Below are 133,553 nucleotides of genomic sequence, written 5' to 3'. Positions count from 1 at the left end.
CGTTTGACCGTGTGTGTGTGTACATAAATACATATATCATTTTATTTGTATGCCACCTTTCCGTTAGCTAAAACTATGCTCCAGGCAGCTTACAACATGGGGGGGGGGGGAAATCACATGCAAACATAGCAATAAGCAGTAAGAGATTCCTGCATTGCAGGGGTTTGGACCCTTAAGAGTCCCTTCCAACTGGACAGTTTTGTGATTCTATCAAAACATCAAGAAAGTACTCAAGTAAATTGAAACTATTTCCTAAAAAAAATTATAAAATAAGGGTACAAAAATTAATAGCAGCAGCATCCAACACACACACACACCCCACAAAATACCCCAGCCCAGTAGCCTCAGTTTTTGTAGCTGGAGTCAGGGCCCAGCTCTCCCAGGCCAGTTGGGAAAAGGCCTGCAAGGCAGGAAACAGTTCTTCCAGGACTTACGGCCAAGATTGTTGGTCTCTAAGCACATTGATTATGATACAGCAATGCCTCCACAGTACTCTATTCTCCCACCCACCCAGTTTTCGATAACCCCCCCCCCCCGGCCGCCAAAACATTTCCTTGACACTGAGTGTGCTTGAGATCCCACTTACTTAGGGGTTTTGTTTGTACCTCTGCAAACCTAGGGGGTTTCACCTAATAGGCTGATATCTCTGTCTAGTGTGTGAACTGTGGTGTTAGGTCACATAAGCAACAGCGCTCATCAGAAATAGAGCACTTTACAATCTGTTTAAGTGATCTTGCATATGTGCATTTTGTTTTAGGGAATGCCTCCGATTAGGGTTGCCATATTTTGAAGAGCAAAAAAGACAACGCTATGACGGCAGTTCAAAGCAAATAGATGCAATTTGTCTCAGATTTTACCTCTGAAAAAGAGGACACATGGTAACCCTAAATATTAGATAAGAATTTACATTTCAATTCCATGTAGTCTTGGGAAGAAATGTCGGTTGTCATGCTGCTCTGAGACGTGAGCTCTCCTCTTCAGGCACTGAAATTGGCCAAGAACACTGCTTTGCAGAGCAATTAACATAAAGATCTGGCAGTGGAAATGGTAAGGAAGTGTGTTAAAAATGAAAAGAAAACAAAATGGCTGCCACACTGCAAAAGGCCCAGAATGAAGTCCACAAGCGGGACATGAAGGCAATCACACTCTCCCATTGTCGCTCCCTCAACAATTAATACTCTGATGCAAATTGCATCTGAAACATGAATTTCTTGAGGTTGTCTTCTCATCTTGAACCACTGTAATCTGGGGAAGGGTTACAGCTCATTAGCATAGGGCATGCTTTACATGCAAGAAGCTAAATCCCTGGCACTTCCAGGGGTGGGGAAGACTCCCATTTGATACCTTGGAGAGCCGCTGCCAATATTGAGCTTGAATAATGATAATAATATCCCGCCCATCTGACTGGGTTGCCCCAGCCACTCTGGGTGGCTTCCGACAGATATAAAAGCACAATAAAACATCGATATTAAAAAACTTCTTTATGCAGGGTTGCCTTCCGATGTATTCTAAAAGATAGTGGTTCATTTCCTTAACATCTGCCAGGAGGATGTTCCACTACCAAGAAGTCCCTGTGCCTGACTTGCTGTAATTTCACTACAAGCAGTGAGAGAACCGCCAGAAGGCCCTCAGAGCTGGACCAATGGTCTGCCTCCATATATAGTAACGTCTTCTGTTCCTATTACAGGTAGGTAGCCATGTTGGTCTGCTGTAGTCGAAAAAAAATAAAAAAAATTCCTTCCAGTAGCACCTTAAAGACCAAGTAAGTTTGTCACTGGTATGAGCTTTCGTGTGCATGCACACTTCTTCAGATACCGTCTTCTGTTCCTGTCACAGAAAAAAACAGCAGCATTATGTCTATGAAGCCACAGGCATGGACGGTGTTAATGCACTCCTCAACAATGACACAGCTGAGTGCATACGATTTCCCGCCTACTACCGTAATAGTGCTATTTTGACCCTCCCAAACTCACGGCACTAGCCCATGCATGCCACTTCGCTCAGAAATGATTCCCATTGAATTCAAGGTTAGTGTAATAGAACTGAAGCTTTAGAGCTGTTCTGTATCGGTGTCCCAACTGTGAGTCACTTGACTGCCAGCTGTGAAAAGTAATCCATGTGGCTAGCATTGTGCACAGTGATTCATGAGGTAGGATCTTGGCTGCAGAACTTCATGTTACTGTTCATTTGTTAAAGGTACAACATGAGACTTCCCTGTGAGACACTGCACTGTACATGTCTATTCACTGGCACTTTCTTCCAGGTGTGTGCCTTAGGATGCAATTGCACACAGTTACCTGGCAGGAAGTCTCATTATTAGACAGTGCACTGTAATATGGCTACTTTGGGGAGCTGGCTGGCGGCTGCTGATGCAGGATTACCCAGATACAAACACTTATTTCAGGATCTAGCCAGCTGTAGAAGCAGTGAACTGCTGATTGTCTTTTGCCACGTATTTCCATTGATATACAACTCTTCATACAAAATCAGAGCAGTTCACAGATGCCACTGTAAACTACACAAAGACTTTGATTTGTGAAGTAATGAAGCACCCTTCAAAATGTTCTTCCTCTTCCTGTGTCAGAACAGTCAGAGCAGCTGAAGACACCCATCATTTTCAAAAAGCACCCACTGTATCTCGTGTCACATTTTTCACATACTAGTAGCGGTTGTTGAATTATTTAGGCCTTTGGGGATATTAAATTTATCTATTTTTTTAAACAAAACAAAACATTTTTATTTGCAAATTGACATCTATATTTTTACCTATCATTTATCCAAGAAGTTTCAAAAGGTGATATATATACCAGGAGTTTAAATTGCATAGTGAATAATCTCTCCACAAACATTTAAACACGGAAAAGACATAAATTATTAACAAACATTAAATACGCCCAATTAAATGTCGTCAAAACTTAACAACTGCGCATTTTGTCATGCTCTGTTTGCCACATGCTTACAAAGGCTGCAGCCCTATCCAATCCAGATGGCCACGATACAGATGCATTAAAACAGACATGATATTGAAGTCTGCTCATTAGCACATAGTGCTTGCCAAGACCTTAGGTACCGGTAGAGCACTTGATTATAATAAAAGATCAAGCTGTCACATCACAGCAATACTGAATACCGCTGTGGCAGTGATGGGGAGAGGAAGAAACTTAACTTGCAATACCTAGCTATTTACTGTGGAGTTACAGAATTTTTTAAAAAAGAGAGAGAGAGAGAATGCAACCAAATTTTTTAAGAGATTAGTCTAAAGATCATAGTGTTGGAAGTGGCATGAATGCACCATTTAATAGTACAACTAAGAAGCATCCACAACAAATGCCCAGCTTCTGTTCGGCAAACAGGGTTGGCAAATCTGTGGTCCTTCAGATGTTGTCAGGCTATAACTCTCACCATCCCTGACCGTAGTCCCTGCTGGCTGGGGCAGATGTGAGTTGGAGTCCAACAACCTCTGGAGGGCCAGAGATTAGGCAGCCATAATCTAGGTACTTTTCCTAAAGTTGAACTATGATCTTCCCTTCTGTAATTTAAGCCCATTAAATCAAATCCTGTCCTCTAGGGTAAAAAGGTAAAGGGGCCATCAGGTCCAGTCGTGTCCGACTCTGGAGTTGCGGTGCTCATCTCGCTCTATAGGCCGAGGGAGCCAGCGTTTGTCCGCAGACAGCTTCCGGGTCATGTGGCCAGCATGACAGAGCTGCACATGGAAACGCCGTTTACCTTCCCACCGGAGTGGTCCCTATTTATCTACTTGCACTTTGATGTGCTTTCGAACTGCTACCGTAGGTGGGCAGGAGCTGGGACCGAGCAACGGAAGCTCACCCCATTGCAGGGATTCGAACCGCCGACCTTCTGATCAGCAAGCCCTAAACTCTGTGGTTTAACCCACAGCGCCACCTGTGTCCCGTCCTCTAGGGTAGCAAGAGACAAATCTTTGCCCTATTCTGTGTGACAGCCCATCGTATTAGAAGGATACTATCGCTGCCCCCACCTTCCCAAGTCTTCTCCAGACTAACTAGTTTGATTATAAAATTTCTATGCCACTCAATATATTAAAAGTATCTCTAAGTGGTGAACAAAAAACTGAAGCAACAACAGACAAACCAAATATTACAAAAATACAGTTACATATGTATGGGGTATTAGGGGAGGGGTAGTCCCTATGGTGGGGGGGGGCACGTCATGCTTTCTCTCCCTATCTGCAAATGAGAAGCAAAGGTTACCTGCAACACTTACCAAGTTCCCTTTCCTCTCCCATATAACATGCAGAAATTATTACTGTTTATTTTTAAGTTCCTTTTTTACATGCTCTTCACCATAATATCGCAGGGTAGGTTACAGCAATTTGAAAATAGATGATTAAAATCAGTTAAAATTGCAGTCTAAAGAATAGAGTATTTCCTCCTGTCTGTCTTTCTCTATATATATATCTCCCATGTGTCAAAAGCCAGGGAAAGAGGTGCATCTTCAATAATGAAGGTGCCAGATGTACATCTGTGGGGAGGAAATTCCACAACTTAAGGGCTGCCAGAAAAAAACGCTCTCTCCCGGGCTGCCAGCCCATGAATGCCTGAGGGCCATGAAACTACCAGGAGACCTTGGATTGAACCTAGAACCTTTTGCATGCCAAGCATGTTCTCAGCCACTGAGCTGCAGCCCTTCTCCTAATGCACATTTCTAAGCATACAGCCAAGGTGTTCCAGAGACGCAGCAGTCAACTGCAACATCAACTGCATGGCCATAAGGAGAAGTGCAAAACGGAAGAGCTGGCGAAATTTCCAGGTGCCAGACAGGAAGGGAAACCCTGCTCCCCAACCATTGCCGCAACCCAGTTTCCAGACATTCCCCTTTTTCGAAGTCCAGCTTTCCCAGAGATGCCCCTGGTTCCTGAGCCCTTTTTTGCATCCTGCTCCCAAAGCTGTTCTTGTTCTTATTTATTTAATTTGTTACCTGCCCTTCCCCCATCAGGTGGGCTACAAGAAGTTAAAATTCAGTGTTAAAAACTCTGTAAAACAAATTGCCCTCACAGGAATGGGGGAAGGCCCTGAAAACACATGTCTTGAGTTTCAAAAGCCCAGGATAAAGAGGTGTGTCTTCAGCATATAATGGAAACTATATACAGTACTGAAAATGCCAGGCACACCTGTGAGGAGGGAATTCCACAGCCTAGGAGCTGCCACAGAGGATGCCATCTCCAGCACCCTGAATGTCTCAGGAGAACTACTAAGAGGGCTCCCTCTGCTGATCTTAACACCCAAGAGGGCATGTTGGGATGGATGTGGTATTTCAGTAGTGAATGCACGGCATCCCTTCATCATGGCATCACTTCATGTCATCAACTTGAGTTGGGGAGGCAGGAGAGCACATCATCTGGCAATGGTATGTCTTGAGTTGAATTACAACATCCTGTTGGGCAGAAGAGGGGAACTTGACATGAGGCTGCTGTTTTCATCAGCTGCGCCATGTTTTGGGTAACATAGCTTGTCTCTTGGTGACCTACCTCGCAGGGGTGGTGTGAGAGAAAATATAAAGATGAGAAGATGAGACAAAAAAAAAATCTGTAAGCATATGAGTACATGGATTGATCCACAATTAGGTGGTCATCAATAGACTCATCAGATTGTTGTTTAGTCGTGTCCGAGTCTTTGTGACCCCATGGACCAGAGCATGCCAGGCACTCCTGTCTTCCACTGCCTCCTGCACTTTGGTCAAACTCATGTTAGTGACTCATCAGATATGTGTATTCAAACTCCGCTGATTATGACAGGGAAGTCTCTGGCTGATTATCAATGAGGGGTTTTTTTTTAATCAAAGTTGACACTGAGCATTCAGGACGCAATCAATTGTGTGTAGGTACCAAGATACAAGTACAAAGCAATTATCAGCTGTGTTTACTGCTAGTTAATTGTTCAGCTGCTGAAGGACAAGTTCCAGCTTGCTAATCTATTTTAAAAAGGAGAGAGAAAAGAGCTTGAAGAAAAAGAACTGAAGTAGTTCATCTGCATGCAGATTAGATCTAAAACTCACTCACATGTTGTGGAACTCCCATGGACAAAGTGCTTTATGACTAATCTAGTTTCTACTTATCTGCTGAACGGTAGTGGCCTGTTGAGTTCGGGGCAAAATGGGTCAGCAGGGCTCATCGCAAGTCAGTTAATTATTTGCTGGTGTTATTTTAAGTTATTAAAATATTAACCTTGGCACAATTTTTCAGTTTGTTATTTGTTCACGCACTAGTGAATCTCAGTATTACGGACCAGGCAAGGCTCCCAAAGCAGCTTACAACAAATCAATATGCAACAATAATTAACATTGCTAAAAATGATTTGAAGTTCCAGTGGTAAAAAGATCAAATGCCACAGTATTTAAAAGCCAGCAATTAAAAAACTTAAAAACCCTTACACTGCAATCCTATGCATATCTACTCAGAAGTAGGTCTAAGTCCCTTTGCCTTCAGTGGGACTTTGTTCCAGAGAAGTGTGCATGGGATTGCAGCCTTAATTCATTAAGCTAAACGTACATCCAGATTCATACTTCCAATAATTCCTCTGAACACAATACTGTTCAAGACCAGCTAACACAATATTTTAATTCTTGGGGCATTGGTGTCCCATTCTGGGCATTTATGTGACCATACCACACATTCTTGGGTTCCATGATCACTGCAGATGGTGACAGCAGTCACGAAATTAAAAGACGCCTGCTTCTTGGGAGAAAAGCAATGACAAACCTAGACAGCATCTTAAAAAGCAGAGACATTACCTTGCCGACAAAGGTCCGTATAGTTAAAGCTATGGTTTTCCCAGTAGTGATGTATGGAAGTGAGAGCTGGACCATAAAGAAGGCTGATCGCCGAAGAATTGATGCTTTTGAATTATGGTGCTGGAGGAGACTCTTGAGAGTCCCATGGACTGCAAGAAGATCAAACCTATCCATTCTTAAGGAAATCAGCCCTGAGGGCTCACTGGAAGGACAGATCGTGAAGCTGAGGCTCCAATACTTTGGCCACCTCATGAGAAGAGAAGAATCCTTGGAAAAGACCCTGATGTTGGGAAAGATGGAGGGCACTAGGAGAAGGGGACGACAGAGGACAAGATGGTTGGACAGTGTTCTCGAAGCTACCAACCTGAGTCTGACCAAACTGCAGGAGGCAGTGGAAGACAGGAGTGCCTGGCGTGCTCTGGTCCATGGGGTCACGTAGAGTCAGACACGACTAAACAACCACACATTCTGACTGGCCTGTCAAACTTTCACAACATTTCCTAAGACAGCAATGGGCATCTGTGTCCATACAGATAACATTGGACTACAACTCCCAGTAGCCCCAGGCAGCATGGCCAGCAGTCAGAGGTATTGGGAGCCGTAGTCCAAGGTCATCCAGATGATCAAAGATCCCCCATTCCAGTCTTAGGAGGGCAGGCTTTGAGTTCAGTCTTTGTTCCCTAATAGAAGAATGTCATCATGGCCTCAGGGTCCGCTAAATAATCATTGTCCTGGGAATCTTACAAACATTTGCCTTATTATTGTGTGGCAGCACAAAACTCTGAGGGTTCCTTGTAGTGCTATTTTTTCTAGAAAAAGAGGTGCCAGAACTCACCACGAACACCTCCCTTGTTCACTTATAATGGCAATGGCGCCCACCTGAGAGGTGCTGGAACTGAGTTCCAGCGAGTTCCAACTGGAAAAAAAGCTGGTTCCGTCGCCAGCATGGACAGCTTCATTTCACCACAGAATGCTGACAACCATCTCTTGACATTTTCATGAATGGCTTCTTGCAAATCTTGGCGTTGCCCACACTCCTTCTAGGTCTCTGTAAACAGCCATCGACTTTGCTAATCTCCGGTGTGGGAAGTTGGAATGGCAGCGCTCCAGGTGTTGGGTCTTGGCCCGCATTCAGAACTTTGGAGAAGGTGATCTCATCGGTTGTTCCGCTTGCTGGCACAGAGCCACTGCCCCAAGTGATTCGTTCTCAGCAGCACGGTGACCAAGACAGTCTATGAATGGTCTGATTTAATACCAGACTACATCACAACGTAGTTTGCTGATGAGGACTGGATAGTGCATATCTGATTTCTGAAGAACATTTTGAAAGACATTTGTCATCAGGGCTTCCCTTCAGATTGATAAGGTTTTGCCTGGCTTCTGCTTACTCTGCATCCAGGGTGCTCCCATGGCTAGTTTTTGAAGCTGCGACATTAGCCACAATCTGTATCAGTCCTACACAAATACCAGAGTTTGGTGCATTTTCTGTCCCCCACAAACCTAAGCTGCATTCACTTTGTGCTTAAGCCTGGTGCGTATATTTGAGACAGTCACTGCACATGTGCAAATGAGTGTGCATGCACAGACAAAAGCTTTGTTAATTGGAATTCTAGGGGAGTTGCAGGGGCAGGGAAACAAGAAAGATCATGCACATTGGGGAGTACATCCTTGCTCCCTCATTGATGTGCACAGCACTGGCTTGAAACGCTGCGGTGGAAAACAACCTTGCTGCATTTTAAGCCATTAGTGTCTGCGCACTCAGAGAGCCGAACTACATGTGATGCTAAATGGATCATTAGAAACTAAGTTAGGTTTTTAAAATGTAATAGCAGGCATTGGAGATGGAGGGAGGAGTTTTCATTGAGACCACAAGAGGGGGGAGATTTAACTGTTCCATTCTCTGACTCAATCCTGATTAAAATTTCCCATGCGCTGCTGTCAGCCTTAGGGAGCAAAGCTCCCATGGGCAGTAATGGGATATTTATTGGGCAAATACAATATCAGTGCATGGGGCAATTATTGGTGGGCGCAACTGGGGGAAGCAAGGATCAAATCTTGTATCTGTGCATGCTGCTGTCCTGATTAACCCCACCCCAACTGGCTCTAAAATACCACCACTTAACATGGGACAATTCCAGGCAGTATTTGTTGTGGGATCGATGCTGCTCAGACATGCCAGGTTGGTTTTTTTGCAGCAACCAATGCAAAAGCCAGAGAGAAAAGAAATGATATTGTCGTCAAAATGACAGCCTGTATCTCCACCCCCTTCAGTCCAGATCTACTCTTTTCAGCAGTGGCATAGTGTGGGTTGCCTGTGCCCAGGGCCACACAGAGGGTGGGCAGGGTGGGAGGGATTGAAACGGATGGAGTACACATGCACATTCAATTGCCTAAAGGCGTCTGCATCACCCAGGAGATCGCAGACACAGAGATATGAAAAGAAGAGTTGTCCTGTTGTCTGGAGAGGCCACTTCCTGTTTCACATGGAAAAGCTGTTTTCATTGGAGCTCAGCGACGGAAGCACACAGCTGTACTGAGGCTGTACCAGAGTGCTGAAATTTTGTGCCCCTAACAATGTTGCACCCGGGGCAACCACCCCCGTGTCCCTCATGCTATGCCACTGAAATCCAGAAAGTTTTTTTTAAATTTTTTTTAAAAGCACCAATGACCCACTTGCAATACCTGAATGACCCATTTGTAATAAAAATATTGTAATATTAAGCCTTGTGTCCAGAAGTGCTTGTAGTTTCTAATGACACATTTAGCACCTTGCTTATTATTTATGAGGATTTCTTGACACAAGCATCTCAAGGTGACTTACAAATAATAGTAAAAATACAGTATGCAACCTTTAAAAGCACGGTGATTTTAAATGATGCACAATACAAGGTAACCAAACCATATAAACAGTCCCTACATCCACTAACATAGGTCTAACCATCACAGTCTTTGGGGCACCAGGCATTTCTCTTCTCCCTGGCATTTTTATGTTCATTTTTCTCTTTCTAGCATCTGGTGGTATTCCCCACCCACCTTTAGGGATCCACCACCAGTTGCTGGAAAGGAAAGAAAAGGATAAACAAACATTCAAATGCTTGCCCTGGGAGAAGAGAAATGCCTTTGCCTGGTGCCAAAAATAGATCAGTGCCAGGCAAGCCTCCCTGCAGAGAGCATTCCATAGAAGGGGCCACTCCTGAAAAGACCACCCAACTAGACATGATGTCTTTAGTATCAAATTACCCTTGTGCGTTGTGATTGTAGTGGGGGGAGGTTGTGTGGAGAGTTGGCTCAAGGTCATGGTGTGGGGAGAGGGCACTTTAACACTATGATGTTACTAAGACCCTGATCCACCTGTTGTTGCTTTTTTAAAGTGATCGTACAAGACCCAATAACACCATATCGACTTTCCCACTTTATCAAGGCCTCCAGTGTATCTCTAGATTATAACCTGGCAACTTCCCCCTTGCCATTTCACACTTCGCCGTGGCTCTCCACATGTCAGCATCTACTGCTTGAGGTGGTCACCTCACTGCCGGCTCCGAACTGAACCAAACAAGAGGAAGCAACCTGTTCAAAAGCAACGTGGCTGCTTTCTCCTCTCTAGCAGGATTTCTGGGAGAAGAGTGGTGTCAGCATCTAGGAAATAGCTATGCCACAATGCTACAATTATTTGCAATTATTATAAATCACAAAGGCCTCACCCAGCAACTGGGCTTCTGAAATACAGATTTAGTTTGGCATACTGGGAAGAAATTCTAATCTGTTAATCTGGAAAGCTCAATGAACCACAGCCTTGTTTCCACGCCTCATACATAATATGGGATGCTAGCAAATGGTACACTAGTATTTGTTTGCATCCTGCTTTTCTCCTCCAAAACAGGTTGCTCAGGTGGCTAATGAGGTATAAAACAACAACAAAATTGAAAACAAATAATTAAAACAATGACCAAAGCTGCTTCCAGATCAGAGCTTAATACTGTAAGATAGTCATTGAGATAATCTGGCAACAGGCTTCTAAAAACAAACAAGCAGATTTTAAAGAAAAATCCAGGTTAAAGTTACTTTGACACTTGAGGCAGAAAGTCTCACCAATGTCCCTCACCTTTCCTTGTGCTAAAAATACAATAGCAATGCATTAAATAATAATGCATTAAATAACTAACACTTCCCAGCCTTTCAAGACACCCCAAAATGACCTCTTAGGGCTGCCACTTCACTGCCTAATGGTAGAGCCGGCATTCAGAGTCTAAAGTGTAGAAGATTGAGAAGAGGAAAGAAGGGACCAGGGCAGAAGGGCCTCCACTGGGCCAGTTGAGCTTCCAGTATTGCGGACAGCATATCTCTCTGAATGCCAGGTGCAAGGCTTATCGAAACTTTGGAACGGGCATTGCCTTCATGCCCTGTAGGCTTGTTTCATTTTGTTCAGGCGGCTTCAGACTCAAAGGGTTCAGTTCAACGAAGCACCACGTCGGGGTCCCGTCAGTGCGAGGATTACAGCTAGTGCAATGGGACTCCCCCCTTTATTTCCCCTGCACACCCCTTAAATCTATTCTAGGGGTTCCCCTGAAACCCTTGGAAGGTACAGGGCATGCAGGGATGGAGAAGAAGGGGGAATGTCCCACTGCACTTGCGGTAATCCTTGTGCTTGGAGGAGAAATTAGTAGAATACTGCGCGAAACCTTTTGGCTATGCTCAGACTGAAAATAGTGCAGGGGTGGAGAACCTCAGCCCTGAGGCCTGAATACCATCCTCCGGCCCCCTCTAACCAGTCCTTACTCCTGCTCTCAGAGTTGTTTTTGGCTGGCTGGAGTCCTTGAAGAACAGTGATCACATCTCTTGCTTGCCTGAATGGAGAAGTGTTGTTTGCAAGTGTGTGGGTGTAGAAACATCAAGACTTTTGTGTGGGTGCAGCGGAGATTACTGTACAGCGGAAATCATCGCCCTGGTCTGTTTGCCTTGCCCATCACCGGCATGTGGGCCATAAGAAGGATCTTCCCCACCCCTGTCCTATAGGGTCACGCAGCTTTGAGTCGCTTCCTTTTTGAAACAAATACCAGCGTTGGAAAATGATGGGGGAATGAGTTTTGATGCCTTCAGTTGCGGCACTCGCTGCTGGAGGTTTAAACGATGGAGTGCTCTCTGATCCACAGAGGCTGACTCTATGTCTCAGCCATCCTGCAGGATAGGAAAATAAATGATACAGAACAGCTGGAAAAGAGTGCTTATCAAGATGGGACGTGTCCTTTCCTCACATCCATCCCTTGTCGTCATTGTCATTTCCTTTCCTCCTCCACCCCATGTTGAAATGTGCATTGTAAGCTGTTCGGGGCAAGAATTGTTATTTGGGGGGGGGCGAAATGATAACCGGGGCTCTCACACTGGGAGACACACCTGCCAATTACACTTCATGCGTTTCCGAGAAACCACCAGCGTAACACTGCTGCACCCACAGGAAACACAATTCCTGCCTAAAGACCCAGGTAAGACATGCTGCTGCTGCTGCTCTAATAAAAGGGATGTTTGTTTTGGTAACAGGAATATAGAAATCTGCCTTACACAAGTGATCTAGCTAGCTTAATGTTGTCTACACTATCTGGCAGCTGCTCTCCAGCTTGGACAGGAGTCTTTTTCAGCCCAAAGTGAAGATGACAGGCATTGAACCTGAGACCTTTTGCATGCAGGGCAATGCGTGCAAGGTCACTGACTTGTATCATCTCCCCAAGACAGAGTCCTCTTCCCTGCATTTGCATGGGCAAGTCCAAAATGAAAATAAGCTATTAGCCCAGGGGCCCCAAACTACGGTCCCCGGGCCGGATGCGGCCCAATCGGCCTTCCAATCCGGCCCGCGACAACCCCCGCCGCCCGCTGCCGCCGCCCGCTCTCACGGCGCGCGGCGCAGCGACGATCTAAAAAATCGGCAAAAAAATCACCGAAAATCCTTTGTGCGCATGCGTATGGGCCTCTCCCGACCCGGAAGAGGTCATTTCTGGTGCACTTCCGGGTCGGAGGAAGCCCATACGCATGCGCACAAGCGATTTTCGGCGATTTTTCCCCCGCCCGTGTGCGTGTGCGCATGCGCACGGGCGCGCACTCCCCCGCCCTCCGGCCCGCTGCGCGCGCACTCCCCTGCCCTCCGGCCCGCCGCGCGGTAAGTCTGGGGACCCCTGTATTAGCCCATGCACTCCACTAAGGCTTAAGAAGAATCTGCTGGAGCAACCCAGCATCCTATTCTCACAGTGGCCAACCAGTGACTTAGAGGAAGCCTACAAGCTCCCCCATCACACAGTTTCCAGCAACTACTACCCAGAAGCATTCAGCCACTGACTGTCTAGTCCTCTTTTAAAGTTGGGGACCCTCACATCCTCCTGCAAGAGCAAGTTCCTCAGTTTATGCACTATGTGAAAAAGTATTTTCTATTGTCTGTACTGAACCATCCAACATTTGGCTTCATGAGGTGCCCACGAGTTCTAGCACTATGAGAGAGGGAAGAAAAACCCGTGTCCATTCACTTTTCCCATGTCTTGTAGAGTTTTCCACACTTCTATCATGTGACCTCTGACTCGCCTTTTCTGTAAACCAAAAAGCCCAAATTGTGTACCCTATCCTCTTAGGGAGCTGCTACATCCTCTTGGTCATTTTGGTTGCCTTTTGAGAAACCTTTCCCAGCTCTATCCTTTTTGACGTTTGGTGTCCTGGTCCCCCGGCCTACCTAGCAGCCACTCAAGTGTGCCAAACACAAGTTCAAAAGCCAAGGGTCGATCAGCACCGGCAAAGTCTGAAATCCAAAGGCTGAAGGTCAGGAAACAAGGTTCAGAGCCAACCCAAGTCTGAAGTCAGGATACAGTCCAGCGTCAAGCCCGAAGTACAGTCCCATGGAGGTCCAGTGTCAGGAGTATGGGCAGGAGTCAGGCTCTGGGGCCTGTAGTGCTTTGCAGGACTGGGGCATGCCTCAACTTGTGCTGGAGAAGCAAGGCGTGGCCACACAGGTGAAGTCCTCAGCTTGTGCTGGAGAAGCAAGGAGTAATCACCCAGGTGAGGCCACTTGAGATCTCACTGCACCTGGTGGCAGGAGCTGGGAGGGATAAAAGCCCAGCATTTTCCCTTCAGCTCTTTGCCACAGCAACGCTATCCCTGCTTGGTTGCATCTGGCCTCCTGTTCCTTGGACCCTTGCCTTGTTGCTGCCGTGCTTCTTGGACCCCTGCCTCGCCTTCGCCTTGCTTCTTGTTCCTGGATCCTTCGCCTTGCTCCTTGCTCCTTGGACCTTTGCTTCGCCTTCGCCTTGCTCTTGCCCCGTGGATCTTTGCCTTGCTTCTTGTTCCTGGACCCTCGCTTTGCCTTCGCCTTGCTTCGTGCCCCGTGGACCTTCGCCTCTGCCTTCGACCCTGCTTCTTCACCACCATCTTGCCTCTGGTCCTGACGCCCGCCGACCGGACCGTGACATCCAGGAGCACCCAAGTCAAAGTGCAGTTGAGCAGGCACAGCACCTCGGCTCTGCTGCCCTTTTATACTATGCCTGCTGATTTTAGCATCTGGGCTTGAGGAGGCATGTGACCTTCACCTGCTCCCAGCCTACTCCAGCTGGGGAATCACTTACCTCCTCCCAGAACTAGTGAGCCCAACCTGGCCCACTAGTAAGTTGGGCTGTGGGCCCTTGTCTGCCCCTGCCTCTTGGAGCGCCCCACTCACTATTCCCTGCGCATCAGAGCTTGCACCAGACAGGGGCCCCTCTGGCTTTGGGGAGGGGTCCTGCTGCTCTGGCTCCTGCGCATCAACCCCCATCCCCTCCGTCCCCCTTTAAGTGCTTCCTACGCCAACATCTCCTTCCCCATCCCCTGCTTGCCCTGGTGTGGCCCAGTGCCAGCTACACCCCTCTGGAAGCCTCTTCCTCCTCCCTATAGCTCCTCAATGAGCTAGAGTTTGTTAACAAGCACGGTCATTATAGGGGACTCCATTCTCTACATCCCTCCACTGGGAGCATTGTCCATAAATTCCTACCGTCCACTTCCTGTTACTTAACCAGTTCCTGATCCACAAGTGGGGTGCTAGGGGAGAGGTGTTACCACTGGTGGGGGACACGTCGTGCTCCTTCTGGGGTAGTTTGGTCCCCACCCTGCACTCAGCTCTCGCCCTGTGGCTCCTAGAAGCTGTCAACATAAAACAGAAGCCACACCCTTGGAAACGGCTTTTAGCTGATGTCTCTCAAACTCCTGGTGAGTTATGGATTTCCCCTGTATGTGAAGATAAGACTGTGGCGGATTGAACAGACAAGACCAGTAGTGTTAGATTCAACCCAGGATCATGGTTTGTCTGCTCCCAAACAAATGACATGTGATAAGCCAATAACTAACCTTGATTGCAGCTCATTGTTTGTTCAGAATGAGACAAACCCCAAAAACGAAACCATTGCTTTGTTACTTGTAGCCCAGAAGCAGCGGAATAACAAAGCAGTTCTGCATCAGCACTCTTGCTCGTTCATGCTTAGTCATAGTTTGGCTTACCATGACATGTGAACCAACCCACGGCTCTCAAGTTTTCAGACAGGAGACATGCCCTGTCCGACCAGGAGATGCCAGGATAGTTGGATGTTCAACAGAACGGTTGCCTGCTTGCGCTCAGATTGTGTCGCTGCTATTTGATTGCTGTATACAGTTTCCTATCTGGTTTCCGGAGGCACTGATTCGGTGACCGTATTGCTATTGAGTGTCTCAGGTTCCTGTAACCTGTACACCAGGTTTGTCATTGGTGTCTCTCACAGGCTTTAATATTGCAACGTGGTACAAATGAGTCACGACTCAAAGCCCAGCCTGCTCCTTCCTTGGGGCATAAATTATGTACTTGGTTTTGAGGAATTTTGAAGTGAAACAAAGAAGACCGGTTTCAGAATGCATCGGGCCATTAATGCCACCGTGGCGAAAAACACAGGAACATGACGTATCATTTGTCTATCCAAACACTGCAAAGGGAAATTTATCTCTTATCTGGAAATATGACACCGATCCCATTCCTTTGCATCTGTTCTTGCTGTTGAGTTTGACAGATCATTTGCCAACAAGATTGAACATACCAGCTAACAAGTACACACACGAACCTTTTGCAGAGAAAAGGGCTGGATTTCCTTGCCTAGAGGCTCAAACGTATTCAGTTAGGTCAATTTCCAGGTACAATTATTTATCTGCCCATTGGGGTTTCATCTCGCCCCGAGGTTAGCAATGACTTACTAAAAAATAGACAAAGACTAAAAATGTAGAATGAGCCAGCCACCACAGATTGTAGTCTCTTTTGAACGTTTCTGCTATAGGGCTGTGCTTAGAGCAGGCACCCCCAAACTCTGCCCTCCAGATGTTTGGGGACTACAACTCCCATCATCCCTAGCTAACAGGACCAGTTGTCAGGGATGACGGGAATTGTAGTCCCAAAACATCTGGAGGGGGGCGAGTTTGGGGATGCCTGGCTTAGAGATTGCTTTAGCTCTTTGCTTGAGGAGGTCAATCTTCTCTAGAATCATAGAATTGTAAGGGACCACGAGGATCATCTAGTCCAACCCCCTGCCAGGCAGGAATCTTTTGTCCAATGTGGGGCTCGAACCCACGACCCTGAAATTAAGAGTCCCGTGCTCTACCGACTGAGCTACCCAAGGTCCATCAACATTTCACCTGGGCAGACTATAGCCCTTAACATTTCCGCCCACTATTTCTAGATTTGATATCACTTGATGGGGGAGGGAAGCTAATAAAACCCTAACTATAACAGCTGCTTTGTGCACTAAATGGCACCTTGGTTGGTTGGTATCTCGGGAGACAATGGAGGAGTACGTCTTTGGGGGTGAAGTCAAACCATTGGAGAGTTATAGAGCCTGCTGTGGCTGTAAAGACTGACGGAAGAGACATGTTTTGTGGCATCTGGGGAAGATGAAAGTGACTGGTTGTGCTGCTGCAGATGCATCACGGCGTTTCTTCTCTGTGTGCTTCTCCCAGCACTCATTCCTCCTCTGGTCACTGCTGTGGCTGCACAACCTGATTCACTTTGATTGATTGCTTTGTCAATGCTTGCCATTTGGTAATCCTTATGCAAATCATACCTAATAGCTAATCATTTAATCATTTACCTGATTTCGTATTGATTTTTATATATTCTATTTTCCATTCTCTGTACACATTCTATATCATTCATAACTCTATTTCACATCGGTGTCATTTTCCATTTCTATTAAGCTTTGTATATCCTCTATGCTTTTCTACTGTTGTTGTTCTATGGTTGGGACGTGGGTGGCGCTGTGGTCTAAACCACTGAGCCCCTTGGGCTTGCCGATCGGAAGGTTGGCGGTTCGAATCCACGTGACGGGGTGAGCTCCCGTTGCTCTGTCCCAGCTCCTGCCAACCTAGCAGTTCGAAAGCACACCAGTGCAAGTAGATAAATAGGTACCACTGTGGTGGGAAGGTAAGTGGCATTTTCATAAGCTCTGGCTTCCGTCACGGTGTTCCGTTGCTCCAGAAGCGGTTTAGTCATGCTGGCTGCATGACCTGGAAAAGTTGTCTGTGGACAAACACTGGCTCCCTCGGCCTGAAAAGCAAGATGAGCGCTGCAACTCCATAGTCGCCTTTGAATTGACTTAACCATCCAGGGGCCCTTTACTCTCTTTTTAAACCTAAACCGCTGCAATATAATTTAACTGTATATACCGTAAATATTTTTTTATTAAAAATAAATAAATATTTAATATTATAAATATTAACCGAGTAATTTGTTTCAGTCACACGCAATTGTCTCAGGAACAGACTGGAAAGAGAAGTTGCTGAATTGGAACTCATTACCAAGCTTAAAACCATGGAGCCACCTGGGATGAACAAAGACATAGGATTCTTATCTCATTATGCATGATCAAGCTTTCTTTAGCGCCTCAGCCCTTGCTTTTTCCCCGCAGGACCAATTGCAGTCATCAGCAGTCGTTAACAGCCATCTACAGGTTTACCACTCCCATCATCCATTACCACCACCACCCCACCCTCTGTATATACATAAGGGTCTGACTTCTGTTTCAAGTATATCTGAAGTGTGCATGCACACAAAAGCTCATACCAAAATAAAAACTTAGTTGGTCTTTAAGGTGCTACTGAAGGATTTTTTTTATTTTGCTTCGACTCAGACCAACACGGCTACCTACCTGCAATTGTCTGTGGTTTTTCTTGGACTGTAAGCTTTCCTCCCTGTTTGCCCAGGTTGCTACTGAGCAAAATCTAATCTCGACTGGGATCCAAAGGCTGTGGCATTGGCATGGCCTGTGCTGACCTTGATTGGATCACCAGACTAACAGCACACAAAGAGACCTGTATGTTGCTTATGCTCAGGGCTAAGCTGGTGGTTATTCCCATTGTGTGAATGCAATTAACATTCAGACTGGATGCATGTTAGACTGGAACAATATTAGGGTGCAAACCTATTAAAGTAGCCAGATTCTCTTTGAAGCACTTTTGCATTTATAGATGATGTTGATCAGAAGTACTAAAAGGGAGGGGAAAGGTCACAGAGAGCAGGCTTGCCCGATACGCAATTCTTTTGGCAGGCAAAATGGACAGAGGCAGCTGCACAGGAAGGGTACAAGGGCAGGCCAGCTTCGCCATCACAGGGCAATTACAATGGCCAACCATGGGATTAAGGCGGATGCACGACTCCATAAATTTAATACGGTTAAATTCAGGAGGCAACATTTTCCGTTCTCCAAAAAGCTGCAACTTAAACTGTGCAAACTGAATTTCCAGTGCTCCTGCACCGATAGCCAGCTGCTGTTTAAATCAAGTTCAGCTTGGTAGTGACTGGGATCAAGCTCAGACAAACCCATCCTTCCAAATTAAATCAGTTTTTCGCACAGGAAATTGTTTGCAGCCGTTGACATACGTAGGGACATGTTTTAGGCCTGCATTTGACCTGAGCAGAAGTTGTGGGAAGGGCACTCGGCGGCACTGTGGTAAGGAAATGCATTTCCAAACATGGTTATTCCCTGTACTCTGCAATCGAACTGTGTGCCTGTGTGCTCAGAAAAGTTGAGGATTTAACTGAATCAGCTTGGAGACTTGACTTCTCCTTCCCGCCCCAGAACAGCCTGCCCAAGAAAGAAAATAAACAATATTTGATTTGTTGTTGTTGTTGTTTAGTCATGTCCGACTCTTCGTGACCCCATGGACCATAGCATACCAGGCACTCCTGTCTTCCACTGCCTCCCGCAGTTTGATCAAACTCATGTTCGTAGCTTCGAGAACACTGTCCAACCATCTCATCCTCTGTCGTCCCCTTCTCCTAGTGCCCTCAATCTTTCCCAACATCAGGGTCTTTTCCAAGGAAAAATATTTGATTTTCCTTGGAAAAATATTTTATTAAATACAGTAAAATCAGAAAGTTGAGGTAATTTTAATCTGTTTTAGTATTTTAACTTTTTGTGTTTTAAAGTATAGTTGAGATTTTTTTTTGATTTCACTGTTTTGTCTTTTGTAGCCCGCTTTGAGGGGTTTTGGGGTTTTTTTTACAATCAAGTGGTGGATACATTTTAGGAAATAAACAAATGATTGATATTAATATTTACAAATAAATGTAAATCTATCTAATTTATTGCATTTTTAGTCATCCAATAACCAACCTTCTCTGGGAATTGTACAGTATATGATTTTTAAAAACCAATAAAACTGTATGATCCAAAATATGGTGCTAAAAAGCAGTGTTTTAAAGCAAATATACACCAGAAACCCTATTTGGGCCCTCTGCTTATGTGTTTAACCTACATGTAAGCATGGAGAGTGGAAATGGTCGTGCTAGACTGTGCCTCCATCACCCTCTGAATCATGGAAGGTCTGAAACTTATTAAAAAAAAATTTAAAGGCCTCCCCCCAAAAAACAATCAAAGGAATTTGCTGGTTCCCAAAAAAGGTGCAATTTCAGTGTATCCTCTTGGGAAATGCTGCCAGCAGAATGCATGGGGAAATATGCCAGTGATAACAAGCACTCAAAGTAAAATAAATTTAGAATGACAGTTGGCATCCCTTTTCAGAGGTGGAGACATAATGGCACTAACTAGGATCAAGAAGCCATCGTGACACGCCACAAGGAAGTCACTTGGGACTTGGCAGATGCAGCAACGCCAAAACCACGGCTCTCTCATCCTCCGATGGAATAGGTTTCTGACCTGCAGTGTTGAAAAGCCAACACTCAATTCCAACAGGCTGAGTGGCAAAAGGACTAGAGAGGGGAAGGTGCTTTGGAGGAGCACTGCTACCGCAGATTTAGACCTGCTTTCCGGGGTCTCAGGCAGAGAGGCCTTTCCCATCACCTGATCCTTTCTACAGATACCGGAGATCGAGCCTGGGACTTTCCCCATACAGCCCAAAATGAAGAGTTGGTTCAAGCAATGTAGAAATCTAGCAGGACTGGTCCTAACTATTAGGACATGGCTGACTCAGACAACCGATTTAAGCCTCATGAAAGGGCAGACAATTATGTACGCCTGCTGCCTAGAAGGGGAAAGAACCATTTGTGGGATGTCCTGCCCCAGATGTCAAAATATCTTGATTTGGGTACTATGACTTGAGGGTTGCCATTTGATGCTTTGCCTCAGGCAACAAAATGGCTTCTGCCAGCCCTGACTATTTTGTCTGCCTCATTACCAGCTACGTACATTAAATAGCTCAGGACCGCAACACAAGAACGGGGCTTCTCTGCAGTGGCTCCCTGTCTGTTGAATGCTCTCCCCAGGGAAGTTCGAATGGTGCCTTCATTATAATCCTTTAAGGAACCAGGCCCAAACCTTCCTCATTAACCAGGCCTTTGGTTGATTTGATTCAACATCCTATGCCCTTTTAAAATGTTTCTTCTTTTTTTGAGAGGAGTATTATTGGGCTGTTGTTTTTATTTTGAATATGGATTTTATAGTTTTATATTTTGATTTTATTCTGTAAACCACCTTGAGACCTGCGGGTATAGGGCGGTAAATAAATTTAATAAATAATATTTTTACTACATTGATCTTTTTTTTTTTTTACATTTATTTGATTTTTCGATACCAACATCAACCACAAAACACACATACAACAAAAACCATAGTAACAGTAATAACACAATTTGACAATTCAAATTTGAATACACTGATATACCTATGAATACACCTTTTTTTTTTAGAAAAAACAAGCTTTTCCCACCTCTCTCTACTTCCCACCACATAAGCCTTATCGCTTAAATATTTGTTCCAGATTTCTTCATATGTATCCATTCTTATTTTGCGTTGACATGCAATTCGTTCATATGTAGCTAATTTGTCCATATTATCAATCCATGTGCTCAATGGAATCTTTTTGCGGCTCTTCTAATTCATCAAAACAAGTTGTTTTTTTTACTTCTAATATAGCACAGTACATCCATTTTTTGATCCCTTGAAATCTCCCACGTTTCTGTAATATAATTTAGAATTAAATTCAGTTCCCCTAAATAACAATTTCTTTCAATTGTATCCATACGCGATGTTAAGACTTGTAAATCAATTCTCATTTGTGAAGCATCCTGCTTAATCGCTGAAATTTCTGTCTTAAGCGCTGCCATGTCTTCTTTAAGAGACCTTAATAAATGAATCATCTCCTGTGTCTCCGCCATTTTTATTTGGTTTTCCTGCAATTCCAATGCTCTGTTATCAAAGCTTTTCTTTCTTTCTGTGGCTTTTGGGGGAGTTAGAACTGATGCATCTCGCTTCATTTGTTTTGAGACCGTATTATTATTTGACTTGGTCTTCTGGCCCTCCAGAAGCCCTCAGCATCTTTTGAGATTTGATATTCCCCATCTGGTAAAGTGCCGATAACCTAGGAAATAGTTGTTCTTAAGTTCCCTGCACAGCCTTCCTCCAGTCCATAAATCATTAAATAGGTTTTAATCACCTTTAATTTATGCTTCTCCTTGCATTCTTGCTGCGGAGCTTCTCAGCATGTCTGCTCACGCCTCTATCTCAAAAGCGGAAGTCACTACATTGATCTTTTAACTAGAGATGCCAGGGATGGAAACCATGCATGCAAACCATCTTCTCCACCACTGAACTATGAACTCTCTGTCCAAGGAATGACCCAGCCCCCTCCATGAATGCCTCTCTATTGAGGTTCTCCTCTCCCTCCAATCCAGGGAGGAGGCCTTGCCCTCACCAACAGACAATATTTTAGAAGAGGATCCACCAAGGATTGCGTCCGCCCCGCCTGGTGTAACCGTGGCACCGGTTCCATATCTTGCTTATGTCAGACTGCGTTCATCACCTGAGGCCCTTCTTCTAGTCCCACCTCTGAGAGAGATTTGGAGGGTGGCAACACGAGAATGGGACTTTTCAGTGGTGGCTCCCCAATTGCGGCTTGCTCTCCTCAGATAAAGGTGCCTGGTGCCATCATATGAACAACTTGTCTCGGTCCAGTATACCTGAAGGAGCGTCTCCACTTCCATTGTTCTGCCCGGACACTGAGGTCCAGTACCAAGGGCCTTTTGGCGGTTCCCTCATTGCGAGAAGCCAAGTCGCAGGGAACCAGGCAGAGGGCCTTCTCAGTGGTGGCGCCTGCCCTGTGGAACGCCCTCCCATCAGATGTCAAAGAGAAAAACAGCTACCAGATCTTTAGAAGACATCTGAAGGCAGCCCTGTTTAGGGAGGCTTTTAATGTTTAATAAGATTATTTTATTTCATTTTTCAGTTGGAAGCCGCCCAGAGTGGCTGGGGAAACCCAGCCAGATGGGCGGGATATAAATAATAAATTGTTGTTGTTGTTGTTGTTTAGTCATGTCCGACTCTTCGTGACCCCATGGACCATAGCACGCCAGGCACTCCTGTCTTGCACTGCCTCCTGCAGTTTGGTCAAACTCATCATCATCATCATCATCATTATTGACAACTACTTAGCCAGGAAAAGACGTTTCTGCTCACCCTGGAATTTGGCTTTTAATTGGGGATCAAAAGGTATGATACACCCAAGTCCATAATGGTAGGATGGGGCAAGATATGTTATTTTTATGTTTTTGAAGGGTGGGCACATTTAGGCAATGAATGCTCCTTTTATCTTTGCGATATTTTTTTTCATTTTTGCATCCCGTATGCTATTACAATTGTAAGCTGCTTTGAGATGTTTTTTGTAAGCGACAAATAAATGTCACAAATAATAACAGGCAACACGCTTTGTGCTTTGTGCTGTTCAACTACAACTTCTGTCTGCCCCGACCACAGGCCATTCTGGTTGAGGCTGATGGGAGTTGGCGCCCAACATCAAGAAGACAACCCTTTGGCGATCTCTGCGCTACAGTTGTGACAGAATGTTGGGAAACTGGTTTCATTTGGAAAGAGGCAAGATTGCCATCACAACCGATGGGCTGCCTGCGAGGACCAAAACACATTGCCCAGAATTGAGGGGATTTTCCCTATGAATGTTTCCTCATTTGGGGGTGGGTGGTGGGGGTGGGAATGGCCCTCATAAACACAGGAGAAAGTCAAGGGACACTGAAGGGGGTGGGGTCAACAATCTGCCCCTCACGACCCCCCCCCAGCTATAAAATAACTCACCAAGCATCAAGCCTGCTCCTTCCTGCTGTCAGGCAACAGAGTGAAGTTTGGAAGGTAGCTTTTCCAGACTGAGCGACCTTCTTACCACCTTGAGAACTAGCTTTCCATCTTCCTGGCTCTTGCCTCCTTGCTGGTCTGCGTCATGTAAGAGGATTTCATATTATGCAAACACACAGGTTCTGCTATCAGAAATAAATTAGGAAAATTTAGCAAATGTATGCATGGTTATCCATTGGGGGGCGGGGGCAGAGAGAGAAATTTATTACTGCAGAAATCCAGGCTTTGATGATGTCTCATTAGTAAGTCTTTCCTGTATGGCAGAGGTGCTCAGACTTTCAGTCCCACTTGAGATTATTGCTGAGGCCCACCAGTCACAAAAGGGTGGCAGATGGAGGCAGAATTCGGCAATCAGCTGGTAATTACCAACATAATTTTTTTGCCAATATCTAAACCATCTTTGGAAATTGCTAAATTCTTTGCCACAGCATTTTCCTCGTGCTAAGTAAGGAGTTCCATGGCTCAGCTTTCTTCAAGCGAACAGGCACACTTTGCATAAATGTGAAATCCATGTGTGTGTGTGGGGGGTGTCATTTGCAAACTTTGGGGTGACCTCAAGAACGGCAATACCACCCTATTCTTTTTTCAGTAGGCCTCATTTTTGCAGCATTTTTTTTCAATACTGTAATTTAAGTACATTAGGAAATACAAGGTAAACTTCACTTCCTTTTAGCGCTTACAGTCTCAAATTAAATCCATTCTGGGAGTCCATTTGACTCCTGAAATAGTTTGAAAACCAAGGCGTGGCTTCCGATTGGCTGCAGGAGCTTCCTGCACTCAAGAAGAAGCCATGTTGGATGTTCGGCTTCTGAAAAACGTACGCAAACCGGAACACTCACTTATGGGTTTGCGATGTTCGGGAGCTGATTTGTTCGACAACTTTTATTGGCTCTTATTACAGTGTATAAGAACATATTTCTGGGCAAGATTTTTTGGGGGGGGGAGTGGAGAGTCAAGGGCAGGCATCCCCAAACTTCGGCCCTCCAGATGTTTTGGACTACAATTCCCATCTTCCCCAACCACTGGTCCTGTTAGGTAGGGATCATGGGAGTTGTAGGCCAAAACATCTGGAGGGCTACAGTTTGGGGGTGCCTGGTCAAGGGCTTTCACACCTCCTCCTGCTCCTCTGTATTCCAGGACCAGGAGAGGACTGAAGTGGGAGGAGCAGGAAGTTACATTCAGGCAGTCTTCTCTTGCTTGCACACAGCTCTGGTAGGGGAGATACATAAGCCAAGGTTAGGACCTCTCTCTTGTGGCAACTGCCTCATTGGGTTCACACCTTGTTAGTATTTTCATTCTCCATTGCTGTTAGATCACCTAGGAGTAGCTGAGATGTAGGACTGATGAACATGCCTTCCCCTAACTTGTAAGTGTACTTTTGACAATAAAAAGTTAATTCTTCCCTCTGGACAGATAGCATCAGAATACTGATAGCATCACGATACTGGAGGGGCACTTATTTCCCACCCTTGGTCCACTCCCATCCACGATCTATTGTAAAGCTGTTGTAGCATATGGTGGCTATGGGTATGAGCAGGAAATCTTTCAGAGTCTCTCCTTCGCCACAAACTTGCTAGACAATTACAGGCAATAAATTCTCAGTCTTGCCCCTACCCCACTGGAAAGATGGAGGTAACATCCACCAACATTACAGAGCTATTGTGAAAATTACTGAAATAATATATATTCACATGAGATGTGCTACAGAAGTGGTGGCACTAGTAATCTCAAAGAAGAGAATCTCTAGCACTGATATAAAAAGAGATTCAGAGTAGACTATATATAATTTGCCTTTTTCTCTATGCAAATGGAAAGCAGCTCTATGCTGAATGTTCCCTTTTATGTGTTCGTCTTTTGGACAATCAGCATTTGCATTCTGAATGGCTGCTTACTGGGAAATATTTTTGCAAGCCTCTTTTAATATGCAACCTCGTTTCAGTGTTGCGAAGATAACCTTCAAAATGCATTATATAATAAAATCACAATTCTAAGATTCTGTAAAATTCTGATTTTATGCAGTACAAACAGTTCTTCAAGGAGCTTGAAATATGAAGCAAAGAAACTTTTCCAGTAGGTCTTTAAAATCCAGTATAGCTTATGTGCAATAGCTTCCCCCAGACCTGACAGTTCCTGAGAGAACAAATGAAATAAATATGACAGAATTTGGTCAAGGAAAGTAAGTCCTAACTTGTATAGGTAAAGGTACCCCTGACTGTTAGCTCCAGTCGCAGACGACTCTGGGGTTGCGGTGCTCATCTCGCTTTACTGGCCGAGGGAGCCGGCATACAGCTTCCGGGTAATATGGCCAGCATGACAAAGCCGCTTCTGGCAAACCAGAACAGTGCACAGAAACGCCGTTTACCTTCCCGCCAGAGCAGTACCTATTTATCTACTTGCACTTGGACGTGCTTTCGAACTGCTAGGTGGGCAGGAGCTGGGACTGAGCAACGGGAGCTCACCCCGTCGCGGGGATTCGAACCACCGACCTTCTGATCGGCACCACAGCGCCACCTGCGTCCCTTGCTAACTTGCATACAAAGCTTTAATTCATGATCACTTATGTGCTTACCTAAAGTCTCGTCCCTAGGTTACCCATAAAGGAACACAATTTGTGGGATGAAAGAGATTCCCCATCCCTGAACATAATGTGCCGGTCGTAACTGTAGATAAAACACTCAGGCAAGAATTTTCCTATGACCCAGGTCACTATGCTTTTCAGTGGAGGCAGCTGTATTCAGAAGTATTGCTGCCTCTGACCAGGATATCTGGCTCGAGCTTGAGGCTGGGGCCATGACTCCAAGGACTCCAGATGCTGATGTCGGTCACGGCTCTGTTTTCACAAACCTCAGAAGTTCAGACACGCTGCATAAGGCCCATAATACCCTGAATTTAGTATCTTTTTTTAAAGTGCAGCTACACAAAAATGAGGGGAAAATATTGAATTTCTTCCCCGCTTTGAATTCTATTGACTTTGGGCCAGTCCATTCTGTTTGAAATCCCATCTCCAGCTACGGCTATTTCTGATGCACCGGAAGAAGGAACCAACATGTATTATTCTGTATGTGGGAATTGCCTAATCATAATGGATTACATTTTTTTTAAAAAAAGCTTACCACTCCATACCTTTCTTCCTCCAATGATTCCAACTTGCAGAATTTACCTCCGTGCTGGTATGCAGAAATTCTAGCTTCATCTCTGCTCCCCCTACTTCCCAGGTTTATTTCACCAATGTCCCTAAAGGCCAACCAACATCAGAATATTTTCTAACCATGTTTCAGCTCCTTCTTTTTCCTCCTGGTATCCCACTTTCATCTTCTGCTTTCCATGGTCAAAAATGAGCATTAACTGGATTGTCATATATGGCTAATAACACAACGGACAAGTTTTCTTCTTGAGCAAAGTTAGACATTATGCAAAACCATTCACCTACCATTTCAACTGGGCACCATATACTACACCATGAAGCAGAATTATACCACTTTAAACAGTCATGGATTTCCCCAGAGATTCCTGGGGACTGTAATTTTTTTATGGGTGCTAAGAGTTGTAAGGCAATCCCTATTCCCCTCACAGAGCTATAATTCCCAATTAAAGACTTCCAAGACCTCCTAGAGTCAGGCAGAAAGGAGAGACAGCTAAGTATCATCAGCATGTTGATGATATCCAACTCCAAATCACCCCTAGCGGTCTCATGTAGAAACAAAGGGATGCTTTCAGTATTTCAGCAGTGGGGTAAGTGGCTTCTAAACAAGTCCAGTATTCTTTAGGCACAAAACTTTTTTCAATTACCGTAAGTAAATTTAGGGAAAGAGGAGTGCTGAAGGGAAATAGCTTATTCAATCAGCTTCTAGAAGACAGAAATTGGATTTTTCAGCACAAGGTGGAAATATTCAGGGATTCCCCATGGACAGCTGATGGTATGCACACCTAGCTCTAGGGACCTCTACGTTACTTGGGTGAAAAGCCTTTGGATTGGGTTTACATAGGTTTGACTTCATCGAAGTCAGTGCTAGACTAAGATGGCTTAAAGATAAAAATGGGGAAACAAACTGTGAAGCTAGCCAACTGATCAACACGAAGCTCCATCTACCTACGTATGTCAAGCAGCACATTTCCCACTGCTTGCTGTCAGAGGCAGCATTTGAAATTTGCCAGGCCACTTGTGACCAAGTGAAGATGCCCGGGTGCCAGGATTGGCGCCTGACATCTCCACCATCTAGAGGTGCATGCTGTAGAATTCTATCCATTATCTTTTAGCTGCACATTCAGAATGAATTTCAGGAACCAAAAAAGTCATAGTGAAAAATACGACTTTCAAATCGTCTGGCCCCAAAATGGCAACTAGGCATTCTGTTTCGGAGACTGTAACCCTGGTTTAAGGAGCCACTTGGCACCTAGCTTATATATCTGAGTTTCTAACACTGGAGATTATTCATAATTTGCAAAATAAACATGCTGGGGACAGAAGAGGTGGAATGTTTCTTCGTTAAATTGGAGAGACACTTTGAAACTCAAGGCAGCCAGTGAATCAAGTACTGGCGTTTAATGAATGCCAATGTCTTTTTTTGGGGGGGGGGGTCACAAGAAGTTCTGGTTTTGCTGATCAGATACAAATGGGAAACAAATGGTTTATTAGGATATTCTATACATAATAAGGAGGCATCTGCTTGATGTAAGATGAAGTAATAAACTACATCTGAGTAGTTTCTAAAAAAGGAGCATGTTGCAAGTAACCTCCAAACCCATCTCCCAGTATTTACAATGAAAGAAACTCTCAACCTGCATACCTTTATCATCAAGAGCTGAGTGAACTTCTCACATCTGAAAGCAAGAGGAATTGACACATTGCAAGTTCAGTAAGAGAATACAAAGTCATTTTCTTCCTGGACAGCTATGGCATGCACTCCACCAACCATAGAGTATTTAATGGAAGAAGGTTCTCCATTCACAACTCTGGTACAGAATAAAGCAGGAAATTATTAGTATTAAAATTATTTTTATCCTGCCTTTCAGGATACCAAATGCTTCCAAGCCTTACTGGTAACATTAAAATACTACAACAGTTATAACACAACCCTTTTTGATCTTTCAACTTTCTAACCTTTCGAAGATGAATATATTTCTTTCTGGGGGATTTTGTGTTGGGAGGGGGCCAAGGATCCCAACCAAACTGAAATGCCTTTTCCTATAAAGGAAGACAATCTCCCTTTCCCCACAATGGCATAGCTCAAGCATTATTATATAGAGAAGCAACAAATATGAGCAGCTGCAAGATTCAGAGGCATTAAAGAACACCACTCAGATATTTGGAATGATATCCAAACCTCTTTCTAACTTAGCAGCATTCAAAGTGATTATTTACATATAATCATCCAGAAGGTCTGCACGTTTGTTGAAACTTTTTGCATTTGTAGATGTACTGAATAACACAGAGGAACACAGTTTTGCATACATAAAAACCCAATGTGATTTGAAAGACTAAATGTAGAATCGAAAGTCAGGCTCCTCAGGAAGTGGCAACTGGATTAGTCAAACAGCCAATATGTTGGGATGCAACCCAGGAAACTGTTGCAGACCTTTCACTGCTCATTATCTTCCAATTGGAAGCTGTCAAGAAGGATGCAATGGGAAACCAACTTGGCCCATTCTTATCTGAGGCTGGAAAGTGGCTTTTCTATTGTGTGAGGTGGAATGCAGGTTACAAGGCACGCGGAATGCACAATAAAACAGTGATTGGATGGATCATGTAGTGGGGCCAGATTTCAGTTCATCACACCATCCTAAAATCTGTGCTGAATGATGGCAAGAAGAGCTGGGTATGTGATGAAGCCATACCAACATGGATTCAGCCCCCTCAGGCCCTTAGTGACCCACATCACATGAACAGGGCCATAAGAAGCTGAAAAAAGGCTTTAAAGTACATAACCAAGGCTTTGTTCTGCTTTAGCAAATTTCTGCACTCCACTGCTAGAGCAATTTCAGTGGCATGGTGGAAACAGCTGGACCTATGAGCAGAACCACTTCATTCAACCAGCTTGTTACATGGTGTGCCTGATGAGGGTTGGGTTTCAGTGGCCGAGCAGTTGCCAAGGAAGGAAGGAAGGAAGGAAGGAAGGAAGGAAGGAAGGAAGGAAGGAAGGAAGGAAGGAAGGAAGGAAGGGAGGGAGGGAGGAAGGAAGGAAGGAAGGAAGGCATCATGGGAAACAGATGGGGGGAAATGACAACGTCCAAATAAAATGGAATGCCTTTCACTTGGGCTGATGAATGATAAGAACAGTGCTAAAAACGGGTATAGGCAGTTCGTTGCTGTGGCTGCGGCTGCTGTGGTGGCTGCTGTCCTTGCTGTTGCTGAAGTCGAATTTGCTGGGAGTATGGATCTTCAAGAGACTTAATCAACAGAGTGGTTTTGGGCCCCGTCTTCCATATGATACCATTGAGGTCTCTAACAGAAGACTCCACTGTGATGCTGTGGGTGCCAACAATAATAAAGTTCAAGAGGAACTGTGTGCTGAAGTAATCGTTGTGAGGCTCAACCATCTGCTCCATCTCATTTGTCAGGCTGTCAATGGGCATCTGGGAAAGAAAACAGGAGTAGGAATGGCATTTTCCACAGCTTCTCTAAGGGGTGTCCAAGGTTTCAATTCTGTCATACAAGCAAAGGTTTGGCTCATGGACGTAAGAAGCCATTTAGCGCTCTCTGCTAAAGCTATTGCAAACTGCTCAGCTGTTCATAGCAGGGCTTGGGAACCTCTAAGAGCAGATTTGCTTCCTGCTGCCAGACAGCTGTGTGTTCTTAGTCGATTGTAATGTTAGGACTTTTCAGTGCTACTGCCAAGACAGCAAGTGAGGAAAAGGATTATCTGTTCCACCTTCCCCTTCCCACCAAGATACACAAGGCGCAGGCTTTTTCCCCATGGGGATATGAACACAACACACCCCAAGATCTTACTTACAGGTTTTATCTTCAAAGAACCTGCCAGAAATGCCTGCACACACACACACACACACACACACACACACACACACACCCCGCCGAGATTAAAATCCTTGCCATGCAACAGCAGAAAATGAAATCTCCATCTAAATTCTTCATAGGTTTCAGACACTGTAAAACGTTGACAGTATACAACTCCATACGTTTCCTTACCTTGTACTCTTGCCCAGATTTGGTCTGCAGTGTTGAAGATACATTTAGACAGATTGACTGAATTTTGCGGAAAAGGCCAGGTTTGGAGCCGTGCTGAACCACTCCTTCTACCTTCAATGCCATTTGCTGGTTATTCTGAACGACAATGGGCTCAGCAGGGTTGCGTGGGGATGGTGACAGGGCAAGCTGAAGTACAGATAAAATAAAAAAAGGTTTGTATTTATTAAGGGGAAGACAAACAAAGCAACTGGAACAAGAAGCACATGGAAGATAGCAAGGGATATTACAGTGCTCAAGATATAATCAACACAATTTATGATCAGTGCATTCATTGCATGAGTAGTGCACTGTCAGAAAAGAAAATACATACACGTCTTCAAGCACTCCAAATTTGAAATGCATTTTCTCTAAACTGAATTGCAGCTAACTTTTCTGTTAGAACATTATTTTACACAATCAAGATGCTGTCCTTAATAGCTCCATATTAGGGCAGCTTTAATATGTCAGTACAATCAAGCAGTAAAGCTTTCTGTGCACTTTGGGCAGCAGCCGGAAGGCTGGATGACGGCCTAAAAACTGTGTTTGAAACCAAGCAGGAAATCAGCCTTTGGCTAATTAAACAATCTATGGTCTTTTGAATTGTGAGAAGGGTATTGTTTTTGTTTGTTGCCATGTTATGCATTTTTTGTGTTTTTATATTCTAAAGAGCCCTGTTACCCCAACCAGAGAGTCGACTTATGCTCTGGGGCATGGATTCTGCAACATTTGATAATCTTTTAAGTAAGCTTTTTTGCTTGTTAAGAGCCCTTAGCTTTTGACTCTGACAATCTTAAGTACACACACTCTAAACTACTCCAAATAGACATTAAGTCGACTGCTATTGACACAGGCAACTGATTAGACGAAGGAGTCCTGAAGGAAATTCCATGGGTCTGCTGTAAAGAGACCTGTGCTGCGGAGATCCCTTCTAGAGAGGTACTTCTGGCAGGCCTCTTGGTGAGTTTCAGAATGCTAGCAAAGACCTTCCTTTCTGGCAAAGTATGTGCTCTTTGGAGAGCAATCCTGGATTTCTCTCTCTCTCTCTCTCTCTCTCTCTCTCTCTCTCTCTCTCTCTCTCTCTCTCTGTGTGTGTGTGTGTGTGTGTGTGTGTGTGTGTGTGTGTGTGTATTAAACTCGGTGGCAAATTTGTTTGTTGCTTGATATTGTAATTACAAGCTTTATCTCACTACGGTTTTTACTATTATTTACTTAATTGTAAATCTCAAAAGTTATGATTCCAGATGCCAGGGTACAAGCCTTAGAAAATGAAATTACATGAACCAGTAGTCAGGCATAGCTGCCAACTCCCCCGTTTTTCGCGGGAAACCCCCGGATTTTAATCCGTTTCCCGCTCTTCTCCCGAATGGGAAAAAATCCCGGAAATCCCCCAGATTTCCTACCTGCCAGAGGCTCCATTTCGGGTGCTGCTCTGCCCATGTCTGGGCATTGGAAATCGGGCGGCGCCGGCACCGGAAGTTGCTTCTATGCATGTCCAGACATGCGTAGAAGTGACTTCCGGTGCTGCGCCGCTGCTGATCCCACATTTTTCAGCGGGAGACTTGGCAGCTATGGTAGTCAGGGCATACAAAGCTGCCTTACTCACCTGCAAGGCCATGTCCCCATCTTAAGTCTGTTTTGCCTACTCTGACGGGCAGCAGTTCTTTAGATCTCTGGCAGGGTTATTTTCTGCATGCAAATCATGTGCTTTACCACTGGGCTATGGTCTTTCCTTACTGCAAAAGCCAACACAGTAACTAAGAGTTATTATTACTGTGTGGATTATGTGCTGTCCCTGTGACGAAGGAACCACACAAGTAAAATACCTACGCTACATGTGGTGAGCATGTGTGTGTTGACCTCTCTAAAACATGTACTGTACACCGCTTTGGATAATGAAGAGGCTAATTCTCTTTGAACAGCACTGTGTCTGGGTGATCAATATTGATTAAACATATGCTTCAGCCATACTGAATATTTGTATATTCCTTCAGGAGCTTAATCATTTTATAAACAGCATGTGAACTTAATGTTGTAGCAGCATCAGAAGCCATATTACACCAAATGAATGGTCAATAAAACAAACCATTAAAACGAAGCAGGGAAATAACAGGCCACAAGACTTTGAAAGATATGACAAAGATGTATTTCCTTCAGATACATGAGACGATGGGGATGTAAAATAAAAAGGGGAAGACAAATGCAGATGTTACATGTAGGGGGCTGTGCTCCCTCTGAAAGAACAGGTTCAGAGAATGGGGGCACTGCTGAAGCCATCTTTGTCTTTTACCTTTTACCAGCTGCAGCGGATACATCAACTATAGCATTATTGAACAAGGATAGTCTGACCATGGTGGCCTCAAGGTCTGATGACTGCAACACACTCTATGCCAGACAATATTTGGCCCTTGTCTGGAGACTCCAGCTGGTGCAAAATGCTGCAGCTAGATTGTCGATGGGGACAATCGCTAGCCCGTAACCCTGGTGCTCAAAAGCTTGCACTGGCTGCCCATATACGAACGAGCCAGGTTCTAGAGTATTGTGTTAATTGACAGGGCCCTTAACAACATAGGTCCAGGACAGCTCAAGGGCTGCCTAATCCCTTATATCCCTTGCCCAGTCACTGTTAGTGGCTCTCCATGGTTCTGATGTATGGCTCGAATCACCAGAAACCATGTGTGGGGGATGGTGGGCCCAATTTTGTGGAACTGCCTTCAAGTTGAGGTGACGCAGGCCCCCTTCCTGATGAACTTCTGATGCCTACTGAAGACTTTTTTTTTTATCCCAGCAGGCATTTAAGTCTGACTGTACAATTTTAACCAGTTTTTACCTTTTCTATTTCCATTTTCTATTTACTTTTACCTATTTCTTGTACACTGCTTAGACAAGGTCGTAGTTAAGTGATGCTATACACACACACACCACCCATTTGGTTGGGTTTCCCCAGCCACTCTGGGCAGCTCCCAACAGAATATTAAAAACATGATAAAAGATCAAACATTAACAACAGGGCTGCCTTCAGATGTCTTCTAAAAGTCAGATAGTTGTTTATCTCCTTGACATCTGATGGGAGGGTGTTCCACAGGGCAGGTGTCACTACCGAGAAAGCCCTCTGCAACTCTCCATTTACACAGGGTTATGTTATGGACCTCCGTGAGCTGGACAGGCAGAGGGGCTTTGTTGAGGCTGCTCAGCTGATGCATGGGGAAGCTGTTAGGCGGGAAGCCTCAACAATGCCCCGCTGTGACTCTGTCCTCTTCAGGCTCTGGGGAGGGTCTTCTTGTGAGCCAGAAGGACACTAATGCAAATAGATTGTGTGTAAATGGGGAGTTGCTTGTAGGCATTGTTTAAATAAATAATGCAAATAATAAAAGCTTTGGAAACAATAACTGCTGTATTGGGTGCCCTACAATCACTAACGGCTCCCATTCTCCCATTTATGGAAGAGCCAGGGCTGAACAGAATGCAGTGAGAGATCTGAACAGAATCTCCCACTGAAAAAATAGCAATAATTAAAAAATCAAAGCAGGCGTAGGGATCTGCATGTCCAAATTGAATTACATTTTAACCTACAGTGAGCAATTTGCAAGCTGGACCAGCAGCAATCTTCCTTCCCCTTCCTCTGCCTGACAGCGAAGGGATTGCAGACATTTCTCTGCATTAACTGCAGTTAAAATTCGGTGACACCGTAAGCTTACCTTAATGCTAGTCGACTGCAGCTTCTGGAAAAAATACCTCTGGAATGACAAGGGAACTTTCAGCAAGGCAATGACTGCGTTGCATAGACAAGCCGTGTGCTGGAACAAAACAATGCCAAGCCAGATCAGAACTAATCCTTTTTACAGCAGGGATTGGAAACAGAATGTACTTTGTGCATTAGCGTTGCAGTCACTAGCACTTATTAGGAAGCCAAGACAATGCATCATCAAGAATATGGAGGAGTGCAGCCCTCACCAGCTGGGGGGCTCCAGGTGTTTTAGACTACAACTCTATGACCTGATGAGAGTTGTAGTCCAAAACGTCTGACAGGCACTAGGCTGGAATAGTCTATAGAGATGGTGGAAACAAATACAGTTTCCTTTCTGTATCAGAACAAGAGAGGCATTGAATAGCTCCAAAAAATAGCTCTGTAGCAGCTCTAAAGGAATTTGGGGGAAAGCTGTTGTTTTCCCCAACATCCCCTATTCCTAAATGCATCATTTGATCAAAAATATATGGAAAGAAAAAATGGTGGCCAATGCAGCCTGGTACATTAGATCTCAAGGCAGGGGCTTCCTGGAGACCAGAGGCCACCAGGAGGAAGAATGCAGCCAAACGTGGCAAGACACGGCAAGGCAGTACTGGCTTGAGAGAAACTAGGTAGCATTGGAGAGTCCCTACAAAAAAGGAAAGCCATGAATGGATCTGAAGATTAAATATGGAGAAATTCTGAAGTCTTACGAAGAATGGCTTATTTTCTATTCTGGTCCCACAGTGCTTTCTACAATAAAATGAGAGCAAAAATGTGGCCAGCGAGAAACTAACATATGAAGAGTCCTGCTGGATCAGGCCAAGGCTCTATCTAGTTCAATATCTCGCTTCTCACAGTGGACCAACGAGATGATTCTGGGAAACCCACAAGCAAGAAATTAGGGCAATAGCTGCCCCCTGCTGCTGCTATTTGAATAATTGCTTTAGTTTTCATACGGGACTCTGTGTACATTTTAATTCATATAAAAATGCATGTCCATATATAATATAATGCTCAACATGCATGGAAGGATAGCAGATTGCTTGCTCTCAAAGAGATCAGAGATATCTAAAGTCAGTATCTGAAACCCTGGTTCTACCGGTAGTCGATAGATTAAGTTCATTTAAAACTGTTCTCCGCCTTGTGTTTGGAGTTACATCAGCTAGCGCTTGTGTTCTCGGATGACCTGACCTGATAAGAGAAACTCTGCACCAGGGAAAAGTTGTACTGAAACACAATCAGCTTCAATGAATGACGCCAAGGTGGAGCAATGACAGGTGGCCTCTAGGATGTTCCACACATGAACTTTCTGCATGACAGCCATCACAGCGTCAGAATCAGAAAGGTATTAAATAACACAGCTTCTAGAAAACTGAGTAAAATTATAAGCCGTCCAAAGAACAATGATTTAGCTCCGCATGTCACTACAAGCTTCAAATTACAAATATTTCCGTCTGTTGCTACTGATGTATATCAAAGATTTATATAATGCTTTTCAAGTTGAAGCTTTCCATTCTCAAGTTTAGGAGAGGTGAAAGGGTCAAAATCTAAACAGCTGTGGATAAAGAAACACACTACTCAGTAAAAAGCATGGCAAATTTTGCTATAGCTGCTCAAAATGTATTTTGAGAATGAGTAAAGATTTATTACAAACAAAAAATTTTTTTTTACTCTGCTGCATGTTCTTTAAGCTTTTTGATATGCATGATAATCTCTGGATTATACCTATGTTTGTATTGGTTAATTCATTATACCTAAATATCAATGTTGCTTCCACCATTCCTATAGCTTCCTTTACAGATAGAAGCCCAGTCTTGACTTGTCACTTCCACCTTGACCACTGAACAGTACAATCCTATACAAGACTCCTCAGAAATACAAAACTGGCACTGTGAGTCATTAAAAATTATGCCCTCTAAAACATAAAACGAATCTCCAGTGTTGGTCTATGGTAGAAACCTATTTTATTCCATCTCTCTGGTTATATGCTATTTGTGACCAATACAAAACCTGGGGTCAACTTATCTTTTGACTTCTTGTTTCAAAGGAATGTAAAGAACTATTTTAAAAGTCTCTATGACAAAGTGGCTATTACTTGCCATGTAAGACACGGGTGCATATTTTCTGTTCAGTGATTCCACTTCCTCCAGCACATGACTGAACACAGACATCATTCTCCTTTCATATTCACTTGTGGCATGTGCCACTCCAGCAGAGCCGTATTCCTGTAAGCTAGAAAAGAAATTCATTCCAGTGATGCCCAATGTGTGCCTTTTCCTAACCTTTCCAAAGAGTCTTGGGTATTTTTACACAGTGCTTTGGGACTCTAGGCTGGATAAGAAGGTGGGATAAAGATTCTATAAAATCATTATGTTGTCTATATATACTTAACCATTCATGGGAAAACAAGTAATTTCCTGGAAATAGCACAGCCTCTCTGACAGATTCCTTTGTCCTTGTAAATGCTGTACTCCACGGATACCCTCCCCATCTTTTTATAGCATTTCACACTTAATCTGAACATCTCCAACTCACTTAAACATTTCTTCCTTACTCAATTAAAAAATAAATAAACATTGGCATAAATTTGTGACACATCTGCAAAACAGTTGCTTGTGCATTCAATGCCGAATTGAATACACAGGAAGTGTCCTCTGAACTGAAGAGGCAGATGGCTCGATTTTGCTGAAGCAGCCTGCATTGACACATGGAAGCCATCTCCAAGCACTGCTTGCTCTACGCTGGTTTACCAAAACGATGATGTGGTTGTCTGGCAAACGTGGTTTAGATGTTCTGCCAATCAAGTTATAACCTTCTGCCTCAGGGGCAGGGAACCTTTTCTGGTCAATGGGCTGGATCCTTCTTTCCCTTCTCCTCTGGACCAAATATGACATGTGGGTGAAGGTACTGCCTGCTAATCGTCTGGCGTCACTATTGCCAGGTGATGCTGCGTTCAGAAGCCCCGATCGTCAGGATGACAAAGTGCAGTGCAGGGCTTGAAAACCTTTTTGCTTGGGTAACGTTTCAGGTTTGGATGTAATGATAAACTGCAGCTAATAGAAAGCAGAAGTGACAGCTTCCAATCATTTCTGTTCAGCAGCAGTGAAGAGGAAAGTGAAAAATGCAGGAGCCAAAAGGTGTGCACAACAATTTTAGTGTTACATCGGAATCAGGCCATTGTTTTAAAAAGTGTGTACTGTCTATGTGGATTAAGATCTACTAGGCATCAGTTCAGTCCTATAATTCCCATGTTTAAACGAGCCATTACCACTTCTGAGCAATTCTTTCCGATTTCCAGTCTCACGGGATCTGATCAACTTACGTTCTATCAACAGAAATCAGAGTCAGCCCAAAGGGAGACCTTTTACTAGCACCAAGAAGGCTTACATGACTATCTTTGTCCTTCGAGAGACTTCATCAAAGTCAATGGCATTACACCAGAGATTAATTATCTGGTTAATTTAGGGGACTTCAAAAGCTAAGGAGGAAAACAGGGACTATTCAAGAGAGCCCAGTGGTATTGGGGGGGGGGAAGCCCTGGCTTTTTAAGCACACTTATTTGGAATTTAGTTCCATTGAAATTATTAGTGCTTACATCAAATAAAGTTTATTTAGGACCAGGTATACAAGCAACGCGGGTGGCGCTGTGGGTTAAACCACAGAGCCTAGGGCTTGCCGATCAGAAGGTTGGCAGTTCGAATCCCTGCGACAGGGTGAGCTCCCATTGCTTGGTGCCAGCTCCTGCCAACCTAGCAGTTCGAAAGCATGTCAAAAGTGCAGGTAGATAAATAGGTACCGCTACAGCGGGAAGGTAAACGGCGTTTCCATGTGCTGCTCTGGTTTGCCATGCTGGCCACATGACCTGGAAGCTGTACAGCAGCTCCCTCGGCCAGTAAAGCAAGATGAGCGCCGCAACCCCAGAGTCGGTCACGACTGGACCTAATGGTCAGGGGTCCCTTTACCTTTATACAAGCAATACAAGGAAGAAGTATTTGTCATTTATTTTATTTTTAACTTCAACAAGAGCTTGTGGCATCTCATCATGAACTATTTCAAAGAATGCCAGGATACTCTTAACGGAGGCTTCTCAGTGAGAACAGAAATGACAGAAAAGCTCTCCTAAAATACGTCTCCAAGCAACACAATAATTTCCAATTGTGCAACAGGACGTCCTGCCTCCTTCCCCTGCACACCCCCTAAATATGTTCTGTGGGTTTCTCCATCCATCCAGAGCAGACTGGGAGAGGGTGGAGGGAGAAGAGGAAGTCCCGTTGTGCAAGCTGAAATCTTTACACTGATGGCACATGTTAGTTGGATACAGCCCTGAGAAGTTTAAAGTAAGGGCTGCCTAGCTAAAATATTATAACCATATTACTTGAATCTGTATTTTTTTTCTAAATCTTTTCTGCCACTCCCAGCCAGCTTCATTTAGCTGTTGACTTAAAACTCCTATCAGCCACAGCCAGCATGGCAAATGGTCGGTGTTGATAGGAATTGTAGTCCAATAACAGCTAGAGGGCTACAGGTTCCCCCATCCCTGACTTAGCCCAATCATCAACCCACTTTAAGGAAATCAGGACTCCCTTCAAAAGATTTCTAATTTTTGCTGTCCTGATGCCTATCAGTATAAACAATAATCTGCTGAATTTTACATTACTACTCTTCCACATGACAAGTCCATGTGCTAGTTCATGCACCTCGTTATCAGCATGGAACAGTGCCGACAGTTTATTTTCTTTTAATACTTGTATTAAAATTTTGTTTAAATCAAAAAAATGAACTACGAAGTCACTGTCAAATTTTAAAAAGTAAACAGAATTTTTTAAAAAGCATAAGTTTAGCTTTATTTTTGGAGCCAAGGAAAAAGGCAAAGTTGCTAAAGAACTAATATGGTTTTTAAAAAATACTTTCTGAATGACAATAAGCATGCACTACATTATTTATTTAGTTAATGAATTGCTTCCCATGAAACACTGCATTTCAGTGAAATGCAGCTGAAGTTTCTTTCAGATGAACAAATAAACTAAAGGTAAATTTGAATGGATTCTTCCATATACTCAAAATATTTCACAGGAGCCCTGGCTAAACTACTGCTAGACATTTTCGCCTTGATTAATGGCTACTTAAAATTAGAAAATAATGGAAAGACTGGGTGACAGGAGGCTGAAGAAAGTCAAGTCTGCATCATATTTACCTTGCAGATTCAGGATCTAAAATCAGGGCTTCGATCGCATGCGATACCAATAAGCAACCTTGCTGCTGTCTGACATGATGTTAAAGGTGAACAAATGAAATTGGCAAAAATCAAATCAATATTACATGGTTCATTAAAATAATGGCTGTAAGTTACTAGAATCAGCATGGCCTTCATTTCTGGGGAGATCATAATACAACATGAATTCAAGCAACTTGATTCTACAAATGTGCCTAGGGAGGCATCAGGTTCATGTGCGCACGCACGCACGCACGCACACACACACACACACACACACATTTTGGTCATGAACAGGAGATTTGAAACATTTAGACCCAAGCTATTTCCTGGTTTGCCTGCACCCATACTAATCTGCCAACACCACCCTGTTTCGGAAGCTCACCTTCTGTGTCCAACCCTCAGGTCAGCAAGATGGGTGACCGTGAGGGAGAGATCCTTGCCTATGGTGGCATCATAGCTACAAAGCTCCCTCCCACTGAACCTGTGCCAAATCTCTACATTGCGTTGTTTTCCAGAAGGCCCTGAAGAACAGCCTTCTAGGTATGATGTTTGATAGCTGGATGATGGTCTGACACAATGATATCAAGTGCTAAATTCTGGCTAACAAACTTCAGCGTTGGCTTTAAAAGGAAACTGGCATGCTGAATTTGTAAGAAAGTTATCTTCACCCCGCGTCCTAAACTCCAGTAATAAATTCTTTGGAGTCATATTTACAAGGCATATCCTTACGAGAAAAATAACCAGGCTCTGTGCTTTGAAAAGTAGGATACAGCTCCACATTCCTCAAAGTTGCTGAGTCTGCATCAAAGGATGATTGATAGAGATCTCCGTATCTTGCAGCTAGGTTCCTGAATTCTTCCATGGAGAGTTTCATCTGCAGCAGCAAAAGGGGTGGGGACAAAAGCAAAGCACTACTCATGATTGATTGCACTGAACTGAACTAATATTTTTATTTCTTTGTATATCCTTCTGCTATGCTCACTTTTCTCATTTGTTTCCATTAGGTCATAAATGGAAAAGGTCAAACAAATACACCACAGAACCCCTGCACTGAGCCCTCATATCACTGGCTCAGCTGGCAAGACTGTACCTTCTCTCCATCCTGTCTTGGGACGCAGGCTCGCCTGAAGCCAACTGAGCTTCCCTGCTTTCTTTGGCTCCCATTAGCAGCCCCTAACATATAGAACCAGCAGGTGATTATTGGCAAGCTGCTCAGAATCCAATTACAACTTCCACCTCAAACATATCAGTTCTCTCTTAGCCCTGTTGAAAGTTGCCTTTGCCTCACTTCTTGCACCGTCCAATTCCCTCCTCCCTGCCAATTTGCTCTTCAGATTTCTCCCTGATCCTGCCTCACAATCCAGTTCCTGCCTTTCCCCCACCCTGCCCATCTAAATTAGGTTAGGATCTATTAGGAGCAGGGCCTTTCTATTGCAAGACCTGCCTGGCTATATCAATTCTTGCTTTTAAGACGCAAATGAAAACCATGGCACTCCAACAGACTTTTAGAATCTGAAGGTTGAAATCTCTGATACTAGATTTTATTTTTTAGTATTATTAATTTGCTCTAGTTTGCTTTATGAATTTTCAAAGTATATTTTGTGGCAATTTTGGAGGCTTGTTGTGTGCCAAAATGCAGGGTACTCATTTATGGGACAAAGCAGTTCAGTGGGGTAGGGAGAATCCAAAACCTTTCCAGTCTCATACCAGCCCAAGCAGAAGGTCAAGGGGGCTGATAGAGGGAAAATAAGCTCCACAGTTGGTATATTTTCCCCTCCCTTATGAGGGGTGTGTTTGTATGTTGGGGAACCGGTCAAAGGAGCCCAACATAATGAGTCATTGTGAATACCCCTAACTATGGCTTGATGTGACGACTAAACTGGGTCAATGTATTTCTGATCTTATGCACACTGAAGTTTGTTTTTGGCTTACTTATAATGAATGGTTTGTTGAACTGAAACAAACCACCATCCCCAGTTCTGGCATTCTTCTAAGCCAGAGATTGTGTTTAGTTTCCTCTGTGCACTAGGAGGGAGGAGCAAAGGGGACAAGATTGGAGCATTCACTGTAAGAGATTAACTCTGGTGCAAGCAAGACTAAAGCACGGTAGGAACATCTTAACAAATCAACTGCCATATGAATTCTGTGAAGTGGAAGTGTTAACATGCCCCAGAAGGCAAGCAAGGAGGGGAGACTAAGTACTTCCACTGGGAACACCTTTCACTGGAAAAGCTATGTTTCTGGCCTCCATTTAAGGTGGAACCTTTTGCAGGGCATCATGAAACAGATCTTACTACAGTAGTGCCTCGCTTAACGAATGCCCTGCTTAACGAAATTTCCACTTAACGAAAGGATTTTTCGAGCGGAGGTTGCCTTCGCTAGACGAATTCGTTTTATGAAAAATTCATCTAGCGAATCGCAGTTTCCCATAGGAATGCATTGAAATTCAATTAATGCGTTCCTATGGGCAAAAAAAAAAAATTCAATGCATTCCTATGGGATTCGCTAGACGAATTTTACGTTATAAGAAAAGACCCGTGGAACAAATTAAATTCGTCTAGCGAGGCACCACTGTATGCTAAATCAGAGATGGGGAACATGTAGGCTTCTAAATGTTGTTGGACTCCAGCTCCCATAATTCCCTGCCAGTGTGACCTGTGGTCAGGGATTATGGGAGTTCATAGCTCTTGGGCACAGGAAATAAACAATATTCTTTCTGCAGAAGGTCTGTACGTTTTCAACATGTTTATAGGAGAACACTGTGGCTTCTGCCCATTGCAAAAGGAGTCTCATCCTTTAATGATCAGCTGAATTGCGGCTACTGGTCACTTTTTTGGTCACTGTTCATTGTTTTCATCTCAGCACACCAATAAAAGTAAAAATATAATTGCACGTTCATAACAGGGACAAACTGGAGCACATGCCTGGTTGGAAATGCGTCCACACCGCTGAAGGTCACTGCCTGAGGTCATGACAATTGTTGTGGCAATGGCAGGGGGAGGACTAGTCTTCAGACTATTACAAGTGCAGATGAGCTGAGAGAAAGCCTGAAGGAGGTCAATCCGGAGTTTGACAAACCCACACTGAAAGCTCAAAGGGTTAAGGGGCGTGCTGGCAGCCTGAAAGACAAACAAAACACAGAATCAGAACTTTGAGACTGGTGACCCAAGTCAAAAGCCATTGAAGAATGCCCTTTCAATTTTAGAACTCATTTCCCTAGAAGAACACTTTGTTTAGATAATGTGGGATATTTGTGGGATTATCTATTAGTATTCAGAAGAACATTCCATGGGTGAACTTTATGGATGACAGCTCCCACAGATATTCAGAAGTTGCTACTGCTGCTTGGAGCAGGGGGTTAGACTTTTACAAGATTTAAATTAATAAGCAAATGTAATTTAGAATAGGAGTGGGTAGAGTTCAGGCCTGTGAGATCTATTTTGTTTCCTACAAGTACTGCAGGAATTACCAGGTCCGATGCAAAAAACAGCAGAATCCCCAACCTGTCAGTGTCTCAGGTCTTCTAAGTCAGGCATCCCCAAACTTCGGCCCTCCAGATGTTTTGGACTACAATTCCCATCTTCCCCGACCACTGGTCCTGTTAGCTAGGGATCATGGGAGTTGTAGGCCAAAACATCTGGAGGGCCGCAGTTTGGGGATGCCTGTTCTAAGTCAATCTTCAGATCCACTCCACCCAATTAGCTCACTCAGACCATGGAGATGCATGCCAGTTCAGTTCGCTCATCCACAATTAAATCAGATGGTCTGGCAGATGAGCAGCTTCATATGCAAAAGACCCAGGATTGGGGAGTCCAGAGATGGTCTATCTGTAACCCTGCTAGAACCAATGACCCCATCCCTCCACCCCGCCACATCTCCCTCGAACTCATAATCACCCCAATAGAGGTCTCCACCGAGTAGAGCAAGGTCCTAATTTCCAATACCTCCTTTCTCTCTGCACCAGGCACCTTCAAAAATTTATCATCACGCAAGCATTAGGATAATGTGTGGCCAGAGCTGAAGAAAAGGGAGAAGCAGCCATGTTTTCCAGTGCCAATTTTAAAAATGAGCAGCCAGAATAGCAGCAGATTTCTAAGGAAGGATATAAGGATATGTATTTGTCCAGCCTTTGTGAAGGATGATATTCTGATCCTAGATTCGCTTGAGAACCCAAGTTAAGGGCCAAAGAGGTAAAGGGAGACAGAGGAGAAAGAAAAGGACAGAGCATATGCACAAAGAGGACATTTGTAAATGGCATGTAGATATACAGCTTGTATGCATTCAGCAGCGATACTTTCTGAATTAACATATTTGTCAGAGTTCTGAGGATGTCCAAGCTAATAAACAAAGCTCTGTGATTTCCATATACAAAGGGCACAATAAAAGACACATGAAACAACCAAATCAGTATTTGCCCAGAGAGATGAACAAACTACTTAGCTGCCTTTTTAAAGCTTCATAAGAAACAATTACTAGGTTAATAAAAGGCTCAAACTAGGGCACATACATTGCAAAGGCAACCTAAAACATCAATTTTCTCATACTGTGGTTCTTCTATTGAAATGAGCACTATTTTTGTCACGATAAGCAATTAAATACATTTTCTGCTCCATATAAACCAAGCTCTATCTTATTTCTGCTTGCCTGAGCTGACAAATTGCCTTCTTCTGGAGTCAGAAATGTTCACACGCACGTGGTGCAACACAGGACTGCAGCAATTCAATAGAACTGGCAAGTTAAGTAAGCCTTGTGCCTGTCTTCTTCCTACCACATCAAGGGACTCACTTTGAAGACAATGTATTTATATCCTGTAATTTTTGAGATCAAGTTTGGACAAACTGTGTCTCACCACAACATGTATCCCCCTGCTTTTCTGCAGGTTCTCCCCTTTCCCTGAGGAGAAAACGGCCTTTCTGGCTCTTTGAATAGCCATGGCAATGGAAAATCAGGACAGAGGATATAGGGCCATTCCTATCCTCACTACAAACCTGCGAGGCAGATTAAGGAGAGACCAAGTCAAGTTCACCTAGGGACCTCTGGGGTGAGGCTGGATTTATCTCTGCCTGCCTGAATTCAATCCAATGTTCTAACCACAACACCACACTGAACTGAGCAAAGCTTTGAAAATGAAGAAGCTTAAAAATGCATATTCACTACTTGGCCACATCTCATGCTTCCCACACCCATTTTAAGTGGTAGATCCAGAATTTCTTGGATAAGCTTATGCAACACGTTCCATAATAAGGTCAAGCCAAGCCTCCAACACGTTAATGCAAATAATCCAAAGATGATATTGTTGTTCATGTAACCAAACTACAAATTAGTTGCTGTTTCTCTACTGCATAATATATTTCCAGCGCAGCAGGGCAAGTCCCTCTCCCTGGCTAAGCATTTCAAGAATGCAGAACACAGTTCCATTCCGGCAAATGCAACCGAAGGTAAACAAAAGAGGGAGGAAAGGTCTTCGTTTTACGGAAGAGAACTCTGGTGACTCTTGGCTGATTGCACAAGGAATCCGAAATCGTTCATACTGCAGCCAAGACTGCTATTGTTCAGTCTCTGCCTCCTGTGCACTCATGTGATGATAAATGTTAATGTGAGCATGAAAGCAGTGGGTTCATACCTACTCTGTCAAACAGCAGTAGTTTACTGGTTTAATTATTACAGGAGTAAGCTACCTTACTGATGAAATTATTACTGGAATCTTGCACTGCCAACATGCCAATTCGGTGGCGCCCAATCCACTCAGATGGCCATGTAGACAGAAAGGAGGTGAAGATCTTAAACGCTATAGTTCTTGCTGAAATAAGCTACTGCTGCTTAAGAAAGTAGGTGTAAGCGCAACATTTGTTCTTCCAAGACAGAAACGGTAGTGAAAAAGGACAATTGCTTTAACCTAGAGGTCCACAAAAAGTAAAGGGGGGGGAATTCACACTGACCGTTAAGGATGCTATTCCTTTGTGGTAAGATTTCAGTGACTCAGCAATACAGGAAAGTGCTGAACTATAATCATCCTTTTGCAGCCCTGTCAGGCACTGCTCTGCATGGGAGAACTCCTTTAAGCTGTTTAGCCAGAAGTAGAAGTGTTCTGAAGCCACCTGAGTCAGCAAGCTTTGATACAGCTCTCTGGCCATGCCATGGTTACCCTATGCAGGGCAACAAGAGAGAGATTTACAGAACGAAAACAACAACAACAAAACCTCTGCACTTAAACCAAACGATAAAACAGGATCAGAATAATATGAAATCGTCAAAAACATTTCAAAGTTGTTCTTGCCATTTAAAGCTTGAATATATCCCACAAGTGGTACCTTGCTGAGAATCTTGCTCTCCCCACTGAAAGGCCTTAGTCCAGGCATCCCCAAACTTTGGCCCTCCAGATGTTTTGGACTACAATTCCCATCATCCCTGACCACTGGTCCTGTTAGCTAGGGATCATGGGAGTTGTAGGCCAAAACATCTGGAGGGCCGCAGTTTGGGGGTGCCTGCCTTAGTCTTTCCCAATGAAATCTAAAATAGCACCCCTGCTCAAGATGAGTGCTCCCATTAACAGCTGCCAAAATGGGACTCTATGAAATGGTATCCAGACCCTACCATGTCTCCAATGAAATCAGCTGACTTTTTTGTTGTAAAATTAGCTGAGGGAAACTGGTCCATCAATAGCTGGAACCTGGCAGGTAGAATTGTTTTAATTTAGCATGCTTTCACATATTTTAACCCTACTCCTTATTCTTTGGGGGGGAGCAGCCACTTTATATTACATAGGTGGGGCAATTATCTCCCCAAAAGGTTACAGTCTTCATGGGGAATTTAAGTACAAAGAGTTACTTTCAACTCAGTCAATTAGCCTTACAGTACAGTGGTGCCTCGCTAGACGAATTTAATTCATTCCACGGGTATTTTCTTATAACGAAAAATTTGTCTAGCAAATCCCATAGGAATGCATTGATTTTTTTTTGCCCATAGGAACACATTAATTGAATTTCAATGCATTCCTATGGGAAACCGCGATTCGCTAGACGAATTTTTCATAAAACGAATTTGTCTAGCGAGGCAACCTCCACTAGAAAAAACCTTTCGTTAAGCGGAAATTTCGTTAAGCAGGGCATTCGTTAAGCGAGGCACCACTGTACTTATTGGGAAAACCTGAATTATAAATTATGGATCACACATACCATTCTGGAAGCTTGTCTGGCTATCCTGTAAGCTGTCCATCCACTGGAGACATTTTCAAGCTGTTGTTTGATAACAGTTTTCACTTCAGAGGATAAAGTCTTCTGACTGGCAACAAATATCACAGTAGCGAGAGATACCTAACAAGGAAGGAAGAGTGCAAAGCTGAATGAAAAAATAAATCACACAGACCCTAGCCACAAATAATGTGGAATCATAGTCTGCCATCACCAGCATGAGCTTTGGTCTCATCAGGTCCACTCCCACTTGCACATGAATACAGTCATACCTTGAATCCCAAACGCCTTGCGAGTCAAACGTTTTGGCTCCCAAACGCCGCAAACCCAGAAGTGAGTGTTCCGGTTTGCAAACGAAACGTTCTTTGGAACCCTGCAGCCAATCGGAAGCCTTGGTTTCTGAATGTTTTGGAAGTCGAACAGACTTCTGGAATGGATTCCGTTTGACTTCCGAGGTACGACCGTAGTTATGTTCCTGGTTCACAATTGACTAGTAAAAAACTAGTTAATTTGCCTTCCAATCAGAATCACAATGACAAATTAGGATCAAACTGTAATGCAGTCCTGGTTTGTGGGGAAACTGGGGGTTACACAAACCATAGTTTACTAGGTTTAGACAAAACAGCATTGCTGCTAAACCAGGAGTGGTAAGTACTTTATTCAATCTCTGAAGACTGCAACAGGAGAAATACAGAAGGGGAAGACCTTAAATCATGGTTTAGTGCTACATTTGAATAGTTTTCTGTTACTTTCTTTGAAAGGTTAACCCAGGGGTCAGCAAGGTTTACCAGCCATGGGCCAGATCACTCCCACGGAGATCGTCCATGGGCTAGACCGGTGCAGCATGACGCCGGAAATCACATCTGCAGAAGCGTTTTTCGGCATCTGGACATGGGCAGATGCGATTTCCGGTATCTGTGCATGCACAGACACGATTTCCAGTGCCCAGTCCAACACTCTTGAGCTTGGATACATTTACCTCCAGTAAAGTCTCATGGATTTCAGTGGAAATTGCTTGCAAGTGGGTCTGTCTGAAAAGGATTGCAAGCTCTGGCAAGTAAACATGGGGTTATATACAACTGGATCACTGAAATTAATGCATAGGTCTAGCTTAAGGCCACTGATTTCAACTGGTCTACTCTGAGAACAACTTAGCTGGATCCAACCAATGGTAGTGGAATGGCTTTATGCCCTCGTAAAAGCAAACTACGCATCCAGCACCTGTGATCTGTCAGGTATCACCAGAAGGGCATTAAAACAACAGCTCTGCATTATTGCTTTGCAACTTGCATTCAGCATTGCCTCATGGCTAATGATTGATGTGAGAATTTGCTTAATCCGCCCTTCAAAGCCATCTAAGCTAATGTCACCTTCATATCTTATGAGCATAATTCCATAAATTATGTGCTATCTGAAGTGCTTCTTCTCGTCTGTCCTACATCTACTGCTAATCAATTTCACTGACTGATCCAATTCCTAGTCTTATATGAGAGGGCAAAAAACCTACTTTCTCCACACCATACATAATTTCATGAGCCTCTACCATGTCCAACCTTTAGACATGTTCTTTCCTAAACAAAAAAGCATTTTCTGGTACGGAAGGCGTTCTAACCCCTTGATTTTGGTGGTCCTTTTCTACACTTTCCCATTTGTTACGCTTTTGAGGCTCATACAAGATATTAAAAAGGAGAAATACATTCAACAACACAGTCACAGTAAATAGCTTGAACAAAATTACGTGAAAATATCATATAGCAAACAACAGGCTGTTTCAGCCCTCTGCCCATTATATCTGAAACACCTTTATCAGTTTCACACACAGCAGTGTGTGGGGATCAGGCAGCTCTGCCCAAAGCCTACCACTTCCCTGGGCCTGTTCCCTGAGCATCGGCAAGAGAGCTGAGGGAACTTCCTCTCTGCCTTGGCTAGCATTGGCAAGGCAGTTTGTGCATGTTTGTCCACACACAAGCACTTTCAATTGAACCGTCTCCAGGTTTTCCGCCCACACTAGTGGGTGGTACTTTATGGCGATGTGTTCAAACGCTGAGTTGTTGCCTCAACTGATACCTGCACACCCTCCCTGAGGTCCAGAAACCTGACCTCTGTTGTTGGCAAATATCTGTTCACTTGTGCATGCAATGCCTGCCCCTCCCCCTGTGTTTTCCAATACACAAAGCAGGTTTAATTATATGTTCATTTGTGTTGCCTGAGCCCACCAAAGAGTGCCTTACCAATGGAAGTAGTGGAAGGGGTGATTATGGCACCCAGCAAAACATCACCGCACTTATAAAAAAAAACCGCACCCAAACAATGCACTTCAACACCTCCACAGTTGACTAAAGTCGCTCCCCAACCCTCATTATCCGTGGACTGGGCAAGATTCAAATCATATGGGGTGTGCATAAGGGCTGCCACTTGGATAAGGTGGGCAATACAAAAAGCATGCAGACGTAGGATGCATCAAATCCACTTTGAGCTGTCCTAAGTCTACAGCCATGGTGGAAATGGGTAAGAGGTTTTACAGTGGTGCTGTCATTTCCAGGCCAAGCTGACCACCCATGTAAAACAAGTGCCACCTACTGGACTGACGGAGGATTGAGATTAATAAAACTGCAGGTATACTCCTAAATGGATGTGTTTCAGGTTTGGGATGCAGACTTTTAAGTTTCCTTAAACTTCCTGACTCCTGACTAAATAATACAAACATCTGTTTAATGCTTACTTAATAGAAGTTAATCAATTTAAAATACCACTCCTCTGTTCTCTCAAGTTCATTGGTGTTTTTTTTCATTTACAGTATTAAAAAGGCTCTCATTTTAAACTTGTTCCATCCACATGCTTCTTTCACATCTTCTGTTTTATGTCCCCTTCCTCTTCTAGTACGTCTCCTTCTTCTACTTTTCCTTTCTTGGTTATCTGTCAGAATCTCTGGCATTGCCTTTCTTTTCCGCTGTGCAAAAAACTTCAACAGGAATTTTCTCTCATGCTTTGTATAGTGATCATCCTGTATTTCTAATCTTTTCTTAGACATTTTAACTGCATGCTACACTCCCATTTCTCTTTATGCGGGTTATCTATCATACCTAGGACTATGGATGGATTAAATAAAATACTTCTTCACACAGTGCACAGTTAAACCATGGGGGACTCACTCCTGCAGGAGACAGTGATAACCATCAATTTGGATGGCTTTAAAAGAAGATGATGCAATTTCATGGAGAATAAGCCTATCAAGGGTTACTAGCCATAACTGGAGGCTTTACTCTGCCTCAACAGACAGAGGCAGTGTGCTTCTGAATACCAGTGGCTGGAAACTGCAAGAGGGAACAGGGCTCCTGTGCTCAGGTCTTGCTTGCAGGTTTCCTTCAGACATCTGGTTGGTCACTGTGAGAACAGTGGACTAGATAGGTCACTGGCCTGATCCAGCAGCCTCTTTTTATGTTTCTTATATTGCACACCTTAAGGCAAGGGCTGTCTGTCTGTCTGCTTTCCCTCTATCTAAACACACACACACACACACAGCTCTTTCAGTAATCACACTGACTTCATGCAAATCCAAGGTGTCCAGTGGCATCATTATTTAATTAAAAATGCCAACTGTTTATCTAGCACCTCATCTAGTAGCCAAACAAGCTTCTCTACTGACTGAACATTCAGTTGATATCTAAAACTGTAATATCAGTGCTCTGATGCTAATCCCTCATAATTGTTAGACAGAAGCATGTTGGCTTTGAAAATGAAGGGTGTTTTTTTAAAAAGCATCATGACCAGTGGCAACCACAGGTTAGATGAAGATTAGATATATCTGCCCAGATATATGCTTTCAAACCTGTCGGACACAATGTTTTGTCATAATGTGCTTTCACTCTCTCGCGAGTTCACGGACACATTCCTCCAGTACCACAGGTAGGAAACGAGAAGCAATGAAATCCTTTCATGTAAAATTGTTGTCCAAAACCACTATGCATTTCTCTACAACAGGTTTGATAACCAAAAATGAAAAGACAAGTAAAACGTTTTTTAAATGTGAATGCTAACGCTGTCAAAGAATGGGACAGAAGAAACATGGCAAAGGATACAAGGATACAAAAAAAGAGAAAGAAACCCCACGATGAGAAGAGAAAGCAAAAAAGAAAGAAAGAAAGAAAGAAAGAAAGAAAGAAAGAAAGAAAGAAAGAAAGAAAAGAAAGAAAGAAAGAAAAACACAGCAATGTTGTAACTGCATCATGGTTTCCACTGCAGTGAGGAAAGTTGACTGTTACACAACATATAATACTACATGTTTACAAAATGTTTCTGGCTGTGACCTTTCACCTAGAAGTGTGAGTCAGGAAGTTCAGGTGATTAGCTGTGGGCGGAGCTAGTCAGAGCTTGGAGTGCAGCGACTGAGGAAGGAGCAGAAGGGCTGCTGCCTCTTGGATTTGGGTGACTGTTCAGGCTTGTGTGGGTGTTTGTTTCTGGCTGTGACCTTGTTTGTTTCTGGCTGTGACCTTTCACCTAGAAGTGTGAGTCAGGAAGTTCAGGTGATTAGCTGTGGGCGGAGCTAGTCAGAGCTTGGAGTGCAGCGACTGAGGAAGGAGCAGAAGGGCTGCTGCCTCTTGGATTTGGGTGACTGTTCAGGCTTGTGTGGGTGTTTGTTTCTGGCTGTGACCTTGTTTGTTTCTGGCTGTGACCTTTCACCTAGAAGTGTGAGTCAGGAAGTTCAGGTGATTAGCTGTGGGCGGAGCTAGTCAGAGCTTGGAGTGCAGCGACTGAGGAAGGAGCAGAAGGTGAGCTGAGCTTGGGAGACACTCTGTAGGTTTTGTGGCTTTGTCTTTGGGGCTGTGTGTGAGTAAGTTTGTGTGCTTATCTGTTTTCTTACTTGTTTGTGTGCTTGTGCTGGTTTTCTAGGGCTGCTGCCTCTTGGATTTGGGTGACTGTTCAGGCTTGTGTGGGTGTTTGTTTCTGGCTGTGACCTTGTTTGTTTCTGGCTGTGACCTTTCACCTAGAAGTGTGAGTCAGGAAGTTCAGGTGATTAGCTGTGGGCGGAGCTAGTCAGAGCTTGGAGTGCAGTTTGACCCATCTTTTTGATCTAGGGCAGCAAGTCTGACACGTTTGTTAGGGGGGACCTAGGCCTCTTCCTCTTCCCCCTTGACTTCAAGGTTTTCAAGATGGAGGTGGAGGGAACAACCGTTGTCACCTGCAATTCCTGTGCAATGTTTGTTTTCTTGCCAAAGGATGTGGGTAGCTACACGTGCAACAATTGCAAGTTGGTTGCCCTACTAGAAAACAAGGTTGCCCTTCTGGAAGAGAAGGTGCAGCAGCTTCAGGGGCGTGTATCTACGCTCCAGAGAATTAAGGAGCTGGAGCTTTTCTTGGATGCAGCAGAGCACACTGTCTGCACCAAGGAGGAGACAGGGGATCTCCCTGAGGAGGAGGTCAGTTCCCCAACACAGCAGCCAGATGTATGGAGGAACGTGACTCATAGAAGTAGAAGGCCCAGGGATCGCTCTGAGTGCTTAGAATTACACAACTGTTTTGAAGTGCTCATGGAAGACGAGGAACAGACTCCACCTGAGGATCTCTCCCTCATCACAGTTGATGAGGAATATGAAGACGAGCAGCAAAGTCAGTCCTCCGGGAATATGCAGGTAACCTTGGAAGGGACAGCACATGGAAGAATCCCAACCAAGCCTATGAAGAGGCGTGTAGTGGTGATAGGGGATTCCCTACTGAGGGGTACAGAAGCAGTGATCTGTGGGCCTGACAAGATGTCTCGAGAGGTGTGCTGTCTACCTGGGGCCAAGATCAAAGATGTAACAGAACGGCTGCAAGGAATCATAAAACCCACCGACAAATACCCCTTCCTTTTGGTGCATGTGGGAACCAATGACACTGCAAGCCATAGCTTACAGAAGATCAAAAATGATTATGAGGCTCTGGGCAGGAAGTTGAAGCAATTAGATGCACAAATTGTCATCTCTTCTGTCCTCCCAGTTGAACGACATGGCCCAGGGAGAGAGGGGAAAATAGGGGAAGTGAACAACTGGCTTCGCAAATGGTGCAAACAGGAACGGTTTGGATTCCTAGATCACGGTCTGCAGTTTCTTGAAGATGGACTTCTGGCAAGTGATGGACTGCACCTCACAAAAGTTGGGAGGAATGTTTTTGCCACAAAACTCAAAAACCTCATCAGGAGGGCTTTATGTGGGGGAGGGAGACAGTGGTCCTGAAGGTAGGAGTCTATCAAATGCTGAAGATGATCATCCAAATGTCAAGGACCAAATGGAGCAAGCAGCATGCAGACCTAGTGGTGGGACGAAAATATCCTTAAATAAGAGACATGGGGGAATGATCAACGGTCTTCAATGTCTGTATACTAATGCACAGAGCATGGGAAATAAACAAGATGAACTTGAGCTCTTGGTACAGCAAACTAAATATGACATAATAGGCATCACTGAAACCTGGTGGGATGAGTCTCATGACTGGAATGTAGTAATAGAGGGATACAATCTATTTAAGAGAAATAGACCAAACAGGAAAGGAGGAGGAGTAGCTTTATATGTTAGGGATATGTATACCTGTGAAGAGATCCAGGATTTAAAACTTCAAAGCCAAATTGAGAGTATCTGGGTCAAAATTAAGGGAGAGAAAAACAACAGTGATCTCATTGTGGGAGTTTACTATAGATCCCCAAGCCAAACTGAGGACACAGATGATGCCTCCCTGGAACAGATGGCCAAGCATTCCAAAGGAAGTGAGATAGTAGTAATGGGGGATTTCAACTATCCTGATATTTGTTGGATGTCAAACTCAGCCAAGAGCATAAGGTCGAACAGATTCCTCACTGGCCTTGCAGACAACTTCATTGTCCAGAAAGTGGGAGAAGCAACAAGAGGATCAGCCATTTTAGATCTGGTCCTAACCAATAGTGATGACTTGGTTAGTGGGGTAGAAGTGGCAGGATCATTAGGTGGGAGTGACCATGCTCTTCTGGAGTTTATTATCCAGCGGAAAGGAGCAACCAAGCATACTAAGGTCCAAATTCTAGACTTTAAGAAAGCCAACTTCAGAAAACTTAGGGAAACGCTGGGTGAAATCCCATGGACAGTAATACTAAAAGGGAAGGGAGTTCATGATGGTTGGGAGTTTGTTAAAAGGGAGATATTAAAAGCACAACTTCAGGCAATACCAATGAGACGGAAACATGGAAGGTGCCTAAAGAAGCCAGGCTGGCTATCTAAAGAACTTTTGACTGAGTTAAGATTTAAAAGGGATATGTACAAAAAATGGAAAAGGGGGGAAATCTCCAGAGAGGAATTCAAACATATAGCCAGCACGTGTAGAGACAAAGTCAGAAAAGCTAAAGCACAGAATGAACTCAGGCTCGCTAGAGAGGTTAAAAGCAACAAAAAGGGCTTTTATGGGTATGTCCGTAGCAAAAGGAAAAACAAGGAAACAGTGGGGTCACTCAGAGGAGAAGATGGTGAAATGCAAACAGGGGACAGAGAAAGGGCAGAACTCCTCAATGCCTTCTTTGCCTCAGTCTTCTCCAAGAAAGAAAACAACGCCCAACCTGAAGAATATGGAGCAGATGATTCAGCAGGGGAAACACAGCCCAGAATAAGTAAGGAGGTAGTACAAGAATACTTGGCTAGTTTAGATGTATTCAAGTCTCCAGGGCCAGATGAACTACATCCAAGAGTATTAAAAGAACTGGCAGAGGTGATTTCAGAACCACTGGCAATAATCTTTGAAAATTCCTGGAGAACAGGCGAAGTTCCAGCAGACTGGAGGAGGGCAAATGTTGTCCCTATTTTCAAAAAGGGGAAAACAGAGGACCCAAACAATTACCGCCCAGTCAGCCTGACATCAATACCAGGAAAGATTCTAGAGCAGATCATTAAGCAAACAGTCTGTGAGCACCTAGAAAGAAACTCTGTGATCACTAAAAGTCAGCATGGGTTCCTGAAAAATAAGTCATGTCAGACTAATCTGATCTCATTTTTTGACAGAATTACAAGCCTGGTAGATGAAGGGAACGCTGTGGATGTAGCCTATCTTGATTTCAGCAAGGCCTTTGACAAGGTGCCCCATGATATTCTTGTAAAGAAGCTGGTAAAATGTGGGCTAGACAATGCTACCATTCAGTGGATTTGTAACTGGCTTACTGACCGAACCCAAAGGGTGCTCATCAATGGCTCCTCCTCATCCTGGAGAGTAGTGACTAGTGGGGTGCCACAGGGTTCTGTCTTGGGCCCAGTCTTGTTCAACATCTTTATCAATGACTTGGATGATGGGCTTGAGGGCATCCTGAGCAAGTTTGCAGATGACACCAAATTGGGAGGGGTGGCTAACACCCCAGAGGACAGGATCACACTTCAGAATGACCTTAACAGATTAGACAACTGGGCCAAAGCAAACAAGATGAATTTTAACAAGGAGAAATGTAAAGTACTACACTTGGGCAAAAAAAATGAAAGGCACAAATACAGGATGGGAGACACCTGGCTTGAGAGCAGTACATGTGAAAAGGATCTAGGAGTCTTGGTAGACCACAAACTTGACATGAGTCAGCAGTGTGATGCAGCAGCTAAAAAAGCCAATGCAATTCTGGGCTGCATCAATAGGAGTATAGCATCTAGATCAAGGGAAGTAATAGTACCACTGTATTCTGCTCTGGTCAGACCTCACCTGGAGTACTGTGTCCAGTTCTGGGCACCACAGTTCAAGAAGGATACTGATAAGCTGGAACGTGTCCAGAAGAGGGCAACCAAAATGGTCAAAGGCCTGGAAATGATGCCTTATGAGGAACGGCTTAGGGAGCTGGGTATGTTTAGCCTGGAGAAGAGAAGGTTAAGGGGTGATATGATAACCATGTTCAAATATATAAAAGGATGTCATATAGAGGAGGGAGAAAGGTTGTTTTTCTGCTGCTCCAGAGAAGCGGACACGGAGCAATGGATTCAAACTTCAAGAAAGAAGATTCCACCTAAACATTAGGAAGAACTTCCTGACAGTAAGAGCTGTTCGGCAGTGGAATTTGCTGCCAAGGAGTGTGGTGGAGTCTCCTTCTTTGGAGGTCTTTAAGCAGAGGCTTGACAGCCATCTGTCAGGAATGCTTTGATGGTGTTTCCTGCTTGGCAGGGGGTTGGACTGGATGGCCCTTGTGGTCTCTTCCAACTCTATGATTCTATGATTCTATGAAAATGATTATTCAATCAATAGTACCCAGGTCCAGGTTGCTATATCTGGAATCAATGTTGCTTACCAAAAGCTCTTGCTGTTTATCAGATGCAGACCGTCCAATCACTTTATAGAGATCCATCAGGTCCCCCAGCATTCCATCTCCCAAGACCGGTAACTGCATGGCAATGGCTGCCAAGCAGTGGCACATGAGAATCCTGGCAGCATCTTGAGCGCTGTGCAGCTGTGTCAACAAGGACTCCACAATGGACTGGCTCAGGTGGGGGCGGCACTTGGCCAGCTTCACCATGCAAGTGAGTGCTATCTGTATTGGGGAAAAACAAAAAAGGCTTGTTCAACATTCATCGCAAATCTGTCAAATGCTACTGGTTTTTGGTCACAACATTCATGTAACCGTGAAGGTGCAAAATAAAGGATAAACCAAAAAACACAAAGGCATTCTGCCAAACCAGCAAACCCTCTAAACTAAAGAACATGCAGGGAGGATTCAGATTTAGGAAGAGCACAGAGAGAGGAGAAGGAATGGAAGTTACACTGCAGAGCCAGAAGTCCTTGCACTAATGGAAACGTTTTGTTGGATACTGCCTTATGCTTCTGTACAGCAGACCCTTCCTCCTTTGGGGAATCATCAGCTGCTTCTAAACTTAAAACTAAGCTGGGCTGATTATATCCTGCCTAAAAAGGATAAACTGTGTTTAGCCTAAACTATGATTTATTGGAAGAAGTCAGGATCAAACTGTGGTTTACGTTGTTTAAACATAGGATAGCATTCTAAGTCCCATCTCCGTTCTGTTTTTACAAAGATGAGACTCATGCTATCGGTATATACAGTCAACACATATAATATTACTACTTATTGTATGGAACAACAATGAGTCAAATTACATATTCACCTATCCCAAGTATTTTTCCTGACTACCTGCTCCACAAAGGGCATTAACTCATTTGCATGTCAGTCCTCACTCTATGGGGTGGCAAGTTCACAAGAGCACAGTGAGGCAAATGTTGGGCTACTCTAGACTTGCTAACTTATTCAGTCCTGCCCTTGATCTGTGTGCATTCTGTAGTGCTTGGGCATTTATTTCTACTTTAAGTAGTTAACCAGACCACAAAAAGTGGCCCCACCAAAACTACCTGCATTGCTCTTATACAGATGAATATGGAAGACAACTGGGTTGGTGGGGGTAGATTCATTATTTACCTTTAAGGTTGCTTGAGTACCTGGACTGCTGTCTTGACTACAAAGAACAAGGAGGGATTCAAGGCCAAAGACAGCATCCTGCTCCAACGGCAAAAGATCTAGGACAAATATTTAAACTTTAATTCCTAACTGTTTTAATATTAGCCACTGTCGTCCTCATGGCGATGAAAGAGAACAAACATTTCCCCTTTAATATAATTTGGAAATCTGGGGTCTAGAAATGCCTTGATGCAGTAATACAGCACAGCCAAGTGAGCTTCAAATAAATTCCATCAATTTTAAAACACCAAGAACTGAAATGCTGTCAGTTCTAGCTTGCATGCATTTCTTGTTGTTAGGGAGGAGACAATGGTGAAATGAAAAACAAAACAAACCACATGACCATTAGATTTGGCTATAAACTGGAAGGCAGCAACACCATCTTAAAATTTCTCTTTCATTACATTGGCAGAGAAATGAGCAGGATGTCTGCAGTTCACACCCAGTCAACTTAAAAGCAGTGCACTGATTTACATTAGGATGACCATGCTTAGCTCTCATTCCAACAAAATACTGCATAAGCAATGGAAAAATAGTGAAAGTAAACAGCAATTACTTGAGCTCTCACGTTTAGCATCAAAGGTAAACAACCACATGAATTCAACTTCTTTCCAAAGGAAAACACAGCACATTACATCAAACATGGGGAGATATACTATGACACCCACCCACCCACCCTTTTAGAATTACCTTTTTCCTGGCATGAAGCAGCTATGTTTGTCAGAACTCGGACTCCATGAGCTGCAATCCCCTGGTTATTATGGTAACAGCATTCCTGTGCTAGTTTGACTAGATCAGATGATCTTGTTGCTGTAGGTGTTGCTCCTAAGGGAGAAATAGTGGGACACTTCTAAACAGCAAAGCCTTGTTCATTACATGCAGTATTTTCTTTTCCACAGTTTAAGAGCAAGGGAAAAATAGGAAGATGGTCTGGTTATAAGCATTGCCTAACCTCCAGCTAAGCTATAAAGGGGGTATTGATTGATTGATTGAAATAACAATAATAATATGCCACCCACCAGACTGGGTTACCCCAGCCACTCTGGGCGGCTTCCAACAAATTAAAACACAGTAAGACATCAAACATTAAAAACTCCCTATACAGGCCTGCCTTCAGATGTCTTCTAATAAGAAATAAGACCTCACACAGGGTGAAATATGACCCTGTCCCTCCTACCCAAGTGATTTGTTCATGACAGAGGTCCTGGGGGTTGGGGGCCCAAGAGCCGAGTTTTTGCTTTATCGTGAGCATTTTTTCAGAAACAGCATGCACAGAAGAAGGGAGGGCCCAAAGATGACTACAAATAATGTTGGATCCTAAGCCAACATTGTAGAACCTGTGCAGAACTGTACTGCTCTTCCAAAACACAGAACAGTCAGCTGGCCACTATCCACATCCATCTTATCTCAAATTTATGCAAGTTCGAATCACTACAATATAACCCGAGTTTTCATCAGCCCCTCCATTTATTTATTTTTAAGTGAAATGGTAGCTACTCCACACCCTTGCAGAAAAATAGTCTACAGGGTGGCTTTGGGATCCTCATCATTTCTCGGTCTACCTTGCTTCAGGGGGCTTGTTTCAAGGTTGAAAGGCTGTTCCAAGTTCATTGGAGAAGGAGCGGAATATGAAGACAACAAATCATTCATTCAGATTCAAAGAGCTACCAAAGATAAGTGGGTTTAAACTCCTCCAAAATCAATAGGCCTTCACATAAACCAAATCAGGACTCAAAGCACAGAATGCATCAACAATCTGATTGACTTAAGAGACCATCCTGAGACATAGCTGGAGAGCGGAGGATGGTTTAAATCAGATGTGCCAATCAGTTCATGCAATGCTGTGTGTAGCGAAAGCAGCAAACCAGGCAACTCAAGCAACTTTAAAAGGTAAATTATGTATCCTATCTTATTGTCTAACATACCTGTAACTATATTAATTCATGAGAAGTGCAGGTTTTAAAATGATCATATGCAGAGAAAAAGGGTGCCAGAGAATACTAATGTGGAAGGCAACTGTAGCGCAGGACTAGTTTCTTGGTTTATAATTTCGGTCATTATCATAGTCTTACAATGTGATTAAAATTAGCTCTGCAGTTTTTGAACTGCTTCAGTGCCTTCCAAGGAAACACACTTTTCAACATTATTTACAGTGTTCAAAAGACTGAAAAGCACCACTTATACTAATATCTGCAACAACACTGGGGAAAAATTGAAAGTGTGCCAAAATTCAGCTGATCTAATCTATTCATACCTGGAGCAATGCTGAAGTACTGTTTGATGGCTATTGTCCCCGACAGTGTGGAAAGTACAGATAGCATGCCTAGTTTCATACTGTCATAAGGAGTTTGAAGAGCACATTCACATAGTGCCTAAAAGCCAGGAGATAGGACAATTTTAGTACAAGGAAGGAAAATGAATTAAAAATTATTAACATGTGTTCATCACGGTTGATTCACATGCATACATAACATTAATATAACAGAAATGTAATATACAATAATAGTAAATAAGAATAACTTGATGATTCCTGGTTGAGGATGCAAAGTATCTCCATTGGGGGGGATTATTAGTAACCGTAAATACTTGGCAATTGTATAAGGCCTGGGTATTCAAAATTCTTCACATACATTATCTCAGCAGTCCTAATAATAACCCTATAAAGCTGTTCAATATTATCCACATATTATAGTTTGGGGAGCTGAGAAAGAGAGAAAGCATCTTGCCTAAGGCTGCTCAATGAGGAGAAGGCAGATTTGTTCTCTGTTGCTCCAGTGGGCAGGACCTAAACTAATGGGTTTTGAAATGGCAAGGAACATAATTTCAGCTAAACATCAGAGGAAAAAACACTTCCTAATGCAAAGAGCTGTTTGATAGTGGGAAAGACCACCTCAGGAGGTGGCCAGCTCTCATTTTCTGGAGCAATTTAGGCACAGGAACAATGTCTTCTCTTGTAAGCGATAACCACCAAGGGCCATTTCAGCTCTAAATTCTATGATTCTACACCAGGGGTCCCCAAACTAAGGCCCGGGGGCTGGATGTGGCCTAATTGCCTTCTAAATCCGGCCCGCCAGACGGTCCGGGAATCAGCATGTTTTTACATGAGTAGAATGTGTCCTATTATTTAAAATGCATCTCTGGGTTATTTGTGGGGCCTGCCTGGTGTTTTTACATGAGTAGAATGTGTCCTTTTATTTAAAATGCATCTCTGGGTTATTTGTGGGGCATAGGAATTAGTTCATTTCCCCCCCAAAAATATAGTCTGGCCCACAAGGTCTGAGGGACAGTGAAAAAGTTTGCAGACCCCTGTTCTACACTATGGGATTTGGGGAGGTATCCAATATGCACATTCCATTAGCTCAAGGATTTCTTTTTGCACAACAGAACTGCCTCCCCCTCTTCTCCCTCAATGTGCCTCCACCCTCTCCAAATCCACTCTTGAAGGTTGGGAGGGGGAACCCAGAACAGATTTACAGGGTGCCTGGAGTGAGGTAGTCCCACTGTGCAGCCAAAAGCCCTTGAGCTGATGGAGTGAGTGTGCTGAATAACACCCTTGAATTTCAGGCTTCCAGGCTAGTCACTTCACCATGCCAGGTCCTGCTTGAGGTTATGTGAGGTGAGAGGAAAGCTTTACCTGTAGTCTTTCTCACATGCGATGGCTGCCTTAAACATGCAAGTCAACATTTGTTACTGGAGTCACTCATGGGTGATGAGCATGCCAGTATGAAATCAGTCATAGAAGCTGAGGTTGGTCATGAGAATCAGTGTGCTATGCACTTCACTAACTCAAGGATTTTTGAGCTGAATTGCCAGCTTGATATTTCCCATTCATTCACACCAGGAAAGGAAGTGTCATTCTAAGCAAGCATATGTCTCTCAACTGGGAAAGATCAAATGTCATCATGAAGTACACTGGTAGCTTTCTTTGTGCTGCTGCAGGAGGCAGAATAAAATCCTATGCACAACATTCACTAACAAGCACCATCATTTAAGGTTCAGGTACAAATGAATGCATTTATAGCCCCTGCCCCCTTTTGACAAAACGCTTCTCTCACTTAAGCAACACACCTTCAGTGGTAAAAAAGTGAAAGGAGGGAGAAAGTCTCTGACATGTCTTGGTAACCCACACAACCTAAGGCAAGCATAGGCAACCTTGGCTCTCCAGATGTTTTGGAACTACAACTCCCATGATCCCTGACCACTGGTCCTGTTAGCTAGGGACCATGGGAGTTGTAGTTCCAAAACATCAGGAGAGCCAAGGTTGCCTATGCCTGACCTAAGGAATATAGAAGTCTCAAAAATAAGCACAGGGCACCTCTACCTGTCCTTAACTAGTATCAGCAGCTGCTGCTGCTGATAAACAACAAAAGTTATTTTCCTGATAGCAAACTTTCACAGGCATAGAAAAAATAGTTTCCTTTTAGAGCAACAGTCCTTACTAAATACTGACTTGTTTATTTGTTCTGAAAAATGGTCTTTTTACTAGTGGCCTAATAAAAGGGGATGCAAGACATGGTGGAAGGACCTTCTCTCCTCTGTACAAAAGGGGGGAAATAGCAGCTAGATAAGATAGCATCTGCATGGAATAAAGCATGCAAAGCATCTTTTTCGGCATCAGATTAGAATAATCTATTCTAGCTGTCATTTTTGGATTTTTACAGAATTAATGATGCTTGAGTAGAGATTGGATGTGGAAGAAAGGAAAATAGGGCAGAAGGAGGAAGTGGCAAGATTAATGGAACAGACAGATGTATGGGGAAGGAGAAGAAACTATGCAGGCCAAAAGAAGTCACAGACAAATCTGTTCTAATTTTGGCTTTTCAGCAGATAGCGCCTATGTATTTCAAAGTTTCACCCACCTCCATGAGAAAGGAAAGCTTTAAGAACAAAATAGAATTCTGAAGACAGTCAGATTTTCAATATACCAGAAAACAAAGTGCTGAGTGTTCAGCTAAGGCAAGGGGGAAAGACCAGGTTTGTTTTTATTTTAAATGGAACTGTGCATGTTACACCCATCAATAGAACCCCTCCAATTCATTAATGAATTTCCTTGCCATTGCTACACAATGCTCCAATGCTTAACAGAACTCTCTAAAAAATTACATTTGTTCCTTTCATCACAACAAGCTGGACAGAAAAAACACCCAATATTCTGCTAGCCGTTTGGAACTTCCATACACAAAGAAAAAGAGTTGCATTCATGCACAACCAGAAATTACAGAGAAAACGAAAGTGAAATTTGATTGTGCCCCTACTGTGTTTCTCCGAAAATAGGCCATACACCGAAAATAGGCCATACCCCAAAAATAAGCCATACCCCGAAAATAAGGCATAGTGATAGGCAGTTTAACCTTGTAGGTTAAACTGTACCATACTTAATTAAAAAAATAAGACACCCCCTGAAAATAAGACACCGTGGTTTTTTTGGGAGGAAAAATAAATATAAGACGGTGTCTTATTTTTGGAGAAACACGGTAGTGTTAAAAGTAAATAAATAAATCAGTTTGCCATTGTCTTCTAAAATAGGTAATACCATACTATATTGATCTCAGCAGTCAGAATACACCTTATAAGAAAGTTAAAGCCTTGCAGTCATCTTTCACATTTTTGCAGCATTTTCTCTAGTTTTCTATCAGGAAACCACATTATTGACATTTTGCAAGAGTGATATAAATCTTTAGTAAATCTTCAGAATAGTGACCAAAGGCAGGAATCCCTCTTTCCGTGTCACAGATACAAAATTAAATTGCCCAGGCCCTACCTTCTTCCCAGATCTATGGTAGTTGGTTATATTTGCTCAGCTTTGAACACCAGCTCAAATTCAGCACTCAGAAACACATTCAAATAATAAAGCATGTCATATCCCACATATTCAGCTCGTATGTTTTCATTTTCTCATGATCCTTTCCTTTTTAACTCTTCATATTAACCAAAATAAAATGAAAATCCAGCTTTCCAAGACTTGCATCAGTATTTGTTCCTTTCTTAGAATCATAGAATCATAGAGTTGGAAGAGACCACAAGGGCCATCCAGTCCAACCCCCTGCCAAGCAGGAAACACCATCAAAGCATTCTTGACATATGCCTGTCAAGCCTCTGCTTAAAGACCTCCAAAGAAGGAGATTCCACCACACTCCTTGGCAGCAAATTCCACTGCCGAACAGCTCTTACTGTCAAGAAGTTCTTCCTAATGTTTAGGTGGAATCTTCTTTCTTGAAGTTTGAATCCGTTGCTCCGTGTCCGCTTCTCTGGAGCAGCAGAAAACAATCTTTCTCTCTCCTCCATATGACATCCTTTCATATATTTGAACATGGCTATCATATCACCCCTTAACCTTCTCTTCTCCAGGCTAAACATACCCAGCTCCCTAAGTCGTTCCTCATAAGGCATCATTTCCAGGCCTTTGACTATTTTGGTTGCCCTCTTTTGGACATGTTCAAGCTTGTCAGTATCCTTCTTGAACTGTGGTGCCCTGAAGTGGACACAGTACTCCAGGTGAGGTCTGACCAGAGCAGAATACAGTGGTACTATTACTTCTCTAGATCTAGATGCTATACTCCTATTGACTTCTTAAGCTTATTGTTCCAGTCGAAGGCCGGGACAAACTCATATTAGGCAATAGTATTAATAAAATAATACAGAACATCCATTCATGATATAAGCATCCATAATATAAAAGACTTTGTCATGTTCCGGAGCACTAAAACAGTTTCCCCTGCGCATTGCTGATAGCTCCAATTCTAATATTATTTTGCTTTTTTAAAATCCAATTTGCCAACATCCAAGATGTAAGAGACAGAAGTTACCACAGAGACCAAGGAACAAGATATAAATTTAAACAAACAAATACAGTTCTACAAAGTGCTAAAAGCCCACATGTTTTGACATTGTTCCCCACCTCGTTCTTCTGGACAGATCTTGAGTAGAATTAGTATGGCTTACATGCAAAATAGTATTAGCAGAACACTTCTGATCAACGACAACTGAAACAAGAGCCAAGTCACACTATACTGTGTCCTGATCAGGGGATCAGGAGCCATCAAAATGTTCTGCAGAATAGGGCAGGAGCACCTGACAGAATTCAATACTGTGAGGAGTGAGGGAGAGCAAAACAGGGTTGTCAGCAGAAGGTGCACCACCAATTATTTCTCTCTCCAGCCTTTGACTTTAGACTGAAAATAGCAGAGATTTAAAATACCACCATCTGTCTGTATCACAACACCTCTTGCTAGAACGTTTCAACGCATCACTGAGCATGGCTGAAAGGAAGAAAACCATATTAAAGAACATTGCAGCTGACATGTACCTTTGTTTCACATCATTAGCCATGGAAGAATAGAGCAAAATGAAAACAGTGCTCATCTAAACAGCTAGTCTGTCCCAACAAATGCTCTAATGTTTACAAGATGAGAGGCCTACAGCTAGAGAGACTTGGGCAGTTACTTCAAACGCACAGTCCAGCTCTTGAACTTGCCGTACAGATCCCTGGCCGTGACCCCCTCAGTTTCCAAATTCCTTTCATGCAAACACCACAAAGCTCTCATTGTCCTTGGGTCCTGTGTAAGGTTTGCCTCCAGCTGAAGGAGAAGGGTTGGTAGCTCAGTAGTACAACATCTGCTTGGGTTGCAGAAGGTCCCAAGTTCAATGCCTCGCATTTCCAAGTAGAGCTAAGAGAGACCCCTGCCTTGAAATCCTGGAGTGTTGCTGTAAGTCAGTGTGGACAATACTGAGCTAGATGGACCAATGGCCTGACTCAGCATAAGGCAGCTTTCTAGGTTAAGCTTCCCCTTTCTTCATTTCCCTCTTAATTTAACTTCAGACTTGGCCTCCTTCATCTGTAGGCCCCACGCTACTTGTCAGCTCACTTCTTATTCTGCCCTTGCTTCAGCTACTCTCCCTCTGAACTCTCTGCTCTGCAGGTCCTTGGCCTTTTTCAGACAATTTCCAAGCCCTCATGCTTGCCAGCACCCATGTCTCAGTCTCTCCCTCCCCCAAAACACACACTTAACACCTTCTGTCTCTAAGCTCCAAGTGGGATTTTTCTAGCCCAATTGACCTTTTACTTCCTTTACAGAAGATGCTCCAGCTTTTTCCTGAATAGTTGTGAACATGCTGTGACAATACAGCAGCTCAGCAGATAGTTTGGGGTGGGGGGTGGGCAGCTCATAGTCAAGTAAATGGGAAACAGCCACTTCTAGCTGGCTGCACGTAAAGGATAATTTGGACAACAACTAAACTCTCTTCAAATTGCCTAAGCCCCACTATCATTTATGATGTCAAGCCATCTGAAGCGGCTGACATGTTTTTGCATGGCTCGCTGCATTTTTCATTAATGTACCAAATAAGAAAAAGTCAATCTGGAGTGAAAATTTAATCAAAAGCTGCATTTGAAAAAAAAAATTGATTCATTTGTTAACTAGGCAATCCATCAAAACTCTTTATTAAACATCTGATCAGAATAAAGGCAGAACCAGAACTTACACAGAAACTGACAAGGTGAATTTGTTAAGAGCAAGGTGAAAATTCCATTCTGAGAAAAAATAAATTGCTCAATAGCTTTCCTGTGACAAATTCAGTGATGCACCCATGAATGCATAAGTCCAGGGAAGAGAAGGTGGCTGGCTGCACTGCACTGTAATGCAACTCCAGGATATAGGAGACCACTGGTCTCCCTCACTCCGGGATATGGGAGACCTCTGGGCAAAGCAAATCTGCAGCAAAATGAAGAGGAGCTCTGTTGGATCAGGTCAAGGGCCCATCTACCCCTCAATTTTCACAGTTGCCTAGCAGATGCACATGAGAAGCCTGCAAGAGGGACCCAAATGCAACTCAATTCAGAAGTGTACTGCCTCCGACGGTGGAGGTAAATCATAACTGAGGCTAGTAGTCATTGATAGTCTTGTCCTCCATGAATTTGTCTAAAGCTGTCACCACTTCTTTTAGGAGCAAACCTTTTCTCTGCCCACTTTCTCCATGCCTTGCTCAAAATCTATCGTGTCGCTTCTTAGTCATCATTTCTCTAAATGCTTCAACCTTTCCTAAGAAGGGAGTTATCCTCCTGATCATCTTGGTTGTCCTTTTCTGAACCTTTCCCAATTGTACAACTTTTTGAGGTGAGGCGACCAGAAGCACACATAGCATTCCAAGCGCAGACACACAATCATATTGCCAGCCCACTTTCTGTACAAGCCCTGCAAATGTTAAGAAACATTATGTCTTAATGTTTCTTAAGTGTGAGCAATATGCATCAGAAGGCTCTGACACTGCCCCAGGGGAACGTTTTAAAAGCACTTCTCTATCTTGCAGAATCCAGTTCTGTGAAGAGCATGCTGGCAGGCCCCAGCCCTAGAATCAAAGGTTTTCTCAAAACAACACAAACAGGCTGGTGCTTCCAAGGAAATTTTGTAATCTTTATAGAACGATACTCCAGGAAAATACACTGATGTCCTGGGTTCCAGCACTCTAGGAAGGGCAAGGTATCAAGGAAGGCAGGGATCCAGAGAGCAGGCAAGGATGCAAAACTGAACAAGACTGAATAGCCTGGAGATTTGAGCCTCCGCCCCCTGCCTCACACACACAATGTAAAGGAGCCCTGGATTCTTAAGACAAAGCAAGCTTGTGGGGGAGGAAGGGAAAGGAGAATGTTAGCCGCTTTGAGACTCCTTTGGGTAGTGATAAAGCAGGATATCAAATCCAAACTCTTCTTCTATAGTTCAAGCAACCAATCATCAGAATCCTCACAAATTCTCATTTCATTTCTTCCAAGTAAACTTTTCCCTGCAGAAATGGTTTTCCAAAAAGTTTCATCCTGGCAGGTTTCTGCATCTCTCTACTCTTTCTATTACTGCTATCTGGCCATCCTTGTTCATATTTTTGGCACGTACGGATAATCAACATACAAAGAGGGACAGAAGCAGGGCAAAGACACCAAAGCACATGTCTTCCCCTTGTATTTTACTAATGCCGTGTGCTGCCTGTGGGGGACTCCCATCAAAAGGCGGGACACAAATTAACACCAAAGCCAAAGTGCATTTCTGGTAACACTTGTACTCCTGAAACCAGTTATGGCTGGCTAAGGCTAAAAGGCTGTTTTTAATCTGCTATAAGGGTACAGTTGACTGAGTGGCAAGTGGGTGGTTATCTGTGGGTGCCTTACTCTAAACTGCCTACCAATTGCTAATGATTGGTTTATTATTTTTATTTATTATTTATTGGCCCCTTTTATATAACTGCCCTATAACAGGGGCTCTCTGAATGACTCACAAAGCAACGGACAGAGAAGCAAATACCAAAATACAATACAATAAAAACCATACATTTAAAAAACTGGAGCGTAACATAAACTCAGTTTACTGTTATGGAAGATTGGTCTATTATGTGCTTGAAAAATGACCTTAGTGAAGTGATCTTGGTGAATGTGGCCCTCCAGATGTTACTGGGTTCAAAACTGAATAAGTGTGCATGCACACGAAAGCGCATACCAATAACAAGCTTAGTTGATCTCTAAGGTGCTACTGGAATGATTTTTTTGGGGGGGGGGGTTCAAAACAGTCCCACTCAACATGGTCAGGGGTGATGAGAGCCATAGGCCAGCAACATTTGGAAACCTCATCACCTTGTTCCTCAATCCTCGCACAGAGCTTCTCTACCTTAGCACGGGGAGGAGTGTGATGAAGAGTCACCACTTTATTTATTTTTTTTTTTAAATATTTTTATTAATTTTCCAATTAAAACCAATTATATCACATTCAATATTTCAAATTATACACATATATATATCAATCAAACCGAATGTTATGCCAAATCATCTAAATAATTTATTTTTGGGTTCCCATGCTTCAAGAAATTGGGAATTCCTCGCAACTGTCCACTGCCGTCTTATTTCTAAAGTTCAAATCGTCCTCCAAGCTCATAATATTCCAAATCTTCCCCTTACAGTCACCTAGATGTTTTCCACTTTCATCCGATTGTTCCAGCTGCTGAGATAAATGTCAAACGAAGTTTCACAGATGTTCTTTCTCCTGTGTGAGTTAATCAGTCCAGCCTCCCCATAAATCTTCTTAGTGGAGCTCCCTGTTGCGACGGAGTAGCAGCGCCATCTTAAAAGGCTCAAATCACTTTCATTTTCTCTCATAGCCATGAAGATTTACGATTTATTTATCTTTATAGAATTTACAGCTTTTTCAGGCAGGAGACCCAAACATCCAACCATGAACTCTTGGTAAATTAATGGATCTCCTTGCCCTATAGCTGAACTTAGCTTCAGGTCGCTGCTCCAATTTAAAGTGCGTCACAGCTCATAAATCCTCCGAACGCGTCCAGAACTCCTTCCGTCTGACTAGGGGGGGGCTTTTCTCATCGGCAACTTCACATCTTTAAGAAATATGCTCAGTAACAACAGCTATAGAGTTCAACTCACACAGTCTTTTGCTTCTCTTTCACTCCAAACAAGCCAGGACATCGCGTCCGGGAAGATACGAGGCAACAATATGAAGAAAAAATAAAAACTTGCTTCCCTTATCGCTCCGTCCCCATCAATCCTTCTTCCAGATGCCGTACATTCTTTGACTCCTCTCGCTCAGCAGCATAAAATTCTCAGCAGTAAACAGCGCTTCTTCCCCTCCTTCTGAAGTATGTCCATAGATTTAAGCCTAATTATCTTCTTTAACCATGGAAATCCCCGCCATGCAGATTAGCGTCCGGGAGTCCTGGCCGTCGTAAGTGCTCAGCCCAAGCTCCCCCCACTCCAAAAACAGTCGGAGTGGGTCTGGGGGCATCGCGGGCCAGCGGCCCCTCTCCGTAACCCCCGGAGAGGGTAGGGGGTTGCCATTTACTCCCCTAGCAACCGCCAAATTCCTTACGAAGGTCAGAGAGATGGAAAACAGGTCCGCCATTCCTGCAGGCGGAAACCGGAACCCCCGAAGAGTCACCACTTTATGAGAGATGCTACAGGGTATAGAAGCAGTGATGGAAGGTTTCTCCAAGCAGAATGTTAGAAGCTTCTCCTATTATTTATAAAACATGGTGGGCAAATCAGCTGTTAAACGAAAAGTTGCATCTCTAAAATGATGAACAGAGACCTACATCTGGAGCGTGATGCTAAGCAGATCTACTTGGAAGTCAACAACAAAGAGTTTGACAGGTCTTATCTGAAAGAAGGCCTAGTGGTTCAGTTCCAAAACAAGCATGATACCGTTTACAATACCTGAATATTCTCTCTGCTCCATGTATGTGGGGTTTTATTTGCAAGTAACTTTAGATCTTGAATAGCAAGCCTCTTCACAGCCTCTCTTGGGTCATTCTTCAAATATTGCAACAAGAGCTGTATCTGTAAGAAAGCGAGTTTAAAATTAAACTACTTTTGACTACTTTCTTGTATTTCTCAACATGCATGCGAGTACAAGCAAATAAAAAGAGAAGCCTGAACATGAAGGGTTGATTCTGAGTCTCTCCACTGACAGAAAGCTCCTTGATTCAGCAGAGGCTTCAGTTAACCAAAAGGAATAGGAGATTTTTCATAAATTTCCCCCCTCTCTTGGAGTTGCTTGCACCACCAACATATTGTTCCAAAAGATGCCTTGCATAAGCAAGGGAGAGCAAAAGAAAGAAGGGCAAATAAATGAAAATCACCTCCACTTTTCCACCAACGGAAGCCTCCGCTGGATCAAATAGCTTTCTGTCATGGGAAATTTGGAGATAACCTTAAAGCTGTAAGAAACTTCAACAACCAATCAAAATTCTTAATTACATACAGCTTTTGATGGCTCTGTAGATTTAACTCACCATGATACCATCTAAGCAGACAAGATCTGGATATTTTGCAATGTTACACAAATGAAGTATGGACACAAAATGTGGTAGACCTTGGGTTACCTATATTTGGGAAAGGCCAGATGAAGCCTATGAAGTCTGGCTGAATAAGATCCCTTCAACTGAACCATGACAATTTTACTTGAGTACACTAAGCACTTTAAAGAAAATATTCAGCAGAAATGTAGCTGTTACCTGCTTGGGAATGTCAACCAAAGAGGAGGCAGCGAGCAAGGTAAAGGTGTGTAAAGTAACAATGACCATCTTGGTAGAAGGGTAGGATGTCACCAGCTGCTGGAGTAACTGACGGGCACTGGAGGCCAGGTTAGCATCATGATGCATATGCTGCAGGATGGGGATCAACTTCAGCTTCAAGTCTACAGGAGTGGCTAAACCTAGTACATGAAAAGAAAAATAACTTTCGGGGCAGCATCATGTGTTGTGCCTATGATAAAATATGAATATTGATAGCTCTGGGGGCAAATAAAAATACAGTGGTACCTCGACTTACAAAGGTGATCCATTCCGCGGCGCTCTTCGGAAGTCGAAAACTTCGGAAGTCGAAGTGTCCATTTTGCGCGTGCGCAGAACGCACGCGCGGCAAAAATATTTTCGGGTTAGCGGACTTCGGAAGTCAAAACCTTCAGAAGTCGAGGCATTCGTAAGTCGAGGTACCACTGTAATATGACTAATTTCAGTACTAGAGTCACAGAACAAGGACCATGCAGCTGGATTGGTGTGTGTTGTGTTTTTTTTAAAAAAAAAACTTCCACTCCACTTGAAATTTAGACTATAAGCTCCTCAAAGTACAGACCTGTTGTTTTTGCTTATGGCACTCTACCACACACCATGGACACAGATATCACTTCATATAGCACTAACAAGTAATACAAATACTTAAGTGTGAAATTAAATACCAGACTCATCTAGTCATTTTTTTTAAAAAAAAACAATATCCAATGCTAGTTGTATTCAAGTCCAAATCAGCAACATCTTGCTGCTTTCCCACATAGCTACCCACATCACATAACCAACATTTGAAAAATAAATGAAAATGCTAAAGAAAGTTTCAACTGTACATATAGCACCATCTCCTAAAATAAAGTACTACGCTTCCAACAGACAACATTAAAAACACTGCATGTCAGATCAAAATAAAATCCAATCCTATGGAAAGAAGACAGAAAAAGCATTCCTAAAACCAAGTCTTTAGATTGAGCATTGAATTCAGGAGCAACTGAATTCAGGGCAACTTCCAACAACTAAAAAGACTCACTTCTTTAAAAGAAAAGAATGGTTAGTTCAAAAGAATGGTTACTTAAGATATGATAGCCTTTAACAACAACAACAACAAGAAAATATTTTTTGCTTTTCATTACCGGTATTTGTTGGACAAAATGTACACACCTTGAATCATTTCACTGATTTTGTTACAAATCCCGCCAGCAAAATCTCTGTCAAGAACAAAAAGGGGAAGCAGGATAAATCAGTCATACAAACTGAACAAACTACAGAAACAAACTCACACATCTGGGTAAGCAAAATGAATGTAAAATGTACACATACAGAGAAGTTGCAGGTGAAAGCTAGAGTTGCACAATGGCTGAGAAACTAACAGCATAAGCATATGCAGCACAAGTTCTACTGAATTCAGTAGGGATTGCTTCCAGCTACATGTCCACAGAATTGCAGCCTGAGCTACAAACCAGGAGGCCCCTAGTTTATATCTTGGCCCCTTCCTGAACTCACTATTTATTAATTTTCTTAATATATATGCCTCTCCATCATCTTAGCTCTCAGGGTGATTGACAGTGAAATAAAAATATTTTAAAACCATGAAAATGTATAAATCACTAAACTGGTGATCTGAGGCAGGTTCGGCTGCCCTCGCAGCTACAAGATGGGGGAAATAATACTGACCTACCTGATAGGACTGCTGTAAGGATTACTAAGATAATGCAGGCAAAGCATTATGCAATTAAAAAGTACTACCTGAACATTCAGGAAAGATGGAAGTACACCAGATGTTTCACTTACTTGGACTGGGCAGAAAAATTAGCTGCAGCAAAGATAGCAGCTTCAACCTCTACATTGTCATGTGAGTCCAAGCTCTGACGAATACTGTGATGCGCATTCTTCCTTTCTGGAATTATGGATGCCATACTGCCCAACATCCTGGAAAATAAAACAGAGGGACTGAACCTGCTATAAAGGAAAAGGATGCCTATAAGATCAATCTGCAGTCATCCAGGTAGTGTTTTGTAAAGATGAAAGAAAATGTGAACATTCCATTCTATGCATGACAAATGCGATAAATTCGAGACTTGGGCAGATAGAACTCAGTGAAAGAACACATCTGTGAAGGAAGTCCCTAGTTCACTCCCTAGCAGAGATGGGGAAAAAACCCTAAAGATATTTTAGCAGCCAGAATAAACAGTACTGGGCTACACAAACCAATATCCTCACTCGGTATATGGCAACTTCCTATGTACATTGGCCCTGCATTTACTGCATTGACAGTACTCTGAAGAATATAGCATTTGGGCAGGTTCTTGCTCATTAAACATGCATACCTGAGTGTGATCGCTCGAGCAACTGGATCATTGCTGTGAATAACCGAGAAAACTCTTTTCACAAACTCATCCACATTCAGGATTTTTTCCAAATGCTTCTCACTCTGCTGAGTAACTTTCAGAACACACAGCCGCAGGAAGTTGTTTCTGTTTTAAAACAAATTTTATTTATTTACCTACAAGATTTGTACCCTACCTTTCTTAGAAAGGTCTAAGGCAGTTAGCAGTTCATAAATACAGACCACGTAACAATATCAAATATTTACAACATAACATTTAAAGGCAGTGATAAAGGGCCAGAAGCAGCAAAATAAAACATGCAACAGGAAAGATGATAAAGAAGAATGGAAAAAGAACACCAAATCCACTGCGGGCATCTTTGAGACATGCAAGAGGACCCCCTTACTGAGAAAGCAACATTCATATGGGAGATAGTGGTAATTCAGGTATCTTAGCACTAAACCATAAAAGGGCTTTAAATAGTCAACGCCAGTACTTTGAATTGAAACACCAGTTTCTTGAACACTAAGAATCAGGAACAAACTAATTTTACTTACCCCACTCTGAAAACATCAGCTAGCTTTAAAAATGCCGAGTTAATTAGAATTGGGAATGGGTATTTCTGAAAGAGCCTGGGAAAACGTACAACTGCTTCACACTGCTCCCCCAGTTTGCCAGATCGGAGACCTGTGACAAATAAGAATACCACCATAGCAGTTAAAAACTATGGATTTTAAAAACTGAAGCAAACTGACAAGCAATATAAAAGCAGCTCCCCTAGACTGAACCAAAGTACCAGTACCCACCTAGTCCAGCAATCGTGTTCCCACAGTGGCCAACCAGAGACAGTCATACCTCTAGTTACGTATGCTTCAGGTTGCGTATGACACGGAATACATATATGCCGAACCCAGAAGTAATGGAATGGGTTACTTCCGGGTTTGGCAATTCGTGCATGCGCGCTGAATGACATCACACGCGTGTGCAGAAGCGCTGAATCACGCAGGGAGCATGCACAGATTCGGCGCTTCAGAGTAAGTACTGCTCTGGATGCGTACGGGATTCCGTTTATATCCAGAGGTACCACTGTACCTATTGGAAGCCTACTAGCAAGAAACAGGCACGATACTGCTCTCCAAGCTCATGTTCCACACCCACCTCTTAAGCTTGAAGAAGTATTAAAAATAGCTTCTTAATTGGGACTCTCAAGAGTCTCCTCCAGCACCATAATTCATATATCCTACCCTTCCTCCTAACAGAGCCTAGTAGCCACTGAAAACTGTACCCTCCATAAATTTGTCGAATCTGCTTTTAAAGCCATCTAAGATGCTGGCCATAAACATACTGTGAAAAAGGCTTAACAATCCACCATGTTGGGAGGGGGGCAGGATTCACTGAACGAACATTGTCAGTGGGAGCCCTGAGCAAGGGTTTCCACTTAAATAACAGGGCTTTCCCCACCACCACCCCTCCCCCCCGCCCCATATTGGTTCAGGAGGGTGTTGGGAAACCCGCAGAACAGAACAGAGGGAGGAAGGTATCATCCCATCTGGCACACCGGTATGCCTTTGCAGACATAACAGCTGTCATAGTACAACAAATTCCACTGGGCGACTGTGTTATCTGTGAAATGGAGCTCTGCAGCCATGGAAGAAGCAGGCATCTCATTCATGGCATGTGCATTAGGTGGGATGAAGAAATACAAGATTCGGTTCGGATAATTAGGTCTTGGGTGCCTTATCTGTAGATGGCTACTGTAAGTGGCTGAAATCTTGATTGTTACCATGTGGGCGGCAGCCCTGCTTAAACAACCGCTACACATCTAATTCTGTGAAATTTTTTGCCATGGAGTGTACCAAGGTTGATTATAACGGGCTATCATTAAATACGTTATAATAAAACAGTTGCTGTTATAGCTTAAGGTGCCACAATTGTTGTTTAGTCATTTAGTCATGTCAGACTCTTCGTGACCCCATGGACCAGAGCATGCCAGGCACTCCTGTCTTCCACTGCCTCCTGCAGTTTGGTCAGACTCATGTTGGTAGCTTCAAGAACAGTGTCCAACCATCTCGTCCTCTATCGTCCCTTCTCCTTGTGCCCTCCATCTTTCCCAACAACAGGGTCTTTTCCAGGGAGTCTTCTCTTCTCATGAGGTGGCCAAAGTATTGGAGCCTCAGCTTCAGGATCTGTCCTTCCAGTGAGCACTCAGGGCTGATTTCCTTCAGAATGGCTAGGTTTGCAGTCCATGGGACTCTCAAGAGTCTCCTCCAGCACCATAATTCAAAAGCATCAATTCTTCGGCGATCAGCCCTCTTTATGGTCCAGCTCTCACTTCCATACATTACTACTGGGAAAACCATAGCTTTAACTATACGGACCTTTGTCGGCAAGGTGATGTCTCTGCTTTTTAAGATGCTGTCTAGGTTTGTCATTGCTTTTCTCCCAAGAAGCAGGCGTCTTTTAATTTCGTGACTGTTGTCACTATCTGCAGTGATCATGGAACCCAAGAAAGTAAAATCTCTCACTGCCTCCATTTCTTCCCCTTCTATTTGCCAACTAAGGTGCCACAATACAACGCTGCAATCTCACACATCCCTAGCTTGACCCAGTGAACTCCACGGGCCTTACTTCTGCACAGGCGTGCATAGGATGACATGTTAAACGGAGTTCTAGTTACAGGTAGGTAGCCGTGTTGGTCTGAGTCGAAGCAAAATAAAAAAATTCCTTCAGTAGCACCTTAAAGACCAACTAAGTTTATATTTTGGTATGAGCTTTCGTGTGCATGCACACTTCTTCAGATAAACGGAGAGCAACAAGCCTCTCTGTAGCTTTTAGAGTCTCACAGATCCCCATGCATGGCTTGTGACACCATCTAAACACAACCTAAACCCGCCTTCAAACTCCCCACCGTCCATCAAAAGGGGCGGGACTTCCTCGCGCCGCTATCAGCGCATGCGCACATCTCTCTCTGCGGCACCGCCGCCGCTTCTCAACTTACCTTTATCCAGCTCCATAAGGGCGGAATTGGCGTCCAACTCCTGCTCCCCGTAGCCGGCATCGGCGAGGAAGGATTTGGAAGCAGAGGCCATGACAGCCAAGGCCCGGAGGGGGCGGGGAGGAGAGCACTTATCCACCACACAGACGCGCACACGCGCTTGTCTTCCCTCTTTCCAGTGTTTAACGGCCATTCACTGCGCATGTGCAGACGCCGGACTGTCAGCTGCGCCTGCGCTGTGGAACCTCCCCTCCGCTATTTTAGTGCGCAGGCGTGTCGTAGTCGCGCTCCCTTAGCGGTCGGATGAAACGTGTTTGCGGGACGCTATCACGCATGCGTGTTGATGAAAGAAACGGTCCCATTACAATTTCATAGCCGGCGGGAGGCGTGGCCTCACCCTTGCCGGTGGGAAAGGAGAAGCCAATGGCGAGCAGGAGGCGGGGTCTATTCCTCTGCGCTGTCCAATGGCTACGCGCGAGGCGACTTTGGCGCGTACTTCGGGCTGGCGGGAGATAGCGTCGCGAAGCAGGGGGCCGGCCGCTCTTCTGCTCCCGGTGGTCCTTGCGCGGGGAAAGAGCAGGAGTGTGCGCTGCGGCCGTCGTTACCATGCTGTGCCGTTCTCTCGTTCGCCGCTGCCAGGCTGGGCCGCAGGGTGAGTATCCGAGGCAACGTTTCCCTCTGCGCCGCTTCACCAGCGTTCGAGTCATGGCGCGGGGGGGGAGGGGGATACAGCCCCTCTCTTCCCCCCTCACCCCAATTTTGGCCAAACCACGCACTTCCCCTTTGCAGAAAGCGGGTCAGGCCCCTTCTGCGTCCCTTTTAATTCGAGTGCTGCCTTGAGCCCCCCTTTTAATTGGGGCTGCCTCTTGAAGACGGTTGGGAAACTTCAGTTGGTGCAGAATTCAACGGCCAGGTTGCTCACTAGGGCAAGAGCAAATTACACCAATCCTGTGCCGATAGCAACTGGCTGCCAGTTTTTGGGCCCAGTTCAAGGTGCGGGTTTTAGACTCCAAAGCTTCAGGACTGCAAGACCTCAGGGTCTGCCTCTCTCCATAGGAACCGACCAATCGTTATCTGAGGGCCTTCTTCGGGTGGCTCCTCTGTGAGAGGATCTGAGGGTGGCAACGCAAGAAGGGGCCTTTTCTGTGGTGGATCCCTGTTTGTGGAATGCTCTCCCCAGGGATGCTCACCTGGTGCCTTCACTGCATATCTTTAGGCACCAGGCAAAAACATTCCTTTTCTCCCAGGTCTTTGGCTAATTAAACAATCTGTGGCCTTTTAAATGTGATTGTTATTTGTTTGTTTTATGTGTTTTCATGTATTTTTTACGCTGTAAACCACCCTGTGATCTTTGGATGAAGGCAGTGTATCAGTTTAATACATAAGTTGTATCCATTTTTAATTCCCCATTTTCAATGACCAAAGGACTCTTATACTTTATGCCATGCAGGGCAAGCCTTGCCACAAGATCACCCAGTGAGCTTCAAAACTAAGCAGGGGAATCTGCTCTTAACATCCAGCGATCTTGATTCCTCATCTCCCCCCCCCCCCCACTATTTCATTCCAGACAACAGTTTAACCGACCTCGGGGTGTCCAGTATCAGAAGTCAGTCAGTGGAAATAATAAATAAAAGAAGCAATAAAATACATTTAATAATCATTACACTTATTTAACGTGGATGTGCCATGGACCATCTGAATGATGCTCAGAACCAGTGAGATAGTTCTGAGGACAGCATAAATGTCAGCTGCAGTTTTATAAACTTGTTTGCAGAGTTTTTGGTACTTACCTTCAGCATTCAAAATAGTCAGGCATTTTGCACATGGTTATTGGCCACTTACTAACAAGCTACTAACATCAGTTTGACCAAACTGTGAGATGCAGTGGAAGACAGGAGTGCCTGGCGTGCTTTGGTCCATGGGGTCACAAAGAGTCGGACTTGACTAAACAGCAACAAACGGCCACTTGCGACCAAGTGAAGATGCCCGGGTCCCAGGACCTTGACATCTCCATCTGGGGATGCATGCCTGGGGATCCTTGGATCTTGACTGTTTTCAGTTTTTTGCTGTACAATTCTATCCATTATATTTTATCTGCACAATCAGAATCAATTTCAGGAACCAAAAAATTGTATTGAAAAATACAATTTTCAAGCCACCTGGCCACAAAAATGGTAACCAGGCATTCCGTTTTGGCGACTGTAATCCTGGTTTAAGGAGCCATTTGGCTCCTACCTTGTTTATCTGAATTTCGAACACTGCTTATCTTTCCAAAAATCTTTTTTTTCCAGGTCTCCCACCAAGATTTTCCTTAAACCATCTTTTGGAGTGCTATCAGTGTACTAAAGGAGATGAACATGCTTCATATGGAGAAGCAGGAATGCCCGTTCCTCCTTTTGGGTGCACCTTTTCTACAGGTATGGGGGAATTTTATCTGTAAACATTGATGTGTGGCAGAAAAGGGCAACCAAAATGATCAAGGGCCTGGAGCAACTCCTCTGTGAAGAAAGGCTATACTGTAATGTTTGGGCCTTTCATATAAACCTGCAGAGGCTATATTTTTTATTATTATTTTTTATTAAACTTGTATTCCATTCTACCTCCCACATGAACCCAAGGTGGTAAAACAAATAGCAATAAAAACATGTTTATAACAATTCCAGTACAGATGCACACCATCCAAAGCACTTTTAAAAATGTTTTCAAATGTTTTCAGATGTACAAATACTGCTTTGTTTTTCAGCTCCAGATGCGCAGCATGTGCTTGCCGTTGCAAATGAAGAAGGATTTGTTCGGCTCTACGATACCCATACACAAAAAAGTAACAAGGGGATTTTTAGAGGTAAAAGGGAAATCTTGATGGGAACTATGAGCTGAATTATTTGATATAGGCAGTAAACAAAAAAAGTGTTTTGATTGATTAAATAATTGGCAGTTATTGGGAGCAAGAACTTCAGTAATTAAAAAGTAGCATAGCATACCTTTCATTGTAATTCTTATGTCTGCTTCCATTACTGCTTTCTTACTTGGTTGATGGCAGGTCAAAAGTTGAGAGGATTATTATTTCCTTGCCACCTCCTTCATGCCTTATATGCATCACTCTGTGCTTGGAGTTTCTTCCTGCTAACCCCTCTACCACAGAGGAAGTTGTGTTTGTATGAAAGTTATGTGCACACAATACTGTAAATTGTAGTTGTTTCAGTGTTTTTCAACAGCTGTTTGTTTGAAACTAACACAGGCTTCTATTTTCCCAATAGAGTGGCAGGCTCACTCAAACGCTGTTTTTGATCTTGCTTGGGTGCCTGGAGAACATAAAATTGTGAGTAAGCTAAAACTATCCCCTCCTTGTCTGGCCCTTTATATGTGCTGTCACAAATTCCAGTGTTCTTTCCGTCTCTTCTATGATAAGATCACTAGTAGACCCAGTAACCTCACTCATACTTTCAAAAGTTGGTTTACCTGATATGCAGGTAAATCATTGTTTCATAGGCCAAAGGAGGCAATCTCTCTATTAAAGAATTGTCCACAAGTGGATTCTTAAAGATGAAGATGTACAGAAGGTGGCCATTAGTAGGGGGCATTTTTAACCTTTTGGATATCTGCTGACTTTGTTAGCCATTCTTTAAAAAAATGTAAAGGGGCAGTATCCATGAATGAATGCGATTCTGTATCTTTCTGTTTGCCTAAAATTCAGGATTGATTCTCTGTTTACAGAACGCCTTTACAGTAGTAGTTTAGATCCCATGCTTTGACCCAGCAGCTGCATATAAAATTTACAACTTATAATGTATGTATGTTTTACACAGTGCATTCAGTACCATTCAGAGTAGATTTGCTGAAATTTACATAACTAACAATTAGGTCTAGTAATTGCAATGGATCTTCTCTGAGTAGAACTTAGTGGGCTACAACTCCACAAACTGGGGCCTGGTATTTGTGGTTCTGTTACCTTTGAAATTTCCACTTTCATATCTGAGTTATATTGTTTCTGCCACCTTCTAAGGCTACAATCATATGCAGACTTGGGAGTAAATCCCTTTGAACTTGCTGGAGTAAACACCCATAGGTTTGCACTGAGAGTGTCGAAAGTGTCTTTTATGCTGAAAGGAAACATATTTTACCTTCAAAAGCTCATGTCAATACAAGCTATAGTCTTGGAGGGCAACAGGACTCTGCCTTTGTTCTTTTTCTTTTACTACAATGATTAGCTAACTTCTTCATCTTTTAAGGTTACTGCTTCAGGAGACCAAACTGCAAAAGTCTGGGATGTACGGACTAGTGAGCTACTGGGAGTCTGCAAAGGGCACCAGTGCAGCCTCAAGTCGGTTGCTTTCTCTAAATTTGAAAGGGGTAAATATTCCTATTTTATTATATTTCAGTATATCTCGCCACTTTTGAGGTCATCTGCTAATTGACCCTGTTAGCTGGAAATGCCAGGAAATGAGCCTGAGACTTGCTTCATGCAAAGCTTGTTTTCTGCCACTGAGTTACAGTCTTTCTATAGATTTATCACTGGTTTTTCAAAAGCTGCTCCAGTGTTATCAGGAAAGTTTGGAAATCCTTGCCTTTCCTTTGAATAGACAAGATTGTGGCTAGACCTGCATAAATGGGGTAGAAGTCTCATGTTGTTACATCTAGGTATGTTGGCAGCCTTTGATGCCTTTGCTTCTGTGGTGATATTGTGTCCTTTTCAGAGCTTTGGGGGATGAAAAGGCAGTGATTCCAGCTTAGCCCCTCAGGATGTTTTTTTAGTCTTTCTCAGCCATCTAAATAGGACTCCTACTGCCCAGTGCTTGGTGCAGGTGAAGAAACAGATATAAAATTGAGATGTCATAGAGTCCAGAGCCAAAACATGATGTTAAAAGAATTAGAGATTCCTTGTAACAGCAAGTTTCTTAAACCTCAAGTTGTTATGCAGAATACCTCCTAAATAATTACAGTGGTACCTCGACTTACGAATAACCCTACTTACGAAAAATTCTACTTACGAACGATACTAATTGGGGTGCGCTTGCGAATTTCTTCGACATCCGAAGGCTGGATCGGGCCCCGCCGCCACCAATAGCGGCCTCGCGCTGCCTCTGGCGATTGGCCCACCGCCGAATCGGGCCCCGCCTCTGCTCCCAGCAGCCTCGCGCCGCCTCTGGAGCTCGGCCCACGGCCGGATCGGGCTCCGCTCCCAGCAGCCTCGCGCCGCCTCTGGCAATCGGCCCGCGGCCGGATCGGGCCCCACCGCCGCTCACAGCGGCCTCGCGCCACCTCTGGCTCTCAGCCCATGGCCGGATTGGGCCCCGCCACCGCTCACGCCGCCTTTAACACTCCGCCCACAGCCGAATCGGTCCCCGCCGCCGCCACTAGCCGGCCTACAGCTGGATCAGGCCCCCACCGCCACCACTAACCGGTCTCCCGCAGCCTCGCCCCCGCCGCCCGCACTCCCTGCACTGCAAGGTAATGTTGCTGTGCAGGTTCCATGCCTTAAAAGTCTTCAAAGTCTCTTTTAAAGTGTATTTTTCCTAGGCTCCGGAACGAATTAATCCATTCCCAATGCATTCCTATGGGAAACATCATTTCGACTTACGAATGTTTCTACTTACGAATGTGCATTCGGAACGGATTAAATTCGTAAGTAGAGGTTCCACTGTACCGAGTTTAAATTAAATTGCAGGATTGCATATGAAAAACGTTTCAGAATTTCAAACTGAGAGTACTATTTTGTACTCTCTGAGAGTATTAAATGGCTCGGGACTGTCTCTCTCCATATTAACCAACCTGGAGCCCACAATCATCATTTGGGGCTCATCTTTGTATGCCGCCTCTGTGAGAGATCTGGAGGGTGGCAACACGAGAATTGGCCTTTTCTGCGGTGGCTCTTCGCTTGTAGAATGCCCTCCCCAAGGAGCCTTACCTGATGCCTTTGTTACATAACTTTAGGTGCCTGGTAAAAATGTTTCTCTTCTATTTCTCTTCTCAGTCAATGGTATTTTAAACACCGGGAGGGAGATATTGTCTTTTGCTTGTTACCTGTGTTACATAGTAACATGGCATGCTCTGGTCCATGGGGTCACAAAGAGTCAGGCACGACTAAACAACAATGTTACATATTTTGTATGTGTTCAGCTGCCCTGTGATCCTTGAATGAAGGGCAGAATAGAAATATTATTATTATTAATAATAATAATTTTGCACTGTATATTCCACAGCTGTGTTCTGTACTGGAGGAAGGGATGGAAACATCATGGTTTGGGACACACGGTGCAATAAGAAAGGTACACCCTATTATAATTCCAGTGTTGTTCATTTAATATGGGCTGAGGTATGCAGCATTCATAATGATTGCTAACTCCCCCCCCTCTTTGTAGCGGTGTGATAGTAGCCTTCCAATTTAGTTTATTTATGAGCTCATTCTCTGTGTGGAACTGCCATGTAGCAGAGGTTCTTTTAATACTGTTTCTTGAAATTGCCTTTCAGATGGATTTTATAGACAGGTGAAGCAAATAAGTGGGGCCCACAACATAGCAGACAAGCAGACTCCATCCAAACTAAAGAAGAAAAAGCAGAATGTGAGAGGACTCGCTCCCTCAGTGGTAAGGATTTGGAAGCTGAAGGCCATTCAGCGCCCGCTTGTGCAAAGAAAAGAGACTAGCTTTATAGAATGTTCTGCTGCATAAGGTTGAGCTTTGCCTTGGCTTGAAAATAAACTGTGGACGTTGTAAATACTGGAGAGTGGGGGCGGGGAGTGAGCAAATTGAATGAAATAGGTCCACGTGAGCCTCTATCAATAGCTAGCCTTGCTTCCAGCAAGAGATAAAGAACATTCACCCGCGGGGAGCATCACACACCAATTGTATACATATACATACATATATCTTGAATTTGTAGCACTCTCCCATCTGCTATTTATTTATTTAGTAAATTTCTTCGCCACCCTTCATCTGGGGATCGCAGGGCGGATTACAGTATCAAAACAGAAATAACAAGCAAAACAATACACACACCGACACAGTTTTAAAAGGTTGTTTAATCAGCCAAAGGTCTGGGGGAAGAGGAATGTTTTTGCTTGGGCCTACTAGGAACATGCATTATGCCAGGTCAGACTACTTGTTTGTCCAGACTGGCATTGCCAACTCTGGCTGGCAGCAGCTCTCCAGAATCTCCAGTGGAGAGGGGTCTTTTACATCACCAGGTATCTGGTCCTTCATAACTGGCGATTCCAGGGAGCGAACAGTCTGCATTTAAAACAAATGCTCTACCACTGAGCTGCAGTCCATTGCCACACATTAATTTCCATTCTGCTTTTACCTTACCTTTCCTTTGCTCTTTAGCAGAAAACGCTTCCAGCAATAAGTAGTTAATACAGTCACTGCCCTGTGGCTTGCAGTCAAAATGATACGATGCATTAGGAAAAAGAAATGCGGAGGGAGGAGGGGCAATAAGCAAACACAAGTTCTTATAACAACCAGCTAGGTTGGAACAGTTCAAGCCTGATGGAATGGCTGCTGCTAAGTGGCAATTGAGGAGTGCCAAAGGCAGCTGGTTTTTCAGCCGAGATGATGTAATAGCCTTCCTTCCCTTTTCTCTTGCTTCTCTGCAGACTATCTTAAACTTAGTCCTTGCAGTTAATAAGTAGGAATATCACTGGCTTCAGGGCATGAACGCATATTCCATCTATGCCACTTCATCGCCTCGGTTTCCACCTTCTGTCAATATTAGGGCAGCAATTGGGGAGCAGGGAGAAGCTGCTTAATGAAGCTGTTTACAGGGAATGTTTAGGGTAAATCAAGGCTGAAACTACCTCGCATAATTTTTCTGTGGTTTTCAGACAGAATTTCTTCCTTCTCTAGGATTTTCAGCAGAGTGTGACAGTGGTGCTACTTCAAGATGAACACACCTTAATCTCAGCTGGGGCAGTTGATGGGTAAGGAAGCAATTGCTGCAATTCTTTAATAAACCCTCCTTAGCTCTTGTCCCACATCAAGCCCATCAAACTGGTACTAAAACAACAAAAAACAAGTAAGAAATATAGCTATATTTTACAGGTGAAGGGCGAAGATGGAAAGCCAATTTGGAATACACACTGTATTTTGGTGGAATACACCAAAAACTCCCTCATTTCCCTGTGGGGATGCATTTTACCACAAGTTAATTTTTTTACCAGGAAAGAAAAAAATTACCTAATAAGATAAAAGGAGATGGGGAAGAAATAGGTGGTGGCTCTTGATTACGTGCATACGGTTGAGCTGATTCTTACCCTTGTCCTGGAATGGGTGCGTACATACACACAGCAAACTATGGATCAGCATATTGCCCTATTCAGTTGTGAGTGCCCATATAAGCTGATCACATTTTTAAGCAAATATCCACCCATGCAGTCATTGGTGGGGGAGGGGGAGGCAATGGGGCATGGAATGCCTTATCTTGACACAGGGCTCCAAAGGAAAAGGCATCGCCTCCAATCTCTTGCCCTCCTGCAACATTCCATTCCCCTTGGTATGTGTGTTACAAATGAGAAAGAACTGTGGAGTTCTGAGAGGGCCTGTCTCTTGAATTTTAGCGTAATCAAGGTATGGGACCTGCGCAAGAACTACACCACATATCGACAGGATCCAGTGCCATCCAGGTCTTTCAGCTACCCTGGGACCAGCACTCGTAAGCTTGGTATGTCTTAGCATTGTGCTGAAGAACTGAAGGGAGCCAGAGTCCCTTCAAAACAAAAGAGCAGGTCTTCTTTTGCTTTCTCACTTTACGGTGAGATACATCTAGATCTGTCAATCTGGCTTCAGCTTTGATGCACTGTTCCAAGAGAAGGGTGGGGAGTACGGTCCTAATTTTCCTGGATCTTCTACTTGCCTTCAATACTATTGACCATGGTGTCCTTCTGGGTAGGCTTCATGGATTAGGGTTTAAGGGCACCGAACTTTGGTGGTTCTGTTCCTACTGGAGGACTGATTCCAGTAGATGGTGTCTGGGGACTGCTGCTTCATCCCGTAGCATCTATATTGCCGCCGCCCCGTGCTTTTCAACATCAACATGGAGGCTCTGAGTGGGGTCATCTGGGAATACAGAGGGTGATATCAACAAACTCCAATCCTTTAACACATAATTCAGTTTAGAAGGGCTGGATGAATGCTAACCAACTGGAACTCAATCCAGAGAAAGTGGAGGAACTGCTGGTGGGTGGCTTGTGTGGGTTGGTAATGATCAGCCTGCTGAATAGACGTTTGTAGCATTGCTGTGACCCTAGAATGGAAAAGAGGGAGCTAGCTGGGTGGGACTCCGGATGGGAGCATTCCACACTGCACCATTTTGCTGCAGTTTCCATTTATTCCCTCTGTCTATAGATTTCTGAAGCAGCTACTTGTTTATCGTACATTTGACATAGAGCTTTTTCTCTTCTAGGTTATTCTAGTCTTGTTTTGGACTCGAGTGGTACCAGCCTATTCGCTAATTGCACTGATGACAATATATACATGTTCAATATGTCGACTGCAAAGACCACTCCAGGTAAGAGTGATTAATGTTGCACGCTAGATTATCCTTAAACCTAGGTGTTTATGAAACTTAGGTGAATATGGCATGTGTGCGTACATTGTCAAATCCTATGTGTATTTCCTGTAAAAGAACCTCTGCAGTATTCAATGAGCCTTGCTCTTTGCTGACTGGGGCTAATGGGAATTTTAGTCTAACACATCTGGGGGCACCAGGTTGGCAAAGCTGCACGGTTATCTCCACCTACATTTACCAAGAAGTAGGGCCACTGTATTCATAAAAATCAAAATATTTGCTTGATTATTATAATGTACCCTGTACACATCCATAGAGGATCTGCTTGTAATGGGTTATAAATGATTAAATAAACACCCATGAAACATAGTTGTGAATAGCTACCATGTTCAGTTCCATATCCTATTATAATGGAGAGAAGTTGTTTTTATTGTTTTTTTCACTCTGCCACTTTAGCCAGTGGCTTCTCTTCAAAATCTGTTCTTAGGCCACCAGAGAGCAGCAAATACTGAAAGCCTGGAAAAGAGCAGGTGCTGCTCGCTTTCCCTTTCGTACTTCCTCTAATTCAAGTCTCTTCACTATAGAGTTTATAGAGCATAATTACTTAAACTTTCTTCTCCACCCATTCCCTTTTGGAGGAAATGTGGTCTGAGACAAACTTTTCATGGACGTCTGTCTACATTCCAAGCCTCTGAGCTCATACTACATCCTGTAATTTAATTTTGTACAATTTTAATAAAAATTGGCTGGGGCCAATGAACTTGTTTAGGTGTGTTGGGCGACTTCGCCAAAGGCAATTTTAAACACCTTATCCAGAGCCCTGCATTTATAGTCAAATACTTAATTTTTTTAATTAAGCAGTTGTGCAAACATATACATTTCCGGCTGTAGTAATAACATTGTTCTAGTGGCACCTGGATTTTTATTTCTTGGCAGGGAACTGGGGTGGGAGATAGCACTATAAGAGAAACACAGAGGCTGCTGGCAGCTGGGTGTACTTAAAGGAAGGAGACTGCAAAGGTAGCAAGTGTATGTATTCCCTTAATGTTAGGAAGCAAATAGCCCAATATGTCAAATCCACATAACCAAGAAACTCCTACCACCTTTACTGTTCTGAAGTCAGTTATTGCTGCAGGTTATGGTATTGCCGTCTATATGATGGGTGCCACAAAGAGTTTCTCTTTCAGGAGGCCTCGGTAACGTTCTGTGCTAAGGCTAGGAATGCACCCTTTCCCCCTTCACAGTCAACCCAGAGCTCTTGGCATCTGCACGTAACTCTCCCCATTAGTGACAGCCACTTCCAGTTCTTGATGTGCCAAGAGTCGTAGCTATTTGGGGCAGTAGTTCCAAGGTGTAATCGATCAGGTGAGATGTTACGGAGCCCTTAAAAATAGCCCACTGACCCATGTCACCAAGCTGGTGCATATCCTCCTTGAGAAATAGGATACCAGAGGCAGGAAGTGAGAGAGAGAGGAGCAGCTTTCCTGACAGATGCTGGAGCTTCATTCTCTATCCAAGGAGTGCTGAATGCTAAGAGGTTTAAGGAAGCTGCCATAACTGGGGGCTTTGAAGACCGAGAAGCAGAGCAAAACTGCACTGCAAGGAATACATAGGGTAACTGCCTGGGGCAAAGGGAAGAGCGGGTCAGATTTGTTTCATTGCTATCTTTTTGTAAGCCAAACCAGAAACCTTTTGAAAGGCAGGGTATAAATCACTTGCCAAAATAATTTTGTTTTATCATAAACTGCTAGTGAAATCCTTGTCAGTTTTGGAATGCCAGACTACAGTAAGAGCCTCCTGGGCTGTACAGTAGGATTGAGAGGAGGCAGATCAGGATCTAATGGTCGATCTCTGGGTCATGAGCTGCAGACAGGCCCAGGTTTCTGACTCCCGAAAGTTCAGCAGTAGTAGCAATAACGAAACAACCTTTTCCACCTAAATAAGCCTCCTAAAAATAAAGAAAGCCATCCAGGGCGTGGGGACTTTTGTGTGAAATGTTCAGTTTTGGAAATGTCCCTAAACTCAGAATGTGCTCAGACATACTCATTTTAAAATTCTTGCACCCTTTTTTTTTTTTTGCACCTGGCTCTTCTACTTGGTAGAAGTTTGGGGGAGGGGAGCTGATAGTAAAAGGCAAAGTGGATCTGACAAGTCTGAAGCTTGCCCACCTTTTGCCATGCAGACACGCATTCACTTTACAGCATGATTCCTGTTTGATCAGCATGTAGACCATAAGACGAGATGCCTGAACTTACAGGCAGAATCCAGCATATATACATAAACATTTAGTTACCACAAGCATTCATTGTGGGTAAAAGTTAGGAACTGCATTGTGGTGGTTGGTTGCCCTTGCCCTGAAATGTTAATAAGGCACTGGCAGTGTGTCCTTGGGGCATAGTGTGCTTCTGTTGACTGTGTGAGCTTTCCCTTAATTGTGTGTCCACCCCTGTCCTCCGTAAGCCAAGGCCCTCCCAGCCTGAAACGAAAGCCTTTTGAAGATGACTTCTGAAAAGCTTTGGGCTGAACTTCCACTTTGCTCTTCTTCCATGTAGGGTCTGTGTCAAGTGAAGCAAGTTTCCCAACCATTTCACTTGTTGCTTAACTGAGCGCAGCTGTTTCCAAACAAGCCCAGCTTCTAATACTGTCGCTTCTGAAGTCGACCGTTCAAATTTTACTAAATGCTGCAAAGTATTATGAAGGGTTGACGAAAGACTGCCTGGAGTATTATTTGACCTCTCATATTTATTATTGTTCGTATTTTATTGTAAAGGGATGCTTCTTCAGCGGACAAGAGGATCTAGCAGCCTCCCCAACCTGGTAGCCTACAGATGTTGAACTCCCATCAGCCCCAGCCAGCATAGCCAATAGTCGGGGATGGCTAGAGCTTCAGATCCAGGGCTACAATTCCCCAGAGTTCCCTGGGAAGCAGGACCTGTTGTTAAACCACTCTGGCAACTGTAGCTCTGGGAGGGGAACACGGGTCTCCTAACAACTCTTGGCAACCTTAACAAACGACAGTACCTAGGATTCTTCGGCGGAAGCCATGACTGTTTAAAAGTGGTATGATACTGCTTTAAATGTGTAGTGTGGAAGGGCCCCTGATCCTCAGTGTATGTGAACTGGCAGGAAATGGACGCACTATTGGTCTGTGCATCTATAACTACTGATTAATCCTGAAAGTTTGGTTTTCTTCATTGAATCTCAGGGTCCATTTTCAGTGGGCATCAAAATTCCAGTTTCTATGTCAAATCCAGCATCAGCCCAGATGACCAGTTCTTGATTAGCGGCTCAAGTGACCAGAATGCCTACATCTGGAAGGTAAGCAGCCCCCAACCCTTGCGGCTGGTCTCTTCCACACCCAGTGAACACGGAAAGGAGGCAGAGACAGGGTCATTCGGGGGGGGGGGCTGCTCCTAGCATTACCGTGCCAAGAGCACACAACTGTCAAGCCCAAATGCAAGCGCTGATAGAAAACAGCTAACTTCCTGCTTCTACTTTCTCTCGTGGCTCCTGGCTCCTGCTTATTTCAAGTTGCTGATCTTAATCTGGTTTTAATAGGCCTTTAAAAATCCTTTTCGGTCCTGTTTACTCAGCCAGCTATGACTAGCTGAAAGTTCTTGCTTCATATTTAATAGAGTCTAATGGTTTGTTTTGATTCTTTTTCTTTCCTCCTCTCCTAACACTTTACCCATTTCACAAGCTCTTTCATTAGGTTTTTCTCTCTTCTTCCTCTCCTCCTGCTCCACCTTTCACCTTCCTAGCTCCTTAGTATTCAGGAGTTAAGGCCTCTGCATTATTAGGGTGGCTGAGCCAGAGCTTTCAGCAAAATTCCCAAGCACCGGCTAGCAGCTGAGAAGCTTAGCTGGCACACTGAGATGATGTGAGGAGGAATGCAAACGGCTTTTGTATTATTATTTCTCCACCCAAGAGCACTTATTTATTTAGGCTTTTCTTTTGTCCACCATAACCTCAGTAAGAGATGCCTTCTGCTAAATTTTATTTATTAAATATTCAATACCGCCCTTCGTCCATAGATCTCAGGGCAGTTTCACAACATAAAATTGCAATGTAAAATAACACAAAATGCATAATAAAAATAAGAACAAGAACAAGCCAATAACCCACCCCACCCCGCTCCCACAACACATTTAAAAGGGCATTGGGTGTCAATCAGCCAAGGTGTATAATGAAGGCTCCAGGCAAACCTCCCTGGGTAGAGCATTCCACAAGTGGGAAGCCACTGCAGAAAGGGCCTGTTCTTTTGTTGCCACCTTCCGCACCTCTCATGGAGTAGGCACACAAAGAAGGGCCTAGGACAGGGGTCCCCAAACTAAGGGCCGGGGGCCGGATGCAACCCAATCACCTTCTAAATCCGGCCTGCAGATGGTCCGGGAATCATCATGTTTTTACATTAGAATGTGTCCTTTTATTTAAAATGTATCTCTGGGTTATTTGTGGGGCATAGGAATTCATTTTTTTTCAAAATATAGTCCGGCCCCCCACAAGGTCTGAGGGACAGTGGACCGGCCCCCTGCTGAAAAAGTTTGCTGACCCCTGGTCTAGGATGATGATCTCAGGGTCCAGGTTGATTCATATGGAAAGAGGTGGTCCTTGAGGTATTGCGGTCTTCAGCTGTTTAAGGCTTTACAGGTGAACCCCAGCACTTTGAATTGGGCCCAGAAGCTAATTGACAGCCAGTGCCATTGGATCAGTGTTATATGCTCAAATCATCTTGCCCTGGTGAGCAACCTGGCCACCAAATTCTGCACTAGCTGAAGTTTCAGAACAGTCTTCAGAGACAGCCCTGTGTATAACACATTGCAGTCATATAACCTAGAGATTACCACAGCATAGACAACATATATTAGGCCAGTGGTTCCCAACAGGTGGTCCGGGGACCCCCAGGGGTCCGCGAGCTATGCCAGAGGGGTCCGCAAGATGCTATTAGAATAAAAAATATATTAAATATATTTTGTATGATAACAGATTTTTTGTTTTGGCCGCTTCCTGCATGAGCAGAGTCTAGCGCAAAACTAGAATTAGATAGAGGCAGTAGTTCTGCTGTATGAAGTTAGGTGGCGCTTTACAAACACTACTGTTTTGCAAAGAGGCAGCGCGCGCATTCTACTAACGCTCACCTCCCCAAGATGCTTTGCGCGCGTCGGCTTCATTTGTGCGCTACTGCGCAGGTACCCTGTCTTCTCCATTCCCCTCCCTCCTCCCTGGCGCGCGCTGCCTCTTTGCAAAACAGTAGTGTTTGTAAACAAAGCATTGTTTTTCGCGGAAGCTACAGTTCACATAGTTAAAAATGGACCGTTGGTTAAAAAGTGGTTCGTTAAAACGACAAAGGCCTACAGATGAAGAGGAAGATAATGCATTTGATGTTCAAGCAACTGTAAAAAAATGTATAAATATAAAATATAAAAAGACTCTTAATTTGGCTCTCACTTTTTAATTTTAGGATTAGGAATTAATGGGGGTCCTTGTCACAATAGCGGCTCGATGAGGGGTCCTCGAGAAAATTTTGTTGGGAACCCCTGAATTAGGTTGTCCCTGTCCAGAATAAGAATCTAGAGTGGCCACTTCTCCCCCTGTCAACTTGGGTTGACTTTGGACACAGCAGGTACAAATCTGTGATTGCACTTTTAAACTGTGTAATGGGCGGTCTTTCCTCATGCGTGATTCTTAAAACTTCTGTCCTAAATTCTGGAATGTTACCGCTCGGATTCATTCATCTCTCAGCTACGAAAAGTTGGATACAAGTTCATTTCCATCACACTGTTCCACACCAGGAACACATCAGATTCTGAGAGAGGAACAAAGCATGAAATTGAATCACGCCATACTGACATCTACATGATTCCTTTGCCTATTTTGAGCAAAAATAGCGTTGGAAAGAACAGAAGGCTATATATCTCCCTCACGCCCCCCCCAAAAAAACCCTTGCCCCAAAGAATGATCTTCTGCCTTCCAGTGCCTCCTTTTCCACACTGCATTCCAAGTTGCTGTGCCATATGCAGAGATCAAGTACACTACAGAAAGGTAGGTAGCTGAAGAGAGACCCCCAAAAGAGAGCCAAGCCTTTTGCTGCAAAGCAACAGCAGAAACATGTATATCTGTCCAGCCCTTAAGTTGTCAGCTTCTGAGTTGGAAGAGACACACTCTGCAGCTTTTCATAAATGTGACCACATTTCTCCTTGTCTTCTTTCTCTGCTCTGGCTCCCTTTCTCTTCAGTTCACAGTAAAGTTCTGTTGTTGTTTAAAAAAATGTGTGTGCTCTGTTGCTCCTGTCTGTCTTCTTTAATCCCTCTTTATATGCCTCCTGATTCCAGATCCTTAGCTGGACCAAACAATAGATCTCTTGTCTCATACTTTGTCTGTCTGTCTCTCTCTCTTGGCAAGTTAAAAAGCAGCAGTTCCAACAGAGATCCTTGGGGGAATCTCCCCCCCCTCTTGCATCCCTCCGTTGTGAGAGTTGTCAATTTATTTCTGTTCTCCGCTTCCTGTTTTTTATCCAGTTTCTGGCCCATAAGAGGATTTATCCAGTTTTACCCCATGATTGCAGTGTTTCCTTAGGAACCTTTGGTTGAGAGACTTCTGTCAAAGCCTTTTTGAAAGTTGAAATGCTCAGTTATCTACCAGCCTTCTCTGTTCCACAGAGATTTTAACTGGTGTTCTTTAACTGTCCTTCCCTTATGTCCTTCCTCCTTACTTTACCTCAAGTATATGTATGCTTAGATTATTATCTTGCAGATACAGTTTTGTGTTCTGTTAATCTTAAATTATGTACTATGCATTGCCTTGCTTGTTGGGTACTGCAAAACCATTATTCATTAGCTGTTGTCTCTGCGCAAAGCAATAACCTCTTCCACCTTCAAAAGAGCATAGGGGGCCACCTCTCAGCAAGTCTTTCGCTGGTCCATGTTGCTTGGTACTGTCAACACAGGCTGGCAGTGGCTCTTTAGGTTAGGGATTTTCCCCAAACCTACCTGAACAATCTAGGAATTAGACCTGGGATCTTGCGCATGCAAAACATGCATTCTACCACTGAGCCATTGGCCATTTCTCTGAGCTAAGTCTGGGAGTTGGGGCAGGTTCACACAAGCAAAGTAGCCAGTCGTGACACTATAACAAGTCGTTCTTCATTGTGGCCTATCAGGTGTAAGACTGCATGGAGATAATAACCATCACTCCGTGGGTGAACTTGCCTCACTTCTTGTCTGCACTGCATGCTGAACCCATGGGCTTAACTTCTCAAGGGACATTCCTGCCGTCCTCCTTGGTATTACATGGCTGCCTGGCCCAACCCTTCAACTCCTCATCCCGCAACCTGATCGTCCAATAGGAGGGAAATTTAGTAAGACGCCTATCACTTCATTGAGCACACTGGAGTTATATCATTGCTTCCAGCTCCACCGTAGTGGCCTGAGGTAAAGTTCCCTCAGTGCTATCATAACCTTCTCTGGAAGCAGTGTAAGCTGTTAGGAAAGGAGGTGCATTAGTAATAAAGAGCAAACTTTATTGTTACCTCAGCATTTGGGATACCTCTAGGTGGTACGGTACTCCACAAAAAGTATCCTAGTAGTTTCTTTTGTTGTGGCTGAAAACTGCTTTCTCTTGCCAGGGCAAGAAGAGGCTGCAGAATATCTATTGTCCTTATGGGCCACTATAGGCATGCCACATGCAGCACCGCTTCAAATGTGATTAATTCTAAGAAGCTGGTAGGGAAGAAGGCAGCCATCGGAGGTGAAAGCATTAGGTCATGTATTAGACGAGGGACAGAGACCTTTGGTCCTCCAGAAGTTGAACTCCAACTCCCATCAGCTAGTGGCCAGAGTTGGCAGCAATTGTAGTCTAGATCTGGAGGGCTGCATGTTCCCTATCCAGGTCTAATGCAGGGCCTGGGTATTTGCTGTGGGGCTCTGCCTTTTCTGCACATTAATTGGCTCCACCGTTAGTGCAGATTTGTTTCCATGCAGAGATTGGCTGTTCTGGACAGGAGCGTCTTGCCAGCATGCCAGGCTTGAATTGTAGGCTGGCATTTGGGATTGTCTGTTCGTTTATTTGGTTTAAGAGCATTTATAAGCTGCTTAAAGTTTTGTAAATCTCTTGGCGCTGCGCAACATAAAATAACCATTTTCATCAAAGCAGAAGTGCAGCATGAAACAGGAGTGGTATATAAAAGCATATTAAAAACAAATAAAATGGGTATACAGGGAATTCAAAATCATAAAACAGTTTTTGAACTTACGGGCCACAGAACGTCTGGGTAGTTGCAATTTCACAAGCTTTATGGCAGGGGGTGGGTAGTGTTTCCTGACTATATAGTAGAGCTAAGCCAAAGCTGGGCTTTTCCATTTATTGCTCCATCATGCATTGATCTAAAGATGAGCATTTGCAAGGAAGGATGTGCTCAAAGGTGTCAGTTACCCCTCAGTGCAATCCATAGGACTGGGACCAACTGCTTAGGGCTTTATTATTATTATTATTATTATTATTATTATTATTATTATTCCTTATGAATGTTGACCCAGCAAGAAGTATATCTTTTTTCGGCCTGCTGTCATTAATAAGGGATTGTGAGACATTGCTACACACCGTGGAAGGGGGAAATGGCTAAATGTAAACACGGATACTCTCCCTACCAAGAGCTTTAGCTGTTCTCCTTAAAAGGGCTCTGGTTTCCATGTTGTTGCCTCCTTTGGCAAAGAGGATGGGTTTTGAACAGGGCATTTTCTAAATATATAGGCAAGAAGATGACCTAAACTCAGAGGGGACAAAAAACCCTTTAAAATGAGCCAACCTGACTTAAACCCAATCCTCAGTATTCTACTTAAGAACTTTATAGATAACTTTTCAAGCTGCCAGAACAATAAAAGGGAACTAGATCAGAAAAAGTGGAGCATCCTTTTTTCTTTTTATATATCCTTGCAAAGCTTCATTTACCCACATGGTGAAGAATTTAATAAAGTTCGCTTAGTCATCAGTGCAAATCCCCATCAAATATCACATTGCTGACAGTGACTCACAGCTTCAGGAAGGAGAGCGACTGAAAAATAGAATCGAGCATCTGAGAATCTGCTGCAGCTTGAGGTTAGCTTAGGTTACTCCTTATTCATTAGCGGCCTAATGAGTCAGAGTAGGTGGCGTGGCATTTTCTCCCAATCGCTCCCTCACCTGCGGCATTGCTAGGAGCTGCTTCTAGGTTTTCTGCCTCAGTCAGTACAGATAGCCAGCAGGAGTTATGCATAGAGGACTGTGCTGAAAGATTTTTTACACCTAAGGCACTTTCAGGATGGGGTGGGTATGCAAAGTCCAGAAAGTGGAGATTCCATGCCATGTCGCCTCTGTCCCTCTTGTTGTCTCTCCAGAAAGAAGCTGTAGAACAGGGGTCTTCAAACTGTCCACTCCCCAGGGACCAGTTGAGGCACCTGGAAATTACTGAGTCACACCAGTCGCAAAACAGTGGTCAGGGGTCCACGCCAGTCACAAAATGACAGCGGACGGAGGCAGAGTTTGTCAGAACCAGTTGGCAGTTACTGACAGCTTCTACTGATTTATCTAATCCATCTTTGCAAATAGCTAGAATGCCACAGTGTTTTTCTTGTGGCAAGGCGTTCCAAAGCTTGACTTTGCTCAGCCCAAGTACAACTTAGGTGTCCAATTTTAGGCGGTATTTGCTGCACCGGAGAAGACATTCTTTTATATCTCTAGTTTTTTTATTTATATAATAATAAATAACACACTAACCTTTTATCTTGCTTTCTGATGCTCTTCAACATCTCCTCTGGCCCTTTCCCCTCTGAGAAAGGAGCCTTCTTTCTCTCTCTCTCTCTCTCTCTCTCTCTCTCTCTCTCTCTCTCTCTCTCTCTCTCTCTCTCTTTCTCTCTCTCTCTCTCTCTCTCACACACACACACACACACACACACACACACACACACACACACCCCAAGCTCCTCTGCCACACAGCGTGCAAGGAGCTGCTGGTCATGACATTAGTCCTGTCAAAAGGCCGTGGCATAGCTAAGAGGTGGACCAGGCAAGTGAAGAGGTGCCGGGTCGGCTGTGGCACTCAGGCCCCCTGAAAGTGGATCAAGGCCACACCCCATAGTCACCTTCAACTCGCAGCAAGCAAATCTAGCAAGAAGGCCTACTGAGATTTCTGAATGCATGGCAGTCAAACAGAACCGGCTGTTTCTGTTTGAGAAGCAGAAGGGTGTTGCCTTGACCTTTCAAGAAAAGAATTCTGATTTACAGATAGCTTCCTATATGGGTGTTCTGTCTGCACACTGCGCCAGGGAATCTAACACAGAACCGGGCTTCCAAAGGACTTCAGCCTAATTCATCAGAGCAAATTACTTTGCTTTGTGGATTTGCAGAAGCATTTGAAAGTGTCCTGGTAAATCAACTGAGGAGTCTCAAACGGAAAAGCAGGAATGCTGGAGTTGTGTGTGTTTGGGAGGTGGTGGGGATTTTTTGTGCTGTGCCCTACATGGGCCAGAGGATAGTCTGAAGGCACATGCTACGCTGCTGAAGCTAAGCAGATCTGTCCCTATAAGCTCTCTGGGTATGAGCCTGCCTGGGAACCAGAGGTAAGCTGCTCTGAGCTTTTTGGAGTTACAGCAAGCTGTGCAAGGGTGACTGAAAAAAATCAGTACTTCTCTCTTCTCTCCCCTGCTCCCCACCCCATATGTCTCATAATCTTTGTTGCTACCCCAGACATTTCCAAAATATTCTGCATTATTTGAGAATGGAAAAGATTGCACTTGAAGTGACTCATACATAGCTGTTAATTTTGCAGGTTCTTGACAGGGTACAGGATTTTGGCTTTATGCCAGCATCAGAGAAGCTGTGATCCTTCAAATATTGCTGGCCTCCAACTCCCCCATCGTCCCTGAGCATTTCCCATGTTGGTTGGAGCTGATAAGCATTGGGAGTCCAGCAATATTTGGAGGACCGCAGGTTTCCAAACCCTGGCTGATGTAATACAGGATGTGCCCAACATATGTATGGATTTCTAGCTTTCCGTACCTGCATACTTAAATTTATTCCCTATTACTTTTCCTGGGTTAAAAATGCTTGTCTCTTTTTTGAAAGACGTCATTCATACCAAGGCCGTGCAAAATATAACTCTAAGGTGTTAAGAAATGGAGATTTTGTAAGCGCTGCTGTTGAGCTGGGCTTATGATGCCTGCTCTGTATGTGGCCAGGTTTGTGTGTGCTGTGATTCTAGAGCAAGGATGTGGAAGTTATGGCACTCCAGATGTTGTCAGACTCCAACTCCCTCCAGCCCCTCTGCCACAATGGCCAAAGGTCAGGGATAAGGGAGTCATAGTCCAACCACATCCGGAAAGCCACAGGTTTCCCTATATCTGTCCTAGGAGAAGATGGGGAAGGAAAAAGCAGGAATGGGTGGTTCTGAGTGCAGAATTTAGACTTCTGACAACCTTATTTGTTTGTTTTAAAACCATGTCACTTAATAAAACACTGAGCAGGTTACGGGGTGGGATGGGGAATATATATAATGTTGGCTCCCCTTTTTAAAAGAAGCTCATGGGATTTACGTCTGACAAGATATCTCATTCGGTAGAGCATGAGACTCTTAATCCCAGGATTGTGGGTTCAAACCCCACATTGCATGAAAGATTCTTGCGTTGCGGGGGGTTGGACTAGATGACCCTCATGGGCCCTTCCAACTCTACAATTATATGATTCTATAATAACATATGCTTGAAAGTGTGCAGCCAACAGCTGCTGATATCTCTGAAGCCAGGAATTGACGTGGCAGCTGAGTTACATTTCCAGTGGTTGGGAAGTGAAGGTTATGTCCTGCGTCGTTCATTGCCCCTCGCTACAAGTGAGACAATTGGCGCAAACTGAGAAAAATAAGCCTTGCAAATGTGCGTGATTTGTACAGCTTCTTTACATGCAGAATTTGGATGGCTTTTAACATTTTGTGCATGCGCGCACACACACATTTCCTCAGCATGCCACTGTTTTCTCAATTTCCTTTTAAACCTGCAGTGTTTGAAAGGCAGCACTGTTTGGTAATTGTGGATAACAGAGCAGATTTTGCTAACCTGGCGACCTCCACATGTTTTGTACTACAACTCCCATCAACCCCAGCTGTGCTGGCTGGGGCTGATGGGAGTTGTAGTACAAAACATTCAGAGAGCGCCAGGCTGGAAAATATCCCAGACTGATGTTTGTCCTTCTGACAGCTAGATGTTTTGATGCTCCATAGTCTTCACTTTTCTGACTTTCTCTGCAATTCTTCCTTTCTATAGGTATCTGAGCCCCAACTTCCTCCCATGATGCTCATTGGCCACTTGCAGGAGGTCACCTCTGTTGCCTGGTGTCCATCTGACTTCACTAAGGTTTGCTTACATGTTCTCCTTATGCCTGCCTTTTGGAAGAAACTCCACTAACAAAAGCCTAAATATAATTTCTTTTCATTTGCTTCAAAGCAAAAGTAGCTTCTCCTGCCCAGAAAGCCTTAAGCCCTTGGCTTTACAACTGATTCTGACACTGTGAGATGAGGCAGATGAAAGGACCTTTTTTGGTTGTAGAGCACCATTTGTGGAGCTCAGAAGGACCACTGGAGAGACCTGTCAGGAGTATACATGGACCACTGGTATCAAACTGTATGCCTTACTAGAAAAGCTAATCGATAGACTGAAACTGACATGGGGACAAATAGAAGAGTATGCTTTCACTCTGGTATGACTCCCCTTCATCACATACACAGCCGAACAAGACAACAAGAAGAACCAACCAACGGCATATGAATCAATAGCTTGACCCAACAATTCCTTCCCCCCACCACACACAAGCAAAAAAAATCTCACTACAGCCAACTAAAAACAACCAACCATGCCCTAGCCCCCGCATCCCTCTCACTACCAAGGAAATGTAATAAACGAATAAATTATAGAAAGAGAACCTTCCCAAGTGACGCTGACACAAAACCCCACACATGCACTAAGTAAAAGAATATAGGTTTTACCACCCCAACACCTTTCCTTCCCCAGCCTTCTACTATATACAATACTAATGTCTCACAACAAATGTAATTGATCTGTAGAAAACAGAACTTGAAAAAAGAGACAATGCACATACTTTTGTAAACCAAGTAAATCTTTAATAACAATAATTTTATTTATTTTTAAGGCCTCGTCTGGCTTGGTTATCTTAGCACCAGGCAACCCCTTTTTTATTCTCACATATTATTTTACATGGAACATGTGTTTTCTTAGTTCCTCATTCTTCCCAATCCCTTTTCCTCTTGTGATGTTTTATGTGTGTGTTTATGTGTGAGTACCAAAGGTTCCCAACCCTTATAGCAGGCATCCCCAAACTGCGGCCCTCCAGATGTTTTGGACTACAACTCCCATGATCCCTAGCTAACCGGACCAGTGGTCGGGGAAGATGGGAATTGTAGTCCAAAACATCTGGAGGGCTGAAGTTTGGGGATGCCTGCCCTATAGTCATAATTTGCCCATTGCCTCCTGATCTTATTTGATTTTAATCCGATTTTAAGCTGTATTTCAGTCAATTGCTGAATTTTATGTTTTAATGTATTTATATTTTCATGTTAGCCACCCTGAGCCCAGTTATGGCTGGGGAGGGCGGGATATAAATAAAATTTATTATTATTAATTTGTAAGCTCGAGTGGATTTAAAAATCCTGTCAATTGAGAGCTAGGACCTCTTTGTGGAATTCTTTCCCCAAGAAGGTTTTTAATGTTTCATCATATACAGAGTTACATGTTTTAAAACTGAATATCTCACTATGCCAATAGATTGCCAATAGATTGCCAAAGACAGCTAACAACATCACTGTTAAAACAATAAAAGATTTTTAAAAATGGATTAAATGGATTTACAGCATGAAACAACAACATAAAACATAATCTATAAAAAGCAGCAGCAGAAAATGCAAAAACTACAGCCAGCATCTCATATTGGTAGCATAGAGACATATTTGGCAATTATTGGAACCAGATGTTATAGCCTAAAGGCCCATTTTATACCTTTTTTCTCTTGCTATGTTTTATTATATTTTAATTCCATAAACGGCTCTGAATTTTTTTTAAGGGGTGGTATAAAAATCTATTGATTTAAACTTAATAAGACAGGTGGTTAAAAAAAAAATTACTAACTCGTAATTCTACCAGGCTCTAATCTGAAATGATATAGCATTACATGCCTTAAAATTCAGCTAATAAAGAGAGAGCCTGAGGTTCTCAATGTGGCAGGATAGCTGCAAGTCCCTTCTCTGTCACATTTACCACTCCCAAAACTCACCACTCTTCCACTGTTTGTTAGAGAGTCAACATCTTCCGTCGTTTGCGAAGTGCGGCATTTCTCAGCCGGCTCCCTGTGCTCTTTTGCAGATTTCCACGTGTTCAGACGACAACACCGTCAAGATTTGGCGCTTAAAGCGAGGAAACGAAGAAGAGAACTGTCTAGACAAAAGCAGCTCAGTGGGTTGGGCCTGCCAGAAGAAAGTGGGAGAACAAAGTGGAGCAGGTAAGAACTTCCGAGACGCTGACAAATGTTCTCTCCCATGCAGTAGATTTGTAGCTTGGGGACAATTTCTTTAATAAAGCAGAGGCCTGGCATAACTTAGGTTCGAGAACGGTTTTCGCAACAGCTATATGAAACTGATGTCTGTTAGTGTGTGAAATACCTGTGTAGCCCGAAGATGATTTTTTTCCACCCCCCTGCATAGCTCATGGAAGACTAGTAATTAAAAGCACACAAGACTGATTCAGGTAATCAGTTTGATGTGCCTCTGAGAGTGGCAAAATTGTGGCTCGGTGAGTACCAACTTAACAGAATTTAAAGGCATGGTAAGACCCAATCTTGCCACACATTTGTAAGAACTGGAAGCATTCAAACAGCTCTGCAAGTTAATGCAGTAAGCTGGTCACCTGGAGCTGATTATGTTGGCCCTGAATTAAGGATAATTTTTCTTATCTATCTTTTAAGGATTCTCTGTGAATTATGCAAATAAAAAAAGTTACGATTGGTTGTATTGTGCAGTTCTCAGTTCTCAGACATTGTGCTCCCAGGGCCCACTTGAGACAACTGAAAATTACTGAAGCTCACCAGTCATAATCAGGCAGCCTTCCTTCCCACCTAGCTAACAGGACCAGTGGTCAGGGATGGTGGGAATTGAAGTCCCAAAACAGCTGGAGGGCCGAGTTTGGCCATGCCTGACTAGGCCCTCCCAAGGCAAGTTAAACCTTACAGGACAGCTTACTCTATGGTTTTAACCCCTTCATGTTTTAATTATAGACTTAAGCATTTTATCCCACAAACAATTGGTTCTAGATTATTTAATTTTCTTCCAAAAATACAAAAAAAATGTTTTGTGATCATGTGGATCTGTCACTTCACAATTGCTGAAGCATACCCATGGAAACACTCTACCCCACTTTCCCCTATCCCTTTCCTCCCACAACTCAATAACAAAGAAGAAAAAGAACCACCAACGTGGTAAAACTATAGGTCTGTTTCAGCGGATTGTGATTGAATCACACAATTCACGCTTACACGCTAAGACATAATACAGTGGCATAGACCACTTGCTAGCACAACATTGATTATTGCCAATAGACTGATCCTATGGTACAGTTTAAAACATCAATACTTTCTGGATCGTGCTCCCCGGGATTTCACTATTTTAAGCAAAGAAAGTCAAGTCAGTAAACTGAAACAAAAGCAAAAGTTCAGATTTCTTGAGATGTGCCAGGACATTCTCCTTCCTTCAGTTCAGATCCAGTTGCAGCATCCTGTGCTGCTGATCGCTTCATGGTGTTCGGATCATTCTTTCTCTGTTCCCAATGTGTAGTTAGAGAGCTTTTCATCCCGAGGAGACTTAGTGGCCATCTTGTGGCAAAGATAGCCACACACCCTAATTCCATAAGAATTGTATAATAGACGTCAATAAACGAAAATACCAAAAATTCAACAGCATACTGTAGTGAAGTGCACCAATCACATGCATGCTTGCTCTGTGGATATCACTGAAAAAGGGGCAGCCCAGATTGCCAAAGGGGTGAGGCACCTTTGAGGAAAGGCTAGTGTTTGGAGTGGGGGAGGCGACCTGGAAGCTGCATGTGCATAATGAGGAATGAAATGAGTCAATAAGGGGGAAAGTTTCTGCCTCCATAAAATGAGAACTCCAAGGTCAGCTGATGAAATTGATGAACTCTAGGCTCAGAAGAGAGACAAACAAATGCATGATTACCATGTGTAATTCACTGCCACAAAGCATAATGGCCACTAGATTAGAGGACTTTAAAATGGGCTGGAGTAATACATGGAGGAGCTTTGGCCATGGCTATTAACCATAAGCCTTAATGGAGCCTGATGTCTGGAAGCAGTACATCTCGGAATGTCAGATGCTGGCAACCTCATGTTCATGTCCTGTGAAGTCTTCTTTGGACCTATATCTCTGAGTGAAACAATGCCAGGCTAGGTGGACAAAAGCTGGGCTGCTTTTGTGTTGTATTCTTACCCAGAGGGCAGGGAGAGCTCTTCCCCTCTAATCCAGCACATAAAAATAAAAGCTTTTGGAGTAGTTTTCCCAGTTGCTAAAAAGATTGATGATATCTACAGACAGGAAACAGAAGGAGCTGGCTAGAGTCCTCTTAAAAAGGTAAAGGGACCCCTGACCATTAGGTCCAGTCGTGACCGACTCTGGGGTTGCGCGCTCATCTCGCGTTAGCAACTCATAAATAAAAAAAATCCTGAAAGAGGTACCTGCTCTGAAGGAAAAATAGTGTTTGGTTTTTGTTCAATGAAAAAGTAAAGTTAAATAAGTAAGCAAGCATGCATTGCTGAATTGTGGGGAAGATGTCCTGCTAGAGAGCAAATGTCTTACAGCAGTGGTTCCCAATTGGGTATCTGTGTAACACTCCCAGGGGGGTCCGTGGCACATAACCAACAGTTGTCCAGGACATCCCATTTGGAGGGACTGTGCTGTTGTGTGGGTCACATGACTCACACAGGAGTGCAGCCCGGTTTTGTGCTGGGACACGTTGGAGGGTACAGTAGCACAATTCACATAACAAAAACTGCCACAGAGATCAACTTTTTCAAAAGTAGGGGGTCCGTGGCTTGACTTTTGAAAAAATGGGGTCTGCAGTACTTAGCTAATTGGGAACCACCGCCTTACAAGACTAATGAAATGGTTAAAAGTTAAAGAGCTCCTATTCTTCATGGCAGTGCTATTTTTCACAGCAGTGGTGGGGAACCTGTGGCCCTCCAGATGTTGCTGAACTCATGTTGGCCATGCTAGCTGGGATTGATGGGAATTGGAGTCCAACATCTGGAAGCCATCAAATTCTGGGCAGCCATGAGATGCAATTGTGGCAGCAGCAGCAGCAGCAGCAGCAGCTGTGTTTTTACAGTTATCTTTAAAGCTCATTTACCTGACCAAGCTATGCTTGGGAAGGGGTGTGCATGTGTCTATTACTGTTCTAGGACAATGCAGCACGAGGAATGTAAACAAATAGAATTTCCTGGTTAAACCTGGCTTGTATAAATAATAATAAAACCATCTTTATCTAAATCTTCTGGGTAGGGCATACAAATATTTGGATTAGGAAGAATTCTAGTTATGTAGTGCTGAACTAGTGGTTCAGAGCTAATGTTTATACAACCTCCATCCCCACCCCAAAAGTTTCCTGAGTAAAATCAGTACTCCTGGGCTTTGTCCGCAGCCCTAAGCACCTCCTTGGGTTGTATCCTGCCCATCCATGGGACTACAGTGGCAGATACAATCATAGTTGCTAAACTGTAATCTCAAATCCAGAAATCCTACTGTGAACAGAATTACCAGGCAGGTTTACGCTATTTATTGTACTGTTATCAGTGTGCTTGGCACTTAACAGGGTGAGAGCAAGACAGATCCCTACCCTGTGGAGGCAGCAGAGGGAAGATGGAGGTAACAGGAAGGATATGCATTCAGTCCAGGCCACTAAATTATGACTTGACTTTTCCTGCCCTACAGTCCATTCAGAGCAAATAGAAATAGTGTGGCAAATTATTCAGGACAGTGTTCTTCCTTACTTGTTCTTATTTGCAGAAAAAAGGGGCATTAGTGGAGAGGATAAAAGAGAGCATTAGCCTGCCCTAGGTTCAGAATAGCAAGTTGGAGGTGTGGCATGTGTTGAGCAAGGAGTTTGTAGGGATTTGTCCTGAACAATTGCAGTTGCTGCTGTTTCTGTCTGAATCGAGAGGCCATGCAGTCCTTGCCTTTCTGTTCAGCTTAGTTTTACAAGTCAAGGAGCTAGAACCTCAAGCTATTAATAACCACTATGATTCATGAAGGCCCAATTGATGCACTAAAGCAATTTTGTATGGGTCTACAGCTGTGTAGCAAATTATTGGCACCAGACCTAATACCTTGATCTTTTTCAATTCTATCCCAAATCCCATGAGTGTGTCTAAAAAAATAAACCTAGCAAACCCAAAAGGTATGTAAGAACCCCTGTGCCAGACCCACAAGAGAGGGTATCCCAGATACTGCTTTTGACCTGGGGGCTGATTTTTTCACCTTCACAAATGCTTCTTTCAACCCAGAGAAATGGAAGAAAGGGATTGTTTTGCCAACATAGAATTCACTCGCAGGAAACTTGCAGAACAATAGGAGGGTATGTGCCAGTTCTTTCGTGCTGTGTGTATCTCATGTACACACGCATATGTCATTGTCCTCTTAGGGAACCTACTTTTTTTAAAAAAAACAACAACAACTTCCTATTGATACAGAAGTAGTTGTTAAATCTCCCAGCTTGAAAACTACAAGTGATGTCCATGCTGGATATTTACTGTCAAAAAGTTGACTCTTGTTAGGGAAAAAATGTTATACCTTATTCTTTATTCAGCTCAGGAATGGGAAAGAAAGTGCAAGGATCGCACAGACATAAGCAGATTTCCTACATACCTTGGCTTTTTGAGCACCAAACATGTGCTATGTGCGCACAATAGTTATTTGCACTCCGATTCACTGTTGCCTTAACCAGGTACTATTTTATTTGATTAAAACATGCATCCAGCTAGTGGGTGGCACAAGCTGCGGCTGTGCAGAGACTATTAAACTGACTGCAATATAGAGCAAGCTCTTCTTCCCTCTCACTTCAGAGCTATAAGCTGGGAGGCAGGGCGCTGTACAAGTCTTTGAATCCTTCAAGAAGAGGAGTCTTGCTTCAGTGTTTGTTTTACTTGCATGCACATCCATAATTTTAGGCTGCAATCCTAAGAAGTTTGCAATGAGAGACCCTTAGGCTATGTGGAATGCTAGTATGTCCTGCTTGTGCCCTTGCTTTCTTCACACTTGGGCTGCTTTGTCCTCATCTGGGCTTTGTGTTTTACCTTCAGGAACTCAAAGCAGCAGCCAGGGGACTCCTGCTAAAGCCTCTCTGACGGGCAGCCCCCCTATTTCTTCGCCGCAGCCTGCAGCCTGCGCTCCAGCTTACACCGGAGATCTTCCTCTTCCCTCCAACACACCAACATCGTCATCGATCAAACCTTCAGCCACACCGGCCTACATTCCAGCAATGCAGAAGGAAACCACTACAGGCACAGTGCGCAAACCAGCTCCTCCTTCAGTTATGTCCATTCAGCAGTGGATTACCAAGACTCCAAATGTATCTTCCCATGTGAAGGGACCAAAAGCCCCAGCAGAGATTCCTCAGGTCAATGCCACTTCTGAATCGCCACGTCTGAGGCTTGAGACACGAGCCAAGAGGAGGCTGGACTCCAGCAAGGAAGGACCTGGCAATTGCCTAAGAACCTGCAACTGTGTGACTGATCTTCACCCGGTGTCTAAAAAATCCAGGCCACAGCAGGACACTTTGGAAGCAGACTTGGAAGGGGAAGGCTGCCTGACCCTCAGTGGTCAAGCTCAGGCCTCTGAAAGCCTGGAAGGGCCTTCCCCACCTGGAAATCCTTGTTCCCCTGCAAGCTTCTCAAACCTTTCGCTTCCTCTCAAGGCCCCTTGTGGAAAAATGACTGACAAGGAGAACGGTTCTCCAGACAAAAGAAACTGGCTGTCTGCTTTAGGGGACAAGCTACGGAATAGCAAGCCTACTTCTCCAAAGGGGTCTGGCTGCAGCTCCCAGCCATTGCGGAATCTTAGCACGAGGCGACAGGAAGCTGGGACAGGAATTGTGTCACCAGGGCCTGTAAGTACATTTAACGTGGCCAAATCTTTGATGTTGGAGTTGACTTCTGGGGTTCCCAGTGTGTGGTGCCTGAGGGGACCCTGCAGTCCCTCAGATACTCCACTTGTTACATGCCACTCTCAATGTTTAATTTATGTGTGTGTGTGTGTGTTCTATTTTTGGAGGTTTCCCCCTTTCCAAAGATTTTTGCAGTTGCTGGAATGGCAAGTGGTGCGGCATTGAAATGATGGGGGTGATGCAGAGGGTGCTATGGGGATAGGTTAAAGGGATGTGGCTGGCAAAAGTGAGGGAAATGGGAGCAGGTAGGGCATGCCAGGCATAGACGAAGTAGGGCAGCCCATTTACCCTATGTGAATGTTTACCCCACCCTGTTCTATTGCTCAGAGTGGCTTCAGCTTCTTAAAGCGTTTTCTGCCTTCCCTTCAATCCCATCTAAAGGCTTTGAGGAGGGTTGTTGCTGACTGCGGGAAACAGCACCGGGAAGCAAATCATCCATTGTTATCTGAGTTTCTTTTCCTGCTCTGTCACAGCAGGCAAAGCTGCAGCAATAGATACAAGGAAGTGGAGCTTAGCTGTGTAATGGGGATGGAAACATTTATAACAGGACTGCTGCATTCCGTTCCGTGATAGGAAGGACACTTTGCTTTGGGGTTATGGGAAACGCATTTGCCATTTTTTGGAGACCAGGGCAGAATTGGGGCTCTCTTGCTTCATGGGTAGCTAACTTCACCTTGCTTAATTTCTCTGATTATGTTTCCTGGAAGACACTACCTCACTCAGATGATGAATGAGTCTCAGGGCTGCCCTTTCCTTGAGAGAAGGGGGTTCTGCCCTTGCTCAGCAGCATCAATTTGATACTTGTGGACTGCAAGGCTTGCATTCTGCGGTTTGTTGTCTTCTCAAGAGCCAGTAAGGTGTAAGACTTGACATGATGCTTGATAGCGTCCGGGTTCAAATCCATGCACAACTATGTTGTCTGCAGTGGGGGACAACCATATTGTGCCAGTTTGAGAACTTTCTGGTGGGGAGAGGAATGACACAAAAGTATTATAAAATAAGATTCCTTTTGGTACTTCTGCAAACCTCGGGATTCCCCAGAGACTGCTGATACCTCAGCATTAATGGTGCTGTTTTGGCTACATGAGGATCCCGAGGAAGTTCATTATTTGAATTTGTGAACTAGAATGGCTTTAGAGAGAGCCCCCCTCCAATGTGTATAAGTGTATCTGACCTGATACATAACTCTTTCTTTCTTTCTTTTCCCCTCGCAGGGCGTAGCTACTTCGGTTCCCATGAGGAAGATTTGCACATACTTTGAGCGAAAATTGCAGAAAAACTGACAAGTAACATTCTTCTAGACTTTCTGTAATGTTGTAGCATACTTGATGTTCCTGTGAGTGGATTTGTACCACCCATTGAAATACACTGTTGTCTTTAGACCTTAATAAAATTAACTTCCTGATTTATTTTTTTAAAAAAATATAATATCTGTTATCCATTTATTGCATTTAATTAGTTAATACACCAGCTAAGGGGGGATATCTGCTCAATTAATGTATAGGGACAGATAGATTTTAAAATATAAAGTGGTGTGTGTTTTTAATTGTAATATTTCTATCAACCTTTTCTCAAAACCTTTGTATTTCTTCGTTGGAAATATGTTTTGCTATGTCTGGCATGCTGCTTTCAATGGAAGGAGGTTTCAAGTACAACATTAGCACCCTGCCTTTAATGGTAAAATTAGATATTTAGCTGAGCCTCTGACTCCCATTGAAAGACATCTATATTTTGTGCTGCTCATTCTTTCATTGTTGCAACAGTGTAAATGTGACTTGTTTTATATGAATGCAAAGTTTCTTAACACCCGTGGCTACTTTTTCCTTCTTTTCTAATGGAGCTCATATGAATGGGAGGAGGGGGAAACATTTAATACAGTACTGGGGAAAATACTTCACCCATGCCTTGAAGCATCATTTGAAGGAATGCCTAAGTGAGAGCATTATTGTCACCGTAGTTCAGAGAAGTGAGGCAGAAAGCCTAACATCCTGACATGTGAAAGACTCACTTCTTTTCTCAGCCCTCTGTTTTTATTTTCTTTTAACAAAATTTATAGATTGCTTGGTTGCACAACAGCAGCCTCTAAGAGATTTACAAAATGCATGGAGTGGGCATCTCAAAAATAACTTCAGGAACCTGAGCTCAGAGTCATGTCCCATAAGAAACATGACTAGGATGAATTAGCAAAAAAAAAACCCTGAGTCCCAATTAGATGCAAGAGAAATTCATTTGTTATAGTTGTCCAAATTGGGATCAAAGACTGAATTGTAGTTGAATTGCTAGAGCGACATACCGGTAGTTGCAGAGATTAAAATGGTTAGTTCAAGTAAAATGTGTGCACAGCCTTCAATGCTCCACCCTCCCTGGGTCTAGCATCTTCTACTCTACTAGTTTCTATGATAGGGACAAATCTAGATAGAGATAAGGAATATTACTGTTGATCTATAAGGAATGGGGACTGGTGGGAGGAATCTCCCAGGCTGTAATAAATGAGTGGCTGAACACAAGCCATAGGTACTGAAAATCAGTCTGGTTTATCCAGGAAAATGTCAATTGTGAGTGGCCGAAGGTAAGTATGCCTTTGTAGGTAATCTTAATCACTGAATGGTTCTTTTCAGAACCTTCCAAGTACAGTTCCTAGAATAGAAAATTGATTTAAGGGGACAATGCATGCCTTCATATTCTCTCAAGCATCTCTGGCTAGTACGAGGGGAAAAAACAGATAGGAGGCAAGGGAACAGGTAGGGAAGGGAAACTAGTGACATTTGAAGCTTTCTGTCTTAGGAGAGAGATCCCAGGAAGGCTGAACAGCATGGTCCTTCGTGGACAAGCACTTAAAATAACTTGGGCTTCTGAGAGGATCAGGCACCTGAGAGCTGAGACACAAATCAAATGGCTGAGACTATAATAATAATAATAATAAATTTTTATTTATACCCCGCCCTCCCCAGTCAGAACTGGGCTCAGGGCGACTCACACCAATAAAATTACAATAAAACATAAAAATTAATTAAAATACAGATTAAAATACAATAAAATTTAAAATGCAGCCTCATTTTAAGTAGTCCATAAATACAGCCATGAGGGAGGAAAACACAGGGGTCAGACTAAGTCCAACCCAAAGGCCAGGCGGAACAGCTCTGTCTTGCAGGCCCTGCGGAATGACAACAAATCCCGCAGGGCCCTGGTCTCCTGTGAAAGAGTGTTCCACCAAGTTGGGGCCAATACTGAAAAGGCCCTGGCCCTAGTAGAGGCCAATCTAGCCACCTTATGGCTCGGGATCTCCAGAATATTGTTGTTTGTGGGCCTTAAGGTCCTCCGCGGGGCATACCAGGAGAGGCGGTCCCGTAGGTACGGGGGTCCCAAGCCGCAAAGGTAAAGGGACCCCTGACCATTAGGTCCAGTTGTGACCGATTCTGGGGTTGCGCGCTCATCTCGCATTACTGGCCGAGGGAGCCGGCGTATAGCTTCCAGGTCATGTGGCCAGCATGACAAAGCCGCTTCTGGCAAACCAGAGCAGCACATGGAAACGCCGTTTACCTTCCCGCTGTAGCGGTTCCTATTTATCTACTTGCATTTTGACGTGCTTTCGAACTGCTAGGTTGGCAGGAGCTGGGACCAAGCAACGGGAGCTCACCCTGTCACAGGGATTCGAACCGCCGACCTTCTGATCAGCAAGCCCTAGGCTCAGTGGTTTAACCACAGCGCCACCTGGGTCCCATAGGTAAAGGTAAAGGGACCCCTGACCATTAGGTCCAGTCGTGACCGACTCTGGGGTTGCGCGCTCATCTCGCAGGGCTTTAAAGGTCAAAACCAGCACCTTAAAGCTGATCCTGTACTCCACCGGGAGCCAGTGCAGCTCGTAAAGCACTGGATGAATGTGATCCCGCAGCCGGGACCCCGTAAGGAGCCTCGCCGCGGCATTCTGCACCCGCTGGAGTTTCTGGGTCAGCTTCAAGGGCAGCTCTGCGTAGAGCAAGTTACAATAATCAAGCCTGGAGGTGACCGTTGCATGGATCACTGTGGCCAGATCAGGGCGAGAGAGGTAAGGGACCAACTGCTTGATACGGCGGAGATGGAAAAATGCCACCTTAGCTGTGGCTGCAACCTGCGCCTCCATGGAAAGGGAGGCGTCGAAGGTTACACCCAAACGCTTGACAGAAGGCGCTGGCACTAATTGAGCCCCTGCAAGAGATGGGAGTTGGCCCCCCAACCCCATATCGTCCCTACCCAGCCAGAGGACCTCTGTCTTCGAAGGATTTAGCTTCAACTGGCTCCCACGTAGCCATCCAGCCACAGCTTCCAAGCACTTGTTCAGTGTGTCCGGGGCCGAGGCAGGGCGGCCGTCCATCAACAGATAGATCTGGGTGTCATCAGCATATTGATGACAACCCAGCCCCAAACTCCAGACAATCTGGGCAAGGGGGCGCATAAAGATATTAAAAAGCATCAGGGAAAGGATTGCGCCTTGCGGGACTCCACACACCAAGGAGTGCCGCAGTGACAACTCCCTCCCTAGCGCCACCCTCTGTCCCCGACCTGAGATAAAGGAACGCAGCCATTGTTGGACTGTGCCCTGAATCCCCACGTCGGCAAGGCGGTGGTCTAAAAGTTCGTGATCGACCATATCGAAGGCTGCTGACAAATCTAAAAGAATCAGCAGTCCCGACCCGCCTCGATCCAGCTGTCTACGGAGATCATCTGTTAAGGCGACTAGAGCTGTCTCGGTCCCATGACCAGGGCGAAAGCCGGACTGAAATGGATCTAGAGCTGATGTTTCATCCAGAAACCTACCAAGCTGATTAGAAGAGGCCTTGAGTGTGAATCCATCCTTAAGTGATATAAACAACTACTGACTGGTAGGGACAATACTAATTGAGGAAGACTTTGTTTTTGTCAGGGCTGCTATTAATATCAGTAACCTGCCTGTCACCCTTAGGTCCCAAGACAGGTTACAGCAACTAAGACACAATGTTAAAAATCGGTTTTAAACAATTTACACTCACAGAAATCTCTGTTGTCTTACACTCATATCTCTAGTGTCAAATGCCAGGCTAAAGAGGTATGTCTTCAGCATTCAGTGAAATGTTTTTGTGAAGGTGCCAGACACACCTCTGTGGGGAAGAAATTCTGCAACTTTGGGGCTGCCACAGAGAAGGCCTTTTTCCAGGCCACCACACCCTCCGCTTCTGAGGGCAGTAGAACAACCAAGAGGACCCTTTCTGCCGATCTTAACACCCAAGGATGTCTGTAAGGAAGAAAGCAGCATTTCAGCTATTTGGAGCCTGAGTCGTCAAAGCTGAGCGATTTAGGGCTTTAAAGTTTTTAAACACTAACATGAGCACCCTGAACCTGTTTTCAGACAGGTTATGTGAGCTCTAAGTGGAACCCAGCCAATAATCTGGCCACTGCATTTTAAACCAATTGATGTTTTTGAGTTGTCTTCAAGGACAGCTCTGCATAGAGCATGTTACAGTCATCCAGTCTGGAAGTTCCCAGAGCGTGGAGTACAAAAGTGGCCGCAGTTCGTTGAACCAGCCAGAGTTGGAAATTTCATGGCCAAATGGAGGCACATGCTTGTGCTGGAAGCCAGCACCTAGCAAACAGGTCAAGTGCCGAGTTGAGCATTAGCATACACTCAGAGCTCTTGCTCTGGGATGCCAGCCAGAGCAGGCACCTGAGTAACAAAGGGGGAGATTATTATTTAAGCAAAGGGAGTCCAAAGGGTCAAGCAATGCAAAGGATTATTTAGCAAAGTGGTGCTTGATCTCAACAAATCCTGCCAATGGCTGGATCACCACAGAAAGTAATTTGCCCGCCTTTAGAGTGTTTGTTTACAATATCCTGTGACCAGAGTCTCGATTCACTGGCACTCTGCCACACCTACCGGTATTCCTGCTTTGCATCACTAGACCTTTTTGAGTTTGTTTTTCTTCTCTGGAGTATATATACCTACCCACTTAAGACATGACTTTGTGTATTTGATGAAATAAGCTCTACTATATGAACATTTATGCTGCAGTTTATTAGAGCCTTTCCAGGTGCTGCGGGCTTCTTGCTTGTATTTGCTGTGGCACACTTAATACAGACACTTCTCTGGAACTTCTCACAATCCAGTTTCACTGCAAGGTGCTTTTTATAGTTTCGGGCTTTGCAGCCAGGTCCTATCTGTGTTTACCTGGAAGCAAGCCTTCTTTCACAATGAGGCAGCGGAAAAGTAGGTGAGTTCATCATGCCCTATTTTCCCCCCTCAAGTGAAGTGTCATCAACAGTGATTTAAGCCCTGTTATTTAGGTAGAAGTGTGGTTTTCAGCACCCTTTTTATTGTACAAATTCACTGTGAGGTTAAACTCCTAAACCTTGGAAAGAATAGGGACTGGGGAATAATACACACTGCACCAAATGCTAATTGTTTCATTGGCAAAGCTTGAGGACACAATGCTAAAGTCAAGTTTTTCCTCATAATATCACCGCAGGAACGAAGCACATCACGGGGGCTTGTATTCAAATAACTGCTGTAGTGAAACAAAAGAACACCTGACTGGAATTAATGGCACCGATGCCATATCAACAGTGGAAAAAATATCCTTTATTCAGTTCCATTTATGAATCACTTCCTATGAAAGATCTCAAAGCGGTTAACAATAAAACGGCAATATGAAAAATGACTTCACCGACAAAACTGAGACATTCCATAAATAAACACAGTTTCAAATCCAGTATAAACCAGGATAAAAATCTCTAATAAAAGCCTTGTTGGAAAACGAAGACATTCAGCAGTCTAAAAAGACAATATATCTGATATATGAAGGAAGTTCCAAAGAGGGGCTGTTTCCACACTAAAGGCCTGAGTCCTACCTTGTACAGATGGTATCTACAAGAGGCCCCCTGCTTCATAGCATTGTGATTGGTTGAGTAAACCAGGAATAAGGCTATCTTTTTAGGTACCCTGCTCCCAAAGTGTGTAGGGCTTTGTATACTGTGTATACTTTAGTATCTTGAACGCAGTGTATTTCTTTCAGCAGTTTTATAACATCACGTGGCAATGGCCTGCGCGGTAAGCACTCAAGCTGCTGTGTTTTGCACTAGCCACAGCTTCCAGACCAACCTAAGGGGCAATTCTACATTATGGCAATCCTGGATGGACAACGGTTGTCAGGTTAAATCCTGGTCCAGAGATGACTGTAGCTGGGTCTCCAGTGACGGATAGATCCAGGAGCACTGCCTAGACCATGAACCTGTGCCTTCAAGGGAAAAACAACCCTATCCAAAGCAAGCAATTGACCAATTTCTGGACTCAGAAACTGCTCACCCACAGCACCCTGATCTGAAGGAGCTTCTCCATCCCCATCATTCTGTCCAGCTGAGGTCCAGCTCCGAGGGTCTTCTGGCGGTTCCCTCACTGTGAGAAGCAAATTTATAGGGAACCAGGCAGAGGGCCTTCTCAGTAGTGGCACCTGCCCTGTGGAACACCCTTCCATCAGATGTCAAAGAAATTAACAACTACCCGACTTTTAAGACATCTGAAGGCAACCCTGTTTAGGGACGCTTTTAATATCTGAGGAATTATTGTATTTTAATGTTTTGTTGGAAGTCGCCCAGAGTGGCTGGTGAAACCCAGCCAGATGGGTGGGGTATAAATAATAACATCATCATGATGATGATGATCATCATCATCATCTTGATCTTGCCAGGGTTTGGAGTCTGCTTCTTGGCCCTCATCCAGTCCATCACTGAGTCTCGGCACTGGTCCAGGGCATGCCTGGCCTCTTCTGATCCAGATGTTACAGCGAAATAGAGCTGGGTATCATCGGCCTACTGTTGAAAAGTTGCCCTTAGTTCCCTGATATACTAAGGGGCAGAACAGGATGATCCCACTCTGTGGCTTCATGTATATTTTCATGGATAATAAGACAGAGCCACGTGGAACCGCAGATTTAGAGGGTCCATGGGACTAAGCAACCTTTTGAGACCAAGTATCCAAGTAGCAGCAGAACCGCAAAGTGCTGCCCTCCACCCTAGCTCCAACAGCTGTCCCAGAAAAAAAAATACCATAATAATGCTTACGTTGGCTGAGAGATCAAGGAGAACCTGCAATGTCACACTTCCCCTGTGTCTATAGGTCATCCTAAAGAACTTGTGATATGCAAGTGTTCATACACCCTTTTTTTCACTCCTACAGACAAGGTGATATCTGTGCCAAAACCAAGCCTGAACCTAATCAGATCTTGGTTTCATCCAGCAGAACCAAGATCTAGTTGACAACCACTCACTTGAACGCCTTCCCCAAGAACGGGACATTTGCTTTTGGCCTGTAGCTTAAATTACCTGAAGCAAAGGACTGTTTCCTAAGGAGTATGTAAACCCACATACGTTGTTTTGAAAGCTATGTTTTCTAAGGAGGTCAGTGGTGTTGCGGTTAAAGTAAACTTCATTTTGATGAGTTTAGAACTTGCTGGATCTCTGAGGACAGGGTGCTGCCTCACATCAGATCAAACTATTTTGTCCATCTAGGCCAGGATTGTATCATCGACCCCACGACTTGATCCTTTTAGCTAGAGATACCAGGGATAGAATCTGAGGTGCTAAGCAGGCACTCTGCTGCTCTCTTCCCAAGAGATGTAGCAACCGAGTAATTTTGTTGTTCCCACAAGGGGACAATGACAATAAATATATCTTATCTTATCTGTTTAGCAGGTCTGGCTGAAGATCTAATTTGCTTAAACCAGAGTTTCAGAAACTTTTCCATTCGTTTTCTATGCATTCAAAAGAAGCCTCTATGGTTGGAACCCCTGCAAAATCATAGGAAGCCTAGGGCTCTCTCCAACCCAAAACTTTCCCCCTAAATTATTACTACTACATTCCAAGACCCTCCAAGTGTCCCTATTTTCCAGGGACGTCCGAATTTAGAGAAGCCATCCCAGTTTCTGATTTGATCCCAGAATGTCCCACTTTTCCTTTGTTGTTGTTGTTTAGTCGTTTAGTCGTGTCCGACTCTTCGTGACCCCATGGACCATAGCACGCCAGGCACTCCTGTCTTGCACTGCCTCCTGCAGTTTGGTCAAACTCATGTTCGTAGCTTCGAGAACACTGTCCAACCATCTCGTCCTCTGTCGTCCCCTTCTCCTAGTGCCCTCAATCTTTCCCAACATCAGGGTCTTTTCCAAGGATTCTTCTCTTCTCATGAGGTGGCCAAAGTATTGGAGCCTCAGCTTCATGATCTGTCCTTCCAGTGAGCACTTAGGGCTGATTTCCTTCAGAATTGATAGGTTTGATCTTCTTGCAGTCCATGGGACTCTCAAGAGTCTCCTCCAGCACCATAATTCAAAAGCATCAATTCTTTGGCGATCAGCCTTCTTTATGGTCCAGCTCTCACTTCCATACATCACTACATCATCATAGCTTTAACTTAGCATGTCCCTATTTTCAATGGAGAAATGTTGGAGGGTGTGGAGTTATCTGAGCCCCGAGCCATCTGAAGGCAACCCTGTACAGGGAAGGTGTTAAAAAAAAAGTTTAATGTTTTATTATGTTTTTATATATGTTGGAAGCTGCCCAGAGTGGCTGGGGCAACCCAGTAAGATGGGGGGGGTATAAATAGTAAAATTATCATTATGGAGTGGGACGTCCCTATTTTCATCGGAGAAATGTTGGATATGCATTCCATAAAATGACATTCTGATAAGCAGGCAGCTTCAGCAGGAAGCACAGCTCCTGCCCACAGCAATGAGAGACTATAGAGCAGGCAGAAAGTTTCATACATGGGCATGAGGAATGCATTTTGTGGCCAGGGTTCTCGTTCTCTCCCTCACCCTAAAGAGGCTTTCCTTTATCTGAGGCCTGTCTCATTCTGCAGCGCAGTTCCTGCTCGTTGCCAGGCAACCCCATTCGTACTTTGGTGAACAAATGTTACACAATCTCTACAGTTCTGCTTTTCTTATTAGGAGAACATGCACCTTGGCTAAAAATGGAATGTTTCCTTTCTTCAGGCGACCCGGGGGGGGGGGGGAGAGAAACAACGCACCCAGCCCAGGGATATTTTTAAAATGGAATCAAAACACTTAAGCGGTTGAATTGTGAGGCTTTCGCGTATCAGGTTGCAGGATCACGGAGGGCCTGTTGGTTATTTGAAGCGTCGGCTTGGTTCGCTCGGTGGTACATCCGTTCTCCTCTCCTGTCACTTAAACAGAGAAGTTTTTCCTGGCTGGAATTTGTATAACTGCCAGGCTGTAGGCTCACGAATGAGAATGACGTGACAAAATGTAAAACGCAAAAGAAACAGCTGAATGGTAACTGTGGCCTGAAATTGAGAGTGTGTGTTTCTGGCTGTTTCTATCTTTTCAGCGTTTCTATCTTTTCTATCTATCTAGCGATGGTTCAGTTTCGCTGTGTGAAGTTCAGTCTTGGCAAAGTCACTGTCTATTTGTAACTTTGTCCCCATTTGACTACTCGTTTCTTGAGGTTAATACGCACGCATCTCTATTTTTAAAAAAAGACATTGGTTATGTAATCCACTGGGATTAAAAAACAAACAGTAACAAGTAGGGTTTTTTAAAAACGTTTCGCTGAATTTCAGAAGCACATAGGGAGCAAATAGTCACATGTGTATCTATCAAATATACATATTCTGCACATTATTGCATTAGCCAAGTATACTAGTATGGTGATGTGGTTGGAGCTGAAGGTAATAGCAGGGAGAACCAGGTTCAGCACCACATTGAGCCATGAAGTTCACTGGGTGACCTTGGGACAGTTAGGCTGAGAGAGAGTTAGTCTGAACAGGGTTGTTGTGATAATGCAGTTGGTGGGGGAAACAAGGTATACCATATTGAACTCCTTATATCACTAAATATTTTGGAAAGTCATCCTGCTATGCTTTTGGACATCTTTCTCAAAATACCATAACCAAACTTTGCATGATGGTTCCTGAGATCAAAGAGCAGGTTTCTGTCTATGTTTAGAAATAGTGGGATGCCATTTTGAATCAAGATGGCAGACCGATCCTTTCAAAACTGCAATTTCAACCCCTGATTTCAAATCCTCATCCATTTTTTGGTTTCTTACAATTCCTAAGTAACACCACGTGCAAGGCTTTTACATAATTTTTACATAATTTTACGTAATTTCGCTTTTACATTTAAAACAATCAGCCCATCCATATATAAGCAACGTACAAGGTTGCTCGTTGTTTATATATTGATGGGCTGATTGTTTTAAATGTAAAAGCGAAATTACGCCAGTAAATTGAGATCACCCATAAAACAAATTATAATTTAAAAGAAATGTCTGCCAATGAATCTTTGTAACACCCCTTAGGCAAAATATCCACTTCAGAGGGTGTGTGTGTGAAAAAGCTCTTGTTGATGGTGCTAAGGTATTTTTTTGTCCCCAGTTGCTTTGTACCAGAGCAGAGCAATGAAGTCCCTTAGGTGTCTGATAGTGAAACAGGATCCCACACACTTCCTGGCTGCTGAGCTGGATGTCGGTGAAGGCAGCATTCCAAATTATTTGTTGTGTGCTGACGGAATGGCCTCCAGACAGCTTGTACTTTTGGCAGCTTGCTAACCAGATCCATTTGGCCATATCGAGGTGGTGTTTTCCTGCTCTGTTTTTTATTTTTTTATTTTTAAATAGCTCCCTAGCTAAGCAATGGAAAAGTTTCACACTGGCATTTACAGTTTGCATATATTTGTTTCCCCCCCAGATGAGATGGCCACAGTAGGAACGATGTCGCCTACCAGAAACCAGCGGCCCAGAACCAACAACTTACAGGTGAACAAACCTCAGTATTCAGAGCTGAGCAGTGGTACGCATTTCTGATGCCATCGCTAACTCCTGAGAAGCCCAGGGAGCCTTAAATCTCTTGCCTCAGAAGAATTATAATTTCTGCCAGTGGGTCTGCCAACGCTTTCTCACAACTCTCTTATTCTGCGCCTAACTTTTCTGTGGGATATATTGTTGTGTGCTCTGACCCAGTAGTTTTAAAACTTCATACTCCGGGCCAAACCTTGAAGAATAAAAACTTGCTCGTGCCACACCCATTTTTTAAATTGATAGGAAATACATTGGAAATTGTATACATTAATAGGGAATTGTATACATTGATAGGAATTGTATACATTGAAAGGAATTGTATACATTGATAGGAAATACATAGGAAATGCAACGAGCAGAAGGTATCTGCAAATGCATACGTGACTGAATGAACTTCCTGTGCAAAAGCTGGGTAAAAACAAAGCGGGTTACACGGCAATGTCAAACCAAACCACAGGCGAGAAGATAATGATGCTGCGCTGAACCACCATACCCTGGCCGAGCTCGCTTGACAGTGATGCAAGCTCGTCTGCTTTTTCTGGAATTAAAAAATTACTACTGTTGCAAAGTAGGCAAGCCTTTAATGATACAGTATGCAGCCAATAAGAGTTTCTTCCAACACTGATTTTCATCTTGGGGGCTACGCCAGCTGCTGACTGGTGTGACGTGGTTATGCAAAAGGAAGGGTTTGAATTTGTCATTGGTTAAATTATGGGGCTAATTGCCCTAACCCCGCCCTTGTCTAGCCACTGCCTGTCATACATCCCTGCTGATGTGGTTCAAGGAAGAGCACTGCTCATCTGCACATGCTTGAGCATGAACAGCTTTGTAGGCTTGCACTGTACCTGGGAGTGCGATGCCAGCATTCGCCACAAAGAGAAAACAAATATTTGGGGACAATGGTGACAGCAGGGAAAGAAGAGACTTGTAGGATTGTCTGGAAAGGTCTGTTGGGATGGATGGGGTTGGAAAGGTACAAACTGAAGAACATGGTTTAGAGAGGAGCGGAGGCAAGAGGCGCAGTGGAAACAGGCTGCTGAAGAAGCCAGAGAGTCATCCCTTCCAGCTGCCCTCCCCTTGGTCTCCCAGAACCAGAAGAGGAATGAAGAGGGTGGAGCAAAGAGAGACAAGGTGAAGGAGCCTCAGGTTGATGGAGAAGGACCCGGGGAAGGAGACTTAGGGAGCTGTAGGAAGGCAGGAAATTCCTTGCAACTACCTCATTGGAGCAAGACCACCTGTGAAGAGTTGCTGTGATCACTGTTTTGGTTTATTCAAATAAAGAGTTAACATCACTGACACCGGGTATTTTATTGCTGACCTTCTCAGCTCCTGGCACTTCAGGATAGATAGGGAGTGTGGCTAATGTCGTGAGCAAACACTGGCAGTGGACTAAAAAATAATGTGTGCACAGCCTGAAACCAGACTTGCGTAACTCCTGGCTTGCCAAGCCAAGTCTCATCCACCAGCCATGTATCATAGCCTGACAGGTACTTCCCTCCTGTTTTATTGCAGTGTCGAGCATGACCAAAACAACGTTCATTGAGTCCTCTGAGAGGCTGGAGGTGCAACTGGTCAGAACTTGTGGAGGATGAACCTCTGCGCTTATTAGTGAGTTAACCACAGGCATGCAAAGCAGATTCTGGATGGTCAGGCTTGATTGTGCATTCTGTTGAATAAAAATCTCAGTGTAACCCTGGCTGGAGCTCAACCAGCTTGCCTGTGTACTTTTATTATTATTATTTATTAATTTTGTATATCGTCCTTTATCCATAGGTCTCAGCATGGCAGTGCTGTCCTGAAAGATATATCTTTAGGGTGTTGCTGTGCTGGTAGGTTCTGATTCTCGAGCTTAGTTTCAACATCGTGGTCAAAACATAGTTAGAAATGAACTGCAGGGGTCATGTACTCTCTCCCCTTCTCCTCTCCCATACACTGATTCTCCTTTTTGATTTGCAGTCAAAAATCAAAGGTGGCGCTGTGGTCTAAACCACAGAGCCTAGGGCTTGCCGATCGGAAGATCAGCAGTTCGAATCCCCGCAAAGGGGTGAGCTCCCGTTGTCCGGTCCCAGCTCCTGCCCACCTAGCAGTTCGAAAGCACGTCAAGTGCAAGTAGATAAATAGGTACCGCTCCGGCGGGAAGGTAAACAGCGTTTCTGTGCACTGCTCTGGTTCGCCAGAAGCAGCTTAGTTATGCTGGCCACGTGACCCGGAAAAACTGCGGACAAACATCGGCTCCCTCGGCCAGTAAAGCGAGATGAGCGCCGCAACCCCAGAGTTGTTCACAACTGGACCTAACTGTCAGGGGTCCTTTATCTTTACCTTTTTATACCATAGTTTGCCTTCAAATCATAATTGGGGGAAATGGTTTGAAGCGGTATTATTATTATTATTATTATTATTAGGGTTTGGAGAAACCAGGAAGAAGGGAGAAGAAGCCAAGAAAATGGGAGAAAGGAGGACCTGTGTCCATAGCACGTTCCAAAGGGCCATAACATAGTCTTCTCATGGCATCTGAACTGGGCCACCCTATGGATTCATTCAGTGGGATTCATTGTAAAACACAGCAAATATTGTTCATACCCTTCCTCCACCCTGCATTGCTTTTGCAAAGGTTCTCGGCTGCACAGCAACCTTAAAGAACAGTTTAAGGAAGGAAATTATGAAATCTATTATGATCAAATGCTTCATGTCAACAGCTCTCCAAGTTGGTAGAATACCTTTTTACCCTCCAGGGTTGAGCAGCACTTTCTAAGCCTCTTTCCTTTCCGATATATATCCTTAGGCACAGCATAATTAAATAGCATTAGGGAATAATCTATTGTTCTGTGTGTTTGTCCTTTCCCAAACTATGGAAAGTTTGGAGCAACCCTTTCCTTTCAGTAATGCAGCACTGGAAACATCTGTTGTCTTTGCAATCATCTGTTTATAAAAGTTTGTTATTTATTATATTTATATATTTTTGTCCAATGAGCTCAAGGGGGTGTACACTGTTCACCCCCTCCTTATATAATTCCCACAACACCCCTGTGAGGTAGGTTAGGCTGAGAGGCAATGACTAAAGCAAAGTCACCTAGGGAGTTTCATGGCTAAGTAGATTTGAACCTTGGTCTCCCTGGTCCAACACTCTAACCCAGGCATCCCCAAACTTCGGCCCTCCAGATGTTTTGGACTACAATTCCCATCATCCCTGACCACTGGTCCTGTTGGCTAGGGATCATGGGAGTTGTAGGCCAAAACACCTGGAGGGCCGCTGTTTGGGGATGCCTGCTCTAACCAATACACCACACTGGCTCTCTTAAGCATAGTTTGAGCAATTACTGTAGTGTAGGTCAGAGGCTTTCAACCTTTTTGGGTCCATGGCTCCCTCAACCAACTACATTCTTTCTGCAGCACCCCTGTGGGGCTCAGGAACCCAGTTATGTCACCCTTTGCCTACAGAACTGACAGCCCCTCACTCCTTTTCGAACACCCTCCCTTGTGGAGTGTTCCTTCAGCCTCCTCTCCTCTCCCCTCTCCTTGGGAGTTTTCATCTGGTCTATGTCTGGGGTCCTAAGACACAGTATAACAGGAGTCCTCCAGGCAGCCACTGCTGCTGCCCCTGGTCTCTGAGCTATCCCACCCCCACCCCAAGGAGGCCTGCCCCACAGAGGCCTGGAAAGCACACACACAGACCCCAGCCAGCCCCAGAGGCACCATTCACCTGCGGAGCTTGTAGCTAGGGCTGCTGCAACAAACAGCCGTGCAAGCCTTTTGGAAGCAGAGATGCATGCAAGAGGGCATCAGAGGAAGGAGGAAGGAGGGAAGGAAAGAGGGACAGAGGCCAGTGTTGCCTGCGGCACCCCTGACCATCATTCAAGGCACCCTGGTTGAAAACCACTGGTATAGGGGTTTAAAAGCAAGCAGATAGGAAGTCGCTCTTATCTCCAAAGCAAGGCCTGTCCTCTCCCTGCAAAAACCAAGAACCAATTCATTCTCCTCTCACCTGCCAAACACATTACTCTGTTCAACTCTCCTTGCCCCCACTCCCTGTGATCTGGGCAAACCAGTTTTAGCTGCAGCATACCTTGGAGGCAGGCGTGACCCAGGTTACCTACAGCTATCTCTTGCATTGCTTGACCTTTATTACCTTTTACTTTGTGGGGGAAAACAAAAACAAAATAGAAACAGCGCTCTTCTCTCTGCACTCAAGGTATATGGTACATACCAAGCACTTACCGGTAGGCTCAACTTGATGCAGTCGTTAGAGGTGGCTCTGGCCCATACAAGCTTCTGCCACAATAAACTTATCGGTCTTTAATGCGCCAGAACACCATTTGTTCTTTTTGTTGCTACAGAATAAGCAAGGCTACCCCTCTTGAATCTTAAAGGAGGTTTTAGGGAAAGCGCAGCTTAATGACTGCTCCACTGTACACTACTCAGGTCCCACCCTAGGAGGACAGCATGACTCACAACACCTTGTTACGGATACTGCTCAAGACAGAGTCTCTTTCACTACAAAATGCCCTGCACTTTGACAGCCATGAACATTATTTTCAAAACGGAAGACATTAATAGTTTTATTTAGCATAACTGCATTGTTTTGTTGCAACAACATTACCACTCTTGCCAAGCAGCGCAAGCACAATAATAAGAGTTTTATGATCTGCCCTGCAAGTCAATTGAAGAAGCCAAACGGCTGCATTTTTTGGATGGCGTGCTAAAGCATGGTTTAGTATGGCATGAGTAAGCCTAGGGAAAGGGGCAAGAGTGCATGCCTGATGGCAGTGCCGTAGCTAAGGGGTGGGGGCTGAGGGGTACAATTGAGGCTCCCAGCCTTGTGTGTGTGTGTGTGTGTGTGTGTGTGTGTGTGTATGCAAATGTGGGTTTGTTTGTTTTTTGCCAAACTGGGTCTTTGACCTGGGTGAATAAAGCCTAGTTTCGCCCCTGCCTGTTGGTCACCTCGTCTGAGGGTTGAGCCGTGGGCACCAGCATGGAACCAGGAAGGGAACCAGAGTCAGGATAAAAGGGCAATCAGGGCAAGAAGAGGCAGGACCAAAAGAAACACAGAGGCACGGCACAGTTCAGGTTGGCCTTGTTGCTCAAGCAAAGCAGGAAGTCTTCTTACGTTCCTTCCTCTCCAGGAGGAGCCAATGCCTAGCAGGCTGAGTCAGTTCAGGGCCAGAAGGCTCTTTACTGAGAGGTTGTTGAGAAGTTCACCACATCAGGGACAACGGTCAGCAGTTCCTGACACTAACGCTCGTTCAGACTGTGCTTTAGAGCAGTTTCCCAAACTTGGGTTTCAGGGCTACAACTCCCATCATCCCTAGCTAGCAGGGCTAGTGGTCAAGGATCATGGGATTTGTAGCCCAAAAACAGTTGGAGACCCAAGTCCGGGGAACCCTGCTTCACAGCAAAGGTTTCCAACCTTTGTGGGATCATGGGGACATCTGCAAATTGTTGTGGGCACTATCCTCACCCTGTAAACAAGCACCTTCTGCAGCTGAATGCATGGAGCTTGAAATAATGCTTCTTTCAAGCATTATTGGGTGCCACAGGAGGCCTCTTCAGTCACAAGTGCCATACTGGCACCTCCTGGTTGGTAACACCTGAATGTAGCCCATTATTATATATCAATCGGGCTTAAATTTTTGCACGACTACCAAGGAGTGTCAAGGAGCTGCATGGTTGTCCTGCTGACTGCAAGGACCTGATGCTTTTTTCAGTACTGCCAGCCTGTGTGGCAGTTTCTCCACTCTGTTCAATTTCTGGTTTTGGAACTGGACAGATATGCTACAAGCATGCCATGATTCTCTAGTGCTCTGTTCTTGCAAGGCAATTGACCCTGCAATAAAATGGTTGCCCTGAGACTGTTTACCACTTGAAATGAGAAATCGGAAACAGTATTATTTTTGAGAGTGTTTTCTGTGGCAAAAAAGAAGTATTATTAGATAATATTATCATGTTTTTCTTGAAGAAGAACACAGTGGGAGTTAAAACATATCGGGGCCACATGCATTCATTTGCACATACTGGTTTTACTTCTGTATTTCTTCTGGGGGACTGACACAGCCATTTGTTCATAAAACAAGGTGGCAATCCTATTTACAGTTGGCTTTGAATCAAACAGAAACCACAGTCGTTTTGATGCTCAGCATATGTGGTTAGATTCTGCCTCAGCTGCTGGCAAATGAATATCTGATTCAGTTTAAGGAGGAGTTGTGACTACTTGTGTCTCAACTGAATACAGCCCTTGAGGTAAACAAGTGTCGAGAGGCAGCCCTTTGACCTGTCGCTTTTCTGATGTGTCTCCGTCAAACAGGCTTTTTGTGAAGATAATCATAGCTACGTTTGCAAAGCTCTGCTGAGATGACAGATTCCTTCTCACCAAGTTACCCAGATTCACAGAGCTTGAAATGTAAGAGATAAATTGGAATCTGCAACAAAGCGTTGCAGTGTGAAATGGAGTGCTCTTGTTCAGAATACTCCACTGCATTGCCCCTCTTGTCCAGTTTCCATTCAATTATCAGTCAGCATTCTGTAGGCATAACAAAGGCTATGTATACATTAACGGCTTAAGAACACATTAGTGGTGAGGTTATTTTCTCTGCTGCGTTTCAAATTGCATTTGCATGTCGCTGTACACACCAGAGGAGGAGGAGGAGAAGGCCATGGTGAGGGGGGAATGCCGGCCCTGGCACCCACAATGAACATTTTGTGGGTGTCCGGGCCTCCAGGGCCCCTGGAGTTGGCATTCCTGGCCTGCACTCTGCTTCACATCTCACAGAGAATTCTGGCTTTCCCCCTTCTAACTAACAGCTAGTTGAGGAAGGAGTCTATTACCTTAACTACCCATACTTAGGCCATTGCTTCACCAGGAAGCTGGCCTAGGTATTCCAGCAATTGAATCCTTGCCAGATCCAGGAATTAGAAGGGACTCAAGCATGCAGCCTGACCCCCCTCTCACCCAAACTCACAATACAGTAGTACATACATGCAGACATATTTAAATGTATCACTTCCGTGCATGTGTTACCTAGTTGAGGGGGTTGGAGCAGGAAGTTAGCATCCCTGCTCTAACTTGGGTCTGTTCTTCGTGTGCAGAATGTGTTGGCGTTTTTAATTGGGATTTTGACAACTTAAAAGTAAAAGCAGGCTGCATGCAAGTCAATGGAGCGTGAGACTTCTCCATGCAAATTAGCTCTTGATTTGACCTGAGAGGAGGTATAAGGGGGCACTTTAAACAGAATGACCTTTGTGGCAGCCAGAGAAGTATGGGGAGTGTGTGTTTGTGTGTGCGTGTTTCTCACTTTGAAAAATTTCACGCTGAAAAATTAGTTATACGTTCCCTAAAAGGAGAAAGGACATTCGAAGTGAGAGATTCAGTAATAAGTATTGTTAGTTAGCGATATGTCAGTTGTGCATACCATGCAGTAGTGACAGGCATCAGTAAATAAAATTAAATAAGAAGAAAAGCCAAATATAAATTGCATAGGTGTACATTTGTATATTTTTTTATATACATTTATATACCACAACGTGGGTGGCGCTGTGGGTTAAACCACAGAGTCTAGGGCTTGCCGATCAGAAGGTCGGCAGTTCGAATCCCCACAACGGGGTGAGCTCCCGTTGCTTGGTCCCAGCTCCTGCCAACCTAGCAGTTCGAAAGCACGTCAAAGTGCAAGTAGATAAATAGGTACCGCTACAGCGGGAAGGTAAATGGCGTTTCCGTGTGCTGCTCTGGTTCGCCAGAAGCAGCTTTGACATGCTGGCCACATGACCTGGAAGCTGTACGCCGGCTCCCTCGGCCAATAACGTGAGATGAGCGCCGCAACCCCAGAGTAGGTCACGACTGGACCTAATGGTCAGGGGTCCCTTTACATTTGTAGCAGGTAGGAGGGCTATATTAGAGTATTCACATTACCTTTTAATACCCTATTTTTCATTGTAGCTTAAAATTTGAAATGTTGAAGTTGTAATATTTGAGTAGGGCTGTATCCATGTCTTCTCAAAGGTAATGGCTTTAGCTGGTCAGTTACTTGCTCATCAGCCTCTCAAAGAGCTAGTTCTCTCCAATGAGAGGGGAGGCATCCCCCCCTCCTTATCTGGCTGGAGGCCAATTGATCCTAGATAGATCCATTACCTTTGCAAAGGGCTAGTTTGGCTGGTCCAACAGGTTTCCACTCACTCATTTTGCCTCACTGATACAGGGACACAGGTTTGGAAGCAACCTCAGGTGTGTCATCCAGATTGACCCCCGCAATTTATAACCTTATTATTATAACGTTATTAATCTATGAAAGGCTTCATTCCAATAGCACGTAAAAACTGTGAGTTGGTGCGTGGATCCATGCCTATTTTAGCATAAGGTACCCCTGACAATTAGGTCCAATCGTGGACGACTCTGGGGTTGTGGCGCTCATCTCGCTCTATAGGCCGAGGGAGCCAGCGTTTGTCCGCAGACAGCTTCCGGGTCATGTGGCCAGCATGACTAAGCCGCTTCTGGCGAACCAGAGCAGCAGACAGAAACGCTGTTTACCTTCCCACTGTACCTATTTATCTACTTGCACTCGATGTGCTTTCAAACTGCTAGGTGGGCAGGAGCAGGGACTGAGCAACAGGAGCTCACCCCGTCGTGGGGATTCGAACCACTGATCTTCCAATCGGCAAGCCCTAGGCACAGCGGTTTAGACCACAGCGCCACCCGCGTCCCCCATCCTCTTCTTCAGCTTACAACTGAATCCACTTTTACTTCTTCGTTATAATTTTGAAAAAGCGGTGCTTCAGTTGCTGTCTTGTTACCCATCCTTAGGTGTTGCCGCTTCACCAAGAACAAAGCAGAAGAAAGTTAAGCTGGGAGTGGCAGGAGAGGAGCAAAGAGGAGGAGTGGGATTGTGGGTGCACCATCTTTTATGTATTTGCTTTGGAAAATGTGCAAACTGCTTGAACAAAAGCCTCTCCGAGTAGTGCCAGCCCTGAGCCTCCTTAGCAAATTAGGGGGCAGAGGGGCCCGATTATCACTCTGAAGACAGCATGCAGGTAGGGGAGGCTTATCTCTTCAGTCCCTGAATGAGATTGGAATGGAGATTTGCACCTGAGGGAGTGGGGCAATGAGGGGTTGTGGGGGGTGAGTTCCCTTCTCTTGCACAGGGTGCTTCTTGCCTGAAGTCCAAAACCGGTTTCACAGCACATGACATCTGACTGGAAAGCATTCCAAATGCGCACAAACTGTAAAAAGCTCCACACTTAAGAAAGGAAAACACTGAATAGCTTTCTGTTTGGTTGAGTCTTTGCCTTGCTCACGAAACAGCCTTCAAAAAGGAGATGATCTATGACATACCTTAGGCAGTTACCCTATTCAATCTTGCTCATCCTTCTACAAGTCATCCTCTGTAACACTTGGTGTTTCCCTTGAAGAAACGCAGCTGCTGGTTGCAGGAGCCAATGGCTCATGGGAGTACAGGAGAGTTCTAAATCTCCTCCTAACATTTTCATAACACTTCAGTCTCTGCCCAAAAAAACAAATTCCTTCTTTGTCCAAATCATAGCTGCCAAGTTATCCCTTTTTTCAAGGGATTTTCCCTTATGCTGAATAGGCTTCCTCACAAGAAAAGGGAAAACTTGGCAGCTATGGTCCAAATCCAGTACTTGCATTCAAAGCATAGCTGTCAAGTTGTCCCTTTTTTAAAGGGAAATTCCCTTATGCTGAATAGGCTTCCTCGCAAGAAAAGGGAAAACTTGACAGCTATGATTCAAAGCCTGTTTCTCTGTACTTTTAACCTGGCTGGCTTGTCATGCTTTACTTCCTCAATGTTCTCTTAAAGTACAAAAAAGTCTTTATTCCACAAACAGTGAACCACCACCAACAAGACCCTGTCACAGGGCATCACCGACAGGGCTTCCCTGCTGATTGCTTAACCTAGCTCAGGGCAGTCCAACTTCTCATAACAAGTGGGCTGCAAGAATATTTTGACATGGAACCAGCAGGCCGCACATTGTATTGTCATGCGGGGGGTGGGGGTGGAGGAAACAAGGCCAAAATTTGACGCCCACTCCCAGCCTTTGTGCTGCCTTTCCAGAGCTGGCTAAGTGAGCAAGTGTGTTTCAGGAAGGAAGCACAAGGCTCTGACAGGGTCCTAGAATTTCCCCACCACTTTTTTCTTGAGGCGAAAGAATGACGAATTGCATATTTTTAATGGTATCACCTACAAGGTGCTCAAAACTATTTACCTCATTAAGCTCAATTTAATTTTCATTCTTTATGATAAACAGTTAACCACAATGGTGTTGAAATGTTATTGCTTTAAGACACAGTCTAGCTAGACTAGAATATGAATCATCTTTAGCTGCTTCCTGAGGCAATGTTTCCGCACAAGCTGGAGATACAAAATAAATGCTTGAGATCTCGAATGCTGTGCTTCCCAAGACTTTGATAATGATTTAAGTTCAAACTAGGTCTTTACAATCTTTGTTTTGCTGCCCCTCAAGGGAGTGATTTTGAGCCAAAAGCAGGAAGAAAGAGGGTGAACCAGCCCCTCCCTAACTGTTCTGCTCCTGATTACAACCTACACGGTTGTTTTTCACACACCACAAACACACACACACACACACACACACACACACACACACACAGCATGTGTCTCCTATGCAGTGCTTTTTGGGGGAGTGGGAGAATGAGGTGCTGGTACTCATATCTTGATAAACGTGCTGTGGGTGCCGGCACAAAATGTCACACTACTCTCTCTCTCTCTCTCTCTCTCTCTCTCTCTCTCTCTCTCACACACACACACACACACACACACCACTGTTCCCATGCAGTTTGACTTTAAAATGTTCTAGGTGCAAAAGAGCAGTATTGTGCATCCAAAACTGTGTGCAAAACTGCGGAGCTTAAAAGGGAAGCACAATCCTCTTTATGCATGAATAAGTGCTAGCAAGGTGACTCATTCCCAATTTTAAAGCTTTGCAAAATTCTGAATAAATGTATACAGAAGGGATTTGATTCTGATATTTGTTATTTGCTTACCAAGGCTTTCTCCCCTATTAATAGCTTTGATAGTCACAATTGTAGCCAAATTTATTTGGGATAATTATAAGTATACTCATTACAGCTGTGTCATCTAGCCAAATGGTAGGTATCACACGTGTGTGTGCGTGCATGTGTTTTTTTCAGAATTTATTTTCGAGTACTAATTATGCTACCAGCAGCAGTTGTTAAGTTTTCTTAGCATGACTCAGAGCTTAAAGCAAAGCATACAGGCACGCAACACTCCTTCTCTTTCTACATCTTTTACTCTCTTATACGCACGTGAATGCATATGTACAGCACTTGCTCTCTTCCTTGGCAAGACGACAGTTCTTATAAAGACATCCCCATCACATATAGGACTTGTCCAGTGCAGTACAGGAAAAATGATGCCTTTTACTGCACATCTCTCTATGGTGGTGCTCAGCACTGAGATCAGGAGATAAAGGCCTTCTGCCTACTGTTTAGAGAGAGATTCTAGAGAGAGAGAGAGAGATTTTAAATCTCCCAATCTCAGTACTGACCACCAACCACAGCACTGAGGCCAGGTTATGAGGTGCTCCGACTCATTTTCACAGAGCAATCACTAAAGAAAGAGCAAGCTGTTGGATTTTTTGAATAGTCAAGTTATTTTAGAGCCGGTCTAATGTAAATACTGTCTGTTTAAGAGAAACAGGTGCAGGTGATTTCTGTTAATTGCTCACAGGTGTGGGCTCTGCTTCTTGTATATAAGGCTCTGCCAGAAAGCCTTCTGTATCTCTTAGATAGATCTTTCAGTTTGATTCATCTCTAAATAGATCACTCTCTCAGTTTAAGAGATTCCTTAGTTGAATCTTAGTATGATTGCTTAGTTATAATGCTAGTTTGCTGTTAATTCTTGGGTAGTTTAATGGGAGTTTTGTGGGAGTTTTGTGGGAGGTTTGGAATGTGGGAGAAAGCATTTATATTTAGTTTAAAGTCTCTTTAGAGTCAGTTTGTATTTCAGTTAAAGAAACCCAACCGTTTGTATTTTCATCTGCATACTTTTACAAGTGTGCAGCTAGTAAGGGGTTTCATATAAGGGAGATAATTCCCTACGCTCTTGGTGGTGTTTTCTTAGCCAGGTCAACTTCTGACTGCATATTATTAGATTGTCCAATTGTCTAATTGGCAATTATCAATAACACAGCTTTGTGAGACAGAAAGATAGCAGAGAAATCTATCTGCCTACGAACAACTTTAGCTGTGTTGCAGACACTTGCAAAAAATACTCGCCCAGTACGCTCCGTCACAAATGTCTTTGTTTCAAAAACGTCCAGAAACTTTTCCTTCCAAGTTTAGATAACAGTCTGTAGCAGCGGAAACTTTATCCGACTCTCCATGCCTGTGAAATAACGGTCCACTCCCTTGTTCATTAAAACAAAGAGATTTATTGCTTAGGGCAGCTCACAGCCAGGAGAGTTCAACTCCATCCTCGGCTGGAACTGCGACACGAACAGACAGTATAAAAACATACAGTCCTATATAACAGAAAGTATACAACAGCAACAGGTACTACTTCCTGTTTACATGGACACGTCACAGAGGCCCTACGGCAGGACGATTGCTGAGCTATTAACCCTCTCAGCTCACACATATACTCTGTGTGAAGCGTACTTTAAAGGGCCGCTGTAAAACTAGGATATATGATTTAGGTTAAGCAGGTTTCAATATCCAGTTTTCTCCAATATTATTCTTATCATATATATATTATATTCCAATACAAGCAGAGGGATTTGGTCTGATTGAGATCAGGAGAACAAGCTTCAGGACTAGTGGACAAACTTCCTGTGGTTTGTTGGGCCAGGTTTGGCCCTCAGGTTAACAATCCAGGTTTAAAAGAGTTTGTTTTTTAAAGCCAAATAGGTTTGGAAGTGATAAATAAAGGCAGACATACGTTCAGGATTTTTTATTCAGATAGGTTTTTATTTATCTGTATTTTTGAATTTTAAAAAAGGATAACACATATCCATTAGAACCCAAAACTAGTAGCAAAAAATAAGCTATGTACCAATTGGCCCCCAAAAGGGAGCTATAGCACCTATTTCCTCGGTAAGACAAACCTAGCTTTCTCCCACATGTAGCAGCCAGGGAATCAAATGCTGATTCAGTTTATTTTCACCCATCCCCTAGTGGCTCAGGCAAGGCTGGCTGTACATTTTATGTTTAATCGCAAGACATATCAGGGCCAGATCTCCCACTAGGAAGTGTAACATAACCCCCCCCCTCAGGCAGCAGATGCTGGAGGGTGGAGAGCAATGGCGTCATGCTAGAGCTGTGCAAGCCACACGTGGCCTGTCTGGCACCCTCTTAAGCTAGCTTGTTGCCTTATAAGTTCTTGATCTTAAGCCTTGATTAAACATAAATCTGAACCAAACACAGTGGTTCAACCAAATACAGTGGCACAGACTGAATCCCTGCCCCACATTCCTTGGGATGCCAGTTCAATACTCAACGGAGTTCCAGTCTTGAGACTACAGTTGACTGATCAACTCATCCCAATGCCAATTTATTGTGTTTCCCCATGTTTAATACAATCATCATGATCACCCTAACAAATCTTCATTACTTCTCAGTCACCATTCTTGTAGTATTTTGGACCTAAAACCAAACAAAAGAAAACAAAACACAGTATATCAGAAGAATGGTGTAATGAATAACAGGACACATTTTCTTATCTGAGAAGCTTGGATGATCATCATATATGAAATGAAACAGGTCTAAAAAAGAGTAGGTGTTGGCGGTCCAATGTTCATATATTCACTGATCCATAAATCCACACAGCAGAAGGGATCCAAGAACAGAATCATAGATGTATTCAATTTTAAAAATATAACTATTAGCACTGAAGTAGAGAGAACACAAAAACAGATTAAAATCACCACAGAATCATATGGCCTATTTGGAAAACGTAGGCATAGGTTTTACTCTAACAAACTGAGTAAATGAGGGAAGTACTTCCTACAGATAACTTTCCTACAGATAATACACTAAACTCCCCACCGGGGTAGAAATCATATATCAAAGAGATGGAAAGCTCTTTAATCTGAGTAGGCTGAAAGCAAAGACTTTCCATCATAGAGCTTCAGTATGCTGACGACAACATAGTGTGTGCACGCTCAGAGGATGACCTCCAAACCACCCTAAATATCTTTACAGAAGCTTACAAAAAGCTTGGCCTATCACTCAACATCCAAAAATCCAAAGTGCTGCACCAACAAGCGCAGCGCCACAAATCCAACTCAATGGTGTAACATTGGAAAGTGTCCATCATTTCTCCTACCTGGGAAGTTATCTTTCCACAAGGGCTGATATTGATGCCAAAATCCAACATCACCTGAGCTCTGCAAGTGCAGCTTTCTCCTGATTGAAGTACAGAGTGTTTGAGGTACGGGAGATTCGCGGGGAAACCAATGTGCTTGTTTACAAAGCTATTGTACAACCAGCCTTACTGTATGCTTGTGAAACATGGACCACTTATAAATGACATCTCCAACTCTCAAAAGATTCCATCAATGGTGTCTCTCAAAAAAATTACATATCACTTGTGAAGACAGGCAAACTACTGTAATGCCAGTGTACTGGAAGAAGCAAAAATCACCAGTGTTGAAGCAATGATTCTTCGACATCAACTTTGTTGGACTGGTCATGTTGTGCGGATGCCTGATGATCGTCTTCCAAAGCAACTACTCTATTCCGAACTTTAAAATGGTAAGCATAATGCTGGTGGTCAACAAAAGAGGTTTAAAGACTCTCTCAAGGTAAATATTTAAAAATCTTTAAACACCCACGATTGGGAAACACTGGCCTGCAAGCACTCCAATTGGAGAACAGCCTTTGTTGTTGTTGTTATCTAGTCGTTTAGTCGTGTCTGACTCTTCGTGACCCCATGGACCAGAGCACACCAGGCACTCCGGGAACAGCCTTTACCAAAGGTTTAATGGACTCTGAAGATGCTCAAACTCAGGACGCAAGGGAGAAATGTGCACATTTGGCAAACCCTCACCAAGATCAGCTCCTGCCCAGAAACCTATGTTCCCAATGTGAAAGTACATGTGGATCCGGAATTGGCTTCCACAGTCACTTACGGACACACTGTTAAGACCGTGTTCATGGAAGACAATCTCACTCAGCTTCGAGTGATTGCCAAAGAAGACACTAAAGCAAAAAAGTCCATTTTTTGTCAGAGGCAATCAAGAGATTTAGGCACCAGCACCCACTTCCATACAACTGTCCAGACTTGCTCAACCCTTGCTTAACCACCACCTCTTGAGACCAACACTGAAAGGAGACACAATGAAAGACTTCATACTGATCTATGTAGAGCAGTCTTCCCCTCCAACTAGCATCAGCCCCCAGCCAGCATGTGGCACCAAGTTTATTTGTTTGTTTATGGCATTTGTATCGCACCTTCTCTTCCACGGAGCTCAAGGTGGCATACATACATGGCTTTCCCTCTACCCATTTTTTCATTACAGCAACACTGTGGGGTAGGTTAGGCTGAGAGGCAGTGGCTGGCACAAAGGAGCTCCATGGCAGAGTGAGGATTAGAACCCGTAGGCCATACACCACACTGGTTTGAGAAGGCTGCTACGGAGAGACATTACAGTATGTAGCTGTCACTTTCAGAGGAGGTTGCTCACACAGGAAGTTAAGACTAAGGAAGGACAAGAAGTGAGCAAGAGTGTTGCAAACTGGGATCAATGACTGTGCTGTTTTGTTCAATAAAATTATTATAGCATTTGGAGCAGCTAGTGCTGCAATCCTATGCACACTAAATGCATGAGCATGGGCACAACCAAAGGAAATAATGGGGGGAAGCCACTTTCTCCTCCATGGTATGTTGGTACGTTGAAGAGATTGTGATCGAAAGGTATCTGAGCAGTGCCTTCAAGAAGCAACAGCATATGCCATATAGACCGTCATTCACAACACACACACACACACACACACACACACACAGCGCTTCCAGGTGAAGGCAACCTTTTTGGTCAAAGGCCTGGAAACGATGCCTTATGAGGAACGGCTTAGGGAGCTGGGTATGTTTAGCCTGGAGAAGAGAAGGTTAAGGGGTGATATGATAGCCATGTTCAAATATATAAAAGGATGTCATATAGAGGAGGGAGAAAGGTTGTTTTCTGCTGCTCCAGAGAAGCGGACACAGAGCAATGGATTCAAACTACCGTACAAGAAAGAAGATTCCACCTAAACATTAGAAAGAAGATTCCACCTAAACATTAGGAAGAACTTCCTGACAGTAAGAGCTGTTCGGCAGTGGAATTTGCTACCAAGGAGTGTGGTGGAGTCTCCTTCTTTGGAGGTCTTTAAGCAGAGGCTTGGTAGGCATATGTCAAGAATGCTTTGATGGTGTTTCCTGCTTGGCAGGGGGTTGGACTGGATGGCCCTTGTGGTCTCTTCCAACTCTACGATTCTATTATTTTTTGGGTTGGGTGTGCT

General features: G+C 44.0%; 2 protein-coding genes and 1 long non-coding RNA gene across 3 annotated transcripts; 2 read left to right on the top strand and 1 right to left on the bottom strand.

The window, feature by feature from the left end:
* Window positions 1-27,989: 27,989 nt before the first annotated feature.
* On the bottom strand, window positions 27,990-75,716 carry INTS7 (integrator complex subunit 7). Its single transcript, XM_035111281.3, has 20 exons — window positions 75,510-75,716; window positions 73,069-73,198; window positions 72,512-72,658; window positions 71,976-72,113; window positions 71,346-71,392; window positions 70,134-70,333; window positions 69,334-69,456; window positions 59,383-59,500; window positions 57,819-57,953; window positions 57,090-57,187; window positions 55,953-56,192; window positions 46,685-46,822; window positions 45,449-45,655; window positions 42,434-42,628; window positions 40,280-40,383; window positions 39,489-39,557; window positions 36,394-36,526; window positions 34,263-34,361; window positions 30,529-30,714; window positions 27,990-29,954 (listed from the first exon to the last, which is right to left on the bottom strand). Exons 1-20 carry the CDS (start codon window positions 75,697-75,699, stop codon window positions 29,661-29,663), a joined length of 2,991 nt encoding a protein of 996 aa, XP_034967172.2. The 5' UTR covers window positions 75,700-75,716; the 3' UTR covers window positions 27,990-29,660.
* A 39-nt stretch (window positions 75,717-75,755) lies between these two features.
* DTL (denticleless E3 ubiquitin protein ligase adapter) lies at window positions 75,756-107,068 on the top strand. The gene is made up of 15 exons (XM_035111282.3): window positions 75,756-76,158; window positions 77,798-77,923; window positions 78,250-78,348; window positions 78,764-78,825; window positions 79,736-79,856; window positions 81,707-81,772; window positions 81,975-82,090; window positions 83,348-83,421; window positions 84,058-84,161; window positions 84,903-85,007; window positions 88,213-88,325; window positions 97,295-97,384; window positions 99,404-99,539; window positions 104,400-105,205; window positions 106,477-107,068. Exons 1-15 carry the CDS (start codon window positions 76,113-76,115, stop codon window positions 106,543-106,545), a joined length of 2,133 nt encoding a protein of 710 aa, XP_034967173.2. The 5' UTR covers window positions 75,756-76,112; the 3' UTR covers window positions 106,546-107,068.
* A 9,896-nt stretch (window positions 107,069-116,964) lies between these two features.
* Window positions 116,965-118,772, top strand: LOC148686356 (uncharacterized). Its single transcript, XR_015949139.1, has 2 exons — window positions 116,965-117,034; window positions 118,589-118,772. It is a non-coding gene; the product is annotated as an uncharacterized LOC148686356 (long non-coding RNA).
* The last annotated feature ends 14,781 nt before the right edge of the window (window positions 118,773-133,553 follow it).

The sequence above is a fragment of the Zootoca vivipara genome, chromosome 3, assembly GCF_965207765.1.
Source record: "Zootoca vivipara chromosome 3, rZooViv2.hap1.1, whole genome shotgun sequence".
Taxonomy (NCBI): Eukaryota; Metazoa; Chordata; class Lepidosauria; order Squamata; family Lacertidae; genus Zootoca; species Zootoca vivipara.
Note: the sequence above shows the minus strand (reverse complement) of the source record. Positions and strands in the feature narration are given on the sequence as shown.

Bases quoted from the DNA above. Each gene is read 5' to 3' on its own strand.
- INTS7 (XM_035111281.3), bottom strand. From the start codon at position 75,699: ATGGCCGTTAAACACTGGAAAGAGGGAAGACAAGCGCGTGTGCGCGTC. The intron at 46,823-55,952 runs GTAAGCAACATT...CTTCCTTGTTAG, and splicing joins ATAAACAGCAAGAGCTTTTG to GTATCTCTCGCTACTGTGAT. The intron at 39,558-40,279 runs GTATCCTACTTT...ACATCATGTCAG, and splicing joins ACTTTGAGGAATGTGGAGCT to ACAGCAGCAAGGTTGCTTAT.
- DTL (XM_035111282.3), top strand. From the start codon at position 76,113: ATGCTGTGCCGTTCTCTCGTTCGCCGCTGCCAGGCTGGGCCGCAGG. The intron at 79,857-81,706 runs GTAAATATTCCT...TATATTCCACAG, and splicing joins TTTCTCTAAATTTGAAAGGG to CTGTGTTCTGTACTGGAGGA. The intron at 82,091-83,347 runs GTAAGGATTTGG...TTCCTTCTCTAG, and splicing joins GAGGACTCGCTCCCTCAGTG to GATTTTCAGCAGAGTGTGAC.